Source organism: Manis javanica, chromosome 1 (genome assembly GCF_040802235.1).
Source record: "Manis javanica isolate MJ-LG chromosome 1, MJ_LKY, whole genome shotgun sequence".
Taxonomy (NCBI): Eukaryota; Metazoa; Chordata; class Mammalia; order Pholidota; family Manidae; genus Manis; species Manis javanica.
In genome coordinates this window covers 230,366,014-230,510,192 of record NC_133156.1, presented here as the reverse complement: position 1 = coordinate 230,510,192, position 144,179 = coordinate 230,366,014, and the positions used below count along the sequence as shown (strand labels likewise).

At 44.5% G+C, this 144,179-nt stretch overlaps 1 protein-coding gene and 1 long non-coding RNA gene across 13 annotated transcripts; one reads left to right on the top strand and one right to left on the bottom strand.

Moving 5' to 3' along the window:
* The first annotated feature begins 24,503 nt into the window (after positions 1-24,503).
* Positions 24,504-33,006, top strand: LOC140844409 (uncharacterized). Of its 2 annotated transcripts, none has more exons than XR_012122656.1 (4): positions 24,504-25,284; positions 26,007-26,123; positions 26,258-26,311; positions 26,655-33,006. It is a non-coding gene; the product is annotated as an uncharacterized lncRNA (long non-coding RNA). The 2 variants fall into 2 exon arrangements; XR_012122654.1 differs by having other exon boundaries at positions 26,255-26,311.
* A 9,099-nt stretch (positions 33,007-42,105) lies between these two features.
* Positions 42,106-139,894, bottom strand: CYRIA (CYFIP related Rac1 interactor A). 11 transcript variants are annotated; one of them, XM_073216306.1, is made up of 14 exons: positions 139,787-139,865; positions 122,057-122,132; positions 100,492-100,645; positions 82,157-82,207; positions 71,390-71,469; positions 56,938-57,059; positions 55,586-55,691; positions 53,633-53,769; positions 53,114-53,191; positions 52,816-52,932; positions 52,646-52,725; positions 51,142-51,268; positions 46,991-47,061; positions 42,106-44,965 (listed from the first exon to the last, which is right to left on the bottom strand). In XM_073216306.1, the coding sequence occupies exons 4-14, from the start codon at positions 82,177-82,179 to the stop codon at positions 44,902-44,904; spliced, it is 1,005 nt and encodes a 334-aa protein (XP_073072407.1). In that variant the 5' UTR covers positions 82,180-82,207; positions 100,492-100,645; positions 122,057-122,132; positions 139,787-139,865; the 3' UTR covers positions 42,106-44,901. The 11 variants fall into 11 exon arrangements, with proteins under 11 accessions (XP_073072407.1, XP_073072410.1, XP_073072421.1 ...); XM_073216309.1 differs by having other exon boundaries at positions 100,492-100,642; positions 139,787-139,862; XM_073216320.1 differs by lacking the exon at positions 122,057-122,132 and having other exon boundaries at positions 56,883-57,059; positions 139,787-139,894.
* Positions 139,895-144,179: the final 4,285 nt, after the last annotated feature.

The window sequence follows — 144,179 nt, the reverse complement described above, 5'->3', positions numbered from 1 at the left end:
GAGGGTAAGGAGAGGAGGAATTCCAGAACTCTACTGTTTGAAATATTGCATATGTAAACACACTGCATATTAGTTGTATACTTTCTTTCGAGGAGTTACATGTCCCTGGACTCCCACCCTCCAGGATATTTGACTTTTTATCCCCATCCTTAAGGAGTTGTGGTTTTGAATGTTTGGGTCTCATTACAGAGATTCAGGGTGCAGTAGACAGAGCACTTCTTTGGGGCAAAGGTTCTTTAGATCCCCTAAAATGACCTCTTCTCATTACATTCAAAACCTGCTCTGATTTTCATTATGAAGTAATTGGAAACCCATGCTGGTCCACGTCCAAGACATGATGCAATTTTATTTTGGAGAATTTGGAGTCTAGGACACATCTTCTAGAGTGCCTGGATAGTAATACCCCATGGGACCCCACTTTGGCTAAAAGTACTTTTTAATTGCTTTGACCTATAAATCCTGCACATACTGTTTCTTTCACCTGCAATGTTTCTTTACCCCTTCTTCTCATTCTGCAAGATTCTACTCACATAGGATGTCCTTAGTGAGACCTTTTCCAGCCCCTCAGGAGAATCAGAATTCTGTGCTCTGTTTCCCAAAACACATGGCTACCATCTCTCTGGTAGGCCTTGTTATGTTACCCTGGCACTGACACATGCCTGCCTCCCCTCCAGACTGGAACCTCAGGAAGGAGAAGGTTATCACATGCATAGATTTGTGTTCCCACAGCCTAATGGAATCACTAGGACTGTGTAGGTGCTCAATAAACAATTGTTGTTTAAATAAATACATGGATAAATGAATAGATTGGGGGTCTTTCCCAATCCATACAGGATTTATGGACCTGGGCAGATCATGTCACCTCCTTTAACCTTAATCATCTTTAAAGTGAGTCAATGTGATTAGATGATGTCAGAGATCCCTTCAAATTCTGGCAACTTATGGATATGAAATCCAGGAGCCATTTTTATATGTTGCCTGAGGTTGATGAAGACACTTTTACAAGCCTAAAGCTTTTTATTATTCCAAATACTTCAAGCAACCTCAACTCCAAATAACTCTGGCAAAAGAGTTCTGTTCATCTCCGCTTCAAATGCTGATAAAATGCCTCTGCTTGTGGGTAGGAGAGCCCACCGCACAGTGTAAGAGTCACACTAACTATTTCAAGCATTTGGGGGAGTATCAACTTCATCTCCCACAGCTCTGAAAGTTCTGATAACAACCTATCAATCCAAGACCAGAGGCAAAATTGGCTCATCTGACACTTACAAACACCTACAACACACCTTCACCACTTTGTGGAGAAGCTTGGGTCGACCAGCTGCCCTTCAGACTGCCCTTACTTCAGTAGCTGGTGTAGGACGTTAACCTATAAAATCCAACTACTGCCCTCTCTTTTTCATCAGATCCCAAGCCTAGGAGAACAGAGAAAAATGTCCCTCCGAAGAGCTATAAGTTTGAGATATTTTCACATGAGGCCAAATTACAGTTGTTTGAGGAAATATGACAAAAAGGGAGGCTGCATTCCCAAGCGAATTTCTCTATTCCATCATTCCTAGAATGGCTCAGACCTCCCTGTAAGGTCTGGTACCTTGGGCATGATTGGAAAATCACCTCTGAAGATTTTCTGTCCGTGAAAGAAGATCACCATTTTGGTTCCTTTCTCCATTTGAGACCTGCATTGCATTATTTTCATTTTAACATCATCGAACTATGAAATCACCCACTTCTGGGAAGCACAGTCTTTCTCTGTGCTTGATCAAGAAGTTAACTGCACGCTTTATACTACAGTCCCATTATCCAGGAGGAGACTCTCTGCTCATGAATTAGAGCTTCTCTTCTCCCTTCCAGATGCCAGGCAGGGCACAGCTTGAGATTATTGGCTGATCGATGCCAAGGGAGCTGACGCCCCCATCTGGCCAGAGAGAAGATGATGAACATAAACATACATGACAGTCTATGTACTGACTTCCTTTCAAAATGCAGTAGGCTCAGAGTGGCCAGCCTAAAGTTACAAAGCTAATAAGTCTAATTCTGAAGTCTGTACTTCTGTGTGTGTTTGTGTGTGTGTGTGTGTGTCAGGTGTGGACGAGTATGGATGAAAGAATGGGGGAGACTGCGTTTAAAATACAAAGTCCTAGGTATTTCTCTGTTTGAGTACATCCATTTAAAAGAAGACATTTGAGGTGAAACATGAGGAGCCCAAAGCCCTGGACCAGTTGGTCACAGAGGCAGGATTAGAACCTAAATTTCTTTCATCTGTGCATATGGGTGTGTAGAGCACCCCACTGAGAAAGCCTGGCACAGATGGGGAAAGCACACCTGGCACAGGTGCAGTCACACTTATTAACTGTCTGACCAACTTATCAGTATTTTATCAATGAGGGAAATCAGGCTCAGAGAAGATAATGACCACATTATACTCACTTTATGATGAGTAATTGATGTATATAATTCCTATATCTCAGGGGCTCAATAAAGGTTATGTTCCTCCTTTCTGGAACTGGGCCATTTAATTTTTTGATATTATCCTTATCATTTTCAAAACTAATCATGCACATGATAAACATTTTTTAAAGGCACAGAAAGCTTATAGAAGGAAAAGGCAATTCTCTCCCATGTCCAGTCCCCAGAGGTAATCAATCGTCTTTAGCCTTTTCTGATTTCTGTCATTCTTTGAGTTAGTGCCATGATTCTAAATATCATGGTTGTAATTCTATTCACTTATTTATCCATTTGGATATTTTAAATGATAGTTCTTATTCCACCAACTATTGATGGAGTCTCTTCTCTCATCGGATAGGATGAGAAAATTGCCTCCCCCATCCCTCATTCATTTAACACTTTTCAAGGTCCAGTATGGTAGCGCTACAGTGACTTTTATATCATCAAGGTTTACAAAATAATTACATTCCATTTGTATTACGATTCTTTCAGGTTTTATCTGTATGTTGACTCTGCACATGGAAACCAATAAACAAAATTTTAAATATTTGATCATATTAATATTATTCACTGTTGGAGACTAACTAGTGCATCTGGACCAATAATGAAAATAGAATCTTTTGTCACTGATACTATATGATTAAAAGAGATTCAGGCAGTATATTTAAAGTGATTCTTTTTTTCTGTTGCTTCATTAAATACTCCAAATCATTCTATAGTTTGCTTTGATTCTTAAGTTTGTAATGTAGTTTATATTTCTCTTGGTGTTCCCAATTGCTCTTTTACTTGATTTTCAAAGAAATGCATCTTCTTTACAATATCTGCAACAATATCCACATTGTTAATCAATCATAGTAATTATCTAATGATCTCATTTGGACCAATTATTTTCCCAATCTGCTGTTTTGCAGTCTGAGATTTTGTTGTTTTTTTTCATTTGTTCTTGGACTATTTTCAGTTTCTTGAATCTGTGTCTTCTCTTTTAGTGTCTATATGTTTATTATTCTGCTGAATATACCCTCAAATATTTTACCTCCAGAAATAGTGGGTACAAAGCAACTTTCTGAGCTTTCATATAAATGAGAATTCCTTTATTCCATAATGTTTAAAGACTTCTCCAATTGCAGCTAATGTTGTTGATGAGAAATCTGAAGTTGAAAATCAGATTATCCTTTTTGGCTTAATTATTTTAGGTTTTTGTTTATTTCATTTTCTTTTTCTGTAAGTAAGTTTGTCTTCTTATTCTTAACATGCCGAACTTGTACAAGGATGTGTGCATTGACATGTGGATCATGTTTCATTAGTTTTGCTTCTGGCTTTTAGTGGTCCTTGCAACTTAAAGATTGGTGGTCTTCAGCTCTGGAAATTTTCATTGTATTGTTTATTTGATAGCTTTTTTTTTTCATGCAACATCTTTTAGTTGGATTGTAGATATCCTGAATCGGTCTTTTAATTTTTCTCTTGCATTTACTTTTCCAAGTTTTTGTTCACATGTCCCCAGTTTCATCTTTCAGACTGCCTGTTGACTTTTTTGGCCAACTGTGATTTTTTTACAAATTTCAGATATTTTTTTTTTCTAATTTTCTACATATTTTTCTTTTAGTCATTCCAATTTTTAAAATAAGTTGTAATATTACCTAACTCCCTCTAACAACAATTATTCCACTTTTGCATTCTCTTTTTTCCCTGGATTAACTCTATTTCTTCTTTAGAAGATGTGTTATTTTCATTTCTTTTTTTTTCCCACCTCCTCAACTGTAGGGCAAATCTCAGGTGCCCATTCATACTTATGAATTTAGAATTGCTGAACGGGTATAGACAGCGGTCGTGAATTTTTTACAATGCTATTTTAGCTTGTTTGTTTGCCCAGCAAGCCTTTCTCCTGAATGGGAGGGCTGGTGGTAAACTGTGAGTGAGTGTATGTGTTGTGCTGACTGGCAGGGTGTACACTGGGTTTTGTGGGCAGATGCCTTGTCTGCACCTTTCTACTTCTCACCAACCTACCAAATAAGAAGAGTTTTACCGTGAGGCCAGTTCCAACACTTGGCACCTAAAACTTCCCTTACCAGTTGTTCAGTTTCTATAGAATGGAGTGTTTTCTGCCTAAACCAAGAAACTGCAGGTTGCACTGTCTAGGAAGAGAAGATTGAGAGGTTCAGATAGTCCTTGAAGGTTTTTTTTCTTTTTAAATTAAATAGCAGAGATACCACTTAATTCTTGGCTATCCATGCCCGCAGACTTCAAATTTGGAACCTGTTTAGAACTTGGTTAAGTCAAACAGCTTGACCACTGCTGTAGCCTTCTCTTCTTTGGTTCTGGTCATCCATATTCTCCACTCTGGGGTAACCATTCATTTGATTTCACGTACTTGTCTTCTTTTAGAAATTTGTTAAATGTCCTGTAAGTTGGTGTCCCAGTTTCTGTTCTCTACATCACTACAATTTTATGCTCTGTCTTCATTTTTCTGTTATTTCAGTGGAAATTAGAAAGAAAAAGGGGGTAAATAGGTATGTTTGGATTTGCATCATGAACCAGAAACCCCTGACGACTTAAAAGGTCCTGTTAATATTTGAAAGGAATACATAAAGTTTTTGTCATCTTCTTATTGTCTTGCATTGGTTTATCTTGCAGAAAGGAAATCTTAAAATATGGGATCTATTGTTAAACCCCAAAGTAATGCTATACTTGGATTAACACCTAAAATGTAATACCAAAGCCATTTCTGAGTACGAACTCCTGAGACCAATTTAAACCTGTGATTTAAAAAATTAGAAAATAAGACCTAGAAGAGAAAGAATGCAGCACGGGAAAGCAGTACAGATGAAGTCAGTTACACAGGCACACACACACACAGGTGTATACCTACACACTTTTCTCCCCGTGGGTTATAGGACTCTCTAAACCACTGCACACAACTCCAAGCCCATTTCTGGGGCTACACATACTTGTAATCAGATCTTCCTGGTCTTATGTCACTTGCAAAGGCACATAGTGATTAAAATGGCACTGACAATCTTCTGATCTGCCCTTGTATAACAGAAAATTGCGATTAAGTGAAGATTATGCTAATGGGGAGATCTCAGAGTGGGAAGGGCTTTTTGAAGGCTGCTTGTTCAGTTCTCCGACTGACACATACCTTCTGTCTGAAATATTCTGCCTAATGGTCTTTTCTTGATCATTTCCAGTAACAAGAATCTTGTAACCTCCAGAGGCAGCATTTTTATCTTTAGATGGTGCCGTTAAAAAGCCTTTAAACATAACCCCAGTCTGGCTCTGTGTACCTCCCAGGGTGCACACCAGCTGTGCTCTCTGCAACATGCAGCACAGATCTGAACCACTGTCATAGGAAAGCGGAGTCTGATATTTCATATGTTTAACAGGACAGGTAAGAAAGAGATCTATTTAATGTCAGAGACAGCTGTCACTTCCCTATCTAAAGACGCTTGCATTCCTCAAGTGGGTCTTTAAAAAGAGTAAGCCTGTTAAGTGAAAGCTGTAAAAATAATTCCAGTACCTACTTTACAAAGACAGAGTGACAGCCGATCATTAGAAGAAGAAAGTCTTCACGGAATGATGCACAACTTGTAAAAGATGTGATTCTGACCATTATATAAAAAGGAGGTGTATAATCACTTCCCACGAAGATGAGTTGTGTTTGCTTATGGCCCATATCATTTCTATGGCTTCAGTTTATAGATGAAATTCATTGAAAGTCCCATTCAAACTGGTAAAGAAGGCTCACGGACACAAAAACTTGGTCATCTTGAAATGCCTGAAACTTCAGTCCCCTTTGACTGCCCATAGAGAGACAACTGGGAAGGTCAAGAGCAGAGAACTCCCTGGTGCAGCTCCTGGACATATGCTCCCCAAAGGCTCTGTGTCCATCTGGGCAGTCCACTCTCTGTCCCATGGGTAAATCTGAAATTCATAAGCAAGGTCCACAGACAATAGAGTTGGGAGGTCCTTAGTCATCACCTCCAGTTCCCTTACCAGACAAATAGGAAAGTTGAGCTCCCAGAGGGGAAATTAGAGGCCTGGAGTCCTTCAGGAAGTCAGGGGCAGGGAAAATTCTAAAGAAACCAGAAGCTTTGGTTCCCCGATTCAGAGATTTTTCTTCTCTGTTCTTTTTTCTTTCTTTATTGGCTGTGGTTCTTTATGACCTGATCCCAGCCCCTGTCTGACACCCTCTTCTGAGCTCTCCCCCTAGCTTGGTCTGCTCAGCCACACAGTGTCTTACTATTTTTGAAACAGAGCAAGCAGGCTCCCCTCTCAGGGCCTTTGCACTTTCCTTCAGACCAGTAAACATGCTCTTCTCCCTCATAGCTGCATGGACCACGCCCTCTCTTCATTACATGTCTATCCAGATGTCACCTCCTCAGGGAGACCTCCCCTGATCATTTTATCTAGAATGGGACTCCTATCACTCTCTCTTTTTCTTGATTTATCTTTCTTCTCAGCATTTACCAGTATCCTGATATATTAGATAATGAAATATGCATGTTATGTGTGTATATATGTAAGTCTCTCCCGAAAAAATTTATAAGTTCCGTGAAGATAAAGACTTTGTGAGTCTGTCCATCTCTATATCACCAGCATCTAGTGGGTGCAGATAAGTATTTCTGAAGGCCTAGTTAAGTAAAAACTTTGAAAGTGTTCAAAGCTGTTTAAGAGGCAAATGAATTGAAAGTTCAAAAGGCACACCACACCCTTCTACTACTGGGAACTCAATCCTGAACCTCATCCACCAAAGATAATATGATCTCCTTGCCTCTGGTCTCCATTTCCAATTCCTAGTTCAACTCAAATATTTACTGATGTTTGTGAAATTAAGTAATGAGTACAATAACTGAGTTAAGAGGCACATTTTTTCAGTAGAATAACCACAGAGACTGGGCATCAGGAGACCTAAAAATCTAGTCCTTGCTTCACCCCCAGCTGTATTGGTTTAGGCAAGTCTCTTAAACCATCTCTATTTTCAATTAATCACCAAATAATAAGTAAAAAGGGCAAAACAGATCAGTTCTATGAGACCTTCTAACTCTGAATCCTAGAATATCATGAAATACTCCTGCCTATTATTTTCTTCTTGCAGCTGGCTAGTGTTAATTGATTTTAGAAGGACCACTGCATTTGCGTGCTTTCAGAAAAATATGTTCTTTACCAGAGCGACGGCCAAGGTCCTTTCAAAGAGCCAACATCCCAAGCCATAATGAAGCCCCATTTATCCATAGGTCCATTTCCCAGAAATCTGACTCATTCAGGACCTTTGATCCTGATTTCATCCAAAGAGTCCCCTGGGTACCTGCATGAGCTGCCAGAATGCCCGGCACTGAAGATTATGTGCACTGTTTCTCATACCCTCTTCAAAGCTTTATAGAGTCTAGATTCTTGTTTTCCATCAATTACTCAGGGGTGTTGTTTCCTTTGCTAGGAATTGTATTCCTTGTCTATTCTTGCTTGTGCAACTCTATACGTTTTTGAGCTTATCTCAAAATCTCACTGCTCTAAGCAGGTGCCGCAGCCTCCTACTTGCCCACAAAGCTTGCTGCTTCACTTCTGGTGCTGCCACTCTCACACGTGCATGCCTTCGTTCTGTGTTGCTGCTAAGCTTGTTAAGGGTTTAAGCTTGTTGGGGTCAGTGTCATGTTTTATTTGCCCTATGCCTTAGGATGGAGCCTGACAATGAGTGTATGCAGGGGGTGTTTCCTGGAGGTGGCTAGGAATCTAGCTTTCTGGCCAGGGATCTAGCTTTCTGGCCTTTAGTAAAAGAAATACAGTAGTATCCTGGAAGGGAATGGTTGGAAGAGGCACTCAGGCGAGATGATACACAAACCCTAAGCAAAATCACAGGTGACACTGCATGACACTGAAGAGGAGACAGGAAGACTTAAAACCAGATACTGAACTGAAGCCCTGCTCAGCACGTTAATGGGTCTTTAGAATGACATCTTTGAGTGATTTTGAAATTACATAGTTCTGTGTGGCAGATGGGAATTCAAAATTTCTGGAAATGTCAAATACACTTCAGAAAGATGTCTATTAAAAAGAGCTTGCTGTACTTGTTTGATGTTTGACAGGCTCAGCTTCAGTTATCGGGACAAGGCCAGGATGCCAGAGGAATGGGACATTACCTCAAGCCATAAACAGGCAAGATTTAATAAAATGTTATCATGTACCTCACATTGTGCACATGTGCAATGAAGAACCAAAGATTGACTCTTAATGTAGTGAAGAGAAATGCTGACACAGCTAAAATGGCCAGTGTGCAATGCAAGGTAGCACCCAACTGACTGGCCAGATCATAAGGTCCTTCGTGGAGGGAGGAGAGGTCAGGTGCCATGCGGGTATGGAAGAGATGGGAAGGGAGGTAGGACTTGGGATCCCTTACACACTGGGAGGACCAAGATCAGTAAAGGGGAGGAGAAGGTTCTAGCTGATGGAGACCACTCGAGCAAAGGCCTTGGGTGGGACTGGCAAAAAGGAGACTGATCAAGTTCAGTACAGCAGCCAGTAGGACAATGCATTATACAGCCCGCATGTCAGATTACTGGGACTGCTGACAGTTGAGCACAAGTACTTGAATCTAGATGTAGAAGACAACACAAAGAAGAAAATATGCTAAGGCACGAGTAGGACAACTGCTATTACATAGTCAAGTCACAAATAGCTTCCTGGCATTGGTGTGGGCAAAGGCACTCAGTGTTTAGAGGCCTTCCAGTGACCTTGCATGTTGCTCACAGTAAAGATCACGGCCCCAATAAAGGCCTTCACAGTCCTGTGTGATCTGGCCCCTGTGCCCTACTGCTCAGATTCCAGCCACGCTGGACTCCATAGAGCCAAGCACCTTGCACCGAGCCTTTGAACTTAAATTTTCCTCTGCCTGGGATTCTTTTCTCAGAGATACCCATATAATTTGTCTCCTCTTTTCTTTCTAAACTTGCTCAAAAGTCAGCTCATCAGAGAACACTCTTTCTGACCTCTCTATACAGAATAGCACCTTTATGGAACTCTCCATCTTTCTTACACAGATTCATTTTTCTTCCTGGCACTTATCATTAGCTAATACTTTATGTATTTATTTGCTGTCTTTCTCTACACACCAGCCTCTAAACTGTTAGTCTTTTAAGTGCTGACATTCTGCTTTTTACCAACACATTCCCAGAGCTTAGAACAGTGCCTGGCACATAAAAGCGCTCAATAAGTGTTTGCTGAATGAATGAATTGTGCACCTGTAGGAGGCTTCTGGTGGCCCATGGAATTATACTCAAAGTTGCGTCCTATTTTTCCAAATGATTAGCAGATTCCCCCAGGAGCCCATAACCAGTAAGTTAAAAGAACTGTACAGAACCCATCAGCCTTCAGGAGGCCTGTGATCTCATCCTAGCTGTGGAGTTTCACCTGCCTGAGATTTAGTTTCTTTCATTTATAAAATGCGCATCCTAATACTGGCTTCATTTCTCTTACATTTTCAAAGACCAAAGTTGTTGAGACCTCCCATGTCCATATTGCTATGCAGTACAAGTAATAACCACAAAATCTATCTTTTCAGTCTCAAGAAACTTGCAGTTCAGTGAAGCAGTGAGTTGGGGAGTGCTGGTAAATTTCATCAACCAGGAGCTGCTAATGAAATCCAGTGTGAGCATTCCTGCTCAGAGTAACTCAGCTACAGAGAGGATGTCTATAAAGCGAAGTTCTTGCCCATCCCCGCCCCACTTTCCCACATCCTAGTGGACGTTTTCAGGGCCCCAAATAAGATTAAGCATGTATTCGCCACTGCTGCCCAGTTTTTAAGTGAACCTTTGTAAAGAGTGTTTACATGTCCAGAACACACATGGTGACATATCCTCCTGTCCTGCCTTACAGGGTTGCTATAATTACTAAATGAAATAATTCCTGTACCGGGCTTAGTCAGTACCAGAAATACAATTAGTATTGTTAGCATAAACTTGCTGAACTTTTAATAATGCTAAAGATGGTATATAAGAAGTAATAGGAAGAGCTTGGAGGAATAAAGGAAAAGGAGGGAAGAAGAGGATAAAAAAATACATAGTGTTTATTTCATCTACAAAGATATATGCACTTCATATATTTAATTAATCAGCTGTTTACTGAACATGTTTAGAAATCATAGAGATGCTGGCTAAGACACAGACCTTAACCTTAAACTAAGCTGTAGGAAGACTACTTCAGGTGTGTGTACAAGACAGATTAGAACAGGAATAGGCTGAAGGTGGACACCAGGCAGGAGTTCACTGTAGCAGTCTGGGTAAGAAATTGTTGGGCCTAGAAGATGATCCCAGTAGGGATGGTGAAGAAGGAAAAAGACACAAGGCACATTTGGAAGGAAAATAAAGGTTTGGTAGTGTCTTCACTACTTAATCACTGCATTTGTTCAGTTCCTTTTATTGGGCTCTTTCTGCCAGGCTCTCAGCACACACAGCACACACAGCACACACAGCACAAGGATCATAGTAAGCTGCATCTATTTCTGTCCTCCCAGGACCCAGACATAGTATTAGGAAGTCTGTATACCTCGTGGCATTAAATGGTCAGCAAATAGACTCTGTAACTAGGTATTATCGTCCCCATTCTACAGTTATGGACATTGGAGCTTGGAGACAAAAGATAAACAACTTGGCCAAGTCGCACAGCTGGGCTTAGCAGGCTTTAAAATCCCGGTGAGTGGAGCCTATGCCCGGCTCTCTCTCTACTGTAGCTGAGACTTACTGGGTGCGGCTCATGCCACTGAGGCGGGCAGAGTCCAGTGAGCTGTAGGTGGGTGACAGATATGACAGGAGGTTGTAACAGAAGCACACCCAGAAGTGGAAAAAAGTCAAAGGAGAAGAAAAATCCCCAAATGTTTAAGCTGTTGACTCTGAAGAATTTTGCTTGCCCTCAACTCTGCAAGGAGGCCTAGAAACCATCTGGGAAGTGTTCTGGGCTGTGCCCTGTGAAAGCTGGAGGGGGCGGGGCAAATCCTGGCTCCTCCTGCCTTGCTGCGTGACCTTGGACAAGTGGCTTTCCCTCCGTGGGTCTGGTTTTGCTCAGCTGCCAGGAGTGTTGGATTGCGTTCCCCGAAGTCCTTTCCATCTCTCCAGGGTAGTAGCACACAGGGAAACTGAAGTACCGCGGGACGACTACCCATGACAAGCGACTGGGAGGGGGAGCCGGCTGGCCTCTCTCCATCTTTATTCTTTTCCCCATGAGATGATTCTTCCATTGCTTTCCAGTTCAATCCTAAAGTGTGAGATGTGGAATCATAAGACCGGGGTCCTAAAAGGATGGCTATGAGGAAACTCAGAGGGAAACCAGGTGGGGAGACTAGGCTAGGCCCATGACTTCTCATCACATTTCCCCGGAGTTTGGGCCACAGAATGCCCTGTTACCTTTATCTGAATAGAGAGGCACAGCCATAGACACCCACGGATAAAGGACACAGACAGGCCTGTTGCTCTTAGCACTAGGAATGTGGGAATGGATGAGCCAGGAGATGGGATGGGGTGTAAGTGGATGGGAAGGAAACATACAGTCCTCCCTGCTGACATTCTGCCTTTCAGCCAGTACTCCATGTGGGTGAATGGGAAAACTGAATACCCAGCCATAGCTGGGGGCTGAGCTATTATACACGTCTGGGCAAAGCAAAATTGGGACAGAGAATGAACCTCTGTTTAGGCAGGACTTTCAAAGGGTTTGGTGCCCACACTGGTAGTTTCTGTTGGCACAAATGGTATGTGTTTGGTTGAAATTGAACCTCTCCATAAACTCTGCTTTCTCTGTGTCTGTTTCCTTATCCTTTACTGAATAATATTAAGAAATAGTATATTTTTTACCCAATTTTCAGTGAAAGCAAATTAGACTCTTGACAGCAGTGTGCTCAAGCCAGCTTGTAAACTGATGGGTAAATTTTCCAAAATTTTGCAAGCTGATTATTAAACACAGCCATTATTAAACATAAAATTGTATAGCTTAATTAAATAAATCATAATGAAAACAACAGTATAAAACACTCAAAATTATTACCTCCTAATTATTTTACTACATCTTAGCATTACCCATGCTTTTAAGATTACTTACATCTATTCTATCGATATGATGAAAATATTATATAATGGTGTGTACATATCTTTGTAACTCTGTGTTCAGTAAAGTTATCTTGGTAGTTCTAAATTGACTATGGTTGGAAGCATTTACATCAAGGAAATCTGCAAACATCACAAGTAAGGCTTGATTTACCAATTAGTTGATTATCTAGACATAAGAGACTGATGGGTAAATGTTGATAATGCAAATTAAACTTTAAGTTATGCTTTATCTGTAGCCATTACACTGTGAATAACACACAAAAATATTGAGGGATATTATTTTAGTATTCAAAAATAATTATCTGAACCAGCAAAGAAGTTGCTGTCATTGAGAAACAAGCGATATTACAACACACGTTTCCATTATTTCACTTTTATTGTACTTGTTAATTAAAATGAAAATACTAACTAACATCCATATCTAAACTACATGCTTTGTTCAATAGCTATCATAGGTTGGCAACAGATACATGAATTTGGCAAAAATCAATGAAAGCATTCTGTGAGAATCAATTGGCTATATAGAATTTACAATAAAGAATGTTATATATTCTGTTATCATTTAAAAATTGTGTACTACACATACTTTAGTAGAATTTAAAATTAACTTATGTGCAAACATATATGTGTACTTTATATGTGTATGTGCGTATACCTATATATATATATATGTATTTTAATGTTTCCCCCTAGAGAGCTGATTGGTAAATATTCACCAACATACCACTGACTCCTGTGATCATCAATTGACTGATAGGAAAATGGATTCTTAGACACAATGTCACTGTTTGTGGCACTGGGCTCAGGGAGCATTGGGCACCAAGTAGGAATTCTAGTTAAGTCTCTTGGCGACAATTCCAAGCCTCCATAGTGTTATTAGATTATATTAAGGTACTCTATTTCATTCCAGTGCTTTCAATTGACATCCTAACATAGTTATTCATTTCTTATTTCCAAATAAAACCTTCTGACAGTTATCTTTAACACTGAGGACTCTTAGTAGGGTAGAAACATGGCAGGTAGTTGGAGCCAGAGCATACAGCTCAGAAAGGAGGAAGTAGCCTGGAGCTTTCTCCTCTGAAGGCTTGGATGTCCTGGGAGTGAGATTCCATGCCAGACCTGCTGGGCATTCGTAAGGCTAGAATCCTGACAGCTCGCATGCGCCAACTTACTTTACCTCTATCTGGGTACACACTAAGCACTCTAGACATGCAGAGTCTACAACATGTCAACACAAGACTGATCAATCAAAAATCGCTACTGTTGGTTAAGAGAATGCTCTATGCCTTACTCAGTGCTTGTGCTTCGTGCCGTTTACTTTTGCCCTTCAATAGCTCTTTGCAGCCATTAGCATTACCTGACTCTATTTTACATATAAGCAAACTGAGAGGCAAAGATGTCAAGTAATTTTTAACAACTAACATTTGACAGATCTGACGAGCTGGCCTTCCTTCTCTGTACCTACCTCCTCGGCCCATAACATCCTGAGGGAGGTAGGGAGGTAGTATGTGAGAGCTGGGACCGAGAGGGCAGGAGGCGTGTGCCCACCTGTGCCCTGTGGTCTGCACTGCATGTAAAGGGGAGGGACAGAGTCGGCCCTGCTGGAGGCTCTTCTCGAAGCATCTGAATGACTTGAAGAACCTCTGGCAAGACTCCTTTCCAGGAAGCTTCCCTATCAGCATGGAAATCAAAGCTACTAGAGAAGCTCGTATTGCCGAGACAAGGGAGGGCACCCAGAGGGCTCCCAACCAGTCCTCTGCAGTGGTGGCTGGAAAGTCTGGGAGAGCCTCCCCATTTGTATCTTCAATGAATTCTTTCAGTGACAAGAATAACAATAAAAGTAATAACAGCAAATATTTATGTAGAATTGACCAGGTGCCAGGCACTAAGTATTCGCATATGTTAAGCCTAATGTCATCCTCAAGACACTCTACAACATAGGGCATGGTGACGGAGACAGCTGGCTGGTTTCTGCAATCCATTCTCCTCTTCTTCCTGGGCACACAGCCAAGACTGCATTTCTCATCTCCTGGGTTAGGGGCGCCATGGCTGTCGGCGCTGGCCTGTGCAAGTGAAAGGGGCACATGCCTTCCTGGCCAGGCCACGGAGCTCCTATGGGCTCCCCATCATGATCTTCTCCTTCACGGGGTCTTTGGAAACCAGATGTTACAGTTGGCAGAACGGCTGTCAGCCAGTCATCTGAATGACTGAGACAGAATCCTTGTCACCTGAAACTACTGGGCACTATTTTGTGAGTGAGAAATGAACATTTTATGTTTAGCTAATGCATATTTGAGTTTCTCTGTAACCATGGCCTAGCCTATTCTAACCAAACTTTATGCTATAATTATCATTGTCGTCATGATCATCCCCATTTTTCAGGTATGGAAACGGAGGCACAGGTAATTTGCCCAAGGTCACACACCAGGTCACACATCTAGACCATGGTACAACTGGAATTTCTTGTACATTAAGAGCAGTCCAGCTCCAGAGTTCATGCCCTTGATTGTCACACTGTCTGCTGCCTTGTGGACTGGGCCAAGAGCTCTGTGAGAAACAGACTGGGGTGGCAGAGGGGACACTGGCCACCAGGTGGTCTCATGCTCCCTCTGTACAGCTTGCACCATTGGGTAACTTGACTTGTTAGGAGAAGACACTTTTCCAAGATGCCTCAACAAAGTAGGGCTAAGATCATGTTTCCTGAGTCCCAAGTCTCTCTGGGGCATCACTGTGCAACTAGAGGTATAGCAACAATCTGCATTACTAAAAGGCTGCTGGTCCTCAGGCAGGGCAGCTTCTCAGAACTCCCACTTTCACAGCTGGGAGAATGGAGCCTTGGGAAGTGAGCGATGAGGCAGGGTAGGCTGGAGTTCAAATCCAGTCTGGCTCTGGGCCGCTCTTTTAACCAGCTTCCCATCAGCTCTGCCTGAGACATTGGTACAGAGTGGAGAGCTGAGAATCCCAACCTGTAACTCAGCTTAAAATAATGTGAGTCATGAAAGTGGCTTTCAACCCTGAGCTCACTGCCACATTTAAAGGCAGTAACAAGGTTTGAAGCTGCCATGCGGTTTCAGGGCACTTCCACCAGCCTTACATCCCTGGAGTCCCTCCTCTCACCCTCCAGGCAGACGTCCAGTAAGCGCTGTCCGCTGTTGGCCCACCCCAGCCAGGGCTGTGTCTCATCCGTCAGGGAGGCCCTGGAGCCCAGCACTGCCTGGGCCTGAGCAGGAGCCACGGCAGGCAGGCATCTACACCCCCACTTTGCAGGTGGTCAGCTGGGGCTCACAGCAGCGGGTGGACATGGTCAGGCCCCGCGGCTGGCCCAGGCCTCTTCCCAATGGCCCCTAGTCTTACCTCTTGTAGCCCCAGATCGGTGAATCAATAATTAGTGAAGGAAAGACGGCTAGAGGAACCTGGGTTGGCAAGTGGCACGAGGTGGCTCTCTAAAGCGCCACCAACGCCAAGGCCTTGTGTGGAGGCGGCGCTCAATGCCCAGCTCCCCAGACACCCTGGCGAGCCCAGCCCACCTGCTTCCCCGCAGGGGTGGGGGCGGCGCGGGGAGGGGCAGGCGCGCCCCGGCTCGCGGCCGGCAAGCGCGGCCCTGGCTCGGCCCCGCGCGGGCAGCGGCTCCCTCTGCGGGGAAGCGGGATATCCGCATTGTAGGGGTCCTTGCGGGCCTCCGGGTCGCCGCGCCCCCGCAGGTCCTTCCTTTGTCCCGGCCGACCGTCTGCCCACCGTCTGCGGCTGCCGCGAAGCCGACTGCGGGCGGGGCGCTCCGCGGCGCTGCCCGGTGCACCAGCACCATCTAGGGGCGATCCGGGTCCCTGGGTCGGGGAGAGAGACGCCCGGAAAGGGGCGAGAGCGCTCCGTAGGCATCCGTGGATCACCGCAGGAGCCGGGGCACGTCGCCTCTCTAGCCCTGGTATCGGATTCCAGGATTCACCTAGAGGTGGTAGCAATGCCCACCGTTATCAGTTGTTCCTTGTGATGCCATTTTACTCCCCGATCATCCCAACAGCCACTGGCAGGCAAGGAGGGAAACTGAGACTCTGCCAGGTGAAGTAGCTTGTCGCAAAGTGCCCAGAGGATTGGGGCATGTGAGCCCCAGTCTGTGTACTGGGCCTCTGCTGCACTGCCTGGGTGAGAGCAGTTCCTCCTGACTGACATGCCTTTGGGAAAACTTATCTTGCTTGTTCCCTGTCCTCTGCCAGCTACTTCCGCTGTGATCTTGGCCAAGCCATGTGACCTGAAACTCAACTGCATCACCCTTAGGGGGTCATCCTGAGACCTTCCTTGGTCCCCAATCACAGGGATGCATCTGCTAACCATGGGAAGGTTTCTAAGTCAAAATTCACTCCGAGGAGGTAAATCAGATGCTGTTGAGTCACGGTGACGCTCAAGAGGAAAGGACCTTGGAAAAAGGATCTAGCTCCATAAACATGTCACATCACCATTCCCACAAGCACAGAGCTCCATAGCCCTCCAGCCAGAGGCAACCTCCTTTAGACCTTGGCTTTGAGGCCGGCAGCCTGTGTCATTATCTCCATTTTACAGCTGAGAAAATCAAGGTACAATGAGCCATAGACTTTTTTTCACAGTTGCTGTTGTAGATGAGCCAAGACTGAGGTCATTGCCTGCTGCTGTGGCCCAGGCCCCCTCTCTCAGCAGGGATGGTCTGGGATGGTCTGAAAGCACAAGCCCCCCTGAGGATATTCTGCACCAGGAGGAAGGACATCTGCAGACGAGAGGACCCAGAGGAACACAAAGGCGTCTCTCAATAGCGGAAAGGCTGACACACGGGTGAGAAAGCAAAGAAATGAGGCAGAGAAAGGGACATACTGGCGGAGGGCAAAGTGATCTGGTCTTAACAAGAGGAAGAGAAGCCAAGACAGAGGAAGCCCTGCTGCCAAGCAGCCTGCATGGAAACCATCTTCCAAAGCTGCCTGGAGCCCATCCCGTTTCCCTAAGGCCATAGCCTGGCTGCACCCGGGCTCCTCTGGCATCCCTGTTTACCTTTTTCTTAAAGGTGTCTTGACAGTAAGCCTGGCTGCTGGGAGCAGGTGCATGACTTGTGCAAACATTTTTGCCCCCTTCCCTGGAAGGGCAGGTTTGTTGTGATGTGCAGCATAGGCCAGGCCCTTGGAACTGATGGAGCCCACAGTCATCTGTCCTTTCTCAGAGCCATGGCCCAGTGTGAGTTTTGTTCCCCAGGACTGAGATCTCTGGAGGCCCAGGAATGTTCTTTCATCTCCTCCCAACATACCCTACTCCTACCCCAGCACAATAGTGATGAGAGAGTTTTCTAGAAACACTGCTGAAGTGATTGCACTTTAACCCCTTCTTGCCATCTATAGTCATTCTGGAGCCTACTGCCCTGGATGCTGACTGAGGATCTGTACTGTGCCAGGCATCCTGGCAAACCCAGATGCTACATTGGCAAATTCTTTTAGGACACTTGTACAGGCACTGTATTATTGTATTATTGCATTGTCTTTTTATTGTATTATTGCAACCCCATTATACATGTGACTGGTAGGAACATTTCAGCTTGGGAATGGATACGGTCAAACATACCTAATTTTCCTATTTAATCTTCCAAGTCCCGTTTGTTAAGCTTATCAGGAAGTTTTAAAATCTCTTTTCAAGGCCAACCCCTACTCCACCTCCAGTTGTCCACCAGCATATCAAAGTTCTTTAGGTTTTAGTTAGACCAAAGGGATCAGTCCTGCTTCCAAATGCCAGATGGAGAAAGAGCTGGAATCTGGCCAGTATCATAGTAGCTATCAGTGGAAAACTGGGCCCAGACAGACTGACGAGTCCCTGTCGAGTATTTCCATGCTGCCCTTCATGGCTGGAGTCCTGCTTTGCCCCCATGCTCCCAGCTCTTGAAGTTTCTACTCACACAGTCACTGTAACTGAATGCCAGCTTCTGGGTCTGCAGAGCCTTCCAACCATCCTCGGCCACGTATGTGGCAAGATTCTACTTTTCCCTCACAAGGTGCCTTCTACCTAAATTTCTCAGCCTTTCTGACGGTGGACTGCAGTAGCTCTCACTCTTCCAGAAAATCTCAAAAGAAGAGCTAAGAGCTACCCTCTTTCCAGAAGGTTTCTTGGCCCTTGTGAAAATTTGCCCACTGCTTTCTCATTCATTGACTCTACTAACCAAGGATAACAGAGGCATTAGCTTTGTCAAACAAGGTCAGAAAAAATCCCGTATCTCCAGTCTCCTCCCAGAGCTGTGGACAACTTACCTAATTTTCACCTAAAGAAAGGCAGCTACTTGGCTGACTGAGCAGAGATAGAGGTGACCTATTACATTTCATCAACATAAACAAACAAACAAATAATGAGCTCTGCTTCCCCAAACACCGCATCATGGCAGCTGGAGAAGCTGCCAGGTGGCCAGGCTGAGAGTTTTACACAAGGTCACACACCTACTGTGTGGGAGAGTATCATTCAAATCCACGTCTGCCTACTTCTAAAACCTGTATTTTTCCCAGTCTTATTCTTTCTAGTGTAGAGAGTTAGCTGTTTCAAGGATGACCCAGGCTTGCAGCCTATTGGATATCTGGTATTTTTACAGCCAGTGCTATTTAAAGGACAGCTCCAGCCCATCCCAAACCTCTCAAACTCTGGTTATTGGATGTTGGAGTCAACAGACCTGTTTTTGTTCCCTGATCCCCAAGCAGAGTCTGTGGCCTCTGGTGAGCATTATATGACACTGGTCGATCAGGTAGACCAAAGTGGTGCCACCCTTAGTCATTCCTCAGCCAGCAAAATAGGGTGTTGCAGTGAATCTGATATGACCTTCCTTCTCTGGGCACTGACAGGTCCAGTGGGGGAACTTGTCCAATCCCTTCTTTGAGGGTATCCATGTCTCTGTGGGGTGAGTGGGCAAAATGTGCTGGCTTTTGCCCAGAAACCAAGACCCAGCAGAGAATAAGGGCCATAAGCCATCAGAGATAAATGAGTTCCAAAAGGTGTTGGGATCACCCTTTCTACTATGTCGTTGAAAAGTCTGAGGCCCACGGAGGGGAGATGATTTTCCTGTGGTCACACAGAAATCTTGATGGGGCTGGGACTTGAACAAGGAGATCACATGTATTTGATCCTATTTGATTCAGAACTGCCCTTTTCAGATATTGGCTTTTAAATATATTATCACTGAAAAGTATATAGGATACCAATGAATATCACTAATTTATAAATAAGGTGCTGAGGCCCAGGTAGTTGAAATGTCTTGCTCAGGTCACTTGGCTAGTAATGGAACCAGAGTTAGAAACCAGATCTCTTAACAGGAGGTTTTAGTCCCATTGCCTCTTCCGGCCAAGAATGAAGCACTGAGAAGATTGTCCACCTTGCAGGGGAGACTGCTTTCCAACTCTTTCTTTCTGGGGAGAAAAGAGTGACATTTGGTGCTATTTCAAAGGAGATGAGACCTCTAGGCACTGGTTCAGCATGAAGCTCCCTTGCCCCAGGCCCCATACCCATTTGCCTTTGACTTAGATTGTGCCAAGGGGGAAAGGACTCCAATTTGGTGTCATAGAGACTAAAATTAAAATCTTCACTCTATTTCTTACCACTTGTATGATCTAAGCCACAATTCTTCAAATCAGAGTGTCATTTCCAGTTCTCAGAAGCTAATCAGCATATTCTCTTCTTGGCCTTTGTAGCTTGATGTTAGTTGCACTGTCCGTATCCATGTGATGACCATCAGTATCTGTATTTAGTCCCGGGGTTTGAGACAAACCCCCGACGTGTCTTCCTTTGGGTGTGAAGATTTGGGCCCAGAACTCAGGTTGGCATTATTCCTGTCTGATTTTCAGTGGACATAGGGATCTTTCAGTCCTGGCTGCCAATAAGTGGACAGGCTTTCTTTAATGTTCAACTCTAAATAGGTGTATTAGTTGCTCCATGTAGGATAACCCCTTTGGTCCAGATTTAAGGTGATTGCTCAGTAATGAAGGCTATCATCTTGTCTGTGGCTACAGTTGCTACCATTGATCTTCGGGGCCTTCTAGACTGTGAGCAACCTGGAGGCTCTCCCCAGGTGAGGCTGAGGACAGCCACAAGATGCTCACACAGGGCCAAGTCATTTCTCACTCACAAACATCCTTTTTCTTTTTTTGAAAATAATATTTTGCAGACCTGTATCAGTATAAGGATTGAGTCTGTGCATAAGATAGATAATAAATAGGTCTGAGGCAGATTAGATGGTGTGACTGTACTTTAGCTTGAAGGTGGAGAGTGAAACCAAGAAGTGAATGAGAACTGATGATTATTCATAAGTGAGCTATGCTGGACTTATTTTTTTTCCCTTACACTGTAAAGCATCTCCACAAAGAAGAGGCTTTAAAATGTTATATTTAGCAAAGTAAAAATATCTCACTTTTCCTAAAAAAGGAAAGACAAGTGTAAATTCTTTTGTTCTGATCTTAATCTCAAGTTAAAGCATGAATTGTACAGTGAATAAGGCATATCAACTAATTAAAACTGGTGGACCCTTCTCTGTATTTGAGTTGGCAAAGATAAGCACCTACGTTAATTACAGAAATGTCACTAGCTTGTTTATTACACATCTTCAAATATGATTTTTTAATGCGTCTGGGAAGCAGCCTGCACAGTACATGAAGTACACTAGATAGGGCCTGTCCCACTATGGGGTACCAGGAATCAGAGAAAAATAATTAACAAAGTCATTTATTGAGGCTGTATTCATGTTTCTTTGGGGGAAGGGTCATCTTTCCTTACATTTGATGTCTCGGTCCTATAGTTATCCATATGAGAAAGTCTTGGCTGAGCCTTGGTCCCTTTTGAGCAAGGCAGGATGTGTGAACTTCAAATACACATGTGCCCTGTCATCTTAGTCTCTCTATTGATTGTCCAGAAGTGAGTTTAATGAAGACAGAATGTCTCTTGTAAACACATCATTATCCCTGATCAAGGAAGTGTAAACAGAGCCTGGCCTGGGAAGCGGGCTCTTTGTCTCCCTACCACAGACATGTAAAATGCCTGGGCCCTAGGGATTTGCTGGAGTCTGGAGTCAATAATGAAACTTCCTGGAGCATAGGGGGAAGACCCCAAAACCAGACACACTCACACCGAGAGCTCCAGCGCTGTCTTCAACACCAGATCTTATTCTAAAAATTGGAAAGATGGAATTAAAGCCAGAATAGGTGAACCTTATTTAAAAAAAATTCAAATGATCTTAACTGTTTAAAGTGCTGATATATTAGGGGATGGAATACATCAGGAGGAGCATTTGAGCAAGAAAACTTTGAATTATAGGACCTGGAGTGGGATTTAATTTACTTAATCTTATTAAAATCAACATTTTACTTTGTCTATGGTCTTAGAAAAATAATTGGAATCTCTTGATTCTTCACTTACAATACATACTCTTTTTTATGTTTATAATACATAGTCTATAAACTTTGTTTAGTTTATCTTGGTTTTTGATGAAGGTAAAGATGCTTAGACGATTATAAAGTGCCAGGTAAACATAGGGGTTATATTTATGCAATGTCTAGCACATCGGTCCTTAATAAGTGGTTGCTCTTATAATTGTTATTATAATTATCACGATCACCATCCATGCTCACCATTTAATTACCTCTGTGTTAAGTGGAGGATATAAGTATGTTCTAATTAATAATGTAATAATGGATACCTTTTATTGATTGTAAACTATGTGCCAGGTCCTATACGAGGTGTATGCATACAAATTAACATTTTAGTTGTCTCAATAACACAGAGAGAAAGACATTATAATCATCACTTTACTGAGGCTGAGAGAAGTCAGACAGCTTATAGACAGTCCACAGGGTCTATTTGGAAGAGCCTTGTTCAGACCCAGGTCTGTCTGACTCCGTATGCTTTGCCCTTCCCACTATCCGGCACTGCCTGTTTTGGAGAGATTGACATCTCATTTTAGAATAATTTCAGGTTGTTGGTTACCTCCCTCTAAATGTCTGTCATTTACACCCAACTATAAAACCGTGTGAAATACGGGATGAACCTCCTTTCTGGGAGACAATGTCAGGCTAGAGAAGTACTTTGGAAAGCTTGAGATCATCCTATTTTGTCACCCTTGCCAAGGTGACCCTTGCCATTCTCACGTGCCCTGACTCCAGCTTTGTTTCCTCAGCAATGTCAGGTGCCAGCTGTTTGTGGGCATTTTACATTGTAAACCTGCCTGCCTTCCTATATCTGTCCACCAATGGATTGCAAGGGGTCCTGTGGCCCCAGGTTCTCCCAGGACGGTGGGCAGGATATATCGAGATGCTTTCTGCATCTTGTACTTTCTCTTCAAACTCAGGGAGTGGCTGCATGTCAGTTGACATTCTGCAAAGAGCTCTTCAGATACACTTGAACACCTCCGATGCTGAGCGGCTTACTGCCACCCAAGGAGGCTCATTTCATGATTGGAAAGCTCTGGCAATTTGGAAGGTGGGCACAGGCATTTCTTTTTCTCTTGAGATATAATTGACATATAACATTGTATTAGTTTTTGGTGTACAACATAATGATTTGATGTAGGATGTAGGCATTTCTATAAAAAGTAAGGGAACACAAATCGGTACCCAACTTTTAGAGGATGTGTTATCAGCCTGTACCAAGAGCTTTAAAATTAGTTTTATTTTTCAATCAGCAGATTCTAATTCAATCAGCCAATTCTGTTCCTGGAAATTCATGCTACTGAAAGAATCCAAAATAGTGGAGAAACGGTTACATTTTTATATGCTAAAATGGCATGATTTATAACAGCTTACATATTAATGATGATATGCATAATTAAGAGTTTCACTTATCTTAACTCTTTCTCAGACAACACGATATTTAGACGCTAAGAGGGGACTTTCTAGAGTAATGTTTCTTCATCATAATGCCCCAGTTAAATGAGAAACTCTGGGGATAAACCTGAGCATCAGTTTTTTATTTCAAGTTGCCCAAGGGGTTTTCATTTTATAGCCAAGGTTAAGAGCCATTTTTCTAGAAGTTTTCTAGTCATCAAAATGGTTTCTTAAAATGGATGTAGCTCATATTCTTCAGAAAGAGAGGCAGGCAAAAAAATATGCCACCTGCTTTCTACAGGGTTGGCACTGGTACCCCAGTGGCTGAGGGATTCAGACTTGGATCCCCTATTATGTCATCCTCACACCCAACCATCCATGTCCCCTCATGAACCCCTCAATGAGATGGGTCTGCCAGCCCTGCTGGAAGGTCCACATAATTTTGAAGAGAGGAGGCTCAGATGGGCCAGGCAGGCTGGGTCTCTTTAACTTGCTGCATGATCCTGCATAGAACACTTCCCAACTCTGGGCCTCTTTCTTTTCTTAAATGAAAATAATCACTTCTGCTTCACCAAGGGGCTGCAAGGTTTGGCACAGAGAGTGGATGGAGTCACTCTGTGCTCTGTACCAGATAAAGTGTCCTCACCCCCTGGAGGCCACAGTGTGAGGTGGAGAGAGAGAGCTTCACACTGCACCAGACCATGGGAAGCCCAGAGAACAGGCTGGGCCGAGCTAACCCAGGTGGGCTTTCCTGAGATCTGTCCTTAAACCTGCCTACCTGTGAGAACCCCCTCTCTGCGCCTTCCCTGCACATGGAGCCCAGCCATATCGCGGCCGCCCTCTGGAGGTTCCTGTGCCAATCAGCTGGGCTTCCTGATCCCTAGCGTCATCCGTATTCCTCACAGGTATTAGCCTCCTTCTTAAATCCCATTCAGGAGGATCGAAATTCCCACTTTCATTCCCTCTGGTGATTTCTCTTACCAAAAAAAAATGAAACAGCTCTTGTCCACACCACAGCTAGGGGCATAATTCACAGTTTCTGTTCTTTTAGCTTCTGTGTCCCTCAAAGTGATAAGTTAAGGCCAAAGTGAGATGTCTTTCAGAAACAGCATCTAATCCACCAGATCTGGTGCATCTGTTTGTTCATTCATTCACTGAGCATGAAAATGTTGCTGGCCTACTGTGCAGTTTCAGGCGTACAGCAGCACTCCGGAGCGGGAGCCTGCCCGGGGTCCGAGGACTGACGACGGGGGAGCAAAACCAAAACACATCCAGGTGCCGGCAATTTCTCAGCACTCCCAGCATGCCCACCCGCCCAGGCTGCCACCACCTATCCTCTGGGGCTTGGCAACAGCCTTTCACTTCCCTTCCTTCCCTTGCCCCTCTCACGGCTTGTCTTAACAAAGAAATCAGAGCGTTCTTTTTAAAATGCAATTTATCCTATGCCCTTGCTCTGCTCAAAATCTATAGTGACTCACCATTTCACCGGAATCCTTACTGTGACCTGTAGGCAAGTGGATTTTCCCTGCCCAGACCAGCTCTCAGCTCTCTGGCTGCCTGCCCTCATGCTCACCTCCTCCAGCCACCAGGATCCTTGCTCACCCACTGACACAGTCGGTATACTTGCGAGCAGGGGTGTGTGCTGGGCGCGCTCTCTCTCTCTTCACTCACTCCTTGTGAATCTCAGTCTAGGGCACTTGACTGTGCAGCCCATCTAAGAAGGTTGAATTCCCTGCAGCCTCTGCCCAGGAGACAACAGCACGGTCTGGAGGCTCGACATGTGAAGTAACACTAGTCTGTTCATTAAGGATTTCCTAGTCTGCTCCTACCTGAAGCCAAACATCTGGATGGAATATGCAAAAGCCAGACCACAGAGCTGGGTGTTCTTCACATGCGAGTGTTTGCCAGGGGAACACAGACCATCCGGAGACCATTGCGATTTCGCTCTTCATCCTTGGGTTAAGGTTCGGTTGCTTTAAATTCAACAAACATTTGTTTACATCAACTTTTTGCTAGACTCGGTGCTGCTGGCAGAGGATGTAGAGATGAGTGATTCCCACTATGGAGGGACTGGCAAGCTAGAGAAATGGGTGACGAGATCGCAGTTAATTTTATCCAAGGTAAAAGGTGCCACATGAAAGTTCCAGCTCCAGCTCTCGGGACTACTTGGAGTGGGGTGGGAGGAGGGGTGTCCTCAACAGCCAAATCATAGACCATCAGTAAACTGGAACTTGAGAAGTTTTACCTGTCAAGGCAATGGGACTTAGCCTGCAGCTCAGTTGTTCAATCTGTGCACTGAGGGGAACACCCCTGGGTTGTCCAAGGCTGGAGCAGAGGGTGAGGAAAGATTTTGAGGTCCATGGTAAAGGGGCCTTCCTATCTTTATCAGTAAATGGAGGTTTGTGCATGTGATTATAAAAAACTTCTCCATGTTTAAAAGTACAGTTTAACCCATGTGCTTATCAAATATAGGAGTTTTAAGTTTTTGAAAGTAGATCTTTCCACAGCTCTCTTTACTGGGTAAACATTTACTCACCACTTAAGACACAGCAAAACTGCCCCTACCCTCCTGGGGAAGTCTGGGACTGAGAACATTAGCCACTTGTATCTGTCTGCAGCTGCCTCCTGCCAGGCTAAGCCCGGCCATAGCGTCTATCCCTCCGTGTCCTCCTGGCCTATTATCCAGGATCTTACACAGACCAGATGGAAGGGGATGCGCACCCTTGTCCCTGGACTCCACGGAGCTCACCAGCCTTCACAGCCCGGTGTGGTGACCTCTCCACTGCACCTCTTCCTACCCCCTGTAAGGAGCACTTCCCGAAGGGGCCATGGGACATGGAGAAGGGCTGCAAGGCCCCTGGAGGGCGGTGATGGGGGTGGGGGAGGAGTATTGCCTGAGGGCAGAGAGTACCACACCGTTCGGCTTTCTTTCAGCAGGAGACATGGGGGACAGAGGACATGCTCTGACATGTATTATTCAGCCACAAGTAGGTATGTCATGAAGCTGGGTCTTGGGGTGCTGAGGGGGGCTCTCTCTCTTCTCTCATCTCTCCTCCCTCCACATCTATTAGTCCATATTGCTCTTTGTTTTTCCCTTCTCTTGTCTCCTGTTTACTCATTCCTCATTTACCTTTATGCTGCCTTCCTTTTCTTTTCCTTCTTATCCGCACGTTTTAATTTCTACATCTTAGGAAGGCTGGGCTCCCACAGCAGAGGAGGGACCGAGTAGGAAGAGGGGAGAGGCACTGCTGAGTTTACTGGGCCCAGCATATGTCACCTGATTGGATACTTGTCACCACTTTGTCAGACTAATTGTCTTGCTCCTACTTTTCAGATGAGAAATATGGGGCTGGAGAGGTCAAAGGATGTTTCCAGAATCACACAACCAGTGAGAGGTCATGAGGCCATTCTTTGAGTGCCAAACGCACACGAGGTCCTGTGCAAGTCCTGAGCACAAAGGTAAACACCGCACCTGCTGTCAAGGCTTCATAATCCAGGAGTGGCAGAGGCCCTGGGGTTTGGCCAAGATGCTGCTGTAGTATATTGCTTGGCAATAAATTGTGAACTGGGGAGAACCATATCAGATGCAAGTATATGAGAGTTATGGATGAAGCAGGGATGGGAAAATGGGGGTAATTGTTGAACTTGAGTGGTGGGAACACAGAGACTCATTGCCCTACTTTCTCTGCCTAGTTAATGTTTGAAAATGTCATCATGTGGCTTATGATCATGTCTTCTCAAAAATAGAGACACCTCCCCCAGTACAAAATGGAGCATCCCTTCTCAGAAATTAAGCCTCCTAGAAACAGAGACCTCCCCCGGCCCCCAGACAGGTTTGTTCCTAAAAGGCCATGTTCTTGCACAGGTTGCATGGGTGAACACTGCCCTGGAGAAGGGAGGAGACAAAGGTCATGAACACGGGCAGGAGAAACACATGGAGGGAGAGGCCTCTGTCCAGCTGGAATTTTATGGAGCACTTCATCCTCTGTTTCCCAAGCCTGCCATGATATGTGTCCTATTTAAGGTGATTGTTTAGAAGGCAGTAGAAAAAATTATTGTACGCCCAGACACGCAGGCCACTGCTCTCTGTGCTTACAGGAAACCATTCTCTTCAATATCGAATCTCCATTTCTGAGACGGCAAGAGGGAAGTCAATTTCCCACAAGGTTGCTTTGCACGGGAAAGAGCAAGATGGAAAACCAGAGCAGCTGATTCTGCCTCCCACCTGCTCTGAGCAGGCTGTTCTTCCGGGTCCTGTGGACTCTTTGGCCACAGTGGCTTGCTGGTAGCGTGGGTCCATCTCTGGATGGGGATGGCAAAAGGCAGGGTCCTGTGCTGATGTCAGATCTCCTCCCACTGCAAATGCTGCCATGAAACAGGCTCAGAGAGCTGCTTCTCTGGTTCCATCTGGGTTAGACCCTGGCTTTAGGTGCAGACATGGTGCTTGTACTGCCTGCACAACCCAGTTACTGAGTGTGGTCGAACCCAGCTCTATTGGCGGGTCAAATCTGTTCAGCCACAGGACGATTGTACTGATCTCTCAGTTCGGTGCTTTTCCCTGAGTATATCCTACCTGCTGAGGCTTGTGCTGGGAGCCTGGGAGAAACAGAAAGGAGTATGACTGAGTCCATCCATGTGGGAGCCAGGGTGACAGAAGTAACATAATTTAGGCCAAATAGGTTCAAAAGCAAGATTCACTCCTTTTGTCCCGGAAAAACTGACACCTATTCCTGTGAATGATCCCCACCACCCCTACCCTCTAGTCACTCATCCAGGATTGCTCCTCTCCTTTCCCACCACCTAACCATCCTAAATCCTCTAGATTATTCTTTGGTTCCTTTTTGCCCACCTCGTGAGCTCTGCACCCTCTGCAGCCACCTCTCATGATCTCCCTCTCGGAGTTTCCCTTGCCACCCTCTTCCAGATGATTGCTCATGACGATTAATTTTTGAAACTTGTCAATGACTGTTCATCTCCTTCCAGGTCAAGTTTGTCCAGTCACCTGAAAATCAGATGTTCTCCATGGTGCAGGCTCATGAGACATCCCCCACTCTTTTGATTCGGGAGTCATCAAACCAGATTCTTCCTTCTTTCTGGGATTCTGTTCACATTTCCCTGATGCCTCCTATTTCTTTCTGAGTATTCTGTCTGGACTGTAGCTCTCTTTGTCCAAATGCTACTTGTACTTCACACTTAGCTCAAGTACCACCTCCTACATGAAGCCTTCCCTGACCTTCCAGTCTGAAGGCATCTTGCATTTCTCCAAATGTTTTGAAGATTTCTGTATGTAGAAGCATTGTGAGTAGAGTGGAAGCTTGAGATCTTAGTAGCCACTAAATAATCGGTCATTCTTAGGGAGTAAACCTCTCTAAGCCTCAGGGGTTTTTTTTTAACCTGTGAAATGGGGAATAATCATACCTCCTACATTTGTTGTGAGGATGAGAGGTACTGGGTGCAAAGCACTTAGCACAATGCCCACAGTAGGTGTCTGACTATTGTTATTTGAGAATTATTATTATTCATGGCTATTGTTATGCACTGGCTTTAAGTTGTGTGGGTATTGGCCAAGGCTCCTGCATTCAAACATCTGAGTCCATCCCACAAGGTGGTTGTGCCAGGACCTGCCCCTGGTGGGTGATGGCTACCTTTACTACAGGGGCAGGTGGGGTGGTCTGTTCTGGGGCTGCTGAGGGCACAGGGCAGTCACAGACAACAGCAGGCCCAGGGCCTACACTCTCAAAGACCTGAGGCCCCACCAGGACCAACTCATTTCATTAAAACAGAGGGAAGGGTTTCCTTGAAAATCTCATTTTTTCCCAGATTTCCCTCTCGGCTGCTTCTGTGGCCACACATGTTTCCTATGAATCCACATTCAAATGAATTTCAGCCGACAAATAACTCGATACAGCTCTTTGGTGGGAGAGAATTCCTTCGGGATGAGGTCATGGTTTGGCTACAGTAAAATTAAAAATAGCCCAGAACCCCCTGCTGGCCAGCCTGGCATCAAACCAGGACAGTGCATTTGGGAACTATTATCGGGTTTATCGGGTAACGTATCGCAGAAAACCTGCTTCTGTTTATAGACCATTTTATTATTCCGTTTTGACATTTCCCTTTTTTCTTCAACCTTTTTTCCCCTTAAGCAAATATCTATTAGACTGAGTTGAAATGTGATCCAACCAAATACACTCTTTTTCAACTTCAGGCTAAAGCAGGTCTGACTAGAAGCAGAAATGCTTAAGTGAAAAGTTATGATTTACTTTCTTTGTAAAGGGAAACAGTGTCAGAAGGAAACTTTTATGTGACAAGGGAACTTTTGGAGCACAGAGCCGGGGCTGACCGTGGAAACAGACCTTGCCTGGGAAAACAGGGGTCTGTAGAAGGCTGGACACAACCCCATCCATGCCGCCTGCCAGGCAAACCAGGAATTTCCCTGAATGACAGCCCCCAGATTTGCTTCGAGGTTTACAGTCAGATCAGGAAGACAACCCAGAGATAATATATCCCCTCCAGCCCTTGGATAGACTGAAGCCCACGAGGCTGCAGTGACCCACCCACAGCAACTATGCCAACTTCCAGTGTTGGCAGTGGCGGGTGTTGGGCTGGAGCTCCCAAGACATGAGTTTGAGAACTGGCTTTGCCATGTGACTTTAGGCAAGAGACTTGACTTTATGTTGTCTTGAGCTCATTGTCTATAAAATGGGATAAGAATTATTTCTGCTTTATGTTAAACAGTTACTGAGAGAGCCAATGAAGGATCAGCTAATCTAGCAAAGATTTGCTGAGAGCTTTCCATGTGCTCTGTACTGTTAGCCTCACACACCCACTGCCCCCCACCAACTCGATGCTGTAATGATTCCCAACCTGAAGGCAGGGGAGCTGAATGAGGCTCCGTAACAGGATCGAAGTTGTGTACTTGGAGGAAGCTGAGGACTATGTACACCCAGAGGGTCCGAAGCCAAGCCAGTGCTCCAAAACATGACGGGACCGGGTCTCTGTGACATGTAGATCAGAATACAGATGCAAAGGTGAACGGTGAGATCCAGGCTGAGGCAGAACAGAGACCATGTCTCCTGACTCCTGTTCCCGTGTCCTTTTCCTGGGCCCTGAAATGCTCCAGCTTGTGGAAGGGGGAATGACCAGGCTGATTTCCTGCCCTCTCTGTCAGGGCCGGAGCTACAGACTAAATTATGCAATGAAAAGATGGTTTGAATTCTCTTTGAATGCATCAAAGTCCAGACCGGAAAGGAATGTGTGCTGGAGAGGGGTGGAGGCTTGAAAGTCTGGCCTTCCCTGAAGGCTGACACGCATGAAAAGCATTTCATGGGTGTGGCCGTGAGGTTGTGAGGTCCCTGTGGTCGCTGAGTTGGGCTCTCCCTGGCATCTGCTTCCCTCCCCTCTTCCTCCTTCCCCCTGACTTCTGATTGTTCCCAGGTGTGAGCACCTCCCTGCATGACTCTTCATGAACCCCTGTGTGATCTGACGACCTGGTCCCCAGCTTCCTCTTTCATCTGCACATTTCTCTGCTCTTTGCCCTCTGTGTTTCAGCAACACTGGTGTGTGTGCGCAGGACCCTACGTAATATCCTTTTTTTTTGCTTCTTTACCCAGCAAACCCTAAATATTATTATTTATATTTCTCTTTAGAGATAATGCTTGCTAACCCTGCTCTAGATGGTAAGCTCTGTGAGAGCAGAGACGGTGTCTCTTTTATCTACTCTGCATACCCAGTACTTGATTCAGAGCATGACACATTGTGGATGTTCAATCAATACTGGTCTGCTGAAATGATCAATGAATTCTTCCTTCTTTGAATTCCCCCAGGGGAAGGCAGTAGGTTTGGTAAGAAGAATTCTGTTGCATCCAAAAATCTCATTTAGATCCCAACTCTCCTGTCAGCTAGCTGTGGGACTCGGGATAAGCCAGCATTTTTGAACTTCAATTTCCTCAGCCTTTGAATGAAGTTAATCATTGAAAGGGTGAAACAAGGTAATAACGATAAAGGTGATTCGCTAAAATGTAAAGGCTATATAAAAATGTTAATTATTATCATAATAGGTGCTATGATTGTGCCAACATGTAATCAACATGATCTCTGCTGTCTGCTCCCTGGTGCCCACTCATCCGGGCATTTACCCACATCAGTGTCTGGATCCAAGAAAATTCAGCCTCCAAAGAGTAGGAATCACCACAACTGCAAGTTAACCTGCACGTTGATTCTAGTTTTTTGTCTGAAGAATAGACCTCTTTCCTGAGGTGACTGTCAAATGGGAGTGTCTGCCCTTCTCAGGAAAGATGCTGCTCCTACCGTAGGAGCGTGACCAGCACTCACTCCAATGGCTTATGATCACAGTGACAGCATTTTGACAAGATGCAAAACAGGGGCTCTGGTCAAGATACATGGCTCAGCTCTTGGACAAATCCCTTGCCCTTGGTGAGCCTGCCTTCCTGCCTAGGTGATGGGGCACTTAACCTGCGTGACCCGTGAAGAGCTGGGTACTTACAGCTCTGAGAACTTACTATTCTAGGTCTTAAGTCCTTCAAAGCTCAGTCCATTCCAAGTGCCCCATTTGAAGTTCTGGGAAACACAGCTAGGAAAAGAGGTGCAAGTTCTCTCATAAGAGACCACCTGTGCATAAGTTACTGTGGAAAGAAACATCAGTGGGCTCTGCTTGTTCTGCCTGTCGGACTCTGATGTTCATAACATTCCCTCACTTTAAGTTTCTGAGTCTTTGTAGTAGCTCATGAGTCAAAAATGCCATTCAAAGAACTTCCACCCTCCTAAGGCAATGTGCTTGGAAAGATGAAGGCATGTGTTGTGTCTGTATCCAGAGAAGCATAATAATCAGACGCTGTTGTTTCTGGGTCCTGATATAGAAGCTAAGCAGCTGCCCTGCTGGAGACAGTCAAGTAAGTATCGCTGGAAAGTGACTGCCTGGAAAGTGCAAGTCTCACTGACTTTCCCCACAAGGAGATCCTCCTTACCTTCTTGCCTTAGATAGTCTGAATTTTATTAATAAAGGAAATTCATTATGGTGGCATATAGTTTTGGAGTCAGCAGAAAACAGGCAGGGAACTGGCCTTCAACAGTGGATCTCCAGAGCGTGGAATGTAACGAAGAGTAAATAAATGTTTGAATACATGAATGAAGAGTGGATCCTATGATCTAGATCAGTGATCTAGAATCCAAAGAATGTAAGGAAAAAATAAGGCATCCTTTAGCTCAATAATAAAGAACATACTGAAAATCAATGTCAAATAGTTAACTGATCAGTGTCCCTTTACAGGTATTAGCCACCCGCCCCCCGATTGTGTAGCCATCAGCAGAATGATGCTCTTCTAGGAATGTCATGGAAGGGCATTTCTGAGTGGCAAAAACCCAGGGAACACACACCAAGCTGTCACTATCTGGACTTCTGCTGATTCAGCTGTGAGATACGTATGTGTGCTGGTCACGTGGGGCTGCCTTACTCCACATACTACAGCAGAGAAAGGAGTACATCCTTAGTTCACGCCTCCATCTCTGAATCTCATGGATATTACAATCCTGATACATCAGTACCTCAAGCTTTTTCCTTAAGTAAAGCAAGACTTGAGAAAAAAAATAAGACACAGAAATCTGGGTGACTGCCACAAAGTCCTATTGGATATGTCATGAATAATAAAATAAAGATGAAATATGCCTTATTATTTGCGAACTTTAACTAAGTCTATTAGAAATATTTAATCATAGCTATAAAAGTTGTCATCAAAATGGCTTACCCTAATATGAGCATAAAAAGGGTAGACAGTGAGATCTTCATTAGTTAATTAAAATTTCTTAATTTAATGAAGTGTCATCCTGATAAATTAAGTTAAATAAATATGGTACACCCTGTAGTTTACAAATGAAATCCTGAAAATAAAAGTGGTTCAAAAGAATAACATTGTTCTGTTCATGTGTTTATTCAGTGCCCTCACTGTAGTTTAATACAACATGCATGCTATCAAATGTCAGACCTGGAAGGATCTGGGGCAATGGATGGAACCCAGTAAACATTTCTGCATGCATAGATGATCATCTACTCCAGCGCTCAACCATGGCATACTCAGAGGAAGAAACACTGCATGCCAGAAGCACTTGCATTTTGCTAAGGAGAAAATATATCATTTATGAGGATATTACCGTAATGGTAGCTTTATAGACATTATCTGACATCTTTGGATGAATTGCTCAGTCTAAATGCCAATGACAGTGTCAGGTTGAGCCACGGTGTAAGAATGAGAATGATTGTATACCTGTCCCTCCTACCACCACATGGCGATCATCCCCCATACATGGCAAAGTGAGTTTAGAAACTTTATTAACCAATGAAAGTCCCAGCCCAGAGCTGGATGGTGTAATACCTGTGTTTTCTCTGTGAAAGAGTCTGTCCTGAACCATCCTTAATAGGCAGAGACACTTCCTTTTTAGTTCAAAGACCTCTTTGCCTACTCTGGAACATTCCAGGTTGGGTAGCATTAATTAATTTTATCTCATATTTGTCAGTATCTGGGCATATTCAGATCAACCAGTTAGGGTCCCTTTCTTCAAAAAGTTCAGTATCTACTGAGGAAGATAATAGTCAAGGAATTGGGTGCGTTCAGTCACATCAATGGAAGTAAAGAGATGCTGATCTTGGTCCACTTCTACAGTTAGAGCCATGGTAGAATCACAGCAACTGCTTCCTAATGGAAAGCATCACAATGATTAAAAACACAGACTCCGGAATGACACAGTGGGGGTCCCAACCCTCCTGTAGCATCTATTACCTGTGAGTTCCTGGGAAACTCATCCAACCTTTTAGTGCCCCGGTTTCTTCATCTTCAAAATGGGGAGAAAACTATTATCTACCTACAGCCATTGTGAAAGTAGCCAGGATCAAGTACACAGTGTTTACACACTATCTACACGTCATGAGTGCCCATAAAAATTCAAGTTTCTATGGTGTAGTGATTGAGAGCATGAGATCTGGTTTAGGATCACAGACCTGCCACAGACAGACAGCTCTGAGGACTGGAACCTCTTTGTGCCGCAGTTTTCTCCTCTGTCAAAATGGGATTTTTTTTTACTTAGTAGGATCACATAAAACAGTTAATGGGCATAATTCACTTACTGGGCCTAGCCCCTGGGTAAGTGCTATATAAATATTTATACTTATTTACACCCTTACTGCTGATTGCTGCTTGCCTCTCTTCAGTCTATATTTTCCAAAACATCCTCCCGCCCAGTAGCCAGGCTAATCTCTGGAAGGCATACCTTGTGCCACATCACTTCTCAGTTTAAAACCTTCCTGTCACCCTCAGTACTTTCTTGTGCAGCCTCACCTCTCATGGGGCTCTCATCTTTTACGCCCCCTGCCCCCACCAACCCCATGTGCTTCAGCCCCATGGAGTCACTGACGGTGTCCTGCCCGTTGCCTTTGCAGACGTTGCTACTGCTCTCTGACATCGTCAGTCTCTATCCTTGCCCTTCCGGGTGCTCCCTCCAGTCTTCAAAGCTCAGCTCAGATGCCATCACCAGGACGGCCTCTTTGACCTTCCCCCAACCTGCCCAGGCTGGGTTGGGTTTCCACCTCCTTGCTGTCACATGACTTTGTGTTTATCTCTATTAGAATAACTATCACATGGAATCATATTTTTCTGCTGCGCCCACTGGAATGTGAATTTTCTGACTTTGATAATTATACTCTGGTCAGTCAGCATATCGTATTATATTCAGTATAAGTAACTCAGTAGAGCTAAAAAATGGAAAATGGAAAAGTGACTGATTCTGAGAAGAAATGAAGGATTTTTCACTGAGAACCTCTTCTTTTTTATTCCTGGGTCACTGATCTTCACTTATCACTATGGGAATTCAGAGATGCTAATTTGACAACCCTCTGAAAAAATTGTGCATGGGAAACTATAATTTCATAGGTTCAGTCTAGCTACCTTGAGGCTACAAAATGAGTTAATAACAGGTAGTTTAAGTCAACATGCCACGCATGGCTGCTTTTCAAACAACCCAACTCAGTCTAAGGCTAGAATGGGACATTTATTAAAAACACTGGCAAAGTCTGTCAAAGTGAGACCTTTCATATCCATAATTCTTACCATCTGTAACATCTTATGTTACATAAGATCCTCAATTACCAGTAGCAGTGTTAATCCATCATCTGTCCTAAATATTTTTAGCTGTTCTTTCTACACCCTGCTTAGCTCCTCTTGTTGTTTTTATAAATGTATGTTCTTAACTTGCCACAATTAATGTTATGCTAACTTTATCATATCATGGGACTATGCAAAATCCTTTAGTAATGATTTTTCACAAATAGTATAATAACAATTTATATTGAAACCAAAGAAAAAATTACAAGCTTCTTAATTAAGGAGAGGCAATCGAGTTTCCCTCTTCTGTCATATAATATTACAAATATAATTTATTTCAGGATTATTATTTCTACCTAAATAAGAAATCACTTTATAGGATCAGTGTTATTTTTTGTAGTAATAGGTAAGAAAATGATGCATTTTCAGAAAATTATTAATGCCAATTCAGAAGACATCTGTTCTATGATTAATCCATACGAGAGAGTTCCTCTTCAAGTTCCAGTTTGACATAAAGGAACTCTTAGTCAATTAAATATGAGCAATTATTTACCATTTGTGAAAAAAGAAGAAGGTATAGAATGGTACCTCTGTTTCTTTTGAAATGGTAAGACTCCCAGATATCCCTAAATAGAATTGTTTGCCTTGTGACATATGCAGCTTCTCCTTCACACAAGTTTAGAGGGAAAGACTGGACATCATGCTGCAAAGAGCCTTAAAAAAACACGACCTTACTGTTGGTACACTTTACAAATGGGAAATACTTTATGCAAAAGATACCATGCAAGTCCCACACCAGACGCCCAGGCCTACGCGTGATGTCAGAGGAGACTGAGGTGGGCGGTCCCCACGGTCAGCAGCCTCTTAGGGGCCCAGACTCTCCTTCTCTTCACTTTTCTGTGTCCTGCTTCCTCTGAAGTCAAGGGAACTTGCTCGAATACATGTTGTATGATACTATTTAAGAAATTCTAGGAATCAAAACTAATCTAGAGGGACAGCAAAATCAGTGGTTGCTGGAGGACAGTGGTGGCAGGGGTGGAAAGAAAGGCTTACAAAGAGATAGGAAGACATTTAGGGGTAACGGACACATGTGTTATATTGGTTGTGGTGGGGATTTCACAGATACATATATATATACACACACACATCTCTATGTATGTATATTTATATAATTGCACCCTTTAAATAAGTTCAGTCTATTACATATAATTCAACCTCAGTGAAGCTATTAAGAAAGTAAACTAGAATAAATTGAATTAACAAATGAAAAAAACAAATTTTAAATATTGTGTATGTGTGTGTGTGTGTGTGTGTGTGTGTGTGTGTGTTGTGTGTGTGTGTCTGTGTGTGTGTGTGTGTGTGTGTGTGTGTGTACACACCCATCCCTCATCCTCCCACGCACTGTCCTTCCTGGAAAGATGTTCATTATATATAGTTTAAATGAAGGTTAAGTTTACAAAATTATATGTAATATGACTCCATGTACATAAGAATAAAATCCTCCTATGTAGACAATAAAAACAGCGAATGAAAAGATAAGAAACATTAAAAGAAGTGTTGTTTTCAATGGTGTGTTACGGGAAACTGCTATTTTAAAAAAAGATCTTACATACTTTCATCAAATCCGAAGCTGCCGTGTATCCCAGGCCAGTGGAACAGGATCAGTCATCAGAAGTGCCTTAGGTGTAGCTCCCTGGGTCAGGGACTGACCCGCCTCTACCTTGTTTGGCTCATTCACTGTGGTTGGCAGGAACTTGGCAGCGGGTTGTGTTTCAGGTGCCAGCAAAGAGAACTCTCCCCAGATAAGTGCACTTTCCATAGTGAGAGTGTATCTTCTTCTGTATCCGCATGTCTGTATTTCCCCACCTTGCTAAGGACAATTTCTACTTTCTTAGACCAAATATATTAAACACTATGCCACCTGTTCCATACATCTCTGTTTCCCTACAATCATGACTGCCTGGGACGAGGACACTATGATACATCAGTCCATGGGGATGGGTCAGTTCTGGCTCTGTGAGAGCCTTGCTGTGCCGTTTTCAGCAGTTCAGGCTGCTCACTTTTGTCTCCACCATCCTGTCCTCAGATTTGGGAAGTTTCAAGGAGATTAGTAAGAAACAGCTGTGTCTCGGTCTCATTTTTCTCTTGTTCCAAGGGGCCATTGAATAGTAACCTGTATCTGAGAATTGCTTTAAGTTTAAAGTCTCAGAAAAATGTTCCTGTTGGAACTTCCTAGCATATATCCTGGGGAGATTTATATAGCTGAGAGCTACAAAGCTAAGGAGAACATAATTCAGTTGTGGGAGTGACAGTGATACAATGGCTTCTGGCCTAGGAGTAGAGCAAGAACCTATTGCCATGGTACCTATTTCAAACCATACATAGTGGTCCTGGCCCAGAGTTTACAGCAGAGTGAAATCCCACCCAGAGGGAGACCATCAGGCAGAGCTGCATTTATGCAAGGTGCACAAGGCCACCCTGTTTTGATTGGTGGCATGGCTGGGCTTCACACTTAGGTGAGATGAGGGAATTCATTTAAACATGCACTGAGTACACACTCAGTGCCAGGCATTCAACTAGAAGAGAGAGAGAAATTAATACAGGCATTGCCTGCAAGACTGTTACAAAGCAGAAAAATGAGATGTATGTTCGATAGAAGATGAGTGAGATGGAAATATTAAGCCCAGTTTATCTCAGGAAGACATGGCATCTCAAGACACTGGGTTTGACTTAGCAATGTTTCTTCAGAATGCTAATGTCCATGAGAAATTACAGATGTTCTGTGAAATATGAGTTCTGTAGACAAACACATGTGAGAATTGCTACATATCCTAACCCTCCTGTGGAGAGTTACAATGAATAAGAATTCTGGAACTAAAAAGAATGATTAAAAAATTCTGTTTAACTTTGTCTCATAAGTACCTGAATATTGAAAAATCGTATCTCTAAAAATTCTGTTTAACTTTGTCTCATAAGTTCCTGAATATTGAAAAATCGTATTAAAAAATTAACTTCTCCAAAAACATATTTCAGGAAACTTGCTAATGGCAATAGTATGGTACAGACATGGTCAGACATATGTCACAGAAAAATGAGTGTTGATTATGTCAGGAATAGATTACAGGAGGGAGGTAAAGGTTTGGTGATTTACTAAGGAAGAGATGATGTAGCTTGGAGGAAATAAGGCAAAAATGGCCTGGGGAGAAGTTGTGAGCTCTTTAGAAAGGATATTTGTTAGAACTTAATGACCAACTGGAGAAGTGGGGCTAAAGAAGAAGGATAAGTCATTCCTATGAGTTTGGTTTGAATTTAAAAATATTTTGAATATGAAAACCCAAGATGATATGTGGGTTTTTCCATAAATACTCTCTGCCCATCTTATGTGATACTCAGAAGGCAGGACAAAGAAAAATGATTTTCTATCTACCTAGCAACTTTATTTTTAGAATTAATATATTATATTTGATAACCAAAGTTCTAGTGACAAAGTCGAACCAAATAATAGGATTTATAGATTACAGGATAAATGGCTGTGCACTCTAAGGGTAATGCTTCCAGATTGCTATCCAAGGTGCTGAATCTATTCGTCTAGTTACTGGAAACGGTTTCTGTTGCCCCTCAGCTTCTGCCTGAAGATCAGCTCTCTGGAGAAGTAGCACCCTTGTCTTGGACCAAGCAAGATGTCATCTGATTGGCAATCCTTGCCAGTACTAGTTGACTCTGACTTTTGATCAAGACAACAGCCTGACTGCCTGATTTCTCAGCTGGACTCCTGGCCGATCAACAGCTAGCGTCAAGCTGTGTCCACAGAGGTTAAAAGGATCCTGACAGGTAGGTAAATATTTCCTCCAGGAACAAAATTAACCAGCCAAGGGAGCAGATAATTTGTTAGTGTGGAGGGTCATGAGCTGTGGAAATTAATTCTCAGGGCTTTATTTCAGTGCATTCAGGTTTCAGGACGCTGATGTTTCCTCTTTGCAAGCAGCTATCATTGGCCACCAGCCTATATGTTATGCTTGGCCCTCTAAAGGACACATTCTCTTCCCCCAGGAACTTAAAGCTTCATGGAAAAACAAGCACAGAATTTAAAGTACTGTGCAATGGCCTATATTTAGTATCAAATAAATTAAATACATTAGGGACCAAGAAGATAGAGGATTAGCATGGACTGGGAGAATTAGGGAAAGCTTCATGGAGGAGGTGGAGTAGAATCTGGGCCTTGATGCTAGTGAGGAACAGGGTATGTATTGATGATAATATCATGGGAGTGGAAATGCCCAAGGCACATTTTGGAGGTAGTACATACTCACGTGTTTTAGCCTAGAGTTCCCTATCCTTGTATTCTCCCTACCTATGTTCATAAATAACACTACCACCTTTACACTTCTGCCCACAATGATTGCATCATTTCTGTCATACAGAAGGAAGAAAAATACTTTCAAATATATTTACATTTGGAAGAAAATAATGTCATAGCCTCATACTTTTGATATTTTCTAGTGACGTGCTTCTTCAAGGTGTAAGGAAGCTTTTAAATTACTGGTCCTTAACTCACAACTTTGAAGACTTTAGCTCTTGGGGGGCATAGAAATGACTAATGAAATATAGCTCCTAACTTGAATCAAAGCTTGTAGGAATGCAAACAAGGACAATTTCAAAATGAACAGTTAAGTGCAAGCAGAAAGAAGGAGTAATCTAGAAATGTGCGCTTTGATAAGGAAAACTGTAAGATTTCATAAAGGACTTTGTTAAGTGAGCTTATAAGAATTTTCCATCTAAAAGACTCTAAACTTAATTCTTAGACTTACCTCAAATTCTACTTATCACAATTTCCAGGGGGTATTTTGGTAGAGGTATTTTGTAGAAGGTACTTTCAGATTATCCATATCTGACACTTAGAGGATTTTGAGACTTTTGTGTAAGAAAACAGGCAAGGGAAGAGTTATAGTAGTAAAAATAATACCAGGAACTTGATGTGACCAGGATGGAAAAGCTTCCTTCTTTGGGGTTTGACTTTTGAGCTGAAGCAGATAAAATGGTCAAGATCTCTCTTGACTCATGCATGAGAGGAACCATGTATGATCTGCAGTTTTCGATTTTTTTTTTTTTACTAGTAGACACAAGGATTTCATCACTGGATAGATTATGGTACATTATGATATGAATTGCTTAAACCAATCAATATTATTTAGTATAATTTAATCATTCACTTAAGTTGTGATGACCAAATGTAGTATAGAGCTTGCAAACACATAGAAATTCTATCTACTCATTGACAGCCCCAAGCATGAAGTGTGAGTACAGATTGAAATTATTCATGTTTCATGAATGTGACCAGTGAACTCTTCTCCATTAGTCCAAGAGAACCCTGACTGACAGCCAACTTTCTGGCTGGTCTGGAGTGTATTCCTCACTAACTGCATTCCCTCAAGAACCACACATATATTCTACTCATCATTTTTTCGTGTCTTTAGACTCTCAACTCTCATTTAATTGGGGGTACACACTTCATCTCTCTGTTTCTCTTTAATGCCCCTTCCTTCACTTTCCTCCCAGCTTTTATCCTCTTACAATTCATCTATGTATCCACTACAGAAAATTTCCCATTCCTGTCCCCTCGAATCCCAAATAGTTCAAATTATTGTGCCTTGTCTTCTGTACAGGGCATCATGGAAGGTCTCTCGTGGGGACTCTGTCCCATTGATAGCATGCAATTATATGGTGATCAGCCTAAAGGTGCAGGGATTAAAAGTGATACTCTAGAACAATTTCAATGTTCAATTGTTTAAGAATTGCTTTGAAGCTTAAGTTGCCTGAAAAATGTACTTATAAGGAATAGGTTATTTGCTAGTTTGACTGAATCCATAAAGTGCTACTGAACTCAAAAGACAGATTGCAAGAGCTTTTATTAGGGTTCCTTAGCATCCTTAGACACCGAGGTTCCATGCATCTCTAGGTATCAGTCATGTCTCTATTTTGTGCCTTTTTAAAAAAAATAATGAAGGGTTTTGCTGAAATGAATAAGATAAAGCTGATTCCAAGAACAGTAAATTTTGGGTATTTCATGTTATACATGAAGAAACTGAGGCTCAGAGAGGTGAAAGACAGATGGAGTGATTCCTGGTCCCCAGAACAGGTGTTGAGCAATGTCTGTGATCATGTGCTTAGCACCCACTCAACCTTGAACAGCATATAAAATAGAGGAGTATTTTTTAAATATATGTACCAAACTTTAATTTTCATTTCACACTCAAAACTTCTGTACAAAAAGAGGCAAAGCAGGCAGAAAAAATTACGATGACTTCAGTATACAACATATGACAACTTTAAAACCGCTTTGGGTGTGCAACAGCCTTTATAGATGAAGTGGGGAAATGGGTTCCAAGGTGTTTGTCTCTTTAAGAGGAAACTCCAGTGTTTCCTATTAACATCTAGAAGGAAAGTGCAGCATTTTGGATATAAGGTTGGATGAGAAGTCTCTGAATTCTTCTGCGCAATTGGATTCCAAGATCGAGTATGCTTCATTTTCTTTCCAGGAAGCATGACATTATTTTTACTTAATGGTGGTGATAAAAAACTCAGTTTACCATTAGTATCTGACATAATGATGATGACTAGGTGCAACTGCTGATGAAGCATGATATAACTAATAGTTAAATGATAGTGTCCAAGACTTACTTTCTGGTTGTTATTAATACTTCAATTCTAATGGACTACCACAGTTCAAAACATTCTTTGCCACTTGCTTTTCACTAGTAATTCTCAGTGGCATATGAAAAAGGCTTCTGAGAAAAAAGTTATAATGCCAAAGTAGCAGTGCATCTGAGAAATGTAATTTTCACTTTGTTGCTTGCCCAAAAATAAATATCTGAGTAATGGAAAACACTTTATTTGAAACTATGAACCATCAACTATGAAATATAGTTAACATTGAAATGGATACTGTCTCTAGTCCTTCCCCTAAACCACCCACAGATTTTGGACGTGTGCATGCAGAACAACAATAAAAAAACATGATTGTTCAAGGACTCCTGATGCCTAGAGGACAGTCTGTTAAAAGAATTTGTCTCCCACAGTAGCTCTGGAATGGACCAAAGGCCCATCACCTGTTAGTGATCACAGACATCCAGTTAACCTGTCCTCATGATAATTAGAGACAACAGCTCAGGTCCCGGGCATTTAAGAATCCGTGTATGTGAATCTTGGTTTTGAAACAAGGTGGCTTGGCTAAATTGGAGTAGGCCAGCAGCCCCCCACCCCCATTTAGTCTGGTCCCATTTGATAGAAATTCTAATTAAAAATTATAAATGTGCTCAACTATTTACTCTGCATGCCCTGTCCTCTTTAATGACTTATCTCCTCACCTGATCAAAAGGGAAAATGGACTCAATGACAATAAACATTGAGCGCTCTGTATTTCTACTCTTGACAGTGTTGCTGTCCAAGGATAATATGTGGCTGCCAAATAGAACATTTCTTAAGCTGAATAGTTAATGAATTTGTTCACCCATTATCAGAATATTTTCTGGCTTCCTCTAGCTAGGGTTTTAGAATCTCTAGATTTGAAAAGGTCTTGAAGGCCACCCAGTGCATTTCTGTTCTGATGAGGGAACCCCCGTCCAAGCAGCTATACTTTGGTCAGCTTGAAAAGCTCTGAGAAAAAGGGCCTTTCCTCTCTCTGTTGACTGGCGTTTGGCTAGAGTGAGGGGAATGCGTTCTGCTCCTTGACTGGATTTCTTTGTTAAAAATAAAACAAACAAAGGTAGGTTTCCCCTATTCCTGGAGAACTTAAGGGAATGCCAGCTGGGCACTAAAGTCTGGAAAGCAATGGTGTCTTATTAAACTCATTCCCTGGGATATGGTGAATGAAACCTTGACATGCTCAGACCCAACTTATCATTCACTGGGCAACTCTTTCTTTATCACAACAGTCAAGAAATAATATAGGCCAGATAGATGGCTTATTTTAAGATGTCCAGTCTCATCCCATAGATGTGCATAGGCTACGTGGTGAAATAGGAAAGAACACGGAGTTGGGAGTGAGGCATCCTGGATGCTAGTCCTACGTAGGATGGACTGGTCCTCTCTGACTTCACCCTCTGTCTCATTTTTCCACTGGCGGACAGAATGGAAGATTTCCAAGAGTCCATGTTAAACTCTGAACTGCAGACAGAACGACTCTAGGTCTTGTCATATTGCTAATCATCTAGATAGATGGCCTGATGCTGACTGGGCTCTACTCACAAAAGAAGCATGTGAGAGCCAGTCATTTTATTGGCTCATAGCCTTGTAGGGCTCTTGGAGATTGTCTGTTTTACTTGTCCATTTTATAGGTGAGAAAAGTAAGACACAGACAGCTTATGTGAATTTCCTAATATCATGCTGTGAGTCAACCTGGCTAGGACTAAATCCAGGTCCTTAGACCAGAGCTTTACACATCGCAACAAGCTAGCAGTGGGGGCAGGGAGGAGCTGCCTTTCAAATATGATGGGAAAATGCACATTTTCTCCTCCAAATTTCCCCAGTGCTCTGGTAATTGATGAAGTACCCGAGACCTCTGTTGCCACATGAATGGTCCACAGGGCACAGGGCTCCTTTTAGGAGGGTCAGTGTGCCCAGCACTCTGAAGACAACTGGAGTGTCAGCAAACTTACTCATAATTTCAAAGCCAAAGTTCCACCTCCCTGTCTCTGCAGACAGAAGGGTGAAGCAGAGAGATGACTATCGTGTTGCCTGGGTGACCTTGCTCCCGACCTGTCCCCAGCTTGGGAGAGAGCACCCTCATCAGCTCAGCTATACAGCGCGCCTACGTATTCTTGCTTCTCTCCCACTAAGAATCAAAACAGGTGATTATCCTCTTGCAGAATCTAAAGAGAATGTTGGATATAAATCCAAACAGAAAGGGAATAGGCCGATAAACAAAATACATGCAAACAGGAAAGTTGCACGTGTGGCTTGCAGCCTGAGGATAGGGGGGGGATGTGCTGAATTGGAAACACTTGGGTTTGTTTCTTCATGTGCCTTTTTCTTTTCTCAGATTCCTCTGTCTCTCTGTCAGGATAACAGTCGTATCTTTTGTAGCTGAGCTGACACAGGAAATCAAATACTCTCTGTTTCTATAACTATACTTCCCAGAGAGATTACGCATCTAGAATTAAACTACTACCACAAACTATTAAGAATTTCTGATTGTTACAGATGTCGCTAAAGGACTCCAGTAGCAAAGATAAAAGTCTCCCAGTTTTGCCTTTGGAGAAGGGGATTTTGTTTTAGACATCAAAGGTAAGGCTCTCCAGTCAATTTATGCTCTGCTGGGTTGAGTCAGTCAGGATACAAATCAAGGTCCGTATATTTCGGTGACAAGAAGGAAATGGTTATGTAAATACACAAGTATTAACATCAATCTGTATTAAATTATGTAAACATATACATCTTCTGAGGTCAGTACATAGATCCTCTTCTTTGAGCAGAGCTCTACTGAAGCATCGCTCGAATCTGTTTAGAAGTTGATTCATCATTCAAGTGCTTTGTAGTGAACCTAGATGGGGAGAAAATGATGGCAGTCAGCGTGCAAACAGCGCTGCTCAAAAGCTTCAGTAATGACTCACCAGCCCATCTTTACCTTGAGAGGCACAACTGACATTTATAAACCACATGCAGGCTCGATTCTTTAGACAAAGAGCCACACTTCCATGCCCAAAGTTTTCTCAGACACATTTAATATTCAATTCTTCCTTCCAAAGGAATTTTGCATTATGGTTGTTCAAAAGCAGGTCTTTTATCCAATCAAATAATTAAAAAGAGGAGATATAAACGACCTCAGTTTCTAGGAAGGTAGAGCTCACAAGTTTGAGTGCAGAACCTTGACCGCCCAGCTAACTCCGACGGAGGATTGGCACAGCAGCATCAGCCACCAACTTAAACGTTCACGGGTTTCCACTTTCCCAGTTAACGCTTATGCTCATTGCCACCACCAGGGGGCACAAATGCAGGAAAAAAATAGAACGTAATCGCACATTAACTGATACAGAAATCATTTATAAAAAGGAAGGAAAGGGAAATTGACATGTAATCGAACCTCCACCATGTCCCAAGCACTCTACGTAGGTTTTCATTTCACTCACACTAACTCTTTGCAGGAGATCTATTGCCTCCATTTCACAGATGAGAAACTAGACTGAGCAAGGTTCAATAACCCAGATCACAAATCAGGCTGTGTGTAATTTGTGAACAATTTGTGACTTCTGGTTTGGACCCAGGTCTGGGTGTCTCAAAGCTTGTGCTGTTTCACTTCATCACAATGTCTGCAGAAACCACAAATGCCATCACTTACATGGGACTCATGGCCTGGCACAGTGCCCTGCCCTCAGTGAAGTCTTGCTTGATTGAATGAAGCTGACAGATTCAAAAAATTCAGAAGCTAAAGTCTCTTGACTGTGTATGGAAAGCTAGTCTGCTGTGAAATGGGCACCAGTGGAGAAAACCACAAAATCTGGAAGGCTCTTACATTAATGCTACATCTGTTCTGAAGAATGATGACTAGCAGCTCCACAAAACAGCATCAATCTCAGTGTCTAGTTTACTCATTTCATGTGTGTCTCAGTTTCTTAATTTATTAAATGGGATTACTAGGGCAGCCTTACTTCTCCAAATTGTGATGATTAAATGAGACACTGCACTTGGGAGTGGAGTGTAAAACTTAAGTGTTGTACACAGGTAGCGGATTATTGATCCATTCCACTTACAGTTATTGAACACTTACTACATGCCCAACATTGAATAGAACTGGGGAGAAATCAAAGATGAATAAGACAGAAGGAACCATAAAACTTCCAGATGACAATCTGGTATTGGTATTGTAAGGATTTACACAGTAGTATGACTCAACAGATTCCTGTAGATGTGTCTCCACTAACAAAAACAAGAATCCCCTCCCCAGAAGTGGACTAAGCACACGTATCCTGAAAAGAGGACACTTGGCATTGCTAGCTGTAATGAACATTGCATTATGGTAATGAGGAGATGTAATGAACCCCGGCTGCTGAGTGCTTAGGCATCCGGGCTCAGAGGAGCAGGGCTCTCAATTCTGGCAGCTGTACATGTGGTTCACCCAGGGAGCTTTAGGACAAATGAAAAATGGGCGCCTGAGCCCCCACCCCAGAGATGCTCATTCATCTGGGTTGGAATGTTTTCAAAAACTACCCACACACTGTTCTCATGTGCAGCTAGATTTGGGGACCACTGGTGGGAGAGGAAGTGAGATCGGGAAGCTGCTGCTTCTCACAAGTCCCTACTAACCACAAAGCAGTGTGGCCTGGGGTTAGCCCTGACCTGTGGGGTCACACAGACCCAGGTTTAGGGTCTAGCCCAGTCATCTGCAATGTGCCTTTTGGCAACTTACTTGATTTCTCTCAACCTCCTTTGTTCCGTCTGTAAAAAGGGTGTGATAAAAATGGTGTTGACCTCAACGGGTTGCTGGGAAGATGAAATGTGTTAAGATATGGGAGAGGGTAAGCCTGGGGCTCACAGCATCTAAATTTGTAATCATAGGGCAGAGGCTCACCTGAGGGCATTCAGCAGCCCCTCCACGCTGTCAGGGGCCTGCTCCTTCAAAACCTTTATGCAGCCTTTCATCTAGGAGGAGAAAGCATGCCGTTTTGTTAATATCCTGCCCATATCTGTTAATACCTGCCCACAGATGTCCATAAAAATATCCCATTCTTCTGCGGAGAGCAATCAGACACAGAAATGACCCACAGATCTCCTTACTCTTTCCAGCTGGTGAGTTGCTCCTCTGAGGGCTTTTAGAAGGTTGTATCACTTTTTACAATATATTGCCATTGAACATTTCCTATGGCTGGCATCTGGGGACAAAGACTTGAGACTGTGACCTTGTCTCGCACTCCAGAGCCACGGGCAGGGCTTTCCTCCCAGTAAGCGCTCAGTTGTGAATGACGGAATGGAGTACCAACCTGATGGATTGAGGCCATCCCTCTGCCCACAGTGCTTTTCCTTCCCCCTCCTCACTAGCTCTTTGACTGGCAAACTCTTAATGATTTTTTCCTAGGACTCAGCTGAAGATCACCAACACAGGACCTCATCACCTTCACTGGGCAGAGGTAACCACAACCTCTTTGTGTTCCCAAGACGAAGCTGGCATATATCAGAGGACCCTGGAGACTTCAGTACCCGCATTAACCTGTCTCCCTCACTAGCGGGCGAGGATTGCTAAAGTACAGAGGTCAAAAACGTGATCCACAGGAGGCACAACACCTGGGTTTCATCCATGCTTGTTGGTTAGTACCTGCATGAACCTAGGCAAGTTTCTTAGGTTTTTGTGTCCTTGGAATATAATTTCCTCATAATTTGGGAAGTGCACAAAACTAAATTTATATAGCATATTATGAACATCCTGGACTTTCCTATGACAAAGGTGGAATCTTTTTGCAAAGACTACAATCACTCATTTTAAACTCAGATGCTCATGCCCTGCACTAGATCTGGGCGACCCAAGGGTCTCTTTCATAATGACTGACTTGCAAATGTTTTCTGGGGGTATACTTCTGGTAGGTAGGAAGTTTTAACCTAAGGCCTGATAGAACCTGACAAATTGATGCTGAGGCAGCCAGAAGCACAGAGTTGAGAATCATTTGGGGGTCATGTATAAGGTCATCAGGAAGAATGTCATGGTCAGTCAGAGGTGTCTGCCATGGGTGCAAGATGGGGAGAGGCCACAAACACGCTGAGTGTGTGCATTGGGCCTGTCCACTTCCAAGGATGGGATCCAGCCCAGGGACGCAGAAATTTGGCCCCTCTCCCAGCGGAGCTCATGGTCTGGTGGGAGAAGACACACAAATGGCTCATTATCATTGTGTGATAACTGTTCCTATAAAACATGCCTAAGGAGCAATGAGATCACAGATTAGAAAAGGGGTAGGAAGACAGTGGGTACTCTCTGGGAATTTCTAGTTCTATTTCAGGCTGATTAAAACCTTGAGTATAAATAACAAGATGTAGTCAGGGCCAGATTTATTGTGAGTTTAATAGCATGTTAGAGAATTGGGGGCCTTTACCTATAGGAAACACCTTTAATAGGTGTTAAACTATCCAGAAATATGGTTAATATGGAAAAGGGTCAGAAGGATGCAAGACTGGATACAGGAGGGCCAGGGAAACCCCTGAGGGGTTGAAGTGTAAGGGCAGCAGTGTGCACGCACGGAGGACTAATCTGAGGTCCAGTCCACAGGACTTGGTGGTGGATATGACACATGGCTAAAGAAAGAGGAAGACAATTTGTAGGTTCCAAGGTACAATTTCACGTGTCTAGGTTAGAGATTGGGTTGGAGGATGGTGAAATGCCTGCAAAAGGAACCCAGGACGAGGAATAGTTTTTGGGGAAAGGATTGCCTTTATTTGGGGCCAGCCAAGTGTCAGGTTCCAGAGCAGATGGAGCCTGGCATTCTGGGTGAGGTTTGGGCTGGGAACTTAGATTAAGGAGTGATTCCTTATTAGATCATTCCATAAGATTCTAAGGAAATCCGTTGAAAACACCATCTCTCTCCAGCCTGCCTTTCCTGGCACCCAACAATAGTGTGTATTCTCTAAATAACCCCCACCCTCTGGACTACTGGGCCTTTGCTCTGATGATACCCTATTCTGGGAGTACCCTTCCTTCCCCCCTTCCATTTGGGAAGATCCTACTCTTCTCCAGGGTCCACCTCAAGCATCACCCTCTGCCTCTCCTTTAAGCAGAATGGGTGCTCCCTGCTTGGGCTCTAGGGCTCACTGCAAAGCTCTTTTGCCCTCCAGGGAATGTTCTTTGTAAGTGCATATAATAGCACCAACTTCAGGGCCTCACAAGTAAATTTTTTTTTCACAGTTGATGTCGATACCCTAAGGATTAAAAAACCCAGTGAATATAACAGCTGGCTTAGAAACAGACAGATATCTGAAGGAGACACTTTATGTCATCAAAGAAAATGGCCCATCTTGAATACGTGTTGTATTTGGTAAACTCAAAACTTTCTTAGAGACACATGCAAACTTCAATATGAACAACCCTTTCTTAGTGAGAGCCATATGAACAAATAGACTTCATCAAGACTATGTGTGGTTAGAGGCAGCATTATATAATATTTACAGCCTCAAAAGAAAGACTCAGTAAATCACAAGCAAGGACAAGCTTTTTAAAGGTCTGGTCTACAAGACATAATTGTACCTAGTGTGTTTTTAATTGTTGACTCTATGACAAGTTCCCAAACGGCTAAGGTAAATACGAATGTCCTGTGATTACCAGGTAATAAACTCAATCCACTTTCAAATGATGTTCATGCAGTCAGTAAGAGAGTTATTTATACTCAATCTGCAGAATACAAATGTTAAAGCTTCACAATGAATACAGGAAAAATATTTATCGGTATGAAAAAAATCTCCATAATATCCTGTTATGCAAATTAAATATATTTCAAAATAGCAAATATAGAAGGGTATTAATTTGTTAAGTGCATACACACACACACACGCAAGTATTTATATAAAAAGAAGGAACATACAGGTTCTGCCATATTAACAGTGGTCATCTGTCTGTGGTGAGATTACTATAGATACATTTAAGTTCTTTATTTTGATTTTCTGTAGCTTCCAAATATTTTTCATACTAAATATTTATTGCCTTGGTAAACAGAAATAATTACATTAATGTAATGAAGACTCTATGAAGAACCATGACTAGCTGTGCTAGGAAGCCAGAAGCTCAAAATGAGTAATCTGAGTTGAACTTTTAATTGATAAATTTCCTTATATTCTACAGACATATCCCTCTAGGCAGGCAGACTTCCTGTCTGCATAGTGGTAGAGTGTCAAAGATGCTGTTCTGTGCAGATGAATGAGAACAGAGTGCCATCTAAACTTAGCCGTGCCAGAATAAGTGACCACCAACAGGTCCTATTCTGCACTTAAAAGGCTTTAAATTAATACCTGGGATATGCTACTGGGTTGATGCTGCAGGCATATGATGGCATCAGGGGAGATGTACTTTGTGCCACAATCAACAGAAATCACCTGCACGCTAAAATCAGGTGTTTTCCAGTTACATTCATTCATCCAGCAAAAACTCTACAGGACACCTGTTGAGTGCCATGCCCTGTGTCAGACACAGTGCTAAGCACTAAAGTAGACATTAGGTTTATAGACCATGGTCTCTGCCCTTGCAGATAAACTTGGAATCTGTGAGGGAGTCAGAAAATCCAAAATGTAAGTGCTCTGGGGGCTGGAGGAGAAGGGAGGGGTGCAGGAGATGTGCTCCTAGATGAGGTGACATCTGAGGAGTGTCATGAAGGAATGTGTCCATCAGAGAAGAGAGGGGGGCACTCTGGGCAGGGAAAGGGCTCAAGCATATTCCAATGACAAGGACAGGATTGGAAACTGGGTAGAGCAACCAGCAAGGGCGGTAGGAGAGGAAGTTGGAATGTTTGAAATTTGACTGGGGTGCTTGTCATCCAGTATCTCCATGTTCCTCCTATGCTTCTAAAGTATGATTTTTTGGAAGCACATGACAAAGACTGGACTTGTTGCTACAAGGAGGCCTGCCAGGGTGCGGCTTGCATCTTGCAGAGATCTCTGTCAGTGGGGGTGGAGGAGTGCGGGAGAAGTGAGGTCTGTTGGGCAACATTTACAAGCTCTTAATTGGAAAGCACGTTTCACAGTTATGCTTACATCGATCTTGGACGTCTTGCAGAAAGCTCCCACAGGGTGGACGTGGTCATAAAGGATGATGACCCCCACCATCACCCTCATGCAGAACATCAGTGTTTCTTCGCTTGTAAACCTACTCCTGTACTCCCTGGAAGAGAGAAGAAATGGCGGGGCTGTTACTTCCTTGCCAGAGCACGTTCCTTTCTGGCTCCACAACTGGCTACTGGAGACTCCTCAGATCCTCTCTCGAGAACAATCCCAGACCTGCAGCAACCAGGTTAATATGCTCTGAGGAAACCCGTGATGATAATTCTCCTTGAACCTATCCAACCAGCAATGCAGTGTGAAAATAAGGTAAGTCAGAGGGCAGTAAATTCTGTTCTCTTCCGCCCTTCAGCCGGCCAGCTCATCACATACATCAGCCCCCTGCTCATCCATCTTGAATATTTTATAGCAGGTCCCTCTGGCTGTCCAAGATTATAGAAAATAATGGTTTCATTACAGAGAAAAAGAATCAGGCTCATTGCTACACAGCAGCTATCATGTCTCCAGTCAGAGTAACTCCCTTTGTTAAGACACAGACTGCCGATTGAATCGGCTTGGTGAAAACACCTGAGAGGAATTATGGACCACTCACCGGGCTGAGAGAATTTTTGGAGTTTCGATTTTGTTCACTTACCTTGACAGGGTCCCTGATCCCTCACATAATTCAGGCCAATTCTAGAGGCTTTTTAAACATCTACTGCATTATGAATTGGCCCCATAGTGAACATGATTACTATTTCTGTCTTGGAATAAATCTCAACTTCAGTATAAGTAAAATATTTGAAATGAGCACAGTCTTATAGTTGAACAGAACATCCCATTTTTGACACCTTTGGCCCTCCCAAACACTCAGCAACGTAGATGGCATGTGGGAACTCCATGGGATGAGGAAAACACGGCCCAAGCAGGTCAGACCACTTGTCTGTGGGCACAGAAGGGGCATAAGACAGAAGCGGAGCCTTGACTATTAAGTGTGGATTTCCTCATTACCATGCTGCCTTGTCCTTCACAACCTCGCCCAGTTTTCAAAGCTAGTTTAAATACAAAGAAACTGCTTAGAGAGAGGAGAGGGAGACATGTCCGTTACCACTCTGGCAACAGTCTTACCACTTCTACTCTTGGTTCTAAATCTTCTCTCTATTCTCTCTAATATATTTATAATAATACCCAACCATTTAACCCAATCCCCCATCTGGCCCTTCCACATCTTCTGCAGCGTATTGGATTTGAGTCTTGGTGCTGCCATCAGACAAATTACGCAAGGTTTGGGAAGTCAGTGAACCAATCTGGACCTCAACTTCTTCAGCTTTAAAATGGGGGCAAGTACATCTATCACACAGAGGTCTTCATGAAATTAGTTCCCATAATACACATGCAAATGTTAGCCAGCTGACCCAAAGGTTAGATGCCATCATCATCATGTTAACTGGCCCTGTCTTGGTGAATTTTGCCCACAAATAGCCTGTCTGGTTTCACTTACGGAGTTTCCAGCATGACTTTGCAAACACTTGTCATTGTACTGAGGCAGTCTGTGGTGTTCTCTATGGGCAGGGTTTTGTTCTAAATGGGAGACACAAATGTGTATTAGTCCCACTAGCAGCATTTACTTGTAATGAAGAAAAAAGCACCTCATTACTTAACTTCACTTACTTCGGAGACAAAGTGCATGGTGGCATTGCTAAGGGTTTTCAGCATTGGTGTGGCTTCTGCATAGAAGAGGGACATTCGATTGGCCATCTCATTATTGACTTCATTCTCAATGTCTAGCTAATGAAAATAAAAAGACAATGTGCAATTGATAAAGAGATGGTCAAAAACCCTAAAACAATGTCTTCTGGAAATGTAATTACAAACAAGGGTTCTGTCTTCTCCCCATGTCCTGCCTGATGCAGAAATCAAAACAGACGTGGAGAATGGGTACATAGACCTAGGAGATGCAGGCACTCACATGCATGTTGTTGATACGATTGCGACTTATCGTCCTTCTGTAGTAGCTGAAGTCGTTCTGAATAGCTGGGTTCCTCATCTGAAATTTGGAAGAAAGGAAAGAGTGTCCTCTCTCAGCATCAGGACGGGGGGTATGCATGAGGACCCCAGACACCAGATTTTGTAAATACACCAGGACTTCTCTTTGTGACACAAGAGCCAAAGCAACTTCTGGTTAAAAATAAGTACTCAGAGCCACATTCTTTTAAAATATGCTCTGGTTTTCTATAGGCTAGATTTCAGGGGAAGTATATTTGTTCTCAATGAGGAACAGATACTAGAAAAGGCTTTCTCTTACTTCATTTGGCAGATTTTGTATTTCTTTGTACAAACCACCATCTTAAATCACTTTGACCACAGGAATGCAAATTCTTCCCTTGTTACATGTCTCTGTTACATCTTACTCATCACTTTCTCCCCCCACCCACATCATTGGGTACTCAGCACAAGTTTGTTAAACTGTCAAACTATGTGGCCTAACCTTCAGTTCATCGAATCGAAGGGTAAAATGTAGAATTTCTGCAAACTCCTTTGCCAGGGCTTGTTCCCGCTCCAGGTGTTGGGTTGGTGTGTAGGGTGGACAGGTCAGAGATTCTAATAAACTCTGAAGAGCTTTCTCTGAAAATCAAAGGAACAAATAGATATTTGAGGGGGCCCATAGAGATCCTTCAAAAAGTACAATTCTTAGGCCCACTTGACATCCTCAGAGATTACCTACTTGGGTCTTTCCTCTCCATGTTCTTCCCCTAATGCTGTGTGCAATGTGATGTGTGTGGAGGAGGAAGACAAGAAGCCCCTTGTGCTCAAGCAAGCTGTCCCCACTGCAGAGGATCACACAGTTCTGTAAATGTCTCAAAGCTTAGCCAAACTTACACATGTCCAGTAGTCTCAGTTCCTAACTGTTAAAAAAAACACAGATGCATGTTTTTGATTTGTGTGCATGAGAAAGCCATTCATGACCCAGGAAGAGATGAGATGACCCTGAATACATAGGTTAGACAACCTGCTTTGCAGGGAAAGGCTTCTGGTCCCATTTCACCTTTTCTCTGCATCTTCTCTCTAACCTAATCCCGGGGATATTTTTCTTCAAGTCTACTGCCATAGTTATTTCCAGTGTTGTCCTTGAAACAGTCTCCTTACTCCCATATGTCTATTTCTCAACCATCCTCCTAATTTCCCCTTTGATGTATTTCTAACAGCACCAAGTCATGGAACCAGTGCCCCATAGCAGGGGCTGGCAAACTACAGTCCACCATCACTTTTTCAAATAAAGTTTTATTAAAAAACAGTTGTACTTTATTTTCATTCCTTTATGCATTGATTATGGCTAATGAGCTACCATGGCACAGTTGAGTAGTTGCAACAAATATAGGTGGCCCACAAGTCTAAAATATTTATTTCCTGCTCTTTACAGAAAAGTTTTCTGGCACCTGTTCTATAGGCCTTAAACATCTTTTACAGCATCTTTACGAGGGCACTGCTAGCCTTTTCCAGTCTATGGGAATGCACTGCCTCCTGAGGCAGCCAGTTCTGTGTTGCCCTAGTTGGACAGGTGGGTCTTTTTCCTTCTGTTGAGATGAAACTTGGCTCATTAGGATTTCAGTTCTTTGGGTCTAGACATATGCTCTGAGGAAACAGAGGGAGAGAAATTGATCCCTCTTCTACCTGAGAGGCTTCAGAAGCTCTGCCTTCTTGGGAAATTGGTCCAGTTCATCAGTGATTCTCTCTGGGTCTTGGCTTCAAGTTCTCCCAACGTCGCGGTCATTATTCCCCCCAAATATCTCAATTTCTGTTTAACTCTTAAAATGTGACATTCATTTATGGCAAACGTAGAGTAAAACATGACTACCCCTTTGTCCATTCTGGATATATTAACTAGTGAAACCTCAGAGAGCTTTACTTTTGGGGGCAGTGGGTAGATCACACGGTTGGTCACACTGAGCCTATTGTCAACCAGACTTAACTTTACTCTGGCTTCTGCAAAGCCATCCAGTACCTGCACAGGTTTTCTTTAAAGGCTAAGGGCAGAACATTGCTTATTTTTCTTGTATTGTACTGTATTGAACTTATCACATGACTCCAGCCAACCAATTCTTTTTGGGTTAGCAGGTAACCTGTACGTTCCAACATCTCTATCATTTAGAAATATGATCAGAACATAGTAAGACTGTTCATTATTGGATTTTGATGAGAACTATACCAAAAGGATACCCACCAGTAGAGACAGCTTAAATGTGCCAGTAACTGCAGGGGAAAAGCAGGTGGATTGAAAGGAATGAAGATGACAGGAGCTTTGTCCATGAGTGGACTCTCATAAGATATGGCAGATGGATACGGGACATTTTCCAACACACTGAGCTCTTCCTGCCACTTTCTCAATCACCATACCAGAACTTCACATGTGCAATGAGGAAAACTATAAACACAGACTCACCTAGCCTTATGGAAAATTCATAAAATCTCTTTAGCCTCACAACCAGAGGACACACTGCATTCCAAGCTTTTTCTTGAAGCTGAATGTCATTGGGATTTTGGATTGCCTACAAAAACATGATAGAATTATCTGTTTAAGAAGAAGGAATAAGCTCCACATCAAAATGCCTTATGATTGAAAAATGACTTTAGTTAAAAAAAAATACAATTCCTGATGTCCTTTGCTAATGAGTACTTCTTAAATTGACATCAGTTTATCAGATGTCTTCCAAGATGCTCAATTAACACTTGAACATAATGCAAATAGTTCTACAATTAGATCCCATGTCATCTTGTTTCTCTTCTCTTAAATGCAAACAAAAAAGTACAAGTCTAAATTGGAAGCAATTCAGCCCTCCTCCATAACCACTTAATTCTTTTAAAGTAGAGCTAATGCTCTTATGAATTGCAGATTCGATAGATATTTTCCTTTCTCTATAATACGTATTATATTCTTGCCAAATCTGTGGTATTACCTAGATTACCTGAATTTCTAGTGACCCCTAAGTAGAAAAACATCTTAAGGCTGTCACTTTCTTAGAAATGCTGTTTTGTCTGTATTTTAGCAGCTTGAGGGTTAAATTAGCAGTGTTATTTTCAGAAGGATGGTGGCAATTGCAATAGGGCATATGCATAGCAATGTGTGTGTGCACACATTTGTTGATAATTCCACAACACTAATTATTTCCAATTAAAAGAGTGTAAGGTTTCTTTTCTTTAAGGCATTGTGGAGTCTCAAAAGCCACAATGACAATTCTCTCTTTTTTTTTTTGGTTGTTTTGTTTTTCATGTATTTATTTCTTTAATCGCATAAGGCACTGCAGATCTGCCCGCTACTTAAAGATGACAGATCTGGAGGCTACTTAAAGCTTCATAGTTTATGGCTATTGTTTGTGATACTGGTGGAACCTGCCAAAATTACAACAAAATGTTGGAAAGTTCATGTAAACCCAGACCTCACAACGCATATTTCAACTGTTCATAGACTTTATATGTACGTTCCCCTTAAATGAAGTAATATACTGACATATTATTGTTTCAGTATGAGTCCTGTGATATCAGACGTATGTCTGAGAAGATAATGGCTAATATTTTATATGGTCTATAATACTGTGTGCTCAGATCAATGTACTAAAATAAAGGGAGCCAGTTATACATTTTTTTTAAGGACTTGTTACCCTCCTTTTCTTCCTAGTACATTAAGAAATACTAGAGCTATTAATCTTGCTCTGTGTGTATGTGTGTGTGCGTGCACACACACGGGGTCCCCTCTCCTCCAAGGGTGCTGTCAGCTCAGGCGGATCACTGGCGTACATCTCGGATCTCAGGCCCCGCGCCCTTGTACGCCTGCAGGTCTGTGAGGATGCTCTCGGAGTCCTGGAGGACAGCGCTGATCTGGTTCCATATTTCCCTCTCTCCTTCTGTGGGCTGGGCATCTAAGAAGAGGAGAGACCGGAAGGCAGAGCGTTCATGTTTACAAACGACTTGGGAAGAGGACTGATGTTCAGTTTTACCTGCTAGACAATCCTATTTGATTCTTGCAGCTTTGCTGTTTACTCTTTAACATAACAAGCTGCTGGGAAGGGAAAACGAACACAGCTTCTGCCCGCTACTCAGTTCACTATAGTCATCAATCTTCCTGCACACATTAAACCAAGCGTGTCAAGATCATTGCAGGCATTCCTTTATTGATTTGTGCAGAACCCATTTTTTTGTGCACCTACATGTGCTAAGTGGTTCCCTGGGTGACAGAAGGAATACAAATCGTCTTTAGGGGTCCATTTTTAACAGAAGCTATTGAATATTTCTGTCATGATTGGAGATCTGCAAATCTGAGTACAGATGGAAAAAAAACAGTTCCCCTTATAATTTCTGTATGGCAAATAAACTGAAAATATTAGATAGTCATTCAGAGCCATGGCAGAGGTGTATCTTTTCAGAACACAATAATGTGTACAAAGCGGTAAGACTTCTCATTGGGCGTGAACTCAACAAGTGCAGGGAGTTTATTTTAAAGACACCTCTACTGTTCATCTTTTTAGTCTTGACCCTGAATGTTACCCACAAAACACACATTGTCAAGTTTACATGAATGAATAACATCTTTAAACAGTCACAGAAGCATCCTCTTAGCCCTGAATTCCTGCCTGATTATATTTCTGTAACCTATATATGTTCTTGATCCCAGGAGTATTTTGTGGGGGCTAAGGGTGGGAGTTGGATGGTGGTGAAGATTGGGCTATATTTATCTCATAATACCTATGAAATAGGCTACTTCCCGGGCTAATCTCCATCTACAACAAAGGTAGTCCTACTGGAGAAAGGGGATAGAGACCATCGTCTAAAAATCCATGTTCAAAAATCCAAGTCGTAAGGCACTGAATTCCCTGAGCAGACCTCACTAATGAAAGGGCAGGACAGACTGACGCCTGGCCTAAGACCCACCACATCAAATTCTGGTTTGGACTAGTCTTGGTGGGAGCACAAAATGCTGATTCTGCAAGAGGTAATGATTCCCTGGTGTTACTCAGAGGGTAGAAATGACAGAATTCACAACAGAGGTGGTGTCAGTCAAGGCACTGACCATGCAGAGTGGGCCTTCGAAAAGCCGAGCATCTGAGCAAGGGCTGGGCCAGGCACAGCCGCATCTGCTTCATTGCCCGCCTCTTGGGCCTGCCAGATCTGAGGCCAGACCCTTGGGAAGTGAAGCCCATGGGATTTTTAAACAATTTTACCTATCAGGTCCTGCTAAGACCTAAGAAATTAGTAGAGTTTCCTGGGAAATGAACAGTGCAATTCACCAGTGTATGGGTATTCTCTTAAGAAAAAAAAAATCAGAGGCTTTCATAGGTTGTCCAGAAACTTTGCACACTATACCCTCTAGGAATAAGATGGGTTTGAACTAAGGCATAAGGAGGGCCTAACATACATGCGCACAAAGGTTCAGAGAAAGGAAAGCTGAAGTGTGGTCTGGGAGAAGTAGAGACCACTTAATCCAAGGGATGGGACTTGAGCTGGCTAGGTGGCGGTCCAACAGAGGTGCATCCACGAAGGGCATGAGAAAGGCTGGCAGCTGGTGGGATCACGGCTGGTCTGCAGGAGGAAAGACCTGCTCAGGTTACAGTGCAGAGTCTAGCCTGGCAAGCAGAAGGGGACAAAGAAACGTGTTCCAGCTCCTCTATCTTTTTCTACCCTTCCACTCTTTCCCACACTGAGATGTTTCCTCAAGTTCAGTGCTATTCACACTATTAGTTACTTTACATTTTATCTTTTCCTGCTGTTCCAGACGTTTCTTGAAGTGATATGGGTGTCTTAAACAGAAACCTAAACAACCCACAAGCTAGGAAGCCTGTAGCTGAGGAAAGCATTGCCGGGGAACAGAATTCCAGGGCAGTTTCTGGAGAAGGAGAAAATCAGGGCAGAGAACATAATGACCAATCACAAGGCAAAGATCCTAGGAAACAAATAAAAATCAGAGACTCATTAACTCAAATCCTTTTCCCTTTCAGTGAATGTATTGAATGCCAAACAAAGACTACTTCCTAGAGAGAGGTATGTTTGCAAAGGAGGAAAAGAAAAAGACTGTGATCCCGACGCTGAGGGCTCAGCCTACTTGAATATCGTTGCAACCAGTCTGTGCAGAGGAAGGCAGTCGGAGACAGAAGGGGAGCCCTTCTAATCTTGGCTGTCACATGGCCCCATCTTAGCAAGTCACCACTTGATAAGTTGTAGACAAAACAGAAGGAAAGCTAAGTGGCCAGAAGAGGAGGGCTGGAAAAACAAAAATAAAAAAAACCACGACATTCTTTTGATGATTATGTAAACACAAAAGGAGAACAATTTCAAAGCCAGTTTTTAAAAACAGAGGCCTTTCTTCAGAGCTTCAGAAATAAGATGGTGTCCGACTGAGTGGCCCAAAAGTGGTACAGGGTAGCGATAGGCAAGCTTCTCTCTCCATCCCAGGAGAAGTGACCACTTTTGAACACAAATGAACACGGACATTTACATGACCATGGAGAGTTGGAGGATTAATGTGGGGGGTGGTGCCACCTCTCCCTCTCCCAGGGGCAGTGACACGGGGGGCGGTGGTGACCACCTTCTGCCCTACAGCGGCCCTCTCTGGTTCTGCAGTGACTGTGAGACAGGACCCTCAGTTCCAGCCTCCCTGTGGGGAAAACGTCTCTTCTGGGAGATGTCCTACTGCCCTATTAGAAGTATTTCCCCCAGGGCCCTGGTTAGTGGGGGTGGGCTGGGTGGGAGAAATCCAACCCATCATTCCCTCTCTCACCCCAACTTAGAAATGTGTCGGCTCATTTTCCTCCATGATGTATTAGTTTTGTTGGCTGGCCTGTTTTCTTCCTCCTTCCCCTGTCATGGAAGCGAAGTCACCTCTTTTTCCAGCTCATGATTAGGCCCTCGGTGCTTCGGCACAGTCCGTGCCTTCAGGGTCACAGCCTTGCAAGATTCTCAGGGGACTCAAATCACAAGCAGTGTCAGCTTCCTAGGTGGAGAGTGCTCACTGGGAGAAGCTCTAAGTCTCTTCCTTTCAAGCGGGAAAAGGACTGTGCTACTCTGTGACATTTGATATTGGCCCATATCCCTGTGGAAGTCCCTGATTCATCCCACTTTGATCCCCCAGCTAAACAATCAGCCAGTCAGGACTGATTAAGAGAGTGGGATCCACTAGGCTGTAGGACTCTGCCCTTATTTCTTTCATTGGACATTAAATCTCTAGGAACCAGCATGATGCCTGACACACAATAGATGCCCAAGAAAAAAATTGCTGAACAAATAGTTGAGTAACTGACTTAGACGTACTACTCACACTATGTTTGTGATTATTTTTCTGCTTGTCTTTGAGTTCTGAGACAAGAACTTGGGCTGTATTCTTATCCTTGGTGACCCTATATGTCCTACCACTTGGAGACACTCAGTGAACAACTGTCATGACACAGTGAAAAATGAGGAAGTTGACCAGATTGGTAAAGAATGTGGGTGTTGGAAAGCAGTGAAAAAAAATGAAGACCCTATTATGGCTACATCCTCTGCTCTGTCTTTTCTCCTCAACTGGCTTTTATACCATTACAACTCACAGTTACGAGATGTATGTATTTACCTAAAATCAAATTGGCTATTCACACTTTCATGAACACTGTGTTTTTAAATCATCTTTCATTTCTCTGTGGCCTCAGTATCTCTTCAGTGTGGTTACAAACTAATAGGATATTATTTGAGTGAAAAGCTGCACTTAACTTTTACTCTCCCAGTCCTAAGGCTGTTATCATTTTGCTTTCTGGAACACCCCTTTAAGAGGCTTTGGGGTCTATACTTTCGGCGTTCTCATATTCAGATTCAGTTGATCAACATGTTTTTAAAATGTGTTGTGTCTTCAGAGGTCAAGGAGAGACATTTTGAAAAAGACCTTGAAAAACTGGTGATTAAAAAGTATGCTGATATTTAACCTACTGGAACCTCTTAAAGCATTTGCTGAGTAAACAGGAATTCTGAACTATGGTTTTTATTTTTTCTGTTTTTAATACAAAGGCTGACCTGTGGTTCAAGGTGCATACAACACATGCCCAATGATAATATTACTGATGAAACTGGGTTCTTATTTCCAGTTGCAACCAGTGAATACCTTGGTAATGTTTCTTCTAAGAAAAACATTCTAAACGTCCAATCATAGCTGATTATTTCATCAAAACTGAGAACGGTTACATAAAGCTGGACTGCTCCTGTCTGACAATGAAGCTGTTACAAATCCCTGTGATTTACACAGGCAATTTCAGAAACCAATACTTCTAGGAGCGCAGGAACAAGCCTGTCCAGTCCATCCCCTGGGTGATGATTTACATCCTTGCTCGGACTGGCTATTGCGGAAAGATTGAGAATGTATCAGGGGTACTGTGACCTTGACTATATCGTCCAGAACTCACTGAATTCCAAGTGCCTAGAATTTTTAATGGAAAAATGCACTATTAACAATGAAGATAAACAGGATTCATTCTGCTTATGGTCATCTATTTATCCTCTGTTGGGTCAGCTTGCTCAAGACGGTGGATATTAGCTGTCAGCATTTCGGTGCCACCGGGGTCAGGTGGAGGTGGCACAGTGGAGGACTAAGGTGGTCCCTGAGAGCAGGATGCTTAGTCAGCATCCCACTGCGGGGACAGAGAGGAAGGCGGCCATGTGCTTTGTCAGGGAGGAACATCTCTGGTGAATGTACCCCCAGGCATGGCAGTAGGGCGCCAACTGGGAGGAGGGCTGTCAAATCAAAGCACTGGTATCTTTGTAAATCTGTCAAAGAAACACTCCAACAGGCACACACATACCTTCTCCTAACAAGCTATTCAGGACTGTATGAGAAAATCAGACAGAGAATCAAACAAATTAACGGGAGATAATGTGAATAGAAGATACAAGATGTCTGGCTTTGAAGGAAGCCTGGCATTTCATCAGGAGTATATATCACTGTCTCTGTATCCCACCGGCTGCTGTACAAACACTGAAGAAAAGTAAGGCAGAAAGGATTTGCTAAAGCCATAAATTTAAATCTATAGCTCTTCTTCCCCACCCACTTCCTCACTTCTCCATCCCTCTCCCCTTAGGATAAACTAAGAAACACAACTAATTATCTGTTATTAACATTTGGGGACATAAAAAGGTAATGATGTACAACAGAGTACTAACTGCTTACAGAAACAATAGAAAATTGCAAAGTGTATATACATGGGAAAATATAAATGTGACTGGGCTGATCTTTACTTGTACAGGAACATTAGCCAAAGCACGCCAGAGTCCAGAGCCCTTTTCCATGGAACAAGCAGATGAGGGCCTGCAGAGAGCAGGGGGTGCTGAGGTGCTTGAAGGCTTGTCTGTTCGTTCACATGCAGTGGGATCCCTGAGATGTCACAGGAAGAGGACGGACTCCAAGGATGGAGACTTTTGAGACCCAGGTCTTCCTGCCCGTTTTGCCACTCGCTGAATGTGAGACCCAGGGCAAACCACTACTCTCTGGGCATCAGATTAATTCTTGGTAATGGGAGAGAAGCGAAAAAGGGTCCTGTAGGGACTGTGACTTATATAGGATTATAATGAGGATATTGACCTGGAAGAAAAGTACTTACAAAGAAAAAGTGCTGGGAATTCACGGAGTCATTGTGACTGAATCTGTGTTGGCACAAATAAATTGCTTTCCAGGTCTGTTCTGTGGGTTTTTGTTTGTTTCATTTGTAAAGTGACCAGAAGACATGTCTTATTTTTCCCCTTCTCTCTCTCAAGATTATCTAGCCTCCCCTGAACGACCTTAGCAGATGTGAGGGTACAAGACAAGGAGCGATGAAAAAGAGATCAATAGAGGCAAGAAGTGGTCTGCATCAACAAAAATCCCCAGGGGGGTCACTGAATGTAACGCCTGCCTGATGTCTGATAGAGTAGGAGCCTGTGGGCTTAGGGGGTCAAACACCCAGAGCCTTTCTGTGAGTACAGTGATTCGGAGGCTTTAGAATTTGGATGCTTCTTAACAATCCCCACCCTCACCAGCATTATTGATCTTGATGTTCCTATTATGCTCATAAAGGTGGGTTTGTCTTATAAGAAAATCATTTCTCAGTTACTATCTTCCAAGAAACATCTCTTTAGCCCAGCTTAGAACCTGTACCCTTTCTTCTGGGTAGCCCATTACTTGCTCTCCATTCTAACTATTACAGACTTCTTTTCTGCTACCTGAACTACCCCTTCCATTTGCTAACACTTTATCTCCCCAGTAAAATTATACACTCCTTGGAGAAAAGGTCATATTCTTCTAGTGTTTCTACATTTATGTGTCCTATCATCCCTTAATGCCCCCATGCCCCTTAAGAGCCCACTCCCAATCCTACTGCTCTGGCCTGATGCTACCAGGCAGGAGATGTTCTGTATATAATTAATGAATTAGCATCAATCAAAAAGTCAAAGTTCCTAAGCTTATACTTCACATCCAGCTCTATGACGGATATGAAGACACGTAATACACCATCTAAACATAAGATGCCATCTAAATCTTCTCTGCAGCCAAGTTCGTCAGGCTGAACTGAAAATGGTACTGAAGAGACCTAGTTATGTAAGAACAAATGGAGAACACTATAGGAAGTTATGTCAGTAAATTTAAAAGATCTATTAAAATTACACAACATATAACACACGCACATTTAAAGACTGTTCAGAGTTTAAAAAAACACATTGCAATGAGGAGTTTATAGTGTACGTAGAAGTAAAATATATAGCAAATTCAAAAAGGATGGAAGTGTAGTAATTGGAAGTATACTGAGACAGGTTCTAAAACTCTTCATGAAATAAGACATTTTGAAAGGATTGATTGTGCTGAGTTAAAGGTGTATATTTTAACCTTGAACATAACCAATCAAAGGTATAACTAAAAATCCTCTTATACCAAAAATTATTTGATTTAATCAAAAGGCAGGAAAACATTGAGAAACAAATGACAAATATAACAAATAGAATTCGACACTAACACTCAAATACAAATGCTAACTAAGTGCACATACAATACCTAAATAAAAAGGGACTACCCACTTTAATTTAAAGGTAGATATTATCAGCTTGGATGCAAAACTGAGGGCCAGCTATGTGTTGTTTACAAGAAACACACTATACAGATAAAGGTATAGGCAGAATGGGGAAACATGCCATGCAAGCACAAAGCATTAAAAAAGCTGCTACAGTCAAAATATGATATGCTTAGGGATGTATATATAACAAGAGATATGCAGGACCTCTAAAAACTATAAAACATTGCTGAGTGTAACTAAAAATATCTAAATGAATGGAAAATGTACCACATTTACAGGCGGGGAAATCAATATTGTTTAGATATCAGTTCTCTCCAGATTGATCTACAGATTTAATGTAATTATAATCAATATCCCAGTAAGATTATTTTGTACAACTGAAAGCTGATTACAAAATTTATTTAGAAAAGTAAAGGAACCACAATAGTCAAACCAATCTTGAAAAAGAAAAAAAAGGTTGAAGGACTTACTTTTTTTTTACCTTAAGACTTAATATTTGTTAGACTTTGGTATTCTTTGGTGAAAAGATCAATAAAGCAATGGAAAAGAAGAGAAGGTCCCAACATGTTACAGTTAACTAATTTCTGATAAGGGCATTAAAGCAATCTATCTGTGCTGAAATAATTTTACATCACATGAAAAAAATAAAACCAACACCTCTCTTACAACATGTACAAAAATTAGTTCAGAATGTATCATTGACTTAAATTCTAAAGTCAAGCTTAAAGTAAAGCTTAAAATTCTAAAACTTCCAGAAGAAAAAGTAGTAGAATATCTTTATGTTCTTGGAATAGACCATGATTTCTTAGATATAGTATGAACTTGGTGTAATAGAAAAAGGAAACAGATAAATTACACTTCATCAAAATATAAAACTTCTGTTTATAAAGAGACATTATTAAGAAAATAAATAAGCAAGTCCCTGACTGAGTTTAAGAATTTGCAAGCTATATATATCTCAAAAAAGACAGGGACCCACACTACAGTAAAGAACTCTTAGAACTTAGTAATATGAAGAAAAACAACAAAATACTTGAATAGACAGTATTTCCTAAAAACGATTAGTGAATATCCAGTAAGCACATGAAAAAATTTTAAACATTATCAGTTATCATGGAAATGCAAATTAAAACCACAATGAGATACTATCCTACAATCACTGGAATAGCTAAAAGGGAAAAAGATTGGCAATACTAAATGTTGGAGAAGATCTGGAACACCCGAGTTCCCTACATGGTTGGTAGGAAGGGAAAAGAGCATATTCCATTTGGAAAACTATTTGACAGTTGCCTGAAAAGTTGGATATAACTGACTCAACAATTCTACTCCTGTGTGTTTGTCTAAGAGAAATGTCCAGAAAGATTCTACAAGATGTTCATAGTAGGTTTATAACAGCCAAACACTGGAAATAGCCTAGGTGTTCATCAATAGGGGAAGCAATACACAAATTGGCACACAGCAAGAGTACTCAGCTAAAAAGGTAGCGATCTACTGATACATGTAATACATGTAATGATGTGGTTGAATCTCAAAAACCTTATGTTGTATGTAAAAAAGGATACAAAAAAGCACATATTATATCATTTCATGTATGTGAACTTCAAGAACTTATTTAAATTAATCATTGAGATCTAAATCAGGTCAGTACAGTAGTTGTTACTGGGGGCTTGGAGGGGGTTGGAGGAGATGGGGAAGAGGCAAAATGGAAATTTCTGGAGTGATGGAAATATTGTGTGTCTTGACAGAGTGTGGCATTTGTCAAACTGGTTAAAATGTACACTAAAGATCTGTACATTTCAATGCATGTAAATCATACCTCAATAAAAATGAACCTTAAAAAATGGAATAGTCAGGCAAAGAAGAGAAATTATTCAGGGCAGATGGAATGGTATCAGAATTAACCAGAAGCAATATACTGGATCTTCCAAAATAATCTTTTTTTAATAACAACTTTATTGTGATATAATTCACATGACATACAGTTTACCCACTTAAAGTGTATATTTCAATGATTTTTAATATACTGGTATTGTTACACAACCATCATCATAATCAATTTTAGAATATTTTCCTTTTCCCTCAAAAAATGTTGCACCCATTAGCAGTCACTCCCCATTTCTTCCCAATCTCCCCAGGACTAGACAACCACTAATAAACTTTCCATCACTATAGATTTGCCTAATCTAGACATTCCACTTGTAAATGGAATCATACAATATGTGGTCTTTTGTGTTTCACCCAGCATAATGGTTGCAAGGTATCTATTAATCAGCATTACATTTCATTGTTCGATAATAATTAATATCCTATTGAATGGATGTACTATATTTTATTTGCCCATGCATGACTTGATGGACATTTAGGCTATTTCCACTTTTTGGCTATTATGAATAATACTGCTATGAATATTCATGTATAATTTTTTGTGTGGACACATTTCCATTTCTCGGGTATATATCTCAGAGTGGAATCATTAGATCATTTGGAAACTTCATGTTTTGCCTTTTGAGGAACTGTCATACTGTTTTCCAAAGCATCTGCCCCTTTCACATTTTCACCAGCAGTGAATGAGGGTTCCCATTTCTTCTCATCCCCACCACCACTTAGTAGCAGCTCTTTGTGAGGTGGTGATCTCACTTGGTTTCCCTCATGGCTAATGAGAGTGAATGCTTTCTCAGGTGCTTATTTGCCATTCGTTTATCTTCTTGGATAAATGTCTACTCAGATCCCAAAGGAATCTTTTGATAGATCAAGTTGTTTGCTTAATCAGAGTTTCTTTGAAGCAAAATCCTCTAGCATAGATTTTAATCTACTTGAACTTCTACCTGTCTTGGAGACCTACCCCTCATGGCAGACGCTATCTGAAGGACTGAGGAGTTGTATCTCTGATTGACGGCTCACTCTGTCTGCCCCGTATGGTAAGGGAAAATGGAAAACAAGAACTGAAAGGGGTCCTCTGTGACTAATTCCAGAGACCTCGGCTCTACATCTTGAAACTAGAAAGGCTGCCTGGTTAGCTCCCCTGTCCCAGACATTAGGGCGGACTAGTGCCTCATTTAGATGCATCAGTTAAATGTATTTCCCAAATCGGCTGATCGTCAGAAGCACCTTGGAAATGTGGGCGAATGCAGGTTCTTGGGTCTAGACCACTGAATCAGAATTTTGGGATGAGGCTCAGACAACTATATAAAAAGAAGGTTCAGCAGATGTTTCTATGATCATTTCAGTCCGGAAAATGCTGGAACTATTTAATTAGAAGGCTAATGCCTGCTGCCCACTCTGGGTACCATAATGGGTGGATTCAACTGAACAATTATCATCAGGCCTTCAGGCATACATTTTCCTACACAGGGTCCCCAGAACCATCACTCATGAAAGATTAGGTTGCATTTATTCTCTGCCTCTCAGCCTGCAAAGAGGAAATGGAAATATAGCCAGGATGCAGAGCGAAAAAAGGAAAAAAAGTAATGGGATGAAAAGACAATAATGAAAAAGATGTTAAGTGGTTGTGTAGAGATGTGAGCAGAAAGTGTGAAACTCACTGCAAAGGTCAAACGAGAATTTAAATCAGATCTTCACAACGGAAAAAACCTAAGGACAGATGTGTCTAATTTTGTATTACATTTTGACCCCGCTTAATTATATCTATTTGACCCAGTTCAATTATATTCCATCACTGACTTCAAAAAGAATATTCAGCACTCCAAGTAGAGGTGCCAAATTCATTTAAGCTGTTGCTACATGCTGTTCAGCCTTCCTCCCTCCCTCCACTGCTTACTCCTTAACTCTTTGCAATCCAGCCTCCACACTCAAAGCAGTAAATTTTGCATCTATTCTACCAGTGACTGACCAACCCTTCATACCCTTTTCAAACCTCACCCTTTTTGACAACTCTGTGACAGTTGAATCTTCATACAAACCCTCCTTAAATGTCCGTTCTCTGATTGCCTGGATCTAGCCTGTTCTATTCGGTTCCTTCACAAGGCCAGCATCTGCTAATAAGGCTAACTTGGTGACCAATAAGCTTTGTTCAACACAAGGCTAAGTATTGGGCTGCAAAACAGAGTGGGGCCCAGGTCCCGCCATCAGGAATCTCAGTTTAGTAAGATGTCTTCCTTTCTCTACAATATAGCATCTTTCCTGGATCCTCTAAATACGCAAGCTCCATTTAGGCATAAGCACACCCAAATTTCCTCTCTGCTCAGCTCTTGTTTGTTCTCTAGTTTTCCCTCAGAGATTTTAGCTATTTTTTTTTTGGAGATGAGCCCCAATTATGGACCTCACTCCCTAAGCCTCTGTTCCTGCTGGGGTCTAACCCAGTCTTCTACTTCAGTCCTCACTATCTTTCAACAAGCATTTGGGGGTCTAAATTGGGATTCCTGCTATGCTTCGAACATGCCCTTCCTCTTCTTATCTCCATTTCCATCTGTTGGAAAAACTCTCCCTATCTATGCTTATAGGAAAACCCACTCATTCTTTAAAGTCCATTCCAAAAGCCACCTCTTGCTAGAAGACTTCTCTGATTCCTTCTGCAGTCTTGCATTTCCTGAAGCTAGATGTACACTCTTTCTCCCTCTTTATTCCTAGGCCACACCATGTCTCTCTTAAAGCCTTTATTTTATCTTGTTTTGAACTATGTGCCAGTGTTGTCTTCCACACTAGCCTGAGACTTCATTAGGCGATGACTGCTCTCGCTTCGCTCTGTCTTCCCAGTGTCGCCTGACTTACATGGATGCCCAGAACCATATTCAACATACTGTTACTGTATTGAGTTGAACTCTGTGGTCTCAAGGGAAAATAACCACAGTCTGCCTTTCCTATTCTTCCTGTCCATTATCACTTTTTTTTTTTTTGAAGACTAGCTTTAGGAAATAGGATTTACAGAATCAAGAAACCAAAATTACTTTTTTTTGCCATGAGACATCTTAGTTTATAGATGACCAAGATGTTTCTCTTTAGTCAGGAACAGGATGATGGCTGTAGCACTTCCAGGAAGCTGCTTGTGATGAGCACTTAAGGGAAGCAAATCAGAGGGAGGGAGAAAGGCAAAGAGAACTGTTTCCATCTCAGGTCCCCAATCACTCCCTGTGTGACTTTAGCCCAGTCATCTATCTTCTCAGTCTCAGGGAAATAATGCCACTCTTCTCCATGGGGTTGATGGGGAAATAAAGAGGATTTTATATATTTTTGGAAATTTATAGCTTTACATTTTCCTTAAATACTATTGCTCTAGTCCTAGTAATAAGCAGCCAGACATGGGAATCCAGTCCACATTTCCCCCTCTTGAAGAAACTGTAGTCTATCTACAAAAGGAGTATCCGTACCATAAACCACTGTCAAAATTCAAGATTTTTAAATGTTCTCTTTAGCTGCCCATAACCTTTTTAAAAATAAAATGTTAAGAAACTGTCCAAAGGACAAGACTGAACAGATCAAAGTACTCTGGTACTTGGGCCAGAGGATCTCCTGAGGCATAACCTCAGAACTCTGTAAGCCTACAAAAGGGCTCCAGAGACCCCTGGTGGAAAGCACTGCCTTAATTCCCTGCAGATTTTACTTTTGTCCCTTCAAAAGCTTTTAAAATTAGACTTGACAAATGACTCAATACTATTCTTTGTGGAACATGGAAAGCCAAGAATTCAAGAAGAGATAAATAGGCAAATGAGGGCCACTGAATCTGGTGGGCATTTATAAAGCAGTGTGTAGGTGCATGTAGAATTTAGAGTTACAAAACTAGAAAGAGCATGTAACTCCCATAGGTGTTTATATGCCCCCACAGTTTTGAGTGAATGGAGTATTTTACCAGTATTTTAGCCTTTGTACACACTGGATGCCAAAGTATAAAATGCATGTGATAAGAAGTGGATGGAAATGCAAGTAGTAAAATTAGGGTGGTAGGATAATAGGTAATTTAGTTTGTATTAATTCTTTAAAGTTAATAAACCTTCATTTTAACAACAACAAAGATATGTATATTGTAGAGAAGTAGAAGTTACATCAGTAAAAAGACCCATTCCTCTTGAAGTATCAAATCAATCTGGTATGGAGCTCCCAGCTTCACCCCTTACCAAATCCAGCCACACCCAGCCACACCCAACCCAACCCAACCCAACCCAACCCAACCCACCCAGTCAAACAACAAGAACAACAGCAAAATGAGTCAAATCATAAGTGACATATTTTTCATTGAATACAGTCTAGATTAAATATACTTTTTCAGAACACATGAACTCTGAGGTCACTTTTCCTTTTCAAGTAGCTATTTTAGACCCACCAAAGATTCTGATAACATACATCTAGGGATCTTGCAGCTTTTGATTTACTATACCTTGAAAGGGTCTTCTAGCCTTTACTTAGAAGATCTTTGTTAGAAAGTTTAATTTACATATAAGGAATTTCTGTCTTACTTTTAATATAGATAAACACTTGAAAAGTTAAATTTTAAGGCAAATTAAAGCAGATTCTCAGATGGAAAATGCTGGTAAAAAAGACACTGAGCTGGGCTCACTGTTTTGGAATTATACTTTTAAAAAAGGCACAGAAATGAAGGTAGAAACTCAGCAGATGAAACATGAATGTGTCACTCATTTGTCAATATAATCAATCAAGAAAACAAACAAGACTCTTCATATTTATCATCATGATTCACAAACCATTTTACCTTAGAAACATTTTAGTTTTTGATAAAAGAAATGTAACCTTTCAGCTAAAAGGAGCATCTCTCAAGTCCTGAAAATAGTTTTGTATAAGCAAATGACATATAAAAACCAGAAAGAGGTGACTCAAAAAGCAATCTGTAAGCCTTATTTCTGGTATTGATCATTTTTCTTTCATGTCCAGTATATCTGTTTTATATTTATCTGTGTAGATTACTAGGCATACTATTTTTCTTCAGACTATGACATAGTATTTCATAAAAATTATTAGGAAAAATACATGATGATGATTTATGCTAAGCCTACAAAAGATGATCACTTCTAAAATCAAAGAAAACTATGGACATATTAAAATATTTTTCTACTGGGGTTCTTAAGAAATAGGAAAAGAAATAATGGAAATTATCTTTGAAGACCAGAAATAAAAGCATATTGCCATTTGAGTTTAAGTATCATATAAAATCTTTATAACTTCCCTACCAACAAACTATAAAGACAGTGAAAAGCTTTCATCATTATCTTTTAATTTTTGTAACTTACTTTCAAAATCCAGGAAAAAATGTGGGTAGTTCTCAATTTCCCTGGTAAGGACTTTGAGCAGGTTTCCCATCCCAGCAAACCTACGAGAGGTAACACAAAACCAAACACCATTAGTGGGATAAAAATAGACTTCTTAACGGGCTGGATATGTTTGACTAACTTGCTTAAATACTACTGGACCTCAGTAGCTTCACCTGAAGACCAGATAGGAAGCATCTGCATACTGGGAAATGACTAATAATAACTTAGCAATTCATTTCTGAATCAGTGGCAGGTAAGTATCTCTGAGGTGCTAGCTCTCTAAAAGTTGGGAATATCTGGCCTAACTCGTATGAACTAGATAATTAGAAAAATGTCATAAGCTCTCTGGAGAATACTTACTTCCTGCATCTCCTTCACTATAAAGAAAATTAATTAAAGAACATTGTAGGCAAAGAATCAGGTATTTTAGTTACAGGAGGCAGACCTTGGATATATTCTAAAAAGTGTTTTCTTTTCCCCGTAATTAATCTCCTAAATCCTTATAGTTAATATTTCAGCTTTCGCTTTGTTTCATTTCCATCAATGTGGAAACATATGATGTCAATGGACAAGCACCACAGTGGTGATTATTATCTGTCCAGAAAGCTAAGTTTCTTAAAGTTCTTGATGTAAAGAATATAAAAAAATGGATTTACAGTCCTAGAGACCCTGACGGCCTGCAGAGGAGGCCACATTTCCTTTCCCAGAGGGTAACTCCAGGCAAGTTGGGGGCTCTCATAACTTGCTCTTTTAGTAATGAGACTGGGTAGTCCATTAAGAATAAAAATTAAAACCTATCAATACTATTCCAAAATGTTGTTCTTAGTGAAGTTACAGTGTACTTGCATGGGTGAATCAAACCAACAAGAAATGCACATTTGTTACATATTTTCAATCTCAACATAAGGAGAAAAAAAGACTATGGAAATGTAGTTATTATTTAAATAAACAGTGAAATTTGTACTGCTCTCAGTTCTTGACATTAAACTATTTTCAGGAGACTGCTTGCCCATTCATTCACTCAGCGCCCATTCATTCACTCAGCACCCATTCATGGAGCTGAAGTTCAGTGCTAGATGCTGTGTTCTCTGGAAGGCATTTCTCTAACTTGTGATTCAAACATATCAGCAGAGAAGGATCAACTTGAAAAATCACTTCACCAGTAAAAGGGAACCACAGAGCAGTAATTTTGTGTGCACATGGCTTCCAAGCATATTTATGCCAATAGAAGGAATTTTTTTAAATGCTCCACTATAAGAAAGATGCAGTGATAGAATGCACTAAAAGGATGGCTTTGTGTGCAAAAGGATATAGCCAGCAATTCCCATGGGTGCAAAAGGTGGTAACAATCTAGTCTCCATCATAGTCCTCCTCTGTGAAAACACACATGTACACATGCAGACTTCATCCATGGCATAAGTCACTAGAGTGAAGCTGGAAAAGATACTGCTCAGGGAGTCTGATTTCAGTCCTAGCTGTTTCCTGTGGCTCTGTAGCCAGGACGACCGATTTCATCATTCTGAGCCTTAGTGTTCTCATCTTTAAGATGATTTTTTTAAATGTATCTATTTCATTAAGTTGTAAGGATTAATGAGATAACAATATAAGATGCCTATACAGCACTTATAAGAAATGTTATGTGCTCTTACTATTGAGGACGCTGATGGTAATTATCACCATCATTGTCATGATTGTCATCACAGCCTCCAGATACTTAATTTAGGATTACCCTATGGAAGATGGGTTAGGTTGTATGCAGCTGTAGGGAAGAGAGCTAGGATCATTGAGGGAATAGTAAGGGTGATGTTTATTCAATGTCATGAAAAGTTTTCTAGCCATTAGTATTGTTTAGATATTGAATGATTTGCCTTGTGAATTGGTGAGCTCCTTGTCACTGGTGGTGTTGATGTAGAAGTATGTTATATCAATCCTTAAAAATATTGCAAAAATGAGTTGTATGTTAGACATAAGATTAGACTAGAAACCTCTCCCATCTTAAGGTATACGAATATTTGTTTACACGTGCATATGCACACACACACACACACACACACACACACACACACACACACACACACTCAAACACCATACTTCTCGCTTCCAAATGAATCTTTCTTATTCTTTTTCTCTTTTTCCCTGCCTCCGTTGCCTTTATGCACGTTTACTTTTAAGATTTTTTGAGCAAAGCCCTGTATGAGGTAGGTTCTGCCAAATTAAAGGTCAGAACAGGTATTGTCCATCCTTGCCACTGGACAATATTCACAAACTCCAGGGTCTCTCAGAAAGAATCTGTTTCAACTTAATGAACAATTCTGATGAGACCCAGGGGCACATCTTGTAGGAAGATGATTCTACTGTTGAGTAGAAGCCCATGACTTTCATATAACATGCCTTAATGAAAGTTAAATATTCTTAATTTCTCCAGTTTTATGCTATTAATGTGTATCAAGAGACCTGAATGGATTAAGCTTCCTCCTAAAATTCTGTCTGTGCATGATTTTACTGACAGAGTACCTGGGTGGGAAATATGTCAAGTCTTTAAAATTAGTAACAGACTAGAAAGAACACATATGGAAATACACCCAAATGTCAGCTGGCTATAGAATCCTATCTGTTCAAAGGTCATTTAAGCTGATTGGCTGATAAGGTTGATATGGTCAAATATTTTGTAACATGATTCTAACATTTGTCAAGGTCAATTACAGAACTCCCAGTATTTTAGGTGTTTCACATCCCACACAGGAACCGTGTGTAACAATGATTATGGGAGATTATGTAGTATTAGGGGTCAAGTCCAGTCCTACGGAATCTAGAAACAGTCCTATGGGATCTGGAAAATATGCATTCCAACACAAACTCCTTAAGATTAATACAGAAATATTTCATCTCCTTTATTTGTAAAAACTTTGATGCTTACTTCTCCCTTCTTAGATCACAGAAATTTATGGAAGTATATTCTGACTTAAGATCACACAGAGTGTCACTGAGTAGAAAGACAGTTTTTCTTAATTGGGCCCAGGGCTCTACCTGGAAGGGCTGCTCACCCATGGGGCTTCCACTACAGCCTCAGCCATACTCCTCCTGCCAGAGATTATGCACCACATTCCTAGTGAGATGACTTAATTAATTAGTGTGAAGTTTATGTTTAAATAGTTTATCTTGTTCAATAAAAGAATTTCAGGTAAGGTATTATACATTATTAGAGAACACAAATACATAATGGAAGTGGGGGAAGAGAAGAATAACGGTTGACTAGGAAGAGGTAGGTAGAGAGGTAAGTAGTTTGTGAATTACAGGTCTAGGCCACGAGGCCTTCACATTTGCTGGAGAGAAAGGACATCACTCCGGACCCGAGCTTCTGATGGCCAAGGCAAAGGAGGAAAAAAATGGTCTCTTTCAGGATTTGGTGGTCAGAAAATAAAATAAATGGAAGTGTAGCTTTCTAGGTTTTATTTAAGATGAAGAAAAAGTACAGCTTTCTTTTTTTATTTAGCCAAAAGAAAAGGGAGAAGTTGGCATGATGAAGTGGGTTGAGACAAAGAGAAGCCTCCTCTTGGAAAGCATAGACCTGCCCACGGGGGGAGTCACATCGGAGGAGGAGCTGACGAGCTGAGTTTCAGAGCTCCTGTGGGCACAGCAGGGGTTTCACAGCCAAATGGAGGGCAGGGCAGCCTGGCTGGCAGTCCAGGGCTGTACCTGGAGAAGCTGGAACTCCAGCTTCCATGATCTATTTGGGGACTCCATGGCTGCACTCCTAAGGTAAACCTGCTTCTGGGACACCAGTTACTCGCCTCTCTCCCTATGGTGACCCAGCAGGTGCTTTGAGCCCCCTCTGGGGTACCTTAATCTGAGCCCCTTAAAACAGTGATGATTCTGGTGATGACTCTTCACAGTTGCTGTAGGTATAAAGGCTGCTTATATAAGTTCAAGGGGCAGGAATGGTCTCCCCAGTAACAATGGAGTGGGGAGACCCACTTGGAAGAAGGAGAGAAGCAAAGTAAAAATTGTGGATGCAAAAGTACTAAAATATTAGAAATAGATGTCATAAAGGAGGATGATAAGAGGAATTGCAGGCAAAAAAGAGCTCAAGCAGTAATGTACAGAGCATGTTTATTACTTAAAACTAGTGTGTTGTCTAAATTGTAAATCTTAGGCTTGCTTTAAACACAAGAAAACACACAACTTCCTTGACAAATGCAGAGATCACCTTAAAGTGAAGCCTCCCTGGGACATGGTACGGCTACAGTGCGCACCTGAGTGTTGCAAGAACCGACTCTGTTCCTTCAAGGGGGCCCAGGTAGGTGGGGGTAAGGGAAGAGCACAGGTCTTGGCTACTAGATGAGGAGAAAGGGAAGGATATCCCTGCTGGATAAATACTCACGAAGGGATGGGCCCCGCAAATACTGACTCTCTTACTTGGGGTGTCTCCTGCTTCTGGAGAATGGCATTGGAAGGTGGTTCTCTTTACACCGGTGACCGCTCTGCATGGCCTTTTGCTCTGGGACTCACTAGCCTTCCTCCATGGCTGGATTTTCCACGACTTCCCCTTCTCTACTGAAGTGAAGGCATGTGGGCTTCAGGGTGACTGGGTCCTTGGCCTGGTGGCTTTCACTGTTTGCTGGGCCTATTCTCTAATAGCATTGCAAACTGGAATTCATTGATAAAGATTAAGCCATCCTCTTAAGGATTTGAAGCACAGAGTAGGTCAAAATAATATGGCTAACTGATATTCTCGAAAGATGTGTAGTATAAGTAGTGGATGAAAAGGATCATAGAGAAAAGTCTGAAAGAGCCCCACAAACATAAAGCATTATCTAATTGTCCCATTATTCTGGAGTAAGTCATTTTACCTGTGAACCTTGGGCTCCTCATTTACAAAACCATCATATAATAATACCTCCCACATGGGATTCTTGCAAGGAATGAATGAGTGTGAAAACATGTGTACTATAACATGCTAAGCAGATAGTAGCTACAATGATTCCAAATTCCAGCTCATCGTATGATTTAAGATATCCAGGGAAAATCAAAGAAATGAAACATCCCCAGAATCATCTAAGTTGCATTTGTCTTCATCTTTCAAGTTCGATCTCCCAAGAACCAGGATTCTCTATGGAAACTGCTTCAACTATAATCAGGTAAATATTAAAAATATAATAGCTAGTACCACAAGATATTTTTCTATGTGTGAAACATTGTATTTTGGATATATTTTCTTATTTTATCTTCAGAATATACATGCAAGGAAGATACAGTTTAAAGGGTTTAGAAGACTTAGAATTATTAAAATTAAATACAGACACTGATTAAAAAATATAAATCCTTATGAATGAAAACTAAATTTTCAAAAGAACAATATCTAAGTTTGTGATAATTAGAGGCTGGTGTCTTTTGTTAACTCTATATAAATTAATACCCATTTTCAACACAAAAATTCTAATCATGAATGAATGATTTTGAAAATAGGAATAGCTAGGCCACTATTATAGTAAATTCCAGAAAAAAAATCATTGAAAACTATAAACTTTAATCTAATGGCTGTGTCCATGCTTACCCCATTTCATAGACAGAGCATAAAGTCCAAGGAAAACACAAATATTTAATGGAGAAAACCCTACCAACATGGTTCATGAAACATCCCTGTTGAAAAGGAATTAAATGCCAAAGGAGAAAGGAGGTAACAGAGATTTTGCTAGCAATCTAAAGAAGAGGTGGCTGGGATTTCTGTCCACTCTGCTTCTAGAAGACTCAGTTTACCTTCCTGAACATTGGCAGTGACCTAGCTATACAAAATGGGAAAGCAAACTCCTTTCCCAGGAAAAGGGAATCTGATAACAGTTTGGTGGGAAGTTTCTTCTTCCCCGTTTGTTTTCTAATAAAAAGCCACCTTTAATACCTACCATGAGGGAGTTACTGAGAACACCCTGAATCCCCAGGTTTATGCAGAGCAGGAAGCCATAGCCGCAGAGCTTAGATGATACACTTTCTATTTAGGGAGCTAGCCCAGGTGTAAGAATGTGATCTACCTGGAAGCACATAACAGGTTTCTGATAAATAGTAAGTGCTTAGTAATGTTACGAATGTGAGAGTAATTGCAGGTACTTGGTACATATTAAATATCAATCAAAGTGATTAGAGCTATTATTACTATTATATGAGAGAGGGGCAAGGGCAGCCACACTTTCCGGAGTGCTCACTGTGTGTCTGGCACTATGTTTCACGTGCTTTAGTTCACTCAAACCTTACAGGAGCTCCTTGGGTAGCAACGATTATCTGCACTTTATTAGAAGAAAAAGGGGGTTTGCATCTTTCTGAGGACTACAGAAGACTAAAAGACAGAGTCATTTTTGACTTTTGAGAGTCTGGAAATGCAACGTCCACATGCTCCTTCCATGCAGGAAAAGACCTGGGGCCCCAGACCCTTAGGAGGTATTGTTGGGGGACTTGGAAAGCCCACGGTCTGGGGAAGCAGGCAGGATATTGCATTATTACAGGCATATGCACATTTTTCTCAGGAGAGGAACTACAGTTTCTGATAGATTCCCAAGTGTCATGCTCCACCCCAGTACTACTCAATGGCATGTATAGGAACGTATTTCTTTAGGAATTCAGAGAGGAGAGAAAAGCATGTGGGGTAAGTCTCCTGAAGAAGCTGGCTTCATAGATATGAGCTGCCCCCTTGAGCGCGAAGGATGCTGGGAAGCTGGGTTGGTGAGCAAAGCCCTCCAGCCTGGGGTGGGCAATTAGGAGTGAGGTGGGGACAAAAAACAAGTTGGGTGACTCACCAAGTCTTCCAAAACCAGGAAGCTTATTCCTCAAGGTTCATTTACTGCAATATCATTTGGAAACCTTTCATTTGGAGACCTTTCACATTTTTTCCTAGTAGCTTAGAAGGAGGACATTTCTCTAGTCACTGTAGGAATTCTAACAGTGCTTGTAAAGACTGTCCTCACATCCCTGCCAAGGGAGGCGCTCACCTCCCAGGGGTGACAATTTGGGACATACCCATGGTATTTTCTATGACTGTTTTCTTGGCCCACAGCTCAAGACCACTTCCGTGGGAGGAGCTCCAAGAGTGGTCAGTAGCACACAGCAACTCTCTTAAAGAAATAATTTTATGATAACACATCCAGTTCCAAAAAAGAGAAGAGAATCAAAACACATACCTCCCCAACACTCTCCCACATGCACACACACCCACACCCACATGTTTTTTTTTTCCTGTTTGGAACTCTGCTTTTGTTTCAAAGAAGAAAATTAAATAATATCATTAGTTATATTCTCAGAGTGTAAAACCAAACAAAATCAACCCGAGCTTGTTTTAAAAAGATGTGGCCATAGTTTGTGAAGAAATATATTTGTTTACTGTAAGTACCACATAACAAAGAACTAGGGCCAGAGTGCAGACAGTGTGGACGCCGACCTTTGTATACACCCGAATTGCGAAGCCCAGTTTCCATGCTTAGAGAACAAGCACTCAGATTTCTTTTGCAGCTATGACTATTTGAAAGGAGAATTTCTAAGCCAATACCTCCGTTTATCAATAAAGACTAGAAGGTGAGAAAAATAAAACAGCAAGCCTAAAGAGCTTCATTGTCTATCAATTGTTTTTAAGGTCTAAGGAAATAAATATTCAATGCCTCTATCAGAAGGGATGGGTTTTGTTAACCATTTAAAGGAACCAGTACATCCCAGAATCTACAATATTTAGCATCCTTGGTGCAAAGAACTGAACAAGTCAAAGCCTTAGACTCTTTTCCATAACTCAGTATTTTGGGGATTAGGAAGTCCTGATGGATCCTAATATTTGTCTGCAACATAGTTAGCATATAAGCCACCGACCGATCATGCATACAGTAATGCACGTATTTATGTAACATCATGTCTTCATGTCAAAGATGTATCTGGTTGTATTTATCTTCAACATGAGCATGTGTCAAAGGCAGGGAAGGTATTCTTGGACCCACTTTACAGATCAGAACTCATGGTATAGAAAGTGTCCTTCCCAAAGTCTACCAGATGGCTTCACGACTTCCTGGTCTGCAGTCCCAAGTGTCATCAAATATCTTCTCTATTAGAACCGGCATCATCTTTTTAAAGCTCTTGCTTTACAAAAAAGCACTTGCTGAAGGACCCACAATACATTAAGGGCAAAGGGACAAGAAGGGAGATGTCCTGGCTCTCGATCTCATGCTCTGCACACTAACACAGAAAGTAAATGGACATCAAATCCATTTTTTTTAAGATAACAAAAATAGAAAGTGCGATGTATTGCTACCCCTGGAGGGCTCCTGTTCCCTGTTAGTAGGGTCTCATCAGAACATGCTGAGCAGGTACCTGACAAGAACACCCCCACTGATGATTCATAAAATTGTGTGCACTTCTTGTCCCTACTGTGTTTATCCTAATTCAGACCCTCAGCAGAGCTTGCTTGCATCCTGAAAATAGACTCCAAACCGGTATTCCTAACTCTAGTCTTGTCTCAGTCCCTTCATTTCCATCTTTCTAAATTCAAGTCTGATTATGTTAATCCCTTGTTTCAAATGCTTAAGTGGCTCCCCAGAGCCTGTAAAATATAATGCATCCCAATATGCACACTGGGCACAGAAAACCCAGCCTCTGGCCTCTGTTCCTCTCCTCCATCCCCTCTCTTCCTCCATTCCCCGGGATCCTACACTCTAGCCACACACTGCTTCTTTAAAGGAGCCTTGCTCTTTATTGCCTCAGGGCCTTTGCACATGTTGTTTCTTCTGTTTACAATGAGAGCTAACATTTTTTAATGGTCTGCAGGCAATAGTGATGAGAGCTTTTCATGTATTGTCATATTTTAATTTTCACAGCCACCATATGAGGAACTGTTATTATCCCAGTGTTAGAGGTAGATAATCCTAGAGATTGAGAAATTTGTTCAAGCCCACAGGTGGCAGAGGAGGGTCTGGAATCCAATTCCCTCTGACCTGCAAGCACTGGCTCTTTTGACAATTGCCTCTCCGGAATTCTAAGCATGAGTTTGGAAATCATACCTTCAGAAGGAAACTCCTGAGTCCTCCCAACTCTTTGACCCCTCAAATAAAACAAAATTCACTCCCTTGACTGAACTCTGCCTTCTCCACTCACCTAACACACAGTGTTCACTGTGTCACAGTGCCTGTCAGCATGGACCGTGACTGCACGCCTTCTCCCACCTCTCTCTGAATGGAAGGTCTTCCTGGGCAGGACTATTTATACACATCGATGTATTCCCAGCACTTGGCACAGGGCCTGGCATACAGTTAACACTGGAAAAATAACCTTACGATTGCTCTGTCCAGCAGTTCCAAAGCGTCAGGCAGTCCAAAGCCGAATGAGAAACATAAAGGCTGTGTCATGGGTCTCGCTGAAAGCTAGTTATTCAAACAGTTTGAGGCTGTCATGTTTTTACTTATTTTACAAAATGATGGTGATAGGTTATTTTAAAATTTTACTGGTTTATGAAATTCAGAAGTCTAGGAGCTGTCAGCCTGGGCAGTACTTGCCTGGGTTTGGGAGCAGAGCTACAGGGGATTTGTTCTCAGGCCCGTGCTGCCAGCTGCATCCTGCTACCTGCCTCAGCTGGTCTTACCTGAAGTCTGACCTCCTAACTAAAGTGGTACCCCGAGATTTCCCCCAGCAGGATGGGGGCATACAGTTCATTTCCCCAGCAGAATGGGGGGATGCAATCCAGTTCTGGCTTTAGGACAGTTTTTAGGGACTGGATGTGATTTCAGGAGGGCCATTAAGACACTCCACCTTCCAGCCTGATCAACAAGGTTCAGAGCGGGAGAAATCATGTGGGCAGCCAGGATGGCAGCCACTGCCAGTAACTCCAGAAGCTTGCAGACTCCCCACACTGCTCTGCAAAGCAGCGGGCCCCTCGGGCTTGCCTCCCACGGGCCATCAGCGGCATCCCTGGGGCTGTCCCAGGAGGAAAGAGAACAGCCCTGATAGGTCTGGTGGTCATGTGGTCCAGAGACCCTTTCTCCTGGTAACTGTGGGACCTCCTTGCACAACATTTACACTGCATGGTTGTTTTGAATTACAAGCAAAACCAGTGAGCCATCAGTCTAGAATGTATCAGACACAAAATAGGCGGCTTTGAAAAAAATACTTCATGACTAATGTAAAGGTACATTTCTTAAATGACATAAGCACCTGTTTTCTGGTGGGGCGGTGGGGGTGGGGGGAAATGGCACTAATGGAATGAAGTAGCTCAGCTCTTAAATTCCAGGAGCCTGAATTTGCTCAGCCAGGCTAGCGATTTAATGAAGCTGGGCTGGGCTGGAATTCCCTTCCCCATCTGCCACGTTGCAATGAAGTCATAAGGTTTTCTGTTCTGCTGCCCAATGTGTTGCCAAGAATCCAACAGATGATTCCATTCCAAGATGAAGGAGGAGAAATGAAGTAGAGTGAGTCTATTAAGCACTTTGATCTGACAATAAAAATGAGTTAATGGCTAAAATGTGTTTTCAAAACGTTTTAACACCACAAGTAATGGCACTCGAATGGGAAAATGCCTTGAATATTCTCATTGATTGTTAATACCATGGTGTCGCTCAAAAGGGCTTGGCATTCCCTGTGGAATACAAGCAGCTAGAGTACAGTTGTAAGGCAATCCATGGGAATTCTCAAAAAAAATACCAAGAGACCATTATGGAACTGAACGATTAAGTGCAGGTTTAAAATAGCTCTTTCAATATCTGAGTTCAGTTTTCTAAAACAGGCTATTACCTCATCATAGCTGATTTCCCCATAAACAGCAATATTGCAGCAGCAAAAAGTCTACAAGAAAGGAGGGCAAATTAGATTCTCTTTTAAGGAATGGCAATCAATGCACCCCCCCCCCCCCGATTTAAAATGCTGGCGAATATGGAAATAATCAAACTGGAGCTCAGTTCTGGACCAGCCCACCCTTGAGAAGTCATTGGTGAATCTGTCCCCTTTCACTTGTGAAATCAAGAACATGGCTACGAGGAAGCTGCCTGACAAGCCTGCCCCTCATCTAGAAGGAAGGCAGGCGGTCTCAGCCCCTCAGGCCAGTTCTACGTAATGTCAAGGGGAAAGTCAACCCGTCCGGAGCCAGCAACCAAGGGACTAGCACTCCAGTCCTTTGGCTTGCTGAGTCGCGTTGGCCCATTACTTATTTCTCCTCTTTTGGTGGTCTTACTTCAGTCTAGAAACTGAAAGGGAATGCTCAGAAGTTGCCTAAAGTTTGCGTTGCTTTGACCATCAGTAATTTGGATTAAACAGACTCTCATTTCTCTTGCATTACAATCTCCTTTTTCGAGAATTCTTTCCCAGGCATTTAAATCCACAAGAGCCAGGTCCTCCTCCTGAGCACGGAGGGTGCAGAGGGGGCCTGCCACGCGCACTGTGGGTCAGACTCCCCTCCCTGAGATGCTCCTCGCCCCTCCCCCATCTCTCTGAATGCTCTTTCTTGAGTCTCTGCTTCCTCCATGTACCCTTTCAATGTGGGGCTCTGCTGGTCTTCCTTCACACCTCCTCTCACCCTCCCTGGGGAGACCCTCCAGACACTACTGTTCACCCAAGTGCTGACAACTTCTCAACCTCCAGTCCCAGGTCGGATCTCCCTCCTCAATTCCAGGTCCACAAATCGTAGCAGATTTCCTGCAAGCATAGCAATGTGGGGAGGTTTCAGTCTCCTCGAGTTCTGCCCTGCCCCAAATCCTCCTCGCTTATTCAAAGGAAGGCATCCTCATCCATCTAATGACATGAGCCAGAAACCTGAGTGCCCGGGGAGATTTCTGCATCTACTGCACCTTGTAGATGCATTCTCTCACCAGACTCCATTCACCGAACATCCCACATCTCCTGAGATCCACCGCTTCTCTATGCCTCTCCTTGCTGCCATCTGTCCTTATCGCCTCCAGACATTATCCTCACCTCCCTCGCCTCCCACAAATCCAACATCAGACATACTAAATGCCTGAGATCATGTACCTGTCTCTGAGCATGGTACAGGAAATGTGATGTGTGAAATGAAGGCTGCTGAATTAAATGTCTTCTGTTACTGTTATGTTACAATGTAACCTAAAAAGAAAAAAAAAAAAAGGCTTTCCCCTTGTGTCTGCTTGGCTTTCATTCCACGGCATCTGTATCCCACATTTGTTCTTGAAGTTTCTCTGCCTCCAGAGCCGGCTGTCAGGTGGTGACATATGACTTAGCGGGTCAAGGCACAGGGAGGCGTGGTGTTACTGAAACAAGTCCTTCTGGGAAGTGAAACCCAACAAAGAAGATTCCCACCCAGCCCCGTGCCACGGACTGACTTGATTTGTAAGGCTATGTTTTCAGATGCTGACTTTTCCTAAACTGGGGCTCACCTGTGTACCAAAGGCAGCTTTGGAATTGACATGTCAACCATTAGGAGTATGATTTTGCAAGTCAAGTTTATTTTGGGAAGAGCGGGATGCCCAAAGTTAGGTAAGTCCCCGAAAGACCAACAAAAGACATTTCACATATTGAAAACCTGAAGAAGTCAAAGCCAAGGGAGGTTGGCATGCTCCCTTAGATCTCAAGCATCAGGGGCCAAAGGGTTGAAAATCTGCCGTGAAATCTCAGAGGCAGGAGTGGCTCTGCTTTTGTTTCCAGTTTCTGAAAGGAAGAATCACTTTGATTTCAAAGCACTCTTCACTGCAAACCAAACTATTGCTTTAAAATAAAATGCCTGGCTTGAACCCCAGGCAAGCTGTGAAGACCATGCCTGTAGTGGGGGGACAGGAAAGGTGGTCTGGGTGAGAGTGTGGGGAGCACAGCAGGGATGGGGTTAGGCGGTGGGGGGCAGGGCTCCTGTGCACAGAGCAGCTTCCCTGTGACTGTGGTGGGACCTGGAATTAGTTGGATAGAAGGACAGCATGTTTTAGCACAAATGCTTTCCTAGCAAGCTGTCAGATTAAGATGGGTACAATTTTTTACATAGTATCTGGGCTGTAAAATCTGACCCAAAACTCTCTTTCAAGTTTGAGGTCCACTGAATACTCTGTACTTGGGTCAAACAGAATATGGGCAGTGCCAACCACTCTGGCCTCCTTCTTGCTACTGTGTTCTTTGCTCATGCTGTTCCCTTTGCCTGGAACACTCTTCCCTTCTCCTCTGCCTGCAGATGACCCAAATATAACAGTATTTTCTCCCAGAAACCTCCTACCTGACCCCCAGGCTAAATTTAAAAACTTCCTTGTTATGAATTCTTTCAAAGGCTATGTTTTGTTCATTTCCACTCTGTTGCCCATTTCAACTACTCTTCCCCACCCACGTACCAAGCACAGGTCCGGCACACAGCCCTCTTCACTCATGGCCACTGAAATGGACTGGAAATGTTGGATAAGTAGTCACTGCATAGCAACAATACGATGTCCACTGAACAGAGAAAGCAGTCGCTGCTAAGAGGAACAGGTCAGAGAAAACAAGCATTTCCCAAAGTAGAAATACTTTTGGTTGCTTGACTCTGTTGTTTTATGATCATTGATGATTTTGAGAATCTGATATAAATCAGTCTTCTCAGAAAAGTGCACACATGCACAGACTCACACGTGTTTGCATATCATTCCGGGAGATACAATGCACACAATGAAGTCCAGGAATGGAAATTCCTCATCTACTTTAAAGTCAGCACTTTCAGCGCAGGAAAAGCCCAGGCAGGATGAGGAAGGTGTTTCCAAGCGTGTGGACCATGCACCACACTGAAAAGGAAAAGGGGTCATTTAGTAGAGCCAGCAGGGCTTTGGAGCCTTTGGGCAAGTCGTTCTACTTTGAATCTGAATGGTCCTCACCTATAAAATGCAAATCATAATGCTTCCTTTGCATAGATTTTATTGAATAAATAAGATAGGTAACGTATCTAGTGTAGTATCTGGCATGCAGTCAGCCTCTTACAACAAATACTGATTTTCTACACCTCCTGTTCTACATATAAAAACTTACCAACCACAAGGCAAACAAGTCATTTCCCTTCTAGCAATAAATTCTGCACTGCTGCGTCTTTGCAGCGAGGAAAGAAAGCCGACCCGACCACCGCCTCAGTGAAGAGGTGAAGCCGGGTGCTGAACGGCTGCTGCGGGCTCAGTCGCATGGCTATTAATCATACAAGAGCCCATTTATGACAAACACAGGTCACTCCCTTTGCATGACAAGGCGTACGGGTCCACAGAGCCCCATTATCCAAAAAAAACAGAGCATTGTGGGCGACGCGGGCAAAGCCGAGTGCACACACACAAGCGGACATTGTGAGGCTGTTTGCACAACCCCGCAGTGCTCCTCGCGGATTTCCTGCCAAGGAGACATTTAGATCTCACAGAGTCGGTTGCAGACATTTGCTCATTCAACATGGCTTCAGGCAGGGGGCTGGAGAAACCAGGTGTGTGGTCCCCTCTGCTGGCCATCGCAGGAACTGCATGCCAGGGATGCTTGGACGATGAAGCACAGACCCGCTCTCAGGATCCCAGCCCCTTCTTGCTTTCCCTCCTTAAGCAGGGCAGTGCAGCAGACAGCAGCCTCGCTAGGCTCTGGAAAGCCAGGTCAAATCAGAATTCTAACATGCATTACTCCAGGACCTTGGACAAGTCATCTAACCCCTCAGATCTTTCCTGGGTGGAGTCGGCAGCACTCATTTGGCCAGACAGACCCAGGGCAGAGGCGTAGCAGCAGGAACATGAGCTCAGTCACTGATTAGCTGGGTGGTTTTAAGCAATGTATTTAACAACAGTTATCTCATCTCCCTGAGTCTTAGTTTCAATGTGCGTAAGACGGGGCTTATTTCAACCACCTCAAGGGTGGTTTTTAGAAATAATGGGATGATATATAAATAGCCAGATGCTTAAATGGTAGTTGCTGTAATCACTGTTACTATTGTTATTTTTATTATTCCATCCACTGGTCTCAGTTCTGTCCTCCTGGCCAAGAAAAAGGGTTCCATATTCCTAAGCAACTACTAATATCAGTGAGGAGTTTAAATCTTAGACTACATATGCTGATTTCCCAATTTATAGCTGTGCCTTGATCCCCTCACTTGAACTCCAGACTCATATCCAATGGACTATGTGAATTATAATAAACACTTCAGACTTGACACAAACATTAACAGAAACTCCACATTAAAGCTTTGGTTTCTCCTTTCACAAATTGCCCCTTCTGTCATCCCTATTTCAGTAAATGGCAATACTGTGCTTCTAGATACTTAGTCCCAAAATACTGGTGTCACGCTTGACTTTTCTCTCTCTCTCCCACACCCCATATCTGAGCTAACAAATCCCATCGACTCTCCTTTTGGGATGCATCTTGAATTTGATCATTTCTCACGTCATCCATCAGCGCCCTACACCAGCCGCAGGCCAGCACCAGATCTTGCCAATAACACTCACCGTGTGAGCAGTTCCCCAGTTCTCCTCTCACATACTACCAACCACTCAGTCAGTGCTTCTCTGGCAGCTAATAACCATGCTTTGAAAGTTGTGCCATATCAGTTCTCTGCTTAAATCCTTTCAATGACTTCCTTTTTCACTTACAGCAAAATACAAGATCCTTATCACAGTCAACAAGGCCTTAAGTGACATTATCCCAAGGCAGTTTATCTACAGCTCCTTCTCTTTCCCTCTGCTTCAGCCACTCTTGCCTCCTTCCTTTGTCTGTTATGAACTCATCACCCACGTTTCTGCCACAGAACCTTTGCACTTGCTAGTCTTCCTGCCTACAATTACTTTCCCTAGTATATCTGTATGGTTTTTCTTTAGGTCTCTGTTCAGGGTTTGCTTTTCACTGGAGCCCAACCTAACCACCCTGTCCAAAACAGTACTTCACCCCACCCTCCAACCACTGTTTTGTTTTTTCCTTTCTATCTCTATTACCATTAACATATGTACCTTCAACAACTAGACTAGAGCCTGACACATAGTAGGAACTCCTTGCATACATGTGGAATGAATGAAGTCATTCATTCATGAACAGAACTCCCATCACTCCACGGAGCTTTTCTTTCAACAAAATACAAGTTTCTTCCTCCATATTCCACGGGAGCAGAGGCTCTCAGGTCACCTGATATTTTGATCAGGCACTGTTATTGGGATAAGAATGTGGGAGAAGTAGTTGTTCCAGGAGATGGGGAAACGTCTGGTCAGTGAGCATGATCCTAGCGAGGGACAAAAACAGAAAGTGCATTTTCAGGAGCAGTCGAGGGAAAGGAGGCCAGAAGAATCAGCTGAGGAACTACAGAGGCTCTCTGAAACCTGAAAGCAGGAACAGGGTCTCCTGGTCACAGAGGCAGCTTGGCACCTTGTGGGGTCACACGATTAGTGTGTAACCCTGGGCCTAAGGACACGGGAGATTGCAGGACTGTAAAGCCTCGTTCTGCTGCCCATTGCACAAGGAGTCATGGGCTCTGCACCCCAATCTCATCTCAGTCACTTGCTATGGGACCTTGGGGAAGGTCATTCCCCAATTCCGAGCTCTGGCTATACCATCTGTAGCCCCCCCAGGATGGGCTAGACAATCTGGGAAACTTTTGCCTATTTCACGATTGTAGACCTTCATACAAGGAGAATGCTCAACAATTTCCAAATACATATTCAGGCAACCTAATGCCAAACCATGAGCTAAATTAATTAGAAACAGGATGCGACTTCGATTTCAGAAGCAGACTGCTCACTAACAGCACTTCTGCAAGCTTCCCCTGTCTTGTTCCTTGAAGCCCTGTGGCCTTCAGATTGTTTGAGAAGGACAGTAATGATAGTCCCAGCACCTTCTAGTGTACCATGCTATGTAAAATTGGCCTCTGCAGCAACCAGGGAGTGCTGTGGAGTTTATGTCTGTGAAAACACAGCAATTCTGAAATCAGGTGTAATGTTTAAGCTACTAAAGAGAAATTATTCTCAAGCCCTTGAGTATTTTTGAGGCATCAACATCATGAAATGCACAGATATGCTAACTACAAAACATTTTCATACATTCAATAAAGTAGACCCCCAAATACCTATTTTATGCAAGGCTTGGACAGTATGGTTGAATCTCTCATGTGCATTCAAAGGTCTGATATGACATTCTCTCATTCAGAGTCTTTTATTTTGGAATTTGAGAAGCAATTAAGGTCCTGCCCTAGGAGCCCAAATCAGGTCTCACTGTAATTATAATAACAGTACAATCATAACAGTAAGGCACTAGGTTGGGGATAATTTGCAAACACCAGAGCTATGTCCTTTGGCTTTCAAATTTCAAAAAAATTCAATGAGATGATGAGAAGTGATGTTAATACAATGGCTCTGTAAGTCTACTTACATTGCCTGGGAAATGGCAGCATTAGTTGGAGTAAGTAATATGCTTTTTCAAAATTTCCAGAAATTACCAGTAGAGCCAAAGATTCTATGTAGTTGCCAGAATGTTATTGGCTCTGCTGGGTCATTATCAGCACACATTTCACTTCGTATTTGACATAATTTAGCTGACCCCCACTACCCAAACCCAGCACCCTGCACATCCTTGACACTTGCTCCCAAGTTAGAATTGACCTCTTCTTCCTGTGGCCCTAATACATATACCCTATACTTCCAGTTTATATTTATACCCAAAATATAATATTCATACATATTCATACAAAGTTGAGCAATTTGAGGACAGGTCTTAATTATTGCTCCATCCTGCTTACTTGGCGCAATTCTTAACAGAGCATAGAAAGCTGGAGAACGGTCAAAGGAGTAAATACAAGAACATTTGTTCTTTGTAGAGACTAGAGCTAAATGGGATACAGTCTCTGCTGTGCTCTGCGAGCAACCCAGTGAGGATGAGAAACCATGTTCTAGGACCACTGTAAGGGATGGAAGGTTCTAGTGAGGACTGTTAGCTGGCTAAAGGGAAAGGTGTTCAAGAGAAGGTGTGTGTAAGAGAGGAGGTGACTCATTGGGGCTGGAATATTCTGGAAAGGTTTCATGCAGAAAGGGGCTGTGGAGTGGGATGCAGGAGGGGAGAAACTGCTGGTGGATATGGGCCTCTGGTGGCCCAGGAACTGGGAGGAAGGGAACGCCAGGCTGCTGAGATCACATACTCTGGGTGGGCAGGTGGAGATGAGGGGACTTGGGAGCAACAGCTGCCACAGTGATCAGCTTTGAGTTCTGTTGGCAGATCTGGTTATGAGGAAGTGGTGGCACTGGTTTCCCTATGTGGCTTTTAAACCTGCTCTAAAGGTACTTCTCTGCCAGACAGACTTACATTGCCCACTGGCTGGAGCTTGCCAAGTGCCTGTCTGGCCCCGGGGGTTGCCCTGCCCTCCGTACCTCTCTCCAGAGCCCCGCGAGCTCTCACGCACCTTCCCATGCTCCTGCCTCCCCAGCTGACCGCCCCTGCTCTCCCCTCCTAAAGGTGGACGCCCCTCGGACCTACTCCCGTCTGAATCCACAGCAGGCCGCCCGGGGATTATGCATTTGCTGGATGAATGAAACATGAGTGAAGAAGGGACGGTGTGAATGCCAAAATCTTCAAAGACTTCTTGTCTGAGTTCTAGCCATTGGCTTAGAAAGAGGAAAAGAAGGAGGATGGGGCCATGGAGAAGGACCAAGAGGGAGAGGCAAGGAGGGAGAGGGAAGGAGGGAGGGAGGGAGGAAAGAGAAGAGGGAAGAAAAAACACTGTCTCCCCGCTTTCACAGCTGGTTTAATAAATATATGACTAGTTTCTGTCATGTGAGGAAGCGGACAGGACTCTCATGCTATACTTGAAAATTAAAAGAAAGAACATGTGAGTCATCAGAAAAGCAAAATATGGCTTCAGTGATGTACAAATTAAGTTCTGAAGGCAGCCACCAGGATCTGCGAGCAGCCTGTGTCCTTCCCTCGGAGAAGATGGCAGTGACTCATTTGCACAAAGAGCAGCTTGTGACAGTGTCCCAGGGCAGGCTCCTGTCTCAGGCCCTGCCAGGTGGCTCTGGGAGGCCGAGCTGCCGGAAGTCCCACATCAGGGACGGGTGTTGCACGAGTAACAGTGTCTCCTGTTGTGGATTTGCATTGTGTGGCTGCTCCTTTAAACTGAAATTTCTGTGGGGTGAGAACACAGAAGGCTGAGTACCACCTCTGTGCACCTGCTGAAGGGGGTACTCCCTGCCTTTGCCTCTGAAACTGGGGGGCAGCAAGAGAGAGTCCTGTCCCAGGTAACAACGCAGCTGTTCAGTCGCCTGTCCTACAGCAGATGAGGGCTGACATGGAGGGCGCTGAAACTCCAACCCTGGAGACTTGAAAGATTACTTCACTCATTCCCCTGCTTCCAAAAATCCACAAGACCCTATAACCACGCTAATAGCAGCTGTTAATGGCCAACCTTGCACTCAATGCTATCAGAGATGCTGCACACAAACTCTCTCATTTGATTCTCACCATGACCCTCAAAAGCAGGTAAGTAGTTTAGTTTTAAGGGTTACTATGTTTCTGCTGATACATATATTCTGCTCTGCTAGAATAGTTTTCCTCTGGACAAATGCAAGAGCTTGCAGTTAAGCACTTTCTCCACTAAGAGGCATTATCATCTCACATTAAAAATGCCAGACCCAGTCACGCTGCGAACTTAATACAAAAGCAGAAGTTTGTAGAAAGGACAAAGCAGAGGATCAATTTCAATGTCCTGAATATTTTCTAAAATATATCCCTCTCAGTGGCAAAGAGGATTCAAATCAACAGCTGTAGTACCCAGTGCGGTAACTCAGTTCTTGTTCTTGTTCAAGGTCATTTCAAAAGCACTGGTCTTGACCACTTGGCTAGAAAGGGAGCCATGACATTTGAGCGGGGGGAAGGGGGGAAATCAATAGATTCAGCCATTTGGCTAAGTAATCATCGTTTTCAAACCCTTCTGCTATTTCTTAAGTCACATTTTCCACCAAGGGAAACATCTGTCTTGTGGCTGAATCCTGAATCCACTTGGGTCCAGTTATAAAATATAAAGAGTAAAAAAAAAGTCTGAAATCCTCACCCATGCTTATCAGAATGAGTTTCTATAGGTTACTTTGGCAAAAAGTCCATCAAAAATTATATTTTTGATCTCGACAATACTCTGGAAGTACAAATTAAAATTAAGGTAGTGGGAGATTCCCCATTAGCACTCTGTCCCCCTATCCTGGGCTCATAGACGGACAGGCATACAGAAGTATGGCGTTGTTTGCACACAGGATGTTCCTGTAGGAAACTAGCAGTAAACAGAGAGGCAGCAAAATCACCCTGGAACTTCCCTGTTGGGATGGATCAACCGAGACCACAATTAAACCAAACAACTCACCAAGTTTATCTCCAAAGTTATGCTTAAGCCCGGCCCTGCTCTTCATGACTCAGCCATGCACTATCCTGATTTAAACTCACCCTGCAACCGGGTTCCCAGGCTGGTGTCTGTGGCCGCAAATGACTAAATCTGAAAGCTTTTGCCCTTCATCTCTTCTGGGGCTTACAGGCCTCACAGAGAGATCAAGTACTGGTTAGGCCATTTCTTAATTCCACTTAAAGAGAGCAAATTGTAATTCAAACACGAGGTCTGGAGCTGATCCGTAGTTTCAAATAATCTCAGCTCATCCGGTGCCCAGTGGAGTGTGGGAAACACACTGAAGGTCAGTGGAGACACCAGCTAGCTTTTCACTAACTAGCCTGTGGCCTTGGCTTTAAATCTGAGAACCACTATACTAGACTAAGGGTTGGAAGGTCCAGTGCTGAACCCCCTTTTCATCCTGTATCTTTCAAGTAAAGGCTTGTTTCAGGAGTGATTCTTTTAGAATGAAGGAAATCAGGAGATCCCCTGCTGCAGGTTAATACACATCTTGTTTTAGGAGTGATTTATTTATTGATCCTGCTTGGCATGAAAGGAAGCCCAAAAAGTATTCAGGGATAGCATTTATTGGGCCCCATTGTGGACCAGGACCTGTGCTAATTGCTTTACATATGGTATCTCCATCCTGAGCCTGGGACTATTTGGTGTTAAAGTCTATTCTTTCTATTATCAGTGTGCATCTCACTCCCCCAGCCTTGGTTCTCTCCACTGAGAAAAGGATCAGACAGAAGCTGGACCTGATGATCTTGCATATCCCTCTAAAATATAAGCTTTTATGAAATTCCCAAGGCAAAACTCTCCTTGGAAATCTCTGTTAAAATAGAAAACCCAGGAGTTTAAATACAACACTTGCTTAACTTTAAGAATAAAAAAAGGAAAACAATCACCATCTAATGTTTTCTCCATTACCGACCAGGCAGCTGGCATCTCTAGGAACCAATGCCAGCAGCTTCTGTTCAGCTCCATCCAGGGTCTGTCCCGGGTGTGACCTGGAAGGTGCACAGGGCACAGGCAGCTGCGCCTGTCTTCCTACCCTCTGCTGGGGCAGTGGTTGGCATGGCGATGCCTGCAACAGTCCTCGCTTGATTCCTCCATTCCCTTTCAGTCTATTATCACTGTGTGAGATCTTGCCCAGCAGAACAGAGCAATCCTGAGGGCGAGGTCTGATGTCAGAGGCGAACAAGCAGGTCTTTGTCAACCCTTCAAGGAGAGGAGGCCTGGCTCTGAGCTGCACAGAGGGCCTGAGCTCCCTAAGCCGGGAGCAGCTGGCCTGCTCCAGGCCTCCGAGCGGCTGCCACTAGCACACCGAGAGACCTCTTCCCGACACCAGAGCTGGGCAAAGTGCAGGGATCCCCGCGCTGCACCCGCAGGCCCTCCACACTGTTCACACACACCAGCAAACCCCTCACGCAGCTCCCCGCCCACCTGCTCTGCTCCCCTCGCTCATTCAGAACTGCATCCCACCCAAAGTCATCTTAGTCGACTGCTCATCTTCCCTCAACCACTCTCATTTCCTGCCTCCATCCCTGCCCTGCCATGGCCCTGGCCCTCCCAAGGCTGCTAAGAAGCCTCCCACTTAGGGGTCCCTCCTGCCTCTGATCTCCTGAAATGCTTCAGTTGCTCTAATGGCACAGCTGGTGTCCCAGGCCCGTGATGACTGACTGTGTGGACCACTGTTGCTGACATCAGCTTTGAACCTCCATCTTCTAGGATGAGTTCTGCACACATGAGATGCTTAAGAAATGGCCATGAAATGACTGCAGCCACAGCACATCCTGGAAACTTACTTTCAATAGAATATTCAAGTGAGGCTTTAGGTCAAAATGAGAACAGCCAACACTGATGGAGTCCTTGCTATGTGCCAGGCACCACTGGGAGCTTGTACAACCCATTAACTCATTCAATGATCGGAGCAGCCTAACAAGGCAGGTGTTATTGGCTTCCTCAGCTACAGGTGAGGAAACTGTTGGGTGTAGGGTGCAGTAACTGCCCGAGCTCACCAGCTGGTAAGTGGCAGAGGAGGATTCAAACCCAGGCGGTCTGGCACCAGGTTGTGCTCCTAACCACAATGCGACACGGCATTTCATGATGACCGCAACTAAAACAAATCTCACCTGGAGTCCATTCTGATGCACAGTATTTGTTTTGTGGCATTCCTTACAACTAGGGACGTGTGCCTTTGCAAGCGTCACCACATTCCTGGGCCCCTTGTACCCCACGTTATGGCAGCTGAAGAAAATAGATCACTATTCCTGTTCTCCTTGACTAGCAGCAGAGTCAGTAGAAGAGAAAGCTGCCATGCTGGGAAGGGGGTCCTGTCGGGGACACTGATGGCCAAGCAAGAAGTCTTTCCAAACACTTTCCAAGCCTGCTTTCAGCATGATCAAGTCTGCAGAATTCCTCAGCCAGTTTGCAGCCTGGTCCTGACCCCTGGATTCCTTCCAGCTTTGCAGGTCAGATAAGGTCCCCGTCCTGCAGCCATCGGGCTGGAAGCTTGCAAGTCCCAAACAGAGAAAGGCAGGCTTGCCATCAGGGCTAAGCCAAACGCTCCAAGCCAATTTTCCTATTTTCCAACCCAGAGAAGGAGTGGACGGAGCTATGGGGAAGCTAGAGGGCCAGAACAAAGGAACGGAGCAGGAGTCGGGGCTGCACCAGGGTTCCCAGCCTCAGGACGGGGCACAGGCTGAGCCTCCTCTCACCCTGAAACAGATCAGTTGGTCTGTGCTCAAGGGCTCATGGGCTCATAGAGGCCCTGCCTGTCATGAAAAGGTGAGGGGTCTAGTTTTCTCACCGTCCAGAGGCATGTCCTGGTGGAGGTGTGGTGCAGGTGAGACGCCACACGGGTCCCGTTGGACCACATGCAAATTCAGCTGGATGCGAGGACTCTCCGTGGGAACAAGTTCAGAAGTGGAAAGCCCTGGACAAGCAAGCCCAACTCCCTGGGAGGGTGACGGAGAAGGGAAGGGGCTGTGCAACGTCAGATGGCGCATGTGCGCCAGAGCTCCGGCGAGGATCCAAGATAACATCACCTCTTTGCTTCCTCTTAGTCCTTCCTTTCCTTTCTTCTCTCCTCTTTCGTTTTGAATTTCCCCTTATGTCTGTCATAGGCATCCAAAGGAAATGCCTACTCCCCCTGGGTACAGCCAGGGTTCTAGAGAGAAGAAGGTGAGAGAAAGTTCATGGTAAGGTCTTTCCTTAGAGGGAGAAGAGAAGACAGCCGGGTGCTATGTCTCCCATTCCACCTAGTCCATCGGGAAACACAGAAGTTCCCCAAGAACAAAGGACAAGGAAACCCTGGCTTGAGGAGGCAAAACTGGGTCTCTAAGAGCAGAAGCGGCAAGAAGGATGTGTCTCGGGGTTGCCTGGGTCTCCCAGCAATGCCAGTCAGAGCAAAGTGCCCGCCCCTTAAGCTGCTTGCTTTGAGATGTTTAAGCCAGCGAGAAACGAGATGCTGTTGGGTTCAGAGATGGCTCTGTAAGGAGGGGAGGGTGCCCAATGCCAGAGGCAGGGGTGGCCAGCTCCCCTGGCCTGACAGTGGGCCATCTGTCCTGGAAGCGTATGAACAGACACCTGCAGGGCCAGATGTAGAGTCTGCTGACACCAGAGGGAGCTGGGAGCACTTCCAGGCACACGCACCTCTGACTCCACACTGGGATGCCAGTGCTCTGCCCAGGTGTGCACTCCAGGGGCTCTGGGTGAGGGCCGTGTCCAAGGATGGTACTTAACCACTCCTCCTGGATTTACCAGAAGTTTCACCTGTTTGTAGATAGGGAGACACAGCAGATACAATGGAAGAAGAGAGTGTGAATCCTGACCACCTACTAGCTGTGGGCCTTGGACAAGCCACTTCATCTCTCTGAGTTTCAGTTTCTTCTTCTGTAACTGGCATCCTGGTGTGATGGGAATATTCAGCACCAGGAAGTGCACAGACCTTGACACACTTCAGATTGGCAAGTGTACAGATTGGCAAGTCAGTTCTAACCCATCCAATCATCTTCCAGCCAGTAAGTGTGACTGGAGGTCATTGGCACCAGGCTCTACACGAGGTTAGAATAAATTCCATGTAATAATATTCTATGTAATATACATGTCTGTGTGCCTGTATGCACACATATATATGTGAACTTACATAGCATACACATTTATGTATATACATGTACACACACATGTGTGTGTTAATAATATGGTTTTTTTTTTCCTAGATGAAGGTAGAAGGACAGAGTCTCTTGCAGTTTTCACTGGGAAGAAGCAGACCCAGTTCTCTGTAAAGCTGAATTGCGCCACCAAAGAGCTCTGGCACAATCTGTGCTGCTAAATCCGTGTTTCTGGATGATGGCGATGGATTCCCCCTCCTTCTCTTTTTTCTACTTCTTTTCTTGGTCCCCCTTATCCTATTCTGCTCACTAACACCTCCATGGGGTCAGGGAAGAGATCACCTCAAATTAGTCAATTTTATTATTTTTAGTCACTGTTAAGAACAAAGTGGGAGGATGAGGAGGTGTCAACTAATGGATTTTTAAAAAGTAGAGTTGAGGCATTATCTATGCTTGATGATCATACTGGCTATTTCCTTCCCACTATCATAACAGATAATTGAGTATCAGCCCTTTATATAGAGTGCTATTCTGTACTAGGAGTGTCTTTCTCACAGCTCCCAACTCCTACTCATCCTTCAACACCCAGCTCATCATGCCCCTCTTGGAAGCCTTCCATGACTTCCCTAGGCAGATAGCACACTCCCTCTCTATATTTACATAATTTTGTCATGCTGAGGCTCTTACCTACTATCTTCATCTGTGACTGCTGGCTCCCCTTTGTCACAAGCTTACAACCTCCTTGAGGGGCTGACCATGCTTGATTTGTTTTGATAATTCCCAGGCCTAGCACAATGTCTAGCCCATGGTAGGTGTTCAGATAGTATCTGTTCCATGAATGTGTACATCTCTAAAGAGAATACTCTTATCTGAATATTCAACAGGGAGAGGGTTGAGAGATGGGTGTCACTGCTTGCTTTCTCACTAGAAGAAAATCTATCAAGATATAAATTCCATCATTGCCACTAGAATAGCATGGGTTTTTGGCAGCCACTCTCTCCAATCGGAGAGAAGGTTCCTGTTCTAACCATTTCCCAGCAGTTTGTGCACCAAGACGGCACATGAAACATTGTCAACATTTAACATCCACTAGGCCTCATGGTGGTGGAAAGGGCCAAGCTCTCATCTACACCAGACGGCTGCCTCATCCAGTCGATCCGTATGAATCTATTTTATTTTACAGCTGAGGAAACTATGAACTTACAATATTACCAGAAGTGTAAAATTTGCACTTTAAAAGTGGAGGATCAAGGAAAATTTGACTTTTGCTTCATAAAATCCCAATCTTAGCAGGTCATCAACCTTTCCTTAAAAAAATGCCCTGAGCTGTCCTGAGGGTGGACTCAACCCCCTTGGCCTGCTATTCAAGGCCCCTGGTTAATCGTTCTAGCTTCCCTCCCTGAATGAGTTTCAGACATGCCTCACCTCATGCTACACAGCCACAGAGGGGACGGCGCACAGCGTTCCTGCAAGGGGCTCCTTAGCTCACGGCTTCCCTTGGCCTGCGAACTCCTCAGAATCCTCCACCCTCTGTGCTCTTCACCCGCCTGACAACTCAGTATCTCCAGGCCTGAAAGGGGACACATATCCAGGGAGCCTCCCCAGCTCTGTGCCCCCTTGGGCTCCCTCACACCCACTTTCATTGCAACACTGACAAGTATGCAGGTCTCCCAGTGACCCCATGAACACCCCCAGGGCAGGGGCTGCATCTGGTCGTCATTCAGCCCCGGTCTACGCTGGCACTAACATTAAATAGGCACTCGAATGTTTGCTGAATGAATTGACCCTCCCTGTACTGTGAAGGCGAGGCTTGGCCATAGTCTGTGAGAATGAAATCCGCAACAGCTGGCAGAAGCGACCTGTGGGAGGTTCCAGTGGAAAATTCCTACTCTAGCGAATTGGTACCACAATGACCAAATTAGAACTACTCACTTTGACCTCATTTATCGACACAGCTCCCCAGGCAGCTCTGAACTCCCACCAGACCATGCGCTCCTAGGACGGGGCAGGTCTCACGCTTCTCCAGGGTGTCAGTACCGAGCATCCCATGGAGGTTTCTGAGTGAACGGCGAACGCTCCCTCATTACCATGTGTAATGAGGATGAGCAGCCATCCTCATTTCCCCTTAGAGATGAGGCCTTTGCCCGGATCTGGGGAAGAGGGAGGAAGGGTAGAAGAATCTCTGGGAAGGGTCAGAATATAAAAGCCCACGTCCTTACAGTGGCTCATGAAGACCTGCGTGGTTGCCCGCTCCTCACCACCCTCACCGCCTTCCACCGGCCCCTTGTTTCTTCTGCTCCAACCCTACTGGCCACCTGCAGGTCCTCAAAGCCCACCTCAGAGCCTGTGCGCCTTCTAGCCTAACTCGCTCAGGGCCTGCTCAGATTTTGCCTCGTCAAGGAGGTCTTTCCTACCATCCTGTATAAAACAACAGTGCCTATTGCCCCAACTTCCCACGTCTCTGGCATGGCTTTATTTATTTATTTGTTCTGCTTTATTTTTTTACGTAACACTTAACCTTCCCTGACATAATGTATGTCTGTTTACTCGCTGACGATCCCCTGATCCGACCAGAATGCAAGCTGCCGAACCCAGAATGGCACCTGCCACCTGCTGAGTAGTACATGATCTATGAATGTCTGTTGAATGGAAGGATGGCTGGATGAATGAATGCCTTGTAAGAGTAACAGACATGGAGGAAAGTCAAGGCCACACCGCGGGGGTTGAACACGCACTTGAAGCCTGACTGTCCTGCTGAGCGCAGACCAGGATGCCTGCCCCAAATCCATTGGTCCCAGTTGCCTGGATGTTCCCCTGGGTCTTGGAAGTAAGCTGGTCTGAAGTGAGAAGGCTGCTCAGGGGAGTTAGTTTTCATCTAATACCTCCTGGGACAAAGGATGGAGTCATGGGGCAGGAGCAGGGAGGGCCCTGAAGCTAAATATTTCAGGGCAACCCTCCCAGTGGCTGTGTTGGAAAGGACAATCTGGCCAAAGACGAGCGGAACACTAAGCAGAACTCTGAAATCAGAGGCCTTGGTAACAGCTCTTATCTTTAGCTTGTTGGAATGTATGGTGTTGCAGACAAAGCCTATGGGCAGATTTTAGGCACAAGGTTTGGATGGCACCCAGAGGGGAATCCAAGCTATATTTAAGTAGCTCTAATTAATGTTGGACACGGAAAGGAGCTAACATTTTTTTGAGGTCTACTATCAGCAAGAAACTCCACAAATACATCTAAATTCTCTCCTTTGATCCTCACACAAGCCTATAATGAAGGTGTTCTGTTCCCATCTTACAAATGGGAAAACAGAAGCTCAGGAATTTAAAATGATCTAGGCAAAATCACTCAACTAATAAAGGGCAGAACTGAGATTTGGAGTCGGGTCTGTCTAATTCCAAAAGCTCTTCTTCCTCTGAATTGTGCCACAGCTCAGCGCCCATTCTATGGGAAGGAACCAGAAAAGGAAGAAAGGAAGGGAGCTCAACATGATCCTATTCCCCCCCAAAATGAGAATCTGGTATAAGGAACAAAGTCTGGGGGACAATGATCCTGGAACTCAGAACTGGAAAACGTCTCAGAAATTATCAGGTCTGACCTTCTCTCCTGTGCTCAGCTTTATGAAATGCTTCTGGTTTTAGTTTTCAAGGGAATTCAAGATGTCTAGATGAAAAAGAAGAGCTTTAGGACAGAGGACAGCAGAAGGTAACACCAGCAACTAGGACAAGATGAGCAGGCAGGCAGGTGCGTGGCCATGTCAGCATCTTGGCGTCTCCTCTGTAACTCCCGATCTGTAGGTGTGGGTGCCCTGGGCCAGCTTGAAGGACATGCATTACTATAAAGGGTTCAGGGTGCTGACCCCTCAGTAGATCTTTATTCATGTGGGAGGGAGATCAGTAAATGTCGGGTGCAAGTTTAGTGAAGAAGTTCAAGAGGATGCAACCTCATCTTTACAGGTAAGAAGAAAAGTGCCCCTAACTGAGGGGGAAGAGGTGACAGAGGAGGAAAGTAACAAGAGAAAACCAATGTGTTGGCAGTGAGGGAAGAGGCGTGGGGCACGGTGACCTACAGCTTAGGTGCCAAGGTGCTGTCAGATGATAACTTCACGAACCGAATTTGCCTTTAAAAATGTTATAGCAAGTGAGATGCCAGCTGGACCTCTGGTATAAGAACTAAATTCCATCCCGGGTTGGCTTAAGGGCTTCTCCTCTCCCCCAGCTCATCTAAACCTGCATGACCAGGATGGGCAGAATCAAACCCAGACTGTGTTGAATTTCACAGGGATTCTGCAAGGAAAAAGTAACCTAAAACCACAGCTCTAAAATCTGCTCTCCCCCTGCATGGAGTTCTCAGCTTCTCTAGTTCATACCTAAACTCTCACAAGACTCAATCAATGTAGCAACAGGATCCACTCAGAATGCAGTTACAGATCCCAGGGACCTTTCACCACTAGATAATTACAACTACTCTGAAATGCATGTCAGTTATTAATTACATTTTTTTTCTCTTTACATGTTTATGGTTTAAGAAGCATGGCTTCTAATCAAAGCTGTTATGTCCAGTGAAATGGCAATCCTCACTACTTTCAGGTATTCTATAAGTATGCATATCACACATACCTGCACTACAAATATTGGCTATCACCGTGCTGTCTGCTATAACCAGAGTCACTTGTTTCTTACCTGGAGGCCTCGTGTGAGATTCAGGTTCACCAATTCAGACTGATGGGACGAACCAGCTGAGCAGCTGTCTGGCCAATGAGTCTGGCTTCCCCAATCTGGGCTGTGGCCCCCTAGAATCCTGTGGTTCCTCTGTCCTTAAGTGAGTGATAACCTGCTAAAGGGAAGGCAAGTTGTGTTACTATGACAGGCCATTTCCTGTCCTTCTCTAGAAACAACACATCTTTTAAGGAGAGCAGAGAGGGTCCCAGAACCACAGAGCACCAGGGGCCGGAAGAAATCAGTGTGGCAGCCTTGTCCTTGACAGGTCTGTGTTCTGTAGTTGGGGAAACTGAGGCTCAGAGAAGAAAGAGGTGTCACTCAAGGATTTAGCAATTTGGAGGAAGGATCCCGATGAGAACATGTCTCTGCCTCTCTGGCCTTTGGAATTTTTTAAAAAGCCGCCTCATGGTCAGGCTGACTTCTCCAACAAGTGGCCAGTGACCCTGCATGGGAAGTCTTTTTTTAAAATTCTTACCAGATTTTCAAACCGGGAGGTGGCTTTTTCCAGATTGCTGTTTTTGTAGTTTTGCTGCTGGGAGCTAAATGAGTAAAACAGTCCACCTCGGGCATGTGGTTGGGATGGTTCTCCCTGTTTCCATTAGAAAAATATTGTGGACTAGCCTGAGCCTCAGCACAGCAGCAGTGGGTTTTGTTTCCCAGTGACAGGCAGGTGTGCACCGAGCTTGTAGGTCTCTCTGTCTCTGTCTCTCTGTCGTTCTCTCTCTCCATGGGTTTCAGGAAAACACAGTAACAGACATGACTCCCCTCCCCTGGGTATCATTTATTATGTGATTTTTCTGGCTACTGCACATTTGAACAGCCACTCCTCTGTGCAGAGAACCAAAACCAAGGAAGGGATCTCACATTTATGAAGCAAATAATATCTGCCAGACATACAATGTGCATCATACAGATATGCTTTCCTACTCTGTCCTAAAAAATTTCCTGTGTGGTAACATTAATTCCATTTTTTTCCCAAAGGGTTACAGAACTGAGTTTGAGAGAACTAGAATGATCTACAGAGTTAGAAGAGAACATGCTACAGCATCAGAAACGAACTCATTTCTAACTCCCAAATCCATGTTTTGCCCATCTAAACTGGACTACAGTTACTAGGCCAAAACACTAGGAGTTAAGATGTCTTATTTTTCCAGCTTAGCCTCAATGCAGGAGAAAGTTCTTTGGAAGCTATAAACTGTCCTAAGGACAAGAAGGACTATTCTTGTTAGATTCTCTTTCAGCCAGGGGCCCGAAAGGGCATGGCTTCCTGCTGTGTTCCTAGCTGGGCTCCTGTGCCCCCTAGAAGCTGGGCTGGCCCTGGCTCCCAGCAATAAGAGAGCCTGTCAGGAAATCATGATTATCAACGCTCGGGGCTTTGTTCCTGTTCTAAGACAACAAGGGACATGGTTGGAGAGATGGGGTGGGGGTGGAGAAAGAGGAAGAGAAAACAGGAAGTAAAGGGGGGGGAGGGAAGGAAATGGTAGAGAAAACACAGCAACTTTGCAGAGCTCTAGGCCTGACGGGAAAGTGATTTTTGAGCCGGCGTTTGTGGGACTGGCCCTGCATTTGGGAAACCAGGTCATGGTGGCAGAGGAGGGAGAAGCTTGTTTCCTCCAGATTTGGGGTTGTGCTGTCAATTTCTACCACAGAGCAGAGCATGAGGAAAAGGGTACCTTAACACGGGGGCTGATTCCTTCGGGCACTTGGGTGTAGACAGCGAAGGAGATGAATTTCTAAAAGAGGATCCTGGTGTGAGACGACCTCACTCCCCTCTCGGCTGTGCCTGGGAGGCCAGACGTGCCACAAAGGAACCCGGAGACTAGAGAGAAGATGCTGAAGTGATTGGTGGGAGGGGTGCTATCCCACCCCCATTTCTTCTTCCTCAAACACCCTCAGAATGACAACACATTTTTCATGTACATGATTGGGGCTTGAGTCACCCAACTGGGCCCAGCAAGAATCCCACTTTCTTTTACCACACAACTAATAGGGTCCAGACCAGGATGCTAAAGTACTTCCAGAAGCTTCCTATCCATTTTGTTTACTTATTCACAGACATTTGCAAAGGTTCCCCAGCTTCCAACATACACATTAAGGAGTGCAGTCACTGGTATGTTGAACAACTGCACAGAGTGAGAACCCTCATAATAGCCTAATCAGACTCTAATGCAGATACTATCATAGTCTCTGGTTTCCTGACTGGTACCAGGAGAGGCACAGGAAAGGCAGAGCCCCCTATAGACAAGCTCTCAGATACCAGTCCCATCCATTCCAGTGTTCCCCAAACTGGTTGTGCACCTATCTGGAGAAGCTTACAGACAGCGCAGTCCCACGTCAGAACTGGGCCCAAAGCTTCTGGAGAGTTTTGATGTCATCGATCTGGCTCTGGGTCACAGACCAGGGTTTGGGTGACTTGGACCCCTCTCCAGCCTCTGTCCATCACACAGACTGGGTTGCGGGGGCCTTCCAAGGGAGGGGCATGGGCCAATGATCTGCCCCTAATTCTGTAAATTATCTCCCCGCCATCCAAACAAACACAGAGCAACAAAAATAGCACATGTTTGAGAGGAGCCCAAGTGTTTGGCAGTGACGGCCGGTAGTTTCCTGTCTGAGTCACCCCTAGGCCAGATGTCCACCAGGGAGAGCAGAGATCAAGCAGGCAAGGCAGTCAGAACCCCCATCTCAGATCCCCCCAAAATGACCTCTCCCAGCACAACACTCAACTGCTTCTGTCACCAGCACTGTGGACAGCCAGAGCTGTGGCCAAATCTCTGCTCCATGGAGGAGACTGACACCACCTAAGACCACAGGAGTCTATGCTGTAGCACCTGGCAGCCAGCAAAGCGTTTTTAAATATCTTGTTTTCCTTGGTCATTGTAAGAGAGATACAAAGCAAGAGGTAATGACCCCATTTCAAAAATGGAAAAGCTATCCAGAGTCATGGAATGACTTATCCAGGGCCACACAACAGAACTGGCATCTCCTGACTTCCACTGTAGTGACCTGTGACCTTTCCCCTACAGCCTGTGTCCCTGCTCCACTGTTCAGTAGAGGGGCTGAGGAATGGCCTAGAACAGCCACATGTCTTTCAGTTTGGAACAGCTCTGGAAGTGGGAGGGCAGGGAACGGGTCCCCTGAAGAGAGGGCACACAGAGGGCAAGTGGACCAAGCTGGGAAGCCCCAGTCCACCTTCCAGGCTATGCAGACGAGGACTCTGAGCCCGGGGTGGGAGCCTGCTTGCTCAGAGTCCCAGCTCACCAGAAGCACAGCCTAGACTCTGAGTCACGGAACCTCAGGGTGGCCTCCCCCATGGCGCCATGGGCCCTGGCCGACATGAAGAAATTCAACCAGGCAGGTTTGTAGATAACAAACGTGGCTGCCTATGTGTGTCAGGTGGTGTTTAGCACTATACAGCTGGTAACCCCCTGAAGCTTCGCAGCACATGCTAGGCGGGCACTGTTCTTGTCGCCTTTCACAGATGAGGTGACTGAGGCACTCGTCCAAAGGGGGCTTGCTTTTGCTGTAAAACCAAGGGTTCAGTTCAGGCAGTCTGGCTTGAATTCCTGCTCTTGATCACAATGCGGTACTCCCTCTGAAAGCTGCGACGTCGAGAATGAAAAAAAGGGCGGGTAGGGGGAGGCAGGTAAAGAAAAGGAATTGTGGAAAGAAGCAGGCAATTAACTAAAGACACGAGGAAGAGATGACACCTTCTTTCAAAAGTCAGAGGAAGGGAGGAATGTCTCCAGGTGGAGGTATTGAGGGTGCTGAGCAGAAAGGACCAGCAATTCGGCCCCAAGCCCCCCTTGGGTGGCAGCCCTCTGTTCAGCCAGCACAGTAAAGGACATCCTGGCCTTGGTGTTTACTCAGCACCTCTCTGCTCCTGGGAGGAGGAAGTAAGTTGGGCCAGGAGGGGCCAAGGGAGGGCCTGAGATGGAGAGTCATCAGGTGGTGGAAGGGATGGTGTCTGGGGAACCCAGCTCCCACGTCATGGCCGGACGGCCCTGCTGGGCAGGCGGGCAGGTGAGACTCTGCCCAAAGTCCCCTCCTTGAATAGTGGACACACTCCCAAGGAAATAGGCTCTGGGGATGCCGCCTGGTTTCAGCCTCACAAAGACCTGGGGACCTCACCAGCTCTGTGAGGTCTGTATGATCATTCCTAATTTATAGTTGAGATAAGCTAAGTGATTTCCTAAAGGTCAAAGAGCTAGTAAGCTGTGCGAAAGGATCTGAGCCACTGTCTATTTGATATTTTGGCCCATGATCTCACCTCTGAACACATGTGCTGTGAAATGGTGACAGGCCTTCCCCACAGTGTGTGCCAATCCACAGCCAACATGTGAGCTGTCAGAGCACATAGGTACAGGTTTTACTTACACATATGGTCCACACTACATCTCTAGTAAGTGCATGCACATGGCCACAGACAGTTAGAGGGACCATGTGATTTATCATCCAAACCCAGGTACTTCTGAGGGTGGGAGGGGGTCTCTTAGTAATGCTGCTGGGACAGCAGGCACAAACCAGGACTGTAGCAGGTGCACAGGGACATATGGTCACCCTGATCTAATCCACAGTCCCACGGGCTGGTTAGCTCTACACCTAGTTGGCAGAGAACTCTCCTGATGACCCCCTGCTTTCCAGTCCACGCAGGTACCTTTGAGCCATTCACCTTTCCTTTGCTCACCAGAATGTCTTCTAAATCTGCTGGGCGTCCAGGCCTTACATATAAAACAGGCTGATGCAACTTGATAATAAGGCAGTCATCTTATGATTTGAGAAGCAAGGGCGTGACTATATATTTAGCAATATATTTTTAAAGGACTTCCCCGGAACCTGACTGTGCAGCTGTCTGACAACCAGCCCCAAACATGAGTGCTCAGGGACTCTCCTACCCAGGGCACCTCAGGCAGCTGGACTAGCAACCAGTGTGGGGAGCAGGTGCTGCCCAACGCTGCTGCAAAAATCCATCCCCTGGCAGGACACAGGACTGCACTTCCTCGGGCAGCGCATCGCTGGGACAGGCCCGGCCATTCTCCATGGGCAGCAGCTCTGACCTGCCCTGCTGGTGGGAGCCGTAGCCTTTTGTCCCAGGTCTCCCCTTTCACCCCACTGGCCTGGGCAGGAAGGAGGCAGCACTTAAAGCCTCTTTTGTTTTGAACTTTCCCGAAGAATCTGCCTTCTTAAGTAACTCTGGCCAAAAGGAGAAAGAATCTGCTGTTCTTTTGAAACCAGGAAATCAGTCGTGAATCAAGCTCATACATTAATACAGGTAAAGAGAAATGCTAATAAGAAAGCCAGAAGCCGTAGTCCCTCCTCTGGAGGCCGTTTCTGGCAGTTATTTAATCACGGAGCATCACAGGACTTGGAGCCCAGGGATTTCCTGACAGAGGAACCTCAGAGACGCCGGGAGAGGCCAGCAGGGCTTTTTGTCGGTTTTGCATAGGGACATCAGCGAGTGATGATATTTGGTAAATAGGTAAGACCTTTCTCCAAATCGGGTCACAGCCACAGGGTGAGCGGGTTAGGGCACGGACTTATCTTTCTGGGGGCCATCATTCAACCAACCTCTCCTAGTAATATGACTACTGATTCTAATATTGCTATTCATGTTATTCAGGGGATTCCTGAGTTCTCAAGAAGGGAAGGGACCTGGTGAATGCCACCCAGCAAGCACGGGGAAGATACAGGATTAGAATACAGTTCTCCCCACTGACCCGGGCTCCTTCCACCTCAGCATGCAGCTCTCCTCCTGGGAACCCAGGATGGGAAGGCCCACTTGGGAGCACCTCAGAGACAGACAGTGAACAGACTGGCCTGGGCTCAGGCCATCCTAGACTGTGAGGTCAGAAAGGGTATGGTGGTGGGCCAGAAGGATGTCACTCCTCTTCACTGTGGACTAAGCATGTGCCAGGCGCTGTGCCACAAATCGCATGGTACCCCCCTCAGCCCTCACATCATTCCTGCTGAAAGTGGTGGTGCCCCGTTTAGCCACATCTCACAGAGAAGGGCCTGGAGAGCAACTCAGAGAGGCTGAGTGAGCAGCCCAAGATTAACAGCAAGTTGGCAGCGAAGCAAGCATTAAGTTCGATCCCACAGCAGGTGCCTACCATGGAGCTCCACAGCAATGGGCAGGCCACCCGCACTCACAGCTGGGGGACCTGAAAATGGGGCAGGAGTGCAGTTGCCAGAGGCAAGTGGTGCAGAACCAGGATAAGAGCCCAGGTCTCAACTCCAAGCTCAGGTTTGTTCCATTTCCCAGGCTGTGGTTTAGTGTCTGGCTCACACCTAACCAGTTGTAAGTAAGTGCCCCATGTGAGAAGCAGGGAGACACTGGTGGAATGGCCCAGAACCTTCAGAAAACCCACCCAGCTTTTCAAGGAAGTTCCATCTCACTCCCTGCACAAAGCTGCCAGCGTGGAAGCCTGCGCTCTGAGGGGGCATTTCACAGCGTTGATTATACCATGTCCCCTCTGGGGTGGGGAGTGGGAGACATTTAGAAACCAAATGAGATCAGCATCCTCCCCTGACAGCTGAGCATCAGAACAATGACGTCCCAGACAAACAGGGCATTTCCATGCTCTCTCCTCCCCTTCCTGGGGCTGCAACTACAGGAATGGCACCTTTTGGGAGGGAAAGGCCTCAACGTAACAGGCCTGAGGCATGAGCAGCTGACACCCACCTAGTCTCCACCAGGAAGGCAGCAAGAGGACAAACAGTCCAGACTGCAGAGGCTGTGCCGACATGGCTGGTGACATAAGCCAGGAGGGGGCCTTGATGCAGCTCAGAGGCTTTACTGGGAGCAAGGAAAACCAATGTGGCCTCAGCTGTGCTGTGTGGTCTTTGGCCAGTTGCTTCTCCTCTCTGACCTCCAGATGCAAAGTCCGTTAAATGCAGATCTTAGAGTGACACACACCAGCAAGCCTCTCTGGACTACTCTGAGAATCAGGCGAGCTCTCTCTTCAAAGTACCACCGCTGCTTAGGTTCATGTTTTATCTCTGCCATTGGATGGACATTCCCTTATGAGGAGTGTGGCATGTCTCACTTATCTTTACAGGCTATCATAATGAGCCCAGAGCCCTGCACATGACAAGTGCTGATGGTTGAATCTTCAAAATGTGGCTTCCTTGCAGACAGCGGACAGCTCAGTGTAGCCAGAGAGGGAGGACAGAGGTGGGAAGATACAGCCAGAGAAGAGGTGGAGGCTGCTGTCAGGCCACGGAGGATTTCACAAGCATGGCATTCCCTGTGATGCAACTGTAAACTGTCTATCAAATGCCAAGTATTAGTGGAAGGAGGGGGCTGTGGAAAGAGCCTGGGGTCCTGCCAACAGTCATGGATGGAACTTCCTTGAGGCTGGGTTGCCCAGGCTGTACAATGGGAGCATAGCTCCGTTGCCAGGTGGTTTGGGTTTCCCAACATGAAAAGAGCCCAGCGCAGTATCGGCACCTGTTTGAATTACAGCAAATCTGACTGCCTACCTAAGTGAGCAAAGCCGACCTGGACAGTTGGAACAAACACTAGTTATGGAAACTAAAGGCTGGTGCTGCCTAGGAAATGGGAAACCAAGATTAGGGTGCCCTGGCCAGATGGCAGTGAGCACAGTCTAAGAGCTGGTCTGGTTGGAGTCCTGTGTGGCCGCGTTTCAGATGACACTGGTGTGCTCCACCATACCTGCAAATACTTGCAGCACTCATGTGCCCCATAGCAGTGTGGGTCCCACATGGCCAACACCACCTGAGTGCCACAGACTGCCTGTGAAGTTCCCAGCAGCCCCTGACCTACAGGACCATCAACAAAGGGCACCTTTCAGGTTGCTTATGTTGGGACTTCTGTGCAGACCCCACTCACACTGTGAGGCTGGGTGGAAGGCATTGTGCTGTGGGTTGACAAGCAAGAGATCTGGGCTCTAGTTTCTGCTTTGACCCTAAATCTCATTGGGCAAGTCACTCACAGCCATCTGTACAATGAAGCTATCCCTGGAAGTTGGGACTCTTGATGTCTAGGACAGTCCTTCAGTGGAGTGTTTCTGGAACAGTTTAACCTACGATACAGACTGCCATCTTACAGGAGAAAGTAATTTTCTTACAAGGCAAGCTACTCTAAAAACACCATGAAAATGAAGGCTTTCCAACAGGAACTGCTGAAGTCCAGAGGTGCCTGCTTTCTAGTCCTTACCCAGCCAATTCCTGGCTGTGCAACCTTGGGTGAGTTGCTTTACTCCTCTTAGCCTCAGAAGTAATTTTATTTAGCTCTTGCTATTTCCCAGCAAATTCCACTTTCTAAGAAAACCTTCACAGAAAGTACAAATGTCATTTCACCTGGATGCTACAAGGCCAGCCACCCTTCCCCTTTGTGGACAGATCCAGACACACTTTCACAAAACAGGCATGGGGGAAAACGGGGACCTTCCATTATTCTCAGTTAGGAAAGAGAGTCAGAGTCAACGCAGAGATGGATGACTGAGGATGTACCCGTGACGGCTGGGAGCCGGCTTATCTACAGTGCTGACAGTGGTCACCCTGGCCAGGGCACACACACATGGCCCACGGTGCCCAGACAATAGTACAGCTGCTCCTGTTCCTAGGCCCCCTGCTGTGGGGCAAATCAGGACTCAGATGATCAACATTCAGATCCACATTCATCCTCAAGACTCAAAGGGATGTGCCTTCCCCAACAGCACCAGGTGGCAGGAGGTGAATGCACACCCCTCATCTGGGTCCCAGCACCCTACACCTTGCCATGGGAAGAAGGGAAGTGAAACGGTGGACAGGGGAGTACCTGGGATAATATCCCCACAGAAACTATGTACTTCTCCTGTGAAAACCACCACCTTCCAACAAAATCCATATTCTGAAGCCTAGCACTCAAGTCCCTTCATAAATGGGTCCATACTAATTAAGAACCCTCTTTCCTATAAACTCAGTGTAAGTCCATATGAGATTTACTGCAGCACCACATTTTCTTATCCTGTTCTGCAGCCTAGACTTATACCTCCATCCTTCCTACCATCCTTCAAAGTCAGCAGCAGCCTCACCTCTTCCATGCAGTCTGCTCTGATCTTCTCCTGATAGCCCAGTCCACACTGATCCCACCCTTCTCTGAACTCTCACAGCACCTGCCATCTGTACTCAGCATTGAGCTCCCATGGGTTCCCTCATCACTTCTGGACTAGACTGTTGGAACAACTTCCTAACTGGTTTCATCCTGCCTAGATGCTGGCCCTGTGACCTGCAGGAAGAATTTTCTGAAGCACACATCTGATGATGTGTCTGCTCTGCTTAAAACCCTTCAAGCACTTACCACCTTCAAGATAAAATCCAAATGACACATCATGTGCTTCCCCTCCCCCAGAGCTACCCTTATTCTAGTCACATCAAACCACTCCCCAAGGTTATGCAATAAGGGGGTACCAAAGGTGGATGAGAACCCAGATCTTCTGATAACTAGCAGAGGGCTCTTTCCACAGTCTGAGCTCCTCCAGATCTGGTGCTGGGCCAGGGAAGATGGTTAGGAACATATGACACCATACCATGGCCATGGTGAAAGAGCCAAGATTGGGTAAGCCCTTAGGCTCAGCGACTTTACAATATCATGACAACCAGCCAATCCATCACGTAACCATGGGAAGCAGGCATCTGAAGCTCAGACATAGGATTGTTCTCCTTTCACAGGTGTGAAAACTGAGGCTTCCAGAAGTCACAGCTCATATCTGGACTAAAACCCCAGCCAAGAGCCTACTCCAGCCCTCCAGAATGGTATGTCCCACAGTCTGGTGACCATCACTACCTTATATCTCTAAGCACCCCATGCTCGGCATGTCTGATTCTGAGAACAGACTTCAGTTCCTGTCCAGGAGATCTTATTGATGAATGCCCTAAGGTTTCTGCTCCAACACCAGAGCTTTCCTATTGCTCCTACAGATCTTCATATGGAAAGATTGTGAAACAAAATGTTCATTGAACAGAAGAGGAAGAAAATTCCACTTTAACTTGTTCTATACTTTTCTAAAGAGATGACCAAAACCCTTACCAGGCTCATGCTTATCCCATTGCACTTCATAATAACAAATATGTGCATTTACGGGGTGAGAGGGCGGAGAACAAGGTCTAGAAAAGAGCAAGTCTAACATCAAACAGAAGCACACATGGATCTGGTAGCATCCTGGAGCCCCCTGGCAGCTGCTCACCAGAGCCAATTATACCTGTGTCCCCTCAATTCACATTCAGTGAGGTCTTAAAAGTAGAAACCAGCCATGGTAGGAGTATTTATATCATGAAATTAACTAACACTCCTAAGCAGGTTTGTCCATGGTGTTGTTTTTCCCAGAGAATCTGTTATTAAACATTTACCAGCACAGCACTAATTGGATCCATAAGAGGGACCCTGGGTTGGGAAGCTGGGAAATTTAAATTACAGTTGTAGCTCTTCCCCCAGTTGATCATTTGATGGACAAATTTCTTCCTTCTTGGTCTTCAATTACTTTAACCATAAGAAGCGAGAAAAATCTTTGCTTTCCTTATGTATAACTACATAAACTAAGACATTGCTCATAAGGGCATTTTGGTAAATGTAGAGTTATGGGGACATATTTGGTAATATCTACCTACACACAATTTTGGTTGCCACAACTGGCATCTAGTGCAGGTGGCCAGGGATGCTACTAATATCCTACAATGCACAGGAGAGACCCCTACAACAAGGATCAGCTTGCCCAAAATGTCAGTAGTGTTGAAGCTGAGAAACCCAGGTATATGGATATTCAAACACGGTGGCCCATTCAAAGTCCTTTAACACATCTGCATCCAGGGGAAAAGAAAGGGAACTCGGGTCAGTTTACAGGAACCCTGGAAAGCCTATGGGTGCAGAACATCGTGATGCATGTTGCAGGGGGACAATACGGGCCTAAGATAGGGTTCTTGCCTTAACATGGTGTGGGCGCACAGCAGGTACTCAAGAATGGTTTGTGGAGAAAGCAGACAGGTCTAGCTGAAATCAGAATGTGTCCTCCCAGGGTGTGCACTCTCCGCATCGCACCCCCCCACCCCTCACAAACAGTGACACCAGGTGGAAGACTGACAAGCGCAATTTCACCTCCACTGGGAAGCAATGGTGTAAAGTGACGGCCCTGGAGACTGGGGTTAGACAAATAATAGCTAGCCTGACAATCACAGCAGCAGTGGTCAGAAGAGAGATTTTATTTAAGTCACTTTCTAATAGGAGCTGAAACATCTTGAAAGGTGAGGTTTTCAAACTCTCCTCTGGGGTTGCAGTTGTAAAAAACACACAGCAGGCAGTCATGCTTCCGACACATTCAGACACCACTTTTTTGAGACAATCCTTTTATCCCTTGTACCACTTGGGATTGAAAACGCATTTATCATAAACCACCCAAAGTGGAAAGAGCGTTGGGTAAGACACACTCTAGGCATGTGGCAACCGAGGGCAGCTGTAACCAAACCAGACTATGCTGGCCCAGCTCAGAGGCTCACAGGGAAAAAAAGATGGCATGCAACATACCGACAGTCCCTGAGCCTCTGGGGCCTGGAGTTCGTGAGGCTGTGGGAGGAAGCTAACCACAAGCCTTTCCTGGAAGTCCCCCTGCAAGACTCCGGGTTCCCTGTCCTTGCCCTGGGAGAGACAGCTGATTTTCAGGAGTAGATGACTGGGCAGAGGACCTCCCTCCGTGTCTTCCCGAAGATATGATCTGACCATAAACCACCTGACTCACAAAGCTCTTTAATTAAAAACCCAAGGGTTCCGAGCTAATTCTATATGTGGCAGGACCCGTGATTTCTCAGGCACCCGAAGTGTGAGCAAAATAAAGAGGGTAATTGTGCCCTTCCTGTTCTGTGAATGACAACTCACTCAACCATAAATTAAATGCCAGAGCTAGAAGCCACCTGAGCAACTTTTTTAACCTTATGGATGAGGGGCCTGGGGCCCAAGAGAGGAGGCTGACTGCTCCAGGCCTGCTAAGGAGTTTCGTACTGACAGTGGAATGCAGATTTCTGAGGGCCCAGAAAATGTTTTTGTTCAAGTCTCTCAACTCTCAACTTCTAAGGGCAGACTGGGATTCTCATGCAGGTCTGTTGGATTTTGGATCCTGTATTCCTTCTACCCTAACCAACTGCTTCTTCCCTAGTGGCTGTGCTAACTTGGTACTAGGTCGGATGCCACAAGCTCTGGTGACATTCTTAAAAGTGTCAGCTGGATAGTACGGAGGGGCTGAGTCAGTGGAAGTGATGAGTGGGGAGGTGGTGGTGAGCTCATCTTGGGGTCTGAATGCAATTGCACACCTGAACGGCACCCAGGATGGTCTTCAAACCCTAGCAGGTGGGTTGAGTCTTTGGGGTGAACCCAGGGATAGTCAGTAGGGAGGCAGAATCCCACCAGGCCTCCCCACTCCCTGCAGCTGAGTTACTAGCTCCCTGTATTTCTTCCACTCCAGGGATGAAGATTCTGAGAACAAAGTGCGGCACCTCACATGTGTTTGCTGGTAGCTTATGAGCTACCAGAAAAGAGAAATAAGTGAAATTACAATTCACATACAGTATGGCAGTTGCTGCAGTGGGAAGCCTAGGCTGTGGGCACCTAAGCTATCTGCGTAGTAGGGCTCTGTTGGATTAAGGCTTCATGGGGGTCAGTGCCTGAGCAGAGGTCCCAGAGCAATAAACATGGACAGGAGTGACAAAGCACCTGAGAGAGGAACCACATGCAGTTGGGTACAGCGGGAAGGTAAGAAAATGTTAAGCAGGGAGGGAAGCCTGGACCAAAACATGACGCAGGGGCTGAGCCAGACCACAGAGGGCTGGCAAAGCCTCGTAAAGAATCTCCCCTCCAACGGGAGCTGGATCATAAGGTTACCTTGAATTATTTGGCAGTGACAGGGTGATACTGTCAGGTCTGTATTTTATATCCTATGCATGCATATGGGCAATGTACACATCTGTCACTACTCTAGTGCCACTGGCCTTAGTCAAGTTACTTCTCCACTCTGGCTTTTAATGATTTCATCTCTAAAATGCAAAAAAGTAAAAAACAACAACAAAAAACAACAAACCCTGATGTGTGCTCTGTACCCCAAAAGCGTTATGAAAGTAAAGTGAGATAGTGAATACAATTATTATTAAAGATTAGAACAAGTTGAGAAGCCTATACAAAACAGGTACAAGAATTATCTTCACAAAGCCCTTCTTGAATCTTAGAGAATGCATAGGTGGGTAAAGCACATTGGATGGTCCTGTGGAATGGCAAGGTCCTTGCCAGAAAGGCTGAGCACAGAAACGCTCAGTTCATTTGCTTCCGCTCTCAATCAGCTCTCCTGAAATCAGGTAAGACAAAGCCGAAGCAGGCTGCTCCCTTAAGTACCTGGAGAGCAGGGCCAGTGGGTGGAGGATAAAAGCTGCTTTCAGAGAGGAGCAGTTTCCAACCACTGCACAATTACCTGTATTAGCATAACATCTCCTTATGCGTTTTGTAAAATACTTTCTTTCTCCATCTCAGGAAAATGCAGCGACAGAAACTGCTGTCACCTGGGGGGAGAAATGTCTGTAAAATTTAAACCATGGGGTGTTTGTTCAAGACTCCTGGGTAATGATGTCTCTTGATATATAATTCATGATAGCCTTAAAGCTGGGCCTACTTCTGACACACATCATATATTTTGGAGAAGGCAGGGAGGGGGAGGGAGAAAATCACTTTTAAATGGCTCTGCTGTACTTCGCCTTTTGAGGAAAGCCAGATGATATTTTGGACCACTCTTTTCTACCATAAGGGCTTCCCTTAAAGAGCCTTTTTTATTTTTTTCCTCTTGTAAATTGAAGAGGCAGCATATCATCAATTTTATCTTCTCTAACATGAGATAAAAGATGAGGCTGAATCCATCTGTTAGCACATACAGGCTGCAAACTGTGAAAGCAGGCGCTGGCTCACTATCTTTCCTTGCAAAAAGGGGGAAAAAAAATCCGCACTTTTAAAAAATTTATCATCAGCAATCCTGCCCAATGCCGACCAGATAGCAGCACTTTTCTCCTTTTATGGGCAGATTCGGGAGGAAACCAGCCTTGCCACAAAGGCTGTTCCCCCTACGCCACATGAATTGGGATGCTGGGACTGGCTGCGGGCCAGGCCCTTCCCCCACAGCCTGGGGTTCCAGCCTCACCGAACCCGGTGAGGAGCCCCCTGGGTGCCATTACCTGCCTTGTCCCAGCATCTCTCAGAGCTGATTCTGAGAGAATCGCAGAGCAGCCGCGGGGGTCCCATCTTCTGGTACAAAGGCCATGCTTCCAGGGCTGGGTTTTCTAGGGAAAATGAGCAGGCAGGCTGCCTGGGCCCCATCTGGGTCACTTGGCATTTCCTATGGCGCTGCCTTTCGGGGCGGCCCCGCGTATTGCCTCTCTCAGCTCTGAGAATGGCTTTGCTCAACAATTTCTGAAACTGCTGCATGCAACTGATCAGATCAGATGAAACAGATCAGAGTCTGGAAATGGAGGTGACCTGTAGGGGCCCTCACCAGGCTCCTGCCACATCTCTACAATTACCTCTTTAAAGTGCAGACAGAGAGCCCTGAAATTCACAGGGTTCCTTTGTTTCTGAAATGCAGAAACTGTGTTAATCAGAGTTCCAAAAATAAGCAACCTCTGTATCATTAATGAGGTGAAGCTTGAGTATTCAGTTGGGTTCAGCTGAGGATGGGGGTGGAAGTGACATGGACAAGTGACCACCTTGGCCACCGCCCTTCAGAAGTCTCACGTGGCTATTAGGGAGGGCCCAGAGCTCCAGGTGCAAGCCAGCACGCTGTGCTCCTGAGTGCTCCGTCCTGCAGATTCTGCTTCTCCAGCGTCTCACATGGCCCTTCCTCCTTCCTCCCACGGCTGCTGCCCTAATTCAGGCCCTTATTATCTCTCTCTTGGATGGTTCTGCACACGCAGCCAGAGGACTCTTCCTGAAGCAACTCAGCTGTGATTGCATCACTCCATGGCTCACAGACCTTTAATGAATTCCCCATTGACTAAGAAATAAAGTCCAGCCTCTAATTCTTAAAGCCTTCTTGATCATTTCCCAGCCAAAAATCTAGCTTTGTCTTCTACTTCTCCCGCCCTTCCCGTGGCCCTGCCACCAGCTCCATGCCATCTTTGCGTCTGCCCCCCTGCAGGCCCTTGCTCCTGTATTTCCCTCTGTCTAAAAGAGTCTTTTCTCCACTCCCAAAATTCTAAATCCTATTCATCCTGCAAGACTAAATTCAAAGGCCACTTTTGCCATGGACTCAACCTTGACCCCCAGGGAAAATTCCTCTGTCTTCCACACTTCCATCATGTTGCCATACCTAAATTCCTTTCTTTTGCTATAAAGAGTCTATACAGGTTGTTTCTCTCCTTAGACTATAAGACACCTGAGGGTAGAGTGCCCAACTGACCTTAGCATGTCCATTCCACCTAGATAGCTCCTGAACCATATTAGATTCTAGCCGTTTTATAAGCAAATGGGTGAGGATGGCTCCAGAGTGGCAGATAGAAAGCCACTTTGGGGGGCCCAGCTATCTAAACAGGGCACGGCACTGCCGTGGAGAAGCATACAATGAAAGGAGCATGCAGCATGCAAAGGAGGCCAGCTGGGCGGGCTGGGTTGCAGGTGGGCTGCATGAGCGACCTCGACGAGGCTAAATCCCATGGTCAGTTCTCGGCTGTCATCTTTACTACACCATCAGTAATGCTGACATAATTGAATCATGATTCCTTCTAGAAAGTCTTGCTTACTTGAATTCTAGGTGATCACATTTTTCTTTTTTTTCCTTCCAGTTAATGTCTCCTCCTTCTTAGTCTTCGTGGCTGGTTCCTTCTCTGTTTTCCAAAACTCTTAACTTTGGCATTCCCCACGAATCAGTGATTGTCCCTATCTTCTCTAGCAGGATGCATGCCTTTGGTGACCTCACTTGGAGCCATGATTTAAGCATGATCTATATTCTGAGTAATCTCAGATTCATATTTCCAGCCCTGACCTCTCCAGTTCTTGCAATAACCACAGCCTACTCAAAACCTACACATGGATGCCCGAGTCAACCTCAGCCTGGCCCCACACTGACCTCCTTGTCTCCCCTCGCCATCTCGCGTCACCCACAACCTTTTTCATCCCAGCTAATGACATTTCCATCCTTCCCATTTTTTAGGGCAAAACATTGAGTTATCTGAGCTGTCTTTTTTCACACCCCACATCCAATCCTTCAAGAAATTCTTCTGGCTTTACCTTTAAAATATATCCAGCTTAGACCAAAACGTACCCCCTTTTCTCTGTTCCATTTTTTCCATCACTATTTTGACCTTCTTATATATTAGAGAGCAATAAATATTCCTTTACTATTATTACCTGATTAATTATTATTAATTTTACTTTATATCTTCTTAATTTTTCCACTGATGTATCATGTCTCCAGTGCCCAGAACTATGCATGGTACAAAGTGACCATTCAATAAATATTTGTCAAAGGCTTGCGTGTAACTTTAACTGAGGATCTCTGAACTGGCTTAACAAATAAACAGCATTTTGCCACAGAGAAAGACAGCTAAAAGGCATTGATAGGCAGGGAATGCAAGAAGCAAGGGCCTGACACTATATCCTTCTCCAGCATATTAAGATGCAGCAGTGTCCCCCAAACATGCCTGAATTACATAAAACCACTGAAAAAAAAACAGTTGAGCAGTTTCCAAGTTGTCTAGATCAGCCAGGAAAAATATCAAGGGGCTTCAAAGAAGAGTTGTGCTTTTTTGTATAAAAGACATACAACCAAATGGAAATGACACACACTAAAATTGGTAAATAACTGTATATAAACATTCCCTCTACAATTTTATTTTCATTACATATTTTTTCTATATGTCTTTCTGGTTTTTCTTTTTCTTTTTCCCTAAAATATTACAAAGGCAAAACCCCTACTTCCATCCATACTCATCCACCATTCAACATCCCATCAGAGTGTTTTCAGGGCCAGCCCCATATCAGTCTTGCTCCCTGCAGTAGTCTTAGACATAGCAAGTGTTCTAAAATAACCTGTTCAATGAATGAATGCCTCTGAACGTCTACTGCAGAACCAGTTCCATGATGTAAGAATATATTTTGAGAAACAACTTCACTTGTCCTTGAGGCAGAAAGTGCATCCCCCACTACCCCCACCCCCCAGAGCCTAGCACAGTGCCTGGTTTCCAGTGGACATCTGATAAGGATTTGATGGCTATAAGTCAAATTCATCTACCTGTTGGCGTGAAAGTGGTGAAAGGCACTGAATAAAGTACATCCCTCTTCTTGACTCCCTGTGCTCAGCATTCTCTACTCTGTTGCCGTGATTTGATCCAGGACAGAGAGCTGGTGTAGGGCAAATTGGAACCCCTCGACTCAGTTGCAGTGTCCACCCTGCCGCAGAGGGAGGTTACAGCTGAAATCAAAATGGCTTTGCTCTAAGATCAGTCCCTGCGGTGGATGGGCCAGGATGGAAGACCTTTTGAAGACAGACATTCAGTTCTAGCCTCAGACGATCATTCTTTTCTATGAGCACTCCGGGCCACATCCCCAGGCAGCTGGAGCTTATCCGGCTATTCAAGATGCATCTGTCAAACGGGTGTTGTGGCTTAACTACTGTTGTCTATCAAAAGCTTCCTCTAAGCATGTTCTCTTTGCAGATGTTTGTGACAGACTTGCCATTACCAAACTCAGATGCACGATTAGGGGCTTTTGGGCTCTGATTACAGTTGGGAATTAACTGGGTTGGAGAAATGACTTCCTGGGAGGTCACAGTTCGATAATCACATGGAAGATGAATCCAGCATCGCTGTGCATGCCTGCTTCTATCTTTGGGGGGTCTTTAATATGGAAGGGGGTCAATTATTGCTATGGGAAATAAGAAGAAAGTAGAGCAGAAAAATAAAGCAGGATGCTCATGGCCCTGCCACCTGTACACACACATATACACACAGCACAACCAACTCAGCCTCCTGGAGGTCAGCAGCTGATTGAATTGACCTCCTAAACACAAGACTTAAGGAACTGATTAACATCGAAATGGAAAAGTAAAAATACCATTTCCATTGTGGTAGAAACCACAGGAAAAAGACTTGGGAGAGTTACCACATTCTTTCATCTAAGTCATGTTTCAGTGGACCCTGCAGGCATTCTGGGGGCAACTGGCAGGGAGCAGATACATCCACGAGAACCAACATTCTTTTCATTTTTCTAATACGAAGGGACCTTTATGATCACTAACAAAAATCACACATGACTTGTGTCCAGCATTTATTAGCCTGTAAATTTAAATAACTCATCTCTTCTTGGCTAGTGTATTTCTTTAACAACCATTTGTTAAGGTAAGCAAGAGTGTATTCTGGGCTGAGGCAAAAGGTGTGAGATTTGGAGCCAGAGATCTTGGCTTCCACTAAAACAATCTGAATAGTACCTCTCCTCTTTGGGGCCTCAGGTCCTCATATAAAATGGAGTTACTGTGCCACGCCTGCCTGACATGCCTGCTGAAATGAGCTGTAACAACAGACCTAGTGCAGCATCCTAGGTGTAGAGGCCCCCCAAGGACACTGAATCTGAACTTAATGCCTGTGAAGTAAATGCCACTCTGTTATGTGAACCACACATAGTTCTGCTTTCATAGTGACTGTATGATTGAAATGAGAGATGGGATACATTCTACTATAGCTCTAATGTAAGGTAGAAAGTAGGAGAAGCTCTAAGATGTCACAAAGAGAATGCTCCGGAGGGTCAAACAAAGCAGACATTATTTACAGCCAGGCACATCCAGGGAACACGTTCTGGAGGAAAGGGATGCTTGACATAGGAGGATGAAACAGTTTATTTTAAAGGATGAGAATGGATGATTATTCATTTATACTTTAATACATAGAAAAGTCCAAGCCACTATGCTTTGTAATCTGGAGGGTCTAAGAAAAGAAAGAGAACATGACCAAGCCCTTGTCCCTAGAGGACCTGTCACCTGGTTGGGGAGAGGCCCTGTGTGTATACCCATGCACAGGCACATATCAAGCCAGCTGTCTCTAACAATCTGTGACAAATGATCGATGAATAATTCAGAAGTCTGGAGTGACTAAAATGCAGAAGACAAACCATGCAGTACAACTAGAAGAATGCAGGAGGGTCGCAAGCAGAAAGCAGGCAGCTCTTGACTTCCCCTCTCTGGATGTCAGTATTCCCATCTGTAGAGGACATGGCTTGGTCTAAATCAGATTTCTCCAGCCATGTGGCAAAGATATGTTGACTTATGCCTTTCATCTAGGGGGACAGTTGGTAGGGTCAGGGTGGCCAGAGCTCCCCAGGCCACTCCCCTGTGGCCACAAGCAGCTTCATCCATTTCCTCTCCGTACTGTACAAATACCATTTTCCATGTGGCCATGACAGAGGACATTTTGAAAATCCTTAGTCCAGATGATCTCAAAGAATCCTGCCTATTTGGTGAACCTAACAAGTGGAGCTTGACTGTTGCCCTGAAAAGGGGGAGAGTTTAAACTGGCTAAAAGCAGAGTCTTAGGAACCTAGAAAAGCTGACTCATGCAACTGGGGAGAGGGCTCTATGCCCTGTCTGGCAAGTGAGCTTGGCCCTCCCTGCAAGACCAAAGAAGGCATGCCTAGTGTTGAAGCCTCTTCATTGTAACTTGCTGTTTTCCTTAAATGTATTTATAATTTTACCACCTCTGTGGTGGTTAGTATTGTGTGTCAACTTGCTGGGCCATTAGATGCCTCAGAATGTAGTTAAACATTATTCTTGGTGTGTCTTTGAGGATGTCTCTAGATGAGACTAACAGGTAAATCAGTAACAAAAGGCAGACTACGGAAGAAATCCCTCTCTCCTCTCGACTGTCTTTGAGCTGGCACATCAATCTTCTCCTGCCTTCTGACTCAAACCATCAGCTCTCCTGGTCTCAGGCTTTTGGACTTGGACTAGAACTACACCATTGGCTCTGCTGGGTCTCCAGCTTGCAGACTGGCGATCGTGAACTTCTTGGATATATGTGTCTATCTCTTATTGGTTTTGTTTCTCTGGAGAACCTATGCAAATACATACCAGTCACAGGAGATGTATTAATTTGCTCAAGCAATGAAACCACTCATCTGATACAATCTCCCTTCCGAAAAGATGTTTTGTAGCCACTAACTGTGTTAATGCAAATTTGTGAGTAGAAATTGATCTTTCCTGTATCCCCACAAGAGATGTGAAGCAGATAAATGAAAAGTATATTTAAATATTAAATAATAAAAAAATGTGCACACGTGAAGCAGGTCTGTAATCATGCACTGAAATAGAAAGACCTTGTCTAAATGCTGGTTTTATTATTTATGAGCTGCCAAACAAGCACCGCAGCTTTCTCTGAACGTGTACTAGCTAGTCTTGCAGCTACTGAAAAGATTAGACCCGGCTCAGAGGTAAATGCACAGTGGGTGCTCAGCAAATGTTAGTTTCCTTTTTTCTCCCTGTTAAAACCTATTCCACGAAGCCCTCAGGTTCTGTCTGCCCTCCGCCTCTCCCCTTACCACGCCTGGCTTCATTCACTCCCCTTAGACATACCGCCAGCCTCTTCTGTCTCTGAATCAGTAAAGCACACTCAGCCTGTTCCCACTTTCTTTTCCTTCTGCCTCATACAATCCATGTTCTTCCTGCAGATCCTGACGTGGCTCATTGCCACTTCTCTCAGGTGTCTGCTCATCAGACTGCCTTCTCTGAACTCCCCCTATAAAATGAACCTCCTTCACTCTCTACCCCCTTACCCAGCTTCATTTCCTCTCATAACACTTGCCATGGCCTAACATTGTGTGCGTGTCACTCACACACACATACACACACACACACACACACACACACACACACACACACACAAACACACGATAAAATCTGGGGCATTGTTCTGTTTAGTGCCAGGAATATGGTAGGTACTCAGTAAATTTCCATGGATGGAATGAGGGAATGAATGAGCCAGACTCCATCCAGCCCCGTCACCATTGCACATGTGCAGGACAGTCATGCGTAGAAGCTGGTGATGGTGTGGCTGGGAAGAACTCACCCACAGGGCAGCCCGGGTGGGGTTCATCCTGTATTCCTCTTGCTCACCGCACCTCCGCATGGTGGGTGTGAGGGCCCGTTATACAGGGACCACATCTCTGACCACTAGGACCACCCTCACATAAACACTTGGAGCCACATTACAAAGTTTTTATAAATATAGATGTTCATCCACTTAAGCCCAAGCAGTTAAGGGGAAAAAGTGCCCTCTGAAAGTTTGGTCTGATCATCAGGACATTGACCACTATCCTATGCAGAGCCGAGAACACACACTGTGGGTTTGGACACACTTCTGGGCTCAAGTTCTCGCCCCTCCAGCTCCCAGCCATTATAACCTGGGCCAGGAACTCATAGGAGCCCCTGGACCTTAGTTCCCTCTTCTATAGATGGGCATAAATAGTAAGATATAATTTCTAGGATTGTTATAAAGAGTAAGGGAGGCAATGTAGGTGAAAACTCACCTGAAAATCAGTGTCCTCGTGTCCTTGAACAACACATATCATCAGAGCTGTGCACAGACCATCTTACCACATAATGCTAGTGGAAGGGAAAAATGATTAAAATGTGAGTAAGGCCTACATTTTTCCTGTTGTTACTAAACAAGCCATTCTAAAGCGAGCTGTTTTGTCTTGCTAAACCTGCTAATCCTGGTGACAAAAGGGCCAGATGTTGAAGGGGACTTTGAAATTTCTGGATATGCTCAAGATGAAATTACTTAAATATGTTAAAGAAAAGGTAAGTCTCAATTACAGAATAAAAAGCAAAACAATGCTTTATTTTTTTCAAGTTCCTAATGTAGTTCACACTGGCCCCTCAGAACATCGACTACCCAAAGTCTTAGAAGGAAATAGAAGATAATGGTTTGCAAGGACCCCCAGAGGGTATGACATGCTTGGAAGTTTCCTCCCACCCTGTGGGACATTGGGGAGGACGGAGATCGGATTCCTGGGCCAGGAGCCCTCTGGCGTGAGACTTAATCTGAGCATGTTTCTTGAGCTGCATTTCACACTTAGAGACCCCAAACCCTGGGCAGACTGGCCCAGCCCTGCCTGATTCCAGCTATCCTGGGAGATACAATCAGAGTCCCGGGACAAAGACAGACATCCCTGTAAATGTTCCTTTGCCTCAAATGAGCATTGCTTCGGGAAGTCACCACCACAGCAGATTGAGACTCACGGCCAGAACAGACTGCAAGTCCTGCCCACCCAGGAAGCTCAGCGGGTCCCCCTGACCACCCAGGCTCAGGTACAGCAGTGATGAGGACCCTGACAAGTGGTCCAATCTCTGCACCACATCACGAGATTGTTCAAGATGTGAGCATGGCCTCATCTGCTGCTGAGGGCCCACCTTCCTCTCTGTCCATCTGGCCCCTCCATCCACGGAGGACCACATCCCAGCCTCAGTCCAAGACCTCATTCCTACTGTGGCTCTGCCTTCTCAAAAGGCCATAGCCTGGAGGACAGCTCCTGAGGAGCAGACATCTGCACTGTTCCTCTCCTTTCTGTGCCCAGGCTGCTCAGAGCTAATAGCCAGAATGGATCACAGATGCACCCACCATGTGCCTGTGTGACTCCAAATCCTTCACATGTATCACCCCATTAAATCCTCGCAGCACCCTTAAGAGGAAGACACTATTATTATCATCCATGTTTTGCAGATGTGAACAATGAGATGCAGAAAGGTTGAATAACTAGCTCCGGGTCACACAGCTGTTGAGTGGCATCACCCTCTGCGAGGCCTTTGGCTCTGCCCCCACATCTTGGAGTCCTGGTTCACTTTTCTCTAAATTTAAGAGGCTACGCTTCCAGCAAGACAGGGTAGGAACAACCAACAAAAGATATGAAGAATAATAAGTTTTGGAAAGCCCCAGAGAAAGACACAACAGTGGTCAAAAGCATTGCTAAACTGCTCCAGACAAGGTCAGGGACTACCACAATGTGGGGACCTTGAGGGGAGTTTGTCATATGAGAGTTCTTTGATGTGATGACATAAGACTTCCTACATAATAAACAAAAAGACTTCAGATATGTGATTACATTTAAATTTAAGAAATAAATCGATAAACCTGTTTATCTGGTACACAGTTAAAATATAGGCTTTGCCAGATTTTCTCATCTTAAATAGACTGTGGCAACTTTAATTATGTTAAATCTTGGGTTCCTAGAGTATTGGAGTATCTGTGTCCCAGTGTAGTTACAGAAAACAGTTAGTATGTACCAGATACCTACTATTTCCAGGCACAATGCTAGGTTTTACCCCTAGCATATGTGTGTAAATGACACAAAATTTCTTCCATCCCACAGTGGCTATATTCTAGTGTAATTGAATGTTGGCTAATACAGTGTCGTCTTCTTGACTGAAATATCAACACCAGAGGTAAGCTCAATTCCTACTACACTGTCAGTTATTATTTTACTAGGACATTAACACTCACATCTTGTTGAATAGGTTTATTGCATACGGGTCAAGCTGTATTATTTTCTCAAACATAAAAAAATGATACAGACTTTTTTGTTGTCAGTGACTTGCATGGAACAACTCGCCCCCCCATGGGAGGGGGACCCAGTTGATAGAGGACGTGGCAACTTATCCTGTTTAGCAAATGGGATGTGAGTAGAATAAAGCAGAAGCTTCAAGAAGCAGCTCCTGCTTCTGTCTCCTTCCTCACTTTCTTCCTTCTGCCATGAGCATGACACATTCCAAGAAGCAGCTGCCTCTTCAGCCCAGGTCCCAGAAGAAGAAGAAATATAAAGCCATGCCACAGAGGCCAGCCTGTAGCCAGGTGACATACGTAACATAGGTGAGATGCTGGCTGCTACCAAATGCTGAAATTTGGGGGTTATTTCTTACTGCAGCAAAACTGACTATTGTACCACAGTTTTCCAGATTAAATCGTTTCATATTCACAGGTATTATATTGTGGTCAACAAAGAGGGGGTGATGTCTCTTTTATGATGAGGTCCCTAAGACCCACGATTGGCTAAGTGGTGGTCCAGGATCAAACAGCAAAGAGATGAAAGTGATGGGAACAAAACTGTACTTTATCACAGCCTAGCGTGGATAAACACAAAACTGATTTACCTTCAGTGTAAAAATCTCCTCTGCAAAGTGCAGATCGATTAAAACACTAGCAAATCATAAAGGTTCGTTAGTCTCCGATTCCTGGTATCAGGGATGTTATAGCAAAACAAGAAATATCTAGTAAAAAAAATGCAAACCAGAGGGCAGAGCCTCCATCTCTACTGAACTGAACAGGCCGCCGGCCTCAGCTCTCCTGCCCCTGGCCGAGTGGCTCCAGACAGTCATGGTCATACTGAACTCGTTCAGGGACAGTGGCTGCTGTTCTCCCGCTACAGGAAGGCTTCCTGAGCTGCACAGAGGCCCTCTGCAGCAGCTATGTGACGAGCACCCTCAGCATGCCCATCAAATGCCTGGTACTGACACCGACACCGGGGATAGTGTGTTATTTCACCAGGAAATGCAAACATAGAGAGACACTGACCTCAAAACCTTGTCAGGGAGGTAGTAATTCAGGACAGAGGCACACAGGATCTGACATGAGTGACTAATTCAATTTTCTTGTTCCTGTTGTTTTAAATTTGAACCCTATTGTTCTTTGCCTTTTCTTTTTTCTCTTCTGTCTCTCTTACTTTCACTTTTTAAAAAGCTCCTTTCAACAGGAATGAGTCACTTTAATCTTTTATTTAGACACATTTCAGGCTGGCTCTATGCTCTCTGCCCCAGCTTGCTGACATCTATGGAAAGCATTCTGCAGCAGCTGATCTTTTCACCAGAAAGCTCAATTTTCAACCACTCCTTGTGGGGGGTCTGGGAGAGCTGGCACCCTGCATGTTACTTTTCATGACAATTCACACTGTTGGTTTCCTAGCCTGACCCAAGCGAGGCTGACTTCTGACACCTCCCTCCCCCGTTTACCCACAGATGCTATTTTCATTCCGTACCCAAGGCTTTTCATATCCTGAACAACCATCCTGGCCACTTTCTTCCATTAGCATTAAACCAACCCCCAAAACACAACTGGCCCCAGAGTATTTGGATAACATATGTGTGTACATTTTGAAAGCATTGCATTGAATTGCAGAAACCAGAAATGTAATATCAGGAAAATTGAAGCTGAAGGCTGGAAGTCAGAGAAATATCAAGAGAGGCAGAGTTTATATGACCATTGAATTGTGAACAAATGTCCGACTTCATCCAAACCTCTCACCAGGCACTGCATGGCTGACAGAGGTCTGTAATAGGCATGTTAGTAACACTCTGAAATCTGTACAGAGCTTCTAACTTGTTTTCTGTTCATCATGTCCCAGAGGGGCAGAGGGTGGGCTGCAGGACTGAAGGTCAGTTCCACCAATGAGTGAGGAGATGAAGGTTTGAAAGGCTGTGACGTGCTTTAAACAGTTAATTGGCAGGCACAGAAGTAACTCTCCATTCTCTTACCAGGCACTGTGCATTTTTATTTTCCCACCTTGAAACATTAGCAACATGTATTTGAAGTTGGACTGATTTCATCCCAAGGACCTTCTAGAAGGCTCCATAGATTATAGGCTCTATGTGCGCCATGTTGATCTATTGCGTCTACACAAGCACCTAACACAGAGCCTGCACACAGTCCATTCTCAAAACACGGTTGTTGAATAATTACAAGGCAAATCTTTCATTTCTCCTTTTCTATTATTTTTAGACAAACCTGCCTCCTGGAACAAGAGCTGAAAAGGAATTACTTCTTTTCACAACTCTTATTCATGAAAACTCCTATTTGATAACTATGTCATACATACTTTGGCACACACACACACACACACACACACACATCCCTCTGGTTGAAAATCCAATTTTATCACTACCTTGCTGAAATTCCCTAATGTCTCTCACAGACTTTAGGATGTCCTAAAGCTTCCATTTCCAGAAATTGCCACTCACCTCACTCCATGTGTCTAGCCTACCGAGCTACTTGTACCAATTGCTGTGAGTTGAGACAAGTTACTATATGTCTCCTTTTATCCTGGGGATGCACATTCAGATTGGGAGTGAACACTGAAGGAGGGAGCTGACAGCCATGGGGGCCCAGGACCCTGGCATGCCACTGGGGGCCACGTGCTTTCTGCTCTGCCCGCTGTAGCCCATCTGCATTTCCTATGCTCTTTCCCTGCCTCAGAAGCAGCCCGAGCCTCTCAAAGGCCAGTGTTTAGCTCTGGGAGGGGAAACTCCCTGCCAGGGAGAATATGCTCTTTTCTTTCCAGAAAGGTCTCCAGAGACAAGGCCTCCCAGGTCCCGGGTCTCCCACAGCTCTCCTCTGAGTCAGGAAAGTAGTGAGTGGAAAGTCCTGGCTGGTCTCCCGACACGCTTTGAGGGTTTCTTGAGAACCTCCCTGTTCCAGCCTGCGGTCACTTTTTGTAAACACCAGTCCCCAGCAGGGACCAGCAGTCCTGCTAATCCCTGGGGATTTCTGGTGAGACCCTCTTCCTCCTGACTCCGGTTAACACTACCCACTCCACAAGGTTCACTCCAGTATTTGTCTCCCTGGCACCTTACTCTTTACCCAACAATTCCATTCATTTGATGGCTGTCTAAAAAGGAGCTGGCTAATTGGAGTCTAGAAGCAGCATTCCTTCCAAATTCCCATTAGAACCAAAAATAATCTTTAATTAGAACTTCTGGCCTTAAAAAAAGAAGAAGAAAACAAGGAGCAGAGATGCTATATTCTCCCTCCACCCTAGGTCTGGCACTAGGTGTTAAGGATGTAAAAACAAAGGAGAAGCCTAGCCTTACCCCCAGGGTGCCCCGGCCAGTGGGGGGACAGAGAGATGAAAAGACCATAACAATACAGCAAAGGTTCTCCCTCAGGAGCACCAGGAGGGCACTGAATGCCCATGGCCTCGCCGCTTGCCACCAACCACGTGTCCACACTGCTCCAGCCCCTGGCTTCCTGGCGGCGCCTTCAGCGGGCCGCGCACGCCCCCCCTGGGTTTTGTACTCCCCTTGCCGACTCTGCCGGAAACTCACCCGGCCAGTGAGCTGGTTCGTCCTCACGTCCTGCAGGTCTGCCCTCTTCCTCACCTTCTCAGGAGGCCTCCCCTGACTACCCAACTTACAATAGCAGCCCTGCCCCCCCATTCCTCCCACAGGGCCCTCATTCTCTAAACCACCTCTGCTTTATTTTTCTTCATGGAACATATGACCATCTAACATAACACATTTTGCTTGTTTCTATGTTTATGGTCCATCTTTCCCCCACAGAATATAAGCTCCACTGGGGCAAGGAGTTCTGTCTGTTTGGTTCACTGTGAATCTCCAGGAACTGACCCGGAGAAGTGCCTGACTCACTGTGGGTTCTCAGTAAGTGTGTGTTGACTAAGTGGATGATGGATGGATGGATTTGGTGGGGAGCTGGGGGAGGCTTCCAGAGGAATGTAATAACACCAGAAGGGATTCTTGAATGATCTGTTTGGGTAAAGAAAGAATATTTTGGAAAGAGAATGAGTAGCTCATGGATAGTCTTAGGTAAATCACATTTCTACTTTCTCTTTTTAAATATGAAGCTAATGCATCATATTCCCGAGTCTGTGATGAGCCATGAAACTAAAATAGGAATTCAGGGCAGCTGAAATGAGCCCAGGATGGTGCAGGCTGATGCAAGATGGGAAAAGATAAGAGGAACCGTGCCTTTTTCCATAACCACCAGATAGAGGTCTGACTACCACAGACAGAGAAGGAGGAAGCTGGGCACAGTGAGGGCTGGGTGGGTCAGCAGGACTTGACCTCATAGTTCAACAGGGGTTCTTGAGTCCTAGGTCAAAGGCAGAAGCCCAAGCACCCTATGGGACAATCTTCTGAGTTTATAGAGCTATCTGCCTTCGGGTACAGAATTGCATCTGAGTCCAGTCTTGCTCTCTCTGGAATGAAGTCCGCAGCACTGTCTCCCACTAAATGACATGCAAAAGTCTCTAGGACAGCATGGGGCATCTTGCAAGCACATGGTAGAAGGTTGTTATATGGGAATATATGACTTGCATCAAGTTTCCATTAAGGCCACAGGACTCCATTCTGGAAAAAGGCAAAGAAACTCCAGTTATGACTGTATTTTCTGAGGTGTAAGTAGTCATGACAGGAAAAGAGTGTTTATTATTTTTTTCTTAAAAAATTAAAATTGTGGCCTGGAATCAGTGTGAACAATGTGGTGTGGGCAAGTGCACGACTTTGAGAACCAGGCAGACGTGAAGCAAAATCCTAGTGCTTCATTTTCAATCCTATGTCTTAAAACAAGTTTTTAGAACTTTCTTAGCATCTGTGTCATTATCTTTAAAAGAGAAATAAATATATCTACTTTGCATGATTATCTATACGATAAGAAATTTAAACAAACAGACAGGCCAAATTAAAAGGTGTTAGATGCATGCTGAGGAACATAATTCATTGTCATTAACATAACTGAACAAGTGGATATACTGTGAAAAACCAGGGGCTGTGGCAGTACTGGGTAACCTGTAAATGACAGGGTAAAAAAAATAACTTAGATGCATGTATCACTAAACAGCAAGCACATTATTTTAGTTTATATAAGCTATTCAAATTATTTTCTGAATTTGAGGTTGAACAGATAAATTTATACAACATACGATCTTCCTAGCAGGTTACCAATTGGATAGTCTAAATGGGAGGTAAGATGGGGCCTTGACACACAGGTGGTTTAAAGGGAGGAGAAAATAGGGGACACATGCAGAGCACTTCATTCACACCAGCACGAGCTACACGGTCTCCTGGGTCATGAGGGAGGAACCCGCCTATTTGGGTCCATAGGGGAGAGGTCACGGCAACTGCAGGCAGAGACATACAAGCCTCTTCCTCCCGGGAAAGCCTTGGGCCTGGAGTCTGGGGTCAGGCTGCCCTGGTCAAGCCAGGAATTGCTCTGTGCTTCATCTAGTGATCCACACCCATCAGAGATGAGGGAACTAAGGCTCAGAGGGGGAAAGAGGATCACAGAAGTTTAGGCGAGTCAGTGGCAGGCTCCAGCTCCCAGGGGACTCCCCGGACGGGGCTCTCATCACACCCAAGGGGTCTTCTGCTCCCTGTAAGCTTAATAAGCAAAACTGTACAAGGCTCCCTCCCCCCTCCCCCCTCTTCTCCAGTCTCCTGGCTCTCCAGGCCGTGTTCCACAGGGATGAACCCAGCCGCAGCAGTTTCTCTTCTGTGTTTCTCTTTCTCCTTCCCTTCCTTTTCTCTTTCATAATCTTTCCCAACCTTCCCCCAAATGGCGATGAGGTAAAGCTGAATATATTTCTAGTCCTTTATTTTTGAAAACTTGTAATAGGTTTTTCTTTCATCTATTTTGATTTTTAAAGTGGTATGCTCAAATGAGTCTTTTCAAATATGTATAGAACAAGATTTGACAGGGTTCTGTTTTTCCCAAGAAGAAGGATTAGACATTTTTCCCTAAGACACATAACGTGGTCACTTCCTGCCAGCCACCTTCACAACTGCCCTTCTCCAGGGTCACTGGTCCCTGAAAGACAAAAGCCCCCTCAGCCCTGTGGGAGCCCTTCAGGGGTCGCTTCCATTCATGAGCCACACAAAAGCCGGGGCTTAGGGAGCCTTGTCCAGCGGGTGTCTGACAGGGCCCAGCACCTCCCAGGACCTGAAAGGAACTCCCAACGCATACACACACCTCCACACACATTCACATACACACCACACCATGCACAAACACTCACAAACACGGACACATGCACACATACATTTGGGGGTCCAGGCCTCTCTAACGTGGGGGGACCAGCCATGCCTGGAATACCCTCATCTCAGGGTCCCAGTGTCACCTTATTTGTATTTGTACTTACAACTCCCCAGTGGTTCCCACAGTCAGTGCGAACTGAAAGCCTTCAGGATCCTGAAATTAAGGTCACTTCTCCTGGGTGGAAACCCCCATCCGTGGTCAGGCCCTGGTTCCTTTCATGAGTTACTGCTACGTGTGAATGCCCTGGGTGAGCCATGCTCAGAGGAGGCAGAGCCCCTGGTTTGTCAAATAGTTAGATTCTGAAGGAAATGTTAAACTTTCAACCTGGCAAAAGCCAGAATTCTGATACTTTAAGCATAAACTTAAAAGGCAAAGAAATATAAATTGGGGTTGTGGTGGCAGTCAGTCCCCCATGCCCTTCACCTGAATGTTCTCTGCTCCAGTACCTAGCCCACACAGGTGCAGGCCACAGAAGGGCCGCTATTTCCGGGGTGGAGCCTGCCCTGGTGACATCGTCCACAACAGGGAACTTTCCCTCTCCTTCCTGTTAGCTCCTCTACTGCCCCAACAATGCAGGGTGGCCTCTGGTGATGGCCATCACCATCAGGGCAACTGAAACGTGTTTGGCTAAGTGTGAAGGAGTCCTCACTGGGCATCCGTGCAGATGCCAGCACCAAAATGAATCCCACACAAACCAGCTCGGGCAGCAGAGAATCAGGGTTGCCAGGGAAGTAAAGGAAGAGCCTGGAGGAAACCAGTGCAGAGCACAGGGAAGTCTTCTCAGTGCCCGGAGACTGTACGGAAGCTTTATGAGTGCAGCAGGCAGCCAGCTCGGTGGGGCCCCGGTCTCCACTACTAGACTGTCGGGAAGAAGGAAGGGAGGGTAGCGAGGGAAAGAAAGAAAGCGAGACAGAGAGGGAGAGAGAGAGAGGGAAAGACTTAGAAACAGATTCTAGGGCCCAGAGAAGGGAAGCAAATGAGTCCAAGCTTCCTCAACAAGGCAGGAACAGACCCAAGATAAGAACCAAGACCTTCTCACGCTCCGCTCAGGGCTTTTCACTTCCCCATGCTCACTCTGCAGGCCTGGGTTCCTTCTCATAAGGCTAAAATGATGAGTAAGATTTAAAAATTCCCTTCTACCTTCCCCCAAAGGCCAATGATGAAACTTGATTACGAGCCACAATAGACCAAAAATTCCCAGCTTATTTTTAGTTTTAAGGAATTTTTTAAAACTTACTTTGTCCCAGTGAAATTTTGGAGCCCATGTTTTAAACAGTTTCTTGTTGTTTTGTTTTTGTGTTTGGACAAGGATGGTCATTTAACTTATTTCCTGTTATTTAAAAATTGATGAAATATAAAACTAGCCTTTAAGGCTTTTATGACAAGATGAACCATGTCACCACACCACCTGGTTTCAAGGAGGGATAATCTGGGGCCACACTCATGCCTTTCCAGTCCCCCAACCCCAAGGATGCTGCAAGTACCTCTGGGCTTCTCTAGAGAGATCCACAAACCCTCCTTTGAAATTCTTTGCTCAGGTATGCTTCCAAATTCAGAATTTTTCAGATCTTAAAAAGGTAATATAGTACATATGCTATGTTACATGCATGCCAAGCAGGGCCAGGGGCATGCATCTTTTTGATGAAAACCTTATTCACCCTGAGTAGGATAATAAAAACAACAAACAGTTTCATGTATGATCAAGGCTGCTTTTGACTCCAAATGAGTTATGTAAATAAGTAAATTTTCAGTGTTTTGGACTTTGGATTTGCAAATAAGGGAATGCCAGAAAATAACTGACAACTCCGTTTATCATTTCTGAAGGTAATCAAAGGCCCATCTTTGAAACCTCAATACTCCATTAAGAAACACACACACATGTACAAAAAAAAAAAAAATACCAAGAGCAGAGAAATGGATCATATAGCCTGTGCAATGCTGGATGCTGAGTGGATCCGTTATCCCCGTTATAATCCAGCAAACAACAGAGCCAGGTTCATTTCAGGTCTAAAGAGAAGCTAGAAATGTAAGTCCAGAAGAATGGATTTTGGGGGCTTTGTCGGGCAATTCAGGAATGTACGTATGAGAAAAAAAAAGAAGTCCCAGGTGATTTTCCACCCAAAACAAGTAGAGAGGAACCTGAAGAATATAGCAAAAACTTATCAAACACCTTTTCTTCAAAGATCAGGCACAAAGGGTCACTGACATATGTTTGATTCACTTACTCTTTACAATATTCCTGAGACACGCGTACTATTAATTAACTTCAGTTCACAGATTGCAAAATTTGGCAAGCCTAAGGAATGTGCCTGAAGGAAGAGCCAGGATTCTAAACCAGGTCCATGAGCTTCCAGATGTGAGCTCACCCTGCAGCCAGGGATACTCCCACAGGACTTCTAGGTCCACATTTCACCTCTCGGGATGTCGAAGAGGTATGGTCCACTTATAGCTTTTGCCAGGCTGAGTTCTTGTCCCAGCCTTGGAAAAACCTCCAATATTGGTTTCTCTTCCCTCCACCCCATCTATTTATCTTTCTCTTGACCTCAGTTTCTGTAAAATAGAGGAATTAGACTAAAGGTGTTGTTGCAGCCTGATGACATGCAAATCTGTCATTTTCTAAGCCAAGACCATAGTTCTCTGGTGTTCCCATGACCTCCAGCTGTCCCAGGGAGGGGTCTGAAAAGTAAGTCATACACAGCCTGCCTCGACTGGGTGGGCTCCACAGCCCAGCAAGGCCGTATGCTGCACACACCAGAGAGGCAGCTCATTAGTGCCGGGTGGCGTTCTCTGATGCAGTGAGCTAAGCAAAGGATGCCCTCGAACGACGTCAGCCCAAAGCAGAGACGCTGGTCACAGGAAGCACTTAAATAAAGCTATAGTTTATTTTACTTTTTTCAGTTTCAAGGTATGGAGGCACTTCTAGCTCTTTGAGATGATGCTTTTACCCAAGACACTTGCTTATTAATTCCATGCTCCTCGCAGATGCAGGGCTCTCATTCCTAGTGTGGGTGGTAGAACGAGACCAGGTTTTGAAGGGCACACAGATGTGGTTTTAGACACCAACTATGCTTCTTTCCTTAATAAGGTGACACTATGCAAGGTCCTTGACACCTCTGGACTTCGGTTTGCCCCGTAGAATGCGGATCTCTGTTTCAAAAGCTCTTTAGAAGATTGCCAGAAGCGAATATTAAATGCTTGTTGTTCCTGCCAACATTACCCTTTGTGGCTCAGAAGGTGTTGGTGCCTGTGTTTTACAGAGGGGAGAGCAAAACTCAGACAGACAAGATCAGCCGAAGCTCCAGCTGCCTGGGAGAGGGCAGCATGGCCATCAGACCCCCAGGCCTTCTCTGCCCCCCTGTTTGCTCCTCCCCTGCCACAGTCCCCCCTTCCCCCCACTGCTCTGCTCTAGGCAGCTGGGACCCAGCCTCAATGTAGCTATCAGGGCTTGTGTTTGGCTGCCGGCAAGAATGCAAGAACCTGAAACCTGACGTTGTGCTGAACTGCTTGTGTGTTTGTCATTGTTTTCTATGATCCCAAAATAAGGATGCGCTGTTATTTCTTCTAAAACCTGGAAATGATCAAACCAATTTTGAAAAACACATTGACTTAAAACAAGAGCAAATTTCAATAAGCAAGTCATCTGTCAGGCCAGGCCCTCCTTATCCACATCGACGAACACCACAGGAAGCTGGTGACTCTCCTCCCTGCTTCTGCCGAGTCCAGCGTCCCCTTTGTCTCTCCCTGTTGTCACTGGCCTTGACTTTCACTCATCTATCTGATGCTCAGAGAGAACGTGGTTCCCCTTCTGGAAGGGAGAGCAAGGTCTCTCTGCTTTCTGAGAGGGTTCTTTGAAAACACACTTGACTCTTCTTCCCATTCCTAGCAATCCCTGTCTCGGCAGCCCTGCTGACTATGGCTGCCGGGCTTTGCTTCCTCACCTGTCACCCAAGGGCTTATTAGAATCATCCGGCTAGATGTAGAAGAACCCTTTTAAGTCATTAAAGCCAACTGTCCCATTTACCAACAGCAAAACTGAAGTACAGAGACCTGTTCCTCCTGCCCCCCAGGCAGTGAGGCACAGAGCTGAGAGCCATGCACTGAACCCTGTGTTTTCTGTTCCATGTTTCCTTTCCCTGCAACATGCCAGCCACAACTTGGGCGCTGTACAGGTCATAAATACCATGTGGAGAGGAATGGACTGTGTGGCACTAAGAGCAGAAGGGATTACATTTCCTCTTCCCCCAGCACACTGCACTCTGTGTAACACTTGCCAAGCTCCACTTAGGTACCCGTTTCCTCCTCTGTCTCCCCGTGGAGTGAGAGCTACCTGCAGGCAGAGACAAAGCCATACTCATCACCGTCCCATCTCGTGCAGCACAGGGCAGGAAACTGCCCTGTACAATTTGTTAAATGAATGAATGAGTGATCTCATTTTTATGCTTGATCCATCACCAAACTGCAATTAGACTCTTTGGGGACACTCCATTTCCCCAGTTTCATTTTAAAGATCTAATTATCTATGCCATGCAGAATTTTTATTAGAAAGTGAAGTCATTAAATAAGCAGACACCAGGCTCAGGCCCCGAGATAATTACAAATAGAAACGCATCTGTCTTCAGTGCTAAGCTGGACCTGGTAAGCACATTGCTGGCAAACATGGCACCCGTTCTCAACACTTAGATTCACTAGGACAAGGAGGATCTGAGACGAGGCAAATTATGTTTCTAAGTTACCCAAGAAAAGCTAGGAGTGAGCAATTCTCTAATTTCTTTTCAATCCACCCCTCTTCCTAGATGAGCATTATTCTGACAGACTGAATCCTTGCATTTGAAGAGCCATCCACCCACATTTTCTGACCTTGTTGCTTTTGTCCTTATATCCCTGGGATGTACCTGGCATGCTCTACATTCAGATGTTCAGTTAAAAAATCAGTTCTGTTCATTTCAGTGGCAAACCAGGAATCTGTTCTTGGGCAAAGGAAGCTACTTCTCGCATCATCAAACATTTTCTCTTCACTCAGACATGTCAAACCCCTCTTGTATTCATCACCTCTAGGAACAAAGCCTCAGCCAACAGCAGAAAGCCTTGTTAATGCTGTGCTGAGAGCAAAACCCTAATAAAGTCTCCAAATATTTACTATGAGTCTGAGTTAAAACATTGACCAGTTCCACCCCCGTGAAAATCTGCTCACATTCTCCAAACACAATTATTTTAGGTCACTGGCGCACCAGCCAAGGAAATGACAAGACTGTATATTATGGCATAAAGAGCAGGCAGGACCCAGTTTTTAAGTTCTGGCCCTGCCACTTACTAGCTTCCAGACGCTGGGCAAGCTATCTTGCCTGTTTCCTTAACTGTAAAAAGAGGATGATAATACTAATGTCACAGAGTTGTGGTGATGATTTGAGGACATGTACATACATATATATGGTAACTTAAAATATAAAAACAAAGGGAAGCGAAATATGCCCAAAATAAAAAAGATGAAGGTTTCATTTTTGTGTTTTCTCTGACAAAGGAGTCAAGAATACACAATGGGAAAAGGACAATCTCTTCAATAAATGGTGTTGGAAAAACTGGACAGCTACATGCAAAAGAATGAAACTGGACCACTATTAAACACCACACACAAAAATTAACTCACAATGGATTAAAGACTTGAACCTGAAAGTTAAAGTAAGAACTGAAACCATGAAAGTCCTAGAAGAAAATATGGATGGTAAGCTCTTTGACATAGGTCTTGGTGATGAAAATTTTGGATTTGTCACCAAAGCAGAGGCAAAAAAAAGCAGAAATAAACATGTAGGATTACATAAAATTAAAGTATTCTCATAGATAGCAATGTGTTTTTGAAACAGATTGTTGCCATTTCAAATTTGCTCCCCTTGGAGAAAACAAGTGTTGGTGATTTGCACAGAATCAGGGTCTTGTAGAACACAGCTTATCTGGTGAGAGGTAACTCAAAGGTTCATTAACAAGGTGAGGAACCTGAGCATGAGCAATTTTTAACCTTCCCAGATAATGAGTACATCTCCAAAGGCCATAATTAGTCCAAAAAGTTCCCCACTACTGTTCTAAGAGTCCCAGTAACTGAGAACTCTTCAATCAGTATACTAAATAATACCAAGTCTACCACAAGGTGGGCACCAGGCCAGACTCTTATACAAACATACCATCATTTACTTCCTGGAAGGCGAGTATCATTATTGCCATTTTACAGATGCAAGAACTGAGGCTCAGAGAGATTAGATACTCCTTCAGGATTCCACAACTAGGACGTAGCAGTAGTAGAGTTTGAACTCATGGCTGACTCGAAAACCCACTTTCTTTGCAATCACCAAGCTTGCTGCCTTGTCAGGTAATTCATGCAGCCCCTGAGAAAGGATTTTAACCAAAATGAGTAGGAACTAGAGGCTGCTATGGGTGGATGGGTCAAAACTCAACAAGGAAGGCATGCCTCTCTCCTATCCCTGCTCATCAGAACTAAGAGGCTCAGCAGGAGCCACCCCAGCACTCTGAGGGTGGCAGGGGGGCTTTCTAAGTGGGCAGGGGCAGGCCAACTCCATTTCAGCCCAAAGCACAGGCCTCCCAACTCAACCCTAGTGGATAAGCTGTCAAGTCACCATCGCTGAGCCCCACATTCACCCTGCCTTTCCCTTATCACATCACCTCTCTGTCTGTATTATAAAGATCTCTTTGCACATCTGTCTTTACCACGATTCTACATTCCTTGAAAAAGTGAAGAATGCTCATCTTTTTAAATCCCCAGTTCCAAAACTGTGTTTGGTACAGAGTAAATACTCAATGAATGTAAAGTACATAAATGGAGAAATGAATTCATCATCAAGGCTGGACAAGATAGCTTTAGTGAATGCCTCTAACCCTGAGATGTTAAGGCTTAATTATTCTTAAGTTAGTTCTTCATCTCTGGGCAGTGGTTTGGGATCTGTTTAACACTGAGATCTTCCAACAGCTTGAGGACATTATGGGTCCTTCAGGCTTTCAAACCTCAAAGCACGCCCTATAGGTTGCTCCATCCCATCCTTCAAGACAAGCAAATGTGGCCATTGGGGCAGATGCTGTCAGCTCCATTTTAAAGACTGAAACTGAGGCCCATATGAGCAAACTCACTTCTCCAAAGCCAGCATTTGGCCACGAAGCTGCTGATGCCTTGGTCTTTTCAGATTACCATAATGTTTCTTCAGCTATTTATTAACAAGCTCAATGCATGTGCAATGTGAAGGGAGAAAGGGGATGGTGGGGAAGAAGAGAGTGTACAGTGAAGGAAAAAACTGAAGAGTAGAGAGGAGGCAGCATCTCTGGGAAATACCAGTGACCCCATGGCCCTGGTGAACTCTCAACTCCTCCCAGGGCTGGCTCTGGGGTCTGCTTGGCTCTCAGTGTACCCAACTCATATCAGGGCCCTCAGAGTAAAGCTAACTGAATGCTTCTGGGTGCTGAGCAAAAACAGGAAGTCACAAGTGGCTTCACTCTCCTCTCAGCCTGGGTCCCCAACAGTGGGGGTCAAGGGTGCATAAAGGTCCTGACAGGCAGCTCCTTGGCAGCCTGCTGCTGTGGTAGTTCTGTGGCACAGCCAAGTGGTGTCCTTCCAATGAGCCTCCTATACCATGAGTTTGGGGAAGACAGCCATTTGCATGCCAGCTCCATTAATGTCCCACCCATTCAACAAAAACAGGCTGCCTAGGTGCTAAAGGCAGTGTGACCTTAGGGGAAAAGCTCTATCTGAGCTTAGTTTCCTCATCTGCAAAGTGGGGACAGTCCCAAGCCCATAGAACTGTGTCGAGAGGAAAGGAAATAATGTCGGTGAGCCCCTAAATCACACTTGGGGTCTCTCATTGGTGTCAAGGCGGTGTGCGGCCCACTGTGTGCCTAAGGTGGTGGTGCTGTTGCCCCTCCTTAGAGAGGGAGGCCGAGGGGGTGGATCTGTCCCCACCTGTCTCCCCTCACAGGAGCCCAGGTCAGGGTGACGTTCTGCCAGCCCCCAGCCTGGGCCCAGAGCCCATGTTTATGACTGTTTATTTCAGAGCAAGTAGAAAGAAGAAATTAAAGCCATAAAAGACAGGACAACAGACCAATAAAAATCAGCTCCCAGAAGAGTCAGAAGGAGGAAGAGAAGCAAAACTGTCACCATAGCAACACAAGACAGTTACAAGCACGCAGGAAAAACAGCCTCCTCTCTTAGAGCAAAGCAAGCTCTCGAACCCCATCTGGATTTCAAAGACACCGACCCACCCTAAAGCCCTCCACTCCCCCCTCTCCCCCCCATACCCAGCCTGACCTGGCTGGCAGCCCCCCTCCCCTTGCTGGCCCAGCACACAGTCCCAGCCCTCCACGGTCCACGCCAGCTTTCTGGGCCCTGGGGACCAGTGCTCTGCACATGGCCCAGGCCCTATCTGGAGGTGACAGGGACTGGTGAAAGAGGGGAAAGTTTCCCGCAGGGTAAGGAAGGAGGGCCACAGAGCTGTCAGGGAGACCATAGCCCTGAATGCCGCATTACTCTGTCCTGGTTTCACCTGGGAGCAGGCGGGAAAACAAGGGTGCAGGAGAGACCAGCCCCAGAATGGTGGCCCCACCTGTGCTGGACCCTGTACTCCCAACACGGCGGCTGGCCGAATTCTCAGGATCTGGAGGTGGGGTCAGCCAATAGCTCTGGAGGTCTTAAATGACAAAGCTCTTAGTTCTGGTCTCTGGGGACGCTGGCCAGCAAGTCGGGACGGGCTGCAGGAGGACCCAGGAACCCACTGGCCCATTTTGACACAGGCTTCCCGGTCCTTCAGCTGGCAGGCGAGACAGGTGTCTCCACCAAACAGCATGGCTGGCCTGGAACCAGCCTTCTGGGAAGTGGGTCAAATCGTTCCCAAAGCTCAGGATTTGTTAAGCCTCTTTTGCCAGACTGGGATTCTGAGGAGTGAGGAGGGTGACGGCACAGAGGCCTGGGTCCCCGGCACAGCAGCTGGCTGGCTGGCTAGAACCTCTGGCACAGGTGGCAGCGGAGGGTCCTGGCGTGCAGGCACTGGGGGTCATCCCTGCCTCTGGGGCTGTAGAGAGCGGCGGGGAGCTGGGGCCTCTGGTGGTGGGAATGAGGAAGCAGAGGATGGGGTGTCCTGGAAGAATGGCTGTGGGGCTGCAGATACCTGGCGGGCTGGGCGTTAGTGGCTGAGGGGCTGGGGGGGGGGTCTGGACCGCAGTCGGGAGGCGGTCCTCAGCTTGCACGGGCTGCAGAGCGCACGGAGCGACGTCGGGGCTGCGACCGCGGAAGGGCCAAGGACCTGGCTCCCCGCTCTCCTTCCCTCCCTCCTTCCCTCGAGGGCTGCGGGGCGTCGGGAGCTGCCGAGGGGCTGCAGCGCCCGCGCGGCGCCTCCCGAGCCCCCTGCCCCGTAGCCCCCGGCCGCGCGCCCCGCCGCGTCCGCGCCGCGCTCACCGGTCGCCGACGCCCTGCTCGGCCGCGCGTCCGCCGCTGCCCCAGCCGCTGCCGCTGTGCACGCCTCTCCCGCGGCCGCCGCAGCCCGCGGGCCGCCCCGGAGCCCCGCCCCGCCCCGTCCCCAGCACGGCCCGCCCCCCCCCGCCCCGGCCCGGCCCCTGGGGATCCCCACCCCCGCTGTCACCCGGCGTCGTCCCCGCCCTCCCGCGACGACCCGTTCTGCGCCCAGGGGCTGCTGCTGACGGTGTCCACACGCGGTAACCCCTGTCCTTCTCTCGGCCTCCGGCACTTGGCTTTGCGCTCCAAGGGGAAGCATGGAGCAGCCCTGGCTGTCTCTACACACGGAATTCCTCCACACCCACTCTTCCCTCCGAGAACTCGGGGAGAAGGCCCTGCCCTCAACCCCTAGCTCCAGTTCGTGCCCATGCACCCAGCCAGACCATCCCAGCCTCTACCCCCACTCCCAAATTCCTTTGGATTCTGAACCCAGCCGTCTTTGCTGTTCAACCCTGCTCAAACTATTAACAGATTCGTAGCCCGGGGCGGGGGGCTGGAGAGGTGGGTGGGGGGCAGCGGGTCGCAGTTATCCGTCGGGACCACAAAAACTTTTTTCAAATGCTTAGTCCAAAGAATATAATTACCCTAAAGATCAAGTCTGCAGAAACACTTTAAAAAGACTATATGATGCAAGGGGAAAGTCAGGGATTATGGTGTCATCGACGTGATCATTGTTTTAAAACATCTGCCATGGAGGCCTTTTGCATTAGAGAGAGAGATTCAGGAAACCGGAGAGGGCTGCGCAGTGCCAAACAGGTTGTGAGTCAGAGCTCCTCTTGGGTTGTGTGGGGGTGTGTGTGGGGGGTGCTCTCCTGCAGGCACAAGCTTCTACTGCTTCCTTTCCCAGTCAATCAGCAAGGGCATCATGAAACATTTATGAAACCCCTATAATGGGCCAAGCTATGTACAGGAGCTGTGTGAGTGTGTGGATTGGAGGCATAGGCGCCCAGGTCCTGGAGTTCAGGAAGCTTCAGGAGACCTTGGTCAAGTCTCTCTCCTTTCTGAGCTCCAGTTCCCCAGACAGCACTTGATTTCATCCTGACCTCCTCAGGCTCTGACAAGCCACAGGTCTGGAGAGCTTCCATGAGCTGCCTAGCTCTGCTCCTGCTCTGGGTTTTGGCAAGAACTCAGACAGCAGCCAGCGGGGCAGAGTCTAGTTAGAATGAAACAGTCTCCAAATTAATTGGAAGGGTTCTTAGGATCAAAATGAACACTTTCCCATTTTTCACTTGTGTGTGTCAAGTTCACCCACGACTGGCCCAGCCCTACTGTCAGTCCCTGCAAAGGTGATCCATGTTATTTTGGGGTTGGCCTTGTTAGAAAACCTTCTTGCTCAACCCTCATACATACACACACCAAACTTTCTGGTTTATTCTATCCACTTTGTACCTGGCAAGACTCTGGGAAGGGCAAGAATTAATAAGCCACAGATGCCATTCACCCCATTAACCACTATCATTTCAGACCAAATGAGGACTCCCTACTTTATACCTGTCTGTCTCTTATACTGCAGCTTAAGTTGGTAAGAAGAGACTATTTGATGTATGACATTTCACTTCCACACACTTAGAAGACGGCTTCTGTTTCAGTAATTGAGGGATATCTGCATGGTTATTGCCAAACCCATTGTGAAATAATAGGGTTTCTAATTATCAGTGTGGAATTTAATAATTAAGTGTTTCCTAAGACACAATAATCAGATGAAATAGTCTTTGAACTTACTAATACTAATAACAAGTTTAGAGGTTACTATAATAAAGATTACAGTGAAATTAAACTGTCCTTGAAGGGACAGGTAGTCTGACATTAAACTTCTGATAGTCTTCACTTACAATATGTTTGCTAAAATGAACTTTAATATCTTAATTAAATTAACTTCACACTGTTCTAGTTTCAAGGGCATCCTCTTCATGTGTGTTTTTTTTAAAGTGATTTCTTGAGTTTTGACAGAGTGCCAGGCCATGTGCCAAATGATGGCATTAAGGACACATGTCCCTGGCCTTGAGGAATACACAAACAGGTTGCTAGCCCAGTTTATGACAAGGCAGGATAGGAAACAGGCTTAAATAGAGGTATTTGCTGGGTGGACCCAGGACAAGAAGGAATTCATTGTAACTGGGGAAAATGAGATCAGATTCTTTTGAGCTCAACCGTGAGAGATGAGTTAGGCTTCAATAGGCAGGAAATGGGGACAAGGATACTCCAGGTAGATGAACAAAGAGGAGGCCCTGGTGGGGATGGTTCAGAAACCGCTGAGTGTGTCAGGCTTTTTTAGATCTCCCTTCCTTTGCACGCAGTTCCCGTCTGCCTTAAATGACCTTCCATCCTGGTCTGTTCATTGAGTTTCTACTCATTTTTCTAAATCCCAGCTCAAAAAAGGCCCCTCTATAATGCCTTCTTCAAGTCTGCAAGGACGAATACGTTGTTCTTTCTTGTATGTTTCCATAGTATTGCGTTCACATCTTCATCATTGCACTCACCAAACTGCATCGATCAGACCAGTTTATATAGAGTCAATTTTTGCTATTCACAGTAGCTTTGTTATAAAGTCACTATGAACCCTGAGCTCACAAATACTGAACCACTGTTCCTAGGGGAAATGCGTGGATCAGGCTGTGAGCCTCTGGTCACGGCATTTGCATCAACTGATCGATACATAACCTTGTTTTATGTGTGTTCCTGTTAAAACACCTTATTTAACATAAAATTGTTGAGTCATTCATTAACATTGAATTCACAGCCAACAGTACTGTAGGAATTCATGCTCGAAGGAAGCTTGTCTAATGCATATATTTCCTCCATAAGGTGCACCACAGCTTTCTCACAATTGGGAACACTCAACAGTATTGCAGCACCGCATGTGGGGCCATATGACACAGTGAAGTCATCAACATGAAGCACAAGAATGTGAAAAATGTGGCACTAAATAGACAGTGAAAAGGGCGCTTGTCCACAGTATGAGAAGTGAAACAAGAAGGCAGAACTTTGTCTCAATCGACTTCAGCTAGGAGCACGCATGTCTGTGACTCAAGTCTTTCATTACTTGATACACATTAGCCAAGACACCAACGTACCCAGAGTGTTGGTTTTGAGGTTACAAATACATTGTAGCAAGTCTGAAAACTTGTAAATATGAAGTCTGAAAATAATGATTATAAACTACATGTGCCTCCTGACTAGACTCTGAACTCTTTGGAGCCAGGATCTATGTTTTATTTGTTTTGTCAGTTTCCAGAACTTTGAAGAGCATCTGATAACTAAAAACAAAAAAACTGATGCTCAATAAATACCAGTTGAGTGAGGGAACTGTTCAATCCCATCTTGCATTTCTTTAGAGATTTCCCCAATAACTTGAGAACTTTTATCAATAGAACAGCAAACTGTTTCTGTTCTTTTCCCATATGAAAGTCCAGGACTGGATTTGGTTCCTTTGAGAAGAGCCCTGCCTTTGAATATAAGGAATGTTCTGTATGGAACAGATCACCCATCTGTGACAGCAAACTGTTTCTCTTCTTTTCCCATATGAATGTCTTGGCTTCCCAGATCAGTAAAAGAGTATGAACACCACCCACCCATCTCCCCTTATGGAGAGGAAGGTGCAATAAATTCCTAGGATCTGGAAGAATAGAGTCAAATGATGGGCAAAAATGGGGAGAAATAACATAGCCCAGGAACTGGAAGGGGACACTAGTGAAGAAGTACAGAGTGGTCAGAGGGAAGGGAAGTGGACAACTGGAGGTAGAGAAGTCACAGGAGCTTTGCAATATGGTCAAGAATTCAATCTGAGCTTCTTTCCCCAACTTTCAGCAGTATGAATTTTAGCAGGTTTCTCCATTTCCCTCTTTCTTGTTTGCCACATAAAAAACAGGGCTGATGAGACTTAGCATACAGTTTCATGTATGCACCTGACATGTATTGAGTGCTCACTGTGGCAGATAGAAATATGAATGAACTAATGAATGTGTACCTGGCATAGTGCCTGATGCAAAGTAGCTACCAAATTTAAAAAGTGATTTCAATTACTTGTATCATAAATTTATGTTTGCTTTCATTCTCTTTCTTTTCTTTCTCTTTTCCTCTCTAATTTGCAAGGTTTCAATGTAAGACTTCTAGTTTCTTCTAAGTCCAAACTCTTGAGACTTTCTCATAGGTCCAATCATCTCAGTCTTTAGCTGACCAGCTAAACCCCGAAATTGCTGACTGCATCATTTTAGCACCTTTGACAAAATGAGTCAGGCCCTCTAGGGGACTCAACCTCATCATCCACAAAGCCCACACCATCTTCAAACCACCACCAACAAAGTAATGGCACATATATGGGGCCTTTGAGCAAAGG

Bases quoted from the DNA above. Each gene is read 5' to 3' on its own strand.
- CYRIA (XM_073216300.1), bottom strand. From the start codon at position 82,179: ATGGGGAAATCAGCTATGATGAG. The intron at 53,770-55,585 runs GTGAGTCTGTGT...TTTGATTTTCAG, and splicing joins TGAATTTTCCATAAGGCTAG to AGAAAGCTCTTCAGAGTTTA. The intron at 53,192-53,632 runs GTTAGGCCACAT...TCCAAATTTCAG, and splicing joins TTCGATTCGATGAACTGAAG to ATGAGGAACCCAGCTATTCA.